This window comes from Rhinoraja longicauda, chromosome 37 (genome assembly GCF_053455715.1).
Source record: "Rhinoraja longicauda isolate Sanriku21f chromosome 37, sRhiLon1.1, whole genome shotgun sequence".
NCBI lineage: Eukaryota > Metazoa > Chordata > Chondrichthyes > Rajiformes > Arhynchobatidae > Rhinoraja > Rhinoraja longicauda.
Genome location: NC_135989.1, coordinates 12,410,962 through 12,554,405, shown reverse-complemented (window position 1 = coordinate 12,554,405; position 143,444 = coordinate 12,410,962). Strand labels below are relative to the sequence as shown.

At 49.1% G+C, this 143,444-nt stretch overlaps 3 protein-coding genes and 1 long non-coding RNA gene across 8 annotated transcripts; 2 read left to right on the top strand and 2 right to left on the bottom strand.

Moving 5' to 3' along the window:
- The first annotated feature begins 3,581 nt into the window (after nucleotides 1-3,581).
- On the top strand, nucleotides 3,582-4,565 carry LOC144610494 (uncharacterized). Its single transcript, XR_013549429.1, has 2 exons — nucleotides 3,582-3,733; nucleotides 4,447-4,565. It is a non-coding gene; the product is annotated as an uncharacterized LOC144610494 (long non-coding RNA).
- Nucleotides 4,566-14,099: 9,534 nt separating this feature from the next.
- LOC144610664 (N-acetylmuramoyl-L-alanine amidase-like) lies at nucleotides 14,100-22,056 on the bottom strand. The gene is made up of 5 exons (XM_078429535.1): nucleotides 21,905-22,056; nucleotides 18,640-19,482; nucleotides 16,985-17,195; nucleotides 15,838-16,132; nucleotides 14,100-14,218 (listed from the first exon to the last, which is right to left on the bottom strand). Exons 1-5 carry the CDS (start codon nucleotides 21,978-21,980, stop codon nucleotides 14,168-14,170), a joined length of 1,476 nt encoding a protein of 491 aa, XP_078285661.1. The 5' UTR covers nucleotides 21,981-22,056; the 3' UTR covers nucleotides 14,100-14,167.
- A 4,283-nt stretch (nucleotides 22,057-26,339) lies between these two features.
- Nucleotides 26,340-71,532, bottom strand: LOC144610732 (long-chain fatty acid transport protein 1-like). Of its 3 annotated transcripts, none has more exons than XM_078429662.1 (13): nucleotides 71,514-71,532; nucleotides 57,734-57,916; nucleotides 51,769-52,163; nucleotides 49,857-50,018; nucleotides 45,321-45,390; nucleotides 44,435-44,526; nucleotides 42,109-42,218; nucleotides 41,097-41,306; nucleotides 39,396-39,522; nucleotides 34,418-34,555; nucleotides 32,764-32,928; nucleotides 31,216-31,362; nucleotides 26,340-29,993 (listed from the first exon to the last, which is right to left on the bottom strand). In XM_078429662.1, the coding sequence occupies exons 2-13, from the start codon at nucleotides 57,898-57,900 to the stop codon at nucleotides 29,836-29,838; spliced, it is 1,941 nt and encodes a 646-aa protein (XP_078285788.1). In that variant the 5' UTR covers nucleotides 57,901-57,916; nucleotides 71,514-71,532; the 3' UTR covers nucleotides 26,340-29,835. The 3 variants fall into 3 exon arrangements, with proteins under 3 accessions (XP_078285788.1, XP_078285787.1, XP_078285786.1); XM_078429661.1 differs by lacking the exon at nucleotides 71,514-71,532 and adding an exon at nucleotides 64,586-65,088; XM_078429660.1 differs by lacking the exon at nucleotides 71,514-71,532 and adding an exon at nucleotides 64,805-65,088.
- Nucleotides 71,533-82,430: 10,898 nt separating this feature from the next.
- Nucleotides 82,431-143,066, top strand: LOC144610610 (ras GTPase-activating protein nGAP-like). 3 transcript variants are annotated; one of them, XM_078429435.1, is made up of 18 exons: nucleotides 82,431-82,576; nucleotides 91,023-91,162; nucleotides 92,629-92,701; nucleotides 107,714-107,802; nucleotides 108,731-108,810; nucleotides 109,962-110,115; nucleotides 111,599-111,697; nucleotides 113,658-114,206; nucleotides 117,374-117,518; nucleotides 120,047-120,191; nucleotides 123,798-124,034; nucleotides 125,644-125,845; nucleotides 128,172-128,272; nucleotides 131,447-131,807; nucleotides 135,125-135,256; nucleotides 135,460-135,632; nucleotides 138,869-138,953; nucleotides 139,705-143,066. In XM_078429435.1, exons 1-18 carry the CDS (start codon nucleotides 82,525-82,527, stop codon nucleotides 139,933-139,935), a joined length of 3,048 nt encoding a protein of 1,015 aa, XP_078285561.1. In that variant the 5' UTR covers nucleotides 82,431-82,524; the 3' UTR covers nucleotides 139,936-143,066. The 3 variants fall into 3 exon arrangements, with proteins under 3 accessions (XP_078285561.1, XP_078285562.1, XP_078285563.1); XM_078429436.1 differs by lacking the exon at nucleotides 82,431-82,576 and adding an exon at nucleotides 86,421-86,491; XM_078429437.1 differs by lacking the exons at nucleotides 82,431-82,576; nucleotides 91,023-91,162; nucleotides 92,629-92,701 and adding an exon at nucleotides 97,922-98,070.
- The last annotated feature ends 378 nt before the right edge of the window (nucleotides 143,067-143,444 follow it).

Below are 143,444 nucleotides of genomic sequence, written 5' to 3'. Positions count from 1 at the left end.
TTCTACCCTCATTTTACACCCCTCTGTCTCTCTGCTCATGCTCCCATCCCCCTGCCACATTAGTTTAAATCCTCCCCGACAGCCTGGGTTGTTTTGCGGAACAAATGGCGTTGAAATGTAACATTCGGAACCACCACATAATGACTGTTCAATGGCTTTCTTATAGCCATCATTCCGGTGTCAGGGGAGTGTTTTAAACATTTCTCGAACTGCTGGCCCCGCGGTGAAGAGAAGCAAGGTCTCTCATCAAGAAAGAGCCCGTGACTGTCGGCGTAGGCCTCGAATTCCTCCAGCCAAGCTTTCCATTACACGCTGACAGTACTCGCATCACCCGTTGGATCGAAGTGTGGAACTCCACGAAATGCTAAGAAATCAGCTCCAGCGACTTCCATTATGACCTTTCTTCAGACTGTTCAAACTAAACTAATGGCTCGTGTGTTTTGCAGGGGACATCTTCCAGATCCGTGGGGGGGTTGCGGGCGGTGGAGTTCAAGGTGGTGGACACAGACCCCCTCACCGCACTGCATTGTGGCACCAGACACCATCCTACACTGTGAGGGTGAACCCATCAAACGAGAAGTAAGGATGTCCTTCCAGGCTTCAGGTAGAAACAAGCAACTGCAGACACTGGGTAATGGACAATGTGGCACAAAGTGTCATAGAGTCACACGTGGAAACACAACGTGGAAACAGGCCCTTCGGCCCAACTTACCCACATGTGCCGACCATGTCCCAGCTACACTCTTCCCACCAGCCCGAGCTTGGTCCATCTCCCTCCAAACCTGTCCCATCCACGTACCTGTCTATCTGTTTCTTAAACGTTTGGATAGTCCCAGCCTCAACTACCTCCTCTGGCAGATTGTTCCATACACCCACCACCATTTGTGTGGAAAAAGTTACCCCACATAATCCTATTAAATCTTTCCCCCTTCACCTTAAACCTACATCCACTGGTCCTCGATTCCCCTACTCTGGGCAAGAGACCCTGTACATATACCCGATACTTGAGTGCTGGAGTAACTCAGCGGGTCAGGCAGCATCTCTGGAGAACATGGATAGGTACGTTTCACAGAGTGCTGGAGTAACTCAGCGGGTCAGGCAGCATCTCTGGGGAACATGGATAGGTGATGTAACAAATAAAGGCCCTTCGTCTGTCTGATCTTCGGGGAGGGGGTGAGAAGAAGAAAGATGGAGAAGGTTGTTTCCTTCTCCCCTACAATCCATCTGAAGAAGGGTCCTGATCCGAAACATCACTGAAACATCACCTATCCATGTTCTCCAGATATGCAGCCTGTCCTGCTTAGTTACTCCAGCACATTGTATTATTTTTTTGTAAACTAGCACCTGCAGTTCCCTGTAAAGGCATTCCATTAATTACTAATACTAGTAACTAAGCCTGAAGGTGGGACCCGACCTGAAACGTCACCTATCCATTTTCTCCAGATATGCAGCCTGACCCGCTGAGTAGACTTGATGGGCCGAATGGCCTAATTCTGCTCCTGTTACTTATGAACTTTGGTACATGAGACAATAAAAGGACCATTGCATCAATCCCCACCTCCATCTTCCATCTTCTTCCCCCCCACACCATCAGAATGAAGAAACTTCATGACCCGAAACGCCATCTGTCTGTTTTCCCTCCACAGATGCTGCCTGACCCAATGAGTACCCGTACTAAACACAAACCTATGTCTCTCCACTTTTAAAATACCCAATGACTTGGTCTCCACCACCGTCTGTAGCAATGGATTCCACAGATTCACCTCTCTCTGGCTAACGTTACTCATGTTATTCCCTTTATGGTGTGCCTGTACACTGTGGATGATACGATTGTAATCATGCATTGTCTTTATGCGACTCAACCTATGAACACGTGACTGCACTTGAAGACGGGTTGTGAGATGCCCTGGGATGCCTGAGGTGCTGGGAGATGGTCCAGGGGTGGCAGCTCACCCTTGCCTGATGTAGGGTGGTGATTCCATTGCTTTCCCATCAGGACGAGGAGGAGAACCTCAACGACGTTGGCTACGACGACATAGGAGGGTGCCGCAAACAACTGGCACAGATCAAGGAGATGGTGGAGCTGCCCCTTCGCCACCCGGCCCTCTTCAAGGCCATCGGAGTCAAGGTGGGTAGCACACCTTGTTAGGTTAATCTATGATGTGTGTTTGACGGCACTGGGCCTGTACTCGCTGGAGTTTAGAAGGTTGAGGGGGGACCTCATTGAAACTTACCGAATAGTGAAAGGCCTCAATAGAGTGGATGTGGAGAGGATGTTTCCACTAGTGGAAGAGTCTAGGACCAGAGGCCACAGCCTCAGAATAAAACGACGTACCTTTAGGAGGGAAATGAGGAGGAATTTCTTTAGTCAGAGAGTGGTGAATCTGTGGAATTCATTGCCGCAGACGGCTGTGGAGGCCAAGTCAATGGATATTTTTAAGGCAGAGATAGATGAGATACTTGATTAGTACGGGAGTCAGGGGTTATGGGGAGAAAGCAGGAGAATGGTGTTGAGAGGGAGAGATAGATCAGCCATGATTGAATGGCGGTGTAGACTTGATGGGCCAAATAGCCTAATTCTGCTCCTATCTCTATTCTAAAGCTACGAATAAAAGGACGTATCTTTAGAATGGAAATGAGGAGGAATTTATTTTGTCAGAGGGTGGTGAATCTGTGGAACTCATATTTTGTGGAATTATATTCTAAGCTATTTTGGTATGGTATGGAGTGTAAGCCATTTAGAACGGAGATGAGGAAAAACTTTTCCAGTCAGAGAGTTGTGAATCTGTGGAATTCTCTGCCTCAGAAGGCAGTGGAGGCCAATTCTCTGAATGCATTCAAGAGAGAGCTAGATAGAGCTCTTAAGGATAGCGGAGTCAGGGGGTATGGGGAGAAGGCAGGAACGGGGTACTGATTGAGAATGATCAGCCATGATCACATTGAATGGTGGTGCTGGCTCGAAGGGCCGAATGGCCTACTCCGAGGGCGGCACGGCGGCGCAGCGGTAGAGTTGCTGCCTTACAGCGAATGCAGCGCCGGAGACTCAGGTTCGATCCTGACTACGGGCGCCGTCTGTACGGAGTTTGTACGTTCTCCCCGTGACCTGCGTGGGTTTTCTCCGAGATCTTCGGTTTCCTCCCACACTCCAAAGAGGTACAGGTATGTAGGTTAATTGACTGGGTAAATGTAAAAATTGTCCCTAGTGTGTGTGGGATAGTGTTAATGTGCGGGGATCGCTGGGCGGCGCGGACTCGGTGGGCCGAAGGGCCTGTTTCCGCGCTGTATCTCTAAATCTAAAATCTAAATCCTGCACCTATTGTCTATTGTGTCGACTGGGCTTATATTCGCTGCACTTTAGAAGGATGAGGATGCAATACAATACAATATCTTTTATTGTCATTGTACAAGTACATCGTGATTGAGAACGTCACTTCCATATCGATGCGATCAAATATATCAATAAATCACGGCGAAAATGAAAACAAAAAGGGGGGAAGAAGGTAAAGTGCAAAGCAAGGTTCATGCAGGGGTCAATTGTGCCAGATGACCCTGGGGGCAGAGATGACCCGAGCAGAGGGCGCTGGAGCTGGTGAGGGACAGCTTCACCAGATGCGCCGTGGCGGGTGGGAAGATAACCAGCCACTACTCCATACAGGGCCATCGACAACACCGGGAGACCAGTTGCCCCGGCAACGCCCTCTTCACCGAAATCACCACCTGGAAGGCCTTTAAGGTAACCGCGTTTCAACGGGGAAGCGTTGGACCGTGGGCGGTTTATGGTTAGATGACCATCCAAGATAGACACAAAATGCTGGAGTAACTCAGCAGGACAGGCAGCATCTCTGGAGAGAAGGAATGGGTGACGTCTCGGGTCGAGACCCTTCTTCAGATCACGTCACCCATTCCTTCTCTCCAGAGATGCTGCCTGTCCCGCTGAGTTACTCCAGCTTTTTGTGTCTATCTTCGGTTAAAACCAGCATCTGCAACCTCTTCCCCCACCCCATGTCACAAGTTCACAGGTTGTAGGAGTAGAATTAGGCCATTCGGCCCATCGAGTCCATTCCGCCATTCAATCTTGGCTGATCTCTGCCTCCTATTCCCATTTTCCTGCCTTCTCCCCATAACCCTTGACGCCCATTCCCGACATGGCCCTATCCAATGGTGGAGTGGATTTAGCATTAGATTGGAGTCAAATGTGGGCGTCAACAGTGGTGCAACGGTAGAGCTGCTCACTGACGCCCTCTCAACGATCTCGAGACTATCTTTAAACTAAAGTAGACAGCGGAGGTTGGAATCGAACCTGGGTCACTGGAGCACAGAGTGCGCAACATAGCAGACAAGTGGGTCAGTGTGGAGCGATTGTATGGCAAAGCTGGTGTGGACATCGCTGTGCGAGGGTACAGGACGTATTAACTCTGACCCTGCTGTCTCTATGTTCCACATCAGGAGGTCGAGGACACAAGGCCCACGGTCAGGGGAGCAAGCACCGATATCTAATGCCTGGAGAGAAGATCAGACTGAGAGACCAACACAGCTGTGCCTCCTCAATAAACCCCTTCAATGAATCTGCTATGGTTTGGCTTAATGATTTAGTTTTAGTTTTAGTTTTAGTTTTAGTTTTAGGTTTTGGCTTTGGTTAGGTTAGGTTAGGTTTTGGCTTTGGTTTGGTTCGGTTAGGTTAGGTTTTGGCTTTGGTTCTGTTAGGTTAGGTTAGGTTTGGTTAGGTTAGGTTTGGGCTTTGGTTCTGTTAGGTTAGGTTAGGTTTGGTTAGGTTAGGTTTGGGCTTTGGTTCTGTTAGGTTAGGTTAGGTTTGGTTAGGTTAGGTTTTGGCTTTGGTTCGGTTCGGTTAGATTAGGTTTGGTTTAGAGATGCAGCACGGAAACAGGCCCTTCGGTTCACCAAGTCCACGCCGACCAACCATCATCCCGTTTACACTAGTTCTATGTTATCCCACTTTCACATCCACTCCCCGCGCGCACACTGGGGCCAATTTACAGAGGCCAATTAACCTCCAAAACGTGCACGTCTTTGGAGTGTGGGAGGAAACCGGAGCATCCGGAGAATACCCACGTGGACACAAGGATAATGTGCAGACTCCGTACAGACAGCACCTGTAGTCAGGATTGAACCCGGGTCTCTGGCGCTGTGAGGCAGCAACTCTACCGTTGCACCACCGTGCTGCCCTTCAGTGTCGGGACCCCTCCAATATCTGACTCAGATAGCTCTCCAGGTTTAGTGTTTGTAAGATGGTTGAGTCTTCACACCCTTAACTGGACACCTTCCGGTAGTCAATGTCAATATCCAACCTCGCTGATCCTTGAAGGTCCTTGACCAAAGTGGGTGAGCCGTTACCTGGACTACTGTTGCTGTTTCCCTGAGAGAAAGACGACAAGAATAAAAGTCTTTGATCAAAGCAGTAAGTTTTATTTATGACAAGTCTGCCAGGTCAGGGGTCACCGGGCCTAGCTAAGGAGAGGGAGCCTGAGTTGAAGTTAAGGCTTCTGTTGGGAACTTAAGAGCAGCAAGTGTCACGGCCTCTCGGTCATTTTGGTTTGCAACACTGGTAATGCTTGATGCAAGGGATCTTTAGAGACATCTCTCTTTGCAGACACTTCTTAGCACGACAGCTCCCACCGACCTGTCGACACTTCAGCCCTGAAATCAAAAATGGGAAAGTTCTTTGGTCGGGAGGTCTGAGTTCCCGTAACCTTTGACGACCTTCCGGTTGTTCACTCAGTTTAATTTGCAACACTCTGCAAGAAATTACAGCGAATTGTGGACGCAGCCCAGACCGTCACACAAAACCAACCTCCCTTCCATTGACTCCATCGACACCTCACGCTGCCTCGGCAAGGCCAGCAGCATCATCAAGGACCAGTCGCACCCTGGCCACTCCCTCTTCTCCCATCTCCCATCATGAAAACGCACACCTCCAGATTCAGGGACAGTTTCTTCCCAGCTGTTATCAGGCAACTGAACCATCCCACCACAACTAGAGAGCAGTGCTGAACTACTATCTACCTCATTGAAGACCCTCGGCTGATCTTTGATCTTTGCTATTGAGGGCGTGCAGCGTAGGTTTACTAGGTTAATTCCCGGAATGGCGGGACTGTCATATGTTGAAAGACTGGAGCGACTAGGCTTGTTTACACTGGAATTTGGAAGGATGAGAGGAGATCTTATCGAAGCGTATAAGATTATTAAGGGGTTGGACACGTTAGAGGCAGGAAACATGTTCCCAATGTTGGGGGAGCCCAGAACAAGGGGCCACAGTTTAAGAATAAGGGGTAGGCCATTTAGAACTGAGATGAGGAAAAACATTTTCAGTCAGAGAGTTGTGAATCTGTGGAATTCTCTGCCTCAGAAGGCAGTGGAGGCCAATTCTCTGAATGCATTCAAGAGAGAGCTGGATAGAGCTCTTAAGGATAGCGGAGTCAGGGGGTATGGGGAGAAGGCAGGAACGGGGTACTGATTGAGAATGATCAGCCATGATCACATCGAATGGCGGTGCTGGCTTGAAGGGCCGAATGGCCTCCTCCTGCACCTATTGTCTATTGACTTTACTGGCTTTATCTTGCACTAAACATTATCAAGTGTCTGCACACTGTAAATGGCTCCAGAATGTTTAGTTTATGTTTATTTAAGTTTAGAGATACAGCGTGGAAACAGACCATTCGGCCCACCGAGTCCACACTGACAAGCAATCCCCGCACATTAACACTTTCCTACAAACACTAGGGGCAATTTAACATTTACACCAAGCCAATTAACCTACAGACCTGTATGTCTTTGGAGTGAGGGATCTGATGAGGTAGAGGTTAGGTGTAGGAAGGAACTGCATATAGACACGAAGATCTTGGAGAAAACTCACACGGTCACGGGAAGGAGGTACAAACTCAGGTCTGAAGAAGGGTCTCATGCTGCCTGTCCCGCTGAGTTACTCCAGCTTTTTGTGTCTATCTTCGGTTTAAACCGGCATCTGCAGTTCCTTCCTACACAGGTACAAACTCGAGTCTCTGGCGCTGTAAGTGCTGTAAGGCAGCAACTTCACCACTGCCCTTGGTTTACTGACCATATACGTCACGTGCGACCGGATTCTCATTGGTGGTGAGTATCTGTAGCAGCACCAGGACACCAAGGATGGAGAACATGACTTTCCTCATCTTCTCCAGGGTTCCTCAACGTCAGACAGTGTCAGCTGGGCAGCGCACAAAGACTCTTTATAGGCACCTCAGGGAGAGCTGTGCAGTTAATAATCACACCGCAGTGGCTCCATCACGGGCACTCAACAAACCAAACCCAAACCCAAAGCTAAAATACCTCTCCAAAGCTGCTTCTTATTAACAAGCAGAGGAACAAACGTGAACATTGACCAAGGTTGCTGAAGATCTACAGGAATATCTTGCTGTGTGTGATTCAACAGTGAAAACAAATCAGGGAAAAGGCCAGAAACACAAGTAACATCTATTTCCCCTCTCTACCCCCTCACTCTCTCTCTAACCCACCTTACTCTTCAGTCCCCCCTCTCTCTCTGTCCTCCCACTCTCTCTCTACTCTCTCTCTCTACTCTCTCTCTCTCTCTCTCTCTCTCTCTCTCTCTCTCTCTCTCTCTCTCTCTCTCTCTCTCTCTCTCTCTCTCTCTCTCTCTCTCTCCCTCCCTCCCGTTGGCCCTCTTCCCCCTCTCTGTCCCTTCTTTTGTCCCCCTCTCAACGCCCCTCTCATTTTCTATCTCTGTCTCTCTCTATTCCGCCTTGCCCTTTGCTTCTATGAATCGTGGAGCTCAAGTTAAACCACGACACGAGTGGCACATATGTTATCAATTGTACTTGCACCAGAATGTTCACCCAAATCTCTGTTTGGTTATTGGAAACGAGCCATAGTTGTGGTAGAATAGCACGGTGGCGCAGCGGGTAGAGCTGCTGCCTTGCAGCGCTTACAGCGTCGGAGACCTGGGTTCGATCCCGACCACGGGTGCTGCCTGTTCTCCCCGTGACCGCGTGGGTTTTCTCCCGAGATCTTCGGTTTCCTCCCACACTCTAAAGACGTACAGGTCAGCTGGCTTGGTATAAATGTAAATTGTCCCTAGTGTGTGTGGGATAGTGTCATTGCGCGGGGAAAGCTGGTCGGCACAGACTCGGTGGGCCGAAGGGCCTGTTTCTATGCTGTATCTCTAAAACTAACTAGGAGGGGAGCAAGTCCTAGATAGAAATTGAAATGAGACAAAACACATAAAAACTGCACTCTCTCCCCCACTCTTTCTCTCTCTTCATTGAATCCTCCCCTCCCCTCCCACCTACATTCCTTCCTCTAGCTTCACAATTGGCAAGTCTTCTATCCACATCTCACATCGTTTATCCTTCCACCTCTGGCCTTTGGCCAACCTATCTACCCTTCAAACAAACCCCTCCGTCACCTCTATCCACCTATCACTTTGTGATGACCCTCCTCCTCTCTTCCAGCTTTCATTCCTACACCCCAATCGGTCTGAAGAAGCGTCCCGACCCAAAACGTCACCTGTGCATGTCCTCCAGAGGTCAGCACGGTGGCGCAGTGGGAGAGCTGCTGCCTTCCAGCACCAGAGACCCGGGTTCGATCCTGACTACGGGTGCTGCCTGTACGGAGTTTGTAAACGTTCTCCCCGTGACCTGCGTGGGCTTTCTCCAGGATCTTCGGTTTCCTCCCACACTCCAAAGCTGTACTGGTTTATAGGTTAACTAGACCAAGTGGACCGGTTGGGCCCACAACTCATTGGGTTGCCATTGTGATGTTGGGAAAATTTGCACTTTTTTCTTTAAAATAAATGCCTTTAAATTTTTTTTTAAAATCTCAATGAAAATCGTGATTTTTCTTTAATTTTTTTTTCTTCTGCATTGGTCTAGCACCCTCCCCTCCCCTCCCCACCCTCACTCCATCCCCTCAACCCCTCTTCTTCCCCACCCACTCCCCCCCTTCCCCTCCCACACCCCAGTCACCCACTCCATCCCCCCCTTATCTCCCCCCCTCCATTCTTAGGGGCTCTCTGGCGGCGCCACCATTCCCGCCCGTCGGGTTTCCATGGTGACGCGGAACATGGAGGTATTACTGCGCATGGGCGGCTGACGGGCACAGCAAGTGGAAAAGGGATTTATTAAAGTTTAAAATGTGAATAACAAAATATAACAATTTGAACGTTAATAGCATTTCTCGATGCAGGGATTTTCAACATCAGCATCACTTCCCCTTTTGACAACAGGAAGGAGTTGGCGAAAATCGCCACAACAAAAGGTAAAAATGCCGCCAAAAGGCTCATCGTTCTTTTTGCATAGATGTCGAAGAGTTCTGTCCACCGCTTCAAAGCTCTCCCTCCTAATCATCGGGCACTCATCCCGAACAATCAGTCTCACACTCCTGATCAAATGGACCATGTTGGAGTTCTTCTCAATGTTGCACATGGTATTATCGGTCACTTCGATGGGTATCTTGAATCGAGAATGTGCAGTTCTTCCACCAGGCATTAATGTAGCTGCTATACCAGAGGATGCTACAGCAAAAGCAACATCAACTTGACCTCGAACTTTGGAGAGGATCAAATTGGTGAGAATTGTTTTGCCCATTCGTGCTGGTGAATCAACGAAAAACATTGAAGGAACATTCCTTTCCAAGCAGCTGCACACATGGACATACACTGCTCTTTGCTCAGCATTCAGCAGAGGCTCCTTCTCTTCAACAAATCACTGTTGTTCAGGTCTATTGTACTGCAGTTCACTCAGCAATTCTGGATTGTCACCATCAAGGTTCATCCTTCCATGTCTTGGTAGTGGCACATGAAAGTATCCCAGTGTCTTGTTGTAATTCACAAGCTTGTCTTGAATATACAACAGAGCCTGATCATGACGCCTCTCATCAATCATGATATTTGGATCATCGATTGTTCTGCGTTCTCTTTGAAGGTAATCTTGAAGCGATCCCATAATTGTCGAGAAGTGTTGATCTCAGCAATCGTCAGCAAAACAAACAAATCTCTCATTGCTTCGGGGAGTCTTGTCCGTTCAGCATCTTCCATCGTCTGTTGCCAATGGTCGTCAGTTTGCAACAAACCTCTTTCTATGCAGACGTCTTTGAAGGAAGTAAGATTATGTCCGTCATGTGTTCTAGATGAATTGAAGGATACTGGCCCTTTTACGTGATGGAGAAGCAGTCTCGAGTAGTAGAGGTCACATCTCAAGTAGTAGAGGTGAATCGGACAGTGCCCCAGCTTATGGAAGGACTATTCAGAATCCTGATAACAGATGGGGATCTGACCAAAAAGAGCAGGGAGTAGAAGGAATAGACAATAGACAATAGATGCAGGAGTAGGCCATTCAGCCCTTCGAGCCAGCACCGCCATTCAATGCGATCATGGCTGATCACTCTCAATCAGTACCCCGTTCCTGCCTTCTCCCCATACCCCCTCACTCCGCTATCCTTAAGAGCTCTATCCAGCTCTCTCTTGAAAGCATCCAACGGACTGGCCTCCACTGCCTTCTGAGGCAGAGAATTCCACACCTTCACCACTCTCTGACTGAAAAAGTTCTTCCTCATCTCCGTTCTAAATGGCCCACCCCTTATTCTTAAACTGTGGCCCCTTGTTCTGGACTCCCCCAACATTGGGAACATGTTTCCTGCCTCTAATGTGTCCAATCTCCTAATTATCTTATATGTTTCAATAAGATCCCCCCTCATCCTTCTAAATTCCAGTGTATACAAGCCTAATTGCTCCAGCCTTTCAACATACGACAGAATGACCAGGGTGAGACAAGTCTCTGATTACGTTGGCTGCTTTTCCGAGGTTGCGTGAAGTGCACATGGAGTCAGAGGAGGAAACCCTGGTTTGCGTGACGGACTGGGCTATATCGCCACCTCAATGCAATTTCTTGCCGACTTGGATAGTTCCCAAATCAGCAAAACCTTTTAATGACATTGCTAAGAGGTAACAGATTGGTGATTCTGCAGGCACTACGAGCAAGGATCGTGTCATTAGCTCATGAGGGACATTTAGGCATCGTTGGTACCAAACAAAATTTGTGTAGCAAAGGGTAGTGGCCAGGTTGTGACAGAGATGCTGAAAAATTGTCAGGAATTGCCCCGGATGCCAAATCAATCAATCAATCAATCAATCAATAGTCAATTATTTGTCACCTACACATAAATGTGCATTGAAACGAAAAATTAATCACAAGCAGGAGCAACCCACCAGAACCAATTGGAAGTACAAAGTTGCCAACGGGACCATGGGTCGACGTAGCTGTTGGAGGGCAACTCCTTAGCAGATTCAACAGACTCTGATGTTCTTGTGCCAGCTGGTAGACCACAACACGGTGGCGCAGCGGTAGAGTTGCTGCTTTACAGCGAATGCAGCGCCGGAGACTCAGGTTCGATCCTGACTACGGGCGCCGTCTGTATGGAGTTTGTACGTTCTCCCCGTGTACTGCGTGGGTTTTCTCCGAGATCTTCGGTTTCCTCCCACACTCCAAAGACGTACAGGTTTGTAGGTTAATTGACTGGGTAAATGTAAAAATTGTCCCTAGCATGTGTAGGATAGTCTTAATGTGCGGGGATCGCTGGGCAGCGCGGACTCGGTGGGCTGAAGAGCTTGTTTTCGCGCTGTATCTCTAAATCTAAAATCTAAATCCTGCACCTATTGTCTATTGTCTATTGTGTCGACTGGGCTTATATTCACTGGACTTTAGAAGGATGAGATTTAGCAAAATCTAAAACATGAAAGGAGCGTTCCCAAAAGATACGATGATTTTGTGTTATAGACTATAGTCATAGTTTGTTTAGTAATTATATGATATTTGTTTAGAGGCAATGGAAACTTACAAGTTATTAATTTGTATATTTGTATTAAGGGGAAAAAATAACATAATGAGTAAAGAATTGTATAATTGGGGGAAAGAACACAGTAATTGTAATTTAAAGTTTAATCCTGGTAAAGGAGGGATGTCATAATGATGAGTCATGAATGTTGATATGCAAACATCGTGACGTGTGTATCAGGTGACATACGTGTGTATGCTGGATGATGCAAGACCTGGAACGTCACAGTCAGTAGAAGAAATAAACATCGAGACTAAGTAATGTAATTCCCACGGATTGGGTCTGCTTCGTTATTACACATCTGAGACAGAGATGTGACAGTTTTCACTGTTGAATCACACACAGCAAGATATTCCTGTAGATCTTCAGCAACCTTGGTCAATGTTCACGTTTGTTCCTCTGCTTGTTAATAAGAAGCAGCTTTGGAGAGGTATTTTAGCTTTGGGTTTGGGTTTGGTTTGTTGAGTGCCCGTGATGGAGCCACTGCGGTGTGATTATTAACTGCACAGCTCTCCCTGAGGTGCCTATAAAGAGTCTTTGTGCGCTGCCCAGCTGACACTGTCTGACGTTGAGGAACCCTGGAGAAGATGAGGAAAGTCCTGTTCTCCATCCTTGGTGTCCTGGTGCTGCTACAGATACTCACCACCAATGCAAATCCAGTCGCACGTAACGTATATGGTCAGTAAACCAAGGGCTGCGGTGGAGTTGCTGCCTTACAGCGCTTACAGCGCCAGAGACTCGAGTTTGTACCTGTGTAGGAAGGAACTGCAAATGCCGGTTTAAACCGAAGATAGATACAAGAAGCTGGAGTAACTCAGCGGGACAGGCAGCATGTCTGGAGAGAAGGAATGGGTGACGTTTCGGGTTGAGACCCTTCTTCAGACCTGAGTTTGTACCTTCTCCCCGTGACCGTGTGAGTTTTCTCCAAGATCTTCATGTCTATCAGCAGTTCCTTCCTACACCTAACCTCTACCTCATCGGATCCCTCACTCCAAAGACCTACAGGTCTGTAGGTTAAATGGCTTGGTGTAAATGTTAAATTGCCCCTAGTGTGTGTAGGAAAGTGTTAATGTGCGGGGATTGCTTGTCAGTGCGGACTCGATGGGCCGAAGGGTCGGTTTCCACGCTGTATCTTCTACTTCTTGCAGAGTGTTGCAAATTAAACTGAGTGAACAACCGGAAGGTCGTCAACGGTTACGGGAGCTCAGACCTCCCGACCAAAGAACTTTCCCATTTTTGATTTCAGGGCTGCAGTGTCCACAGGTCGGTGGGAGATGCCTTGCTGAGAAGTGTCTGCACGGACAGATGCCTTTAAGGAACCCTTGCTTCAATCAATACCAGTGTTGCAAACCAATATGACCGAGAGACTGCCACACTTGCTGCTCCTAAGTTCCCAACCGAAGCCTTAACTTTAACTCAGGCTCCCTCTCCTTAGCTAGGCCCGGTGACCCCTGACCTGGCAGACTTACAATAAATAAAACTTACTGCTTTGATCAAAGACTTTTATTCTTGTCGTCTTTCTCTCGGGGAAACAGCAACAGTAGTCCAGGTAACGGCTCACCCACTTTGGTCAAGGACCTTTAAGGTTCAGCGAGGTTGGACATTGACTACAGGAAGGTCTCTAGTTCAGGGTGTGAAGACTCAACCATCTTACAAACACTAAACCTGGAGAGCTATCTGAGTCAGATATTGGAGGGGTCCCGACACTGAAGGGCAGCACGGTGGTGCAACGGTAGAGTTGCTGCCTCACAGCGCCAGAGACCCGGGTTCAATCCTGACTACAGGTGCTGTCTGTACGGAGTCTGCACATTGTCCTTGTGTCCACGTGGGTTTTCTCCGGATGCTTCGGTTTCCTCCCACACTCCAAAGACGTGCACGTTTTGTGGGTTAATTGGCCTCTGTAAATTGGCCCCAGTGTGCGTGCGGGGAGTGGATGTGAAAGTGGGATAACATAGAACTAGTGTAAACGGGATGATGGTTGGTCGGCGTGGACTTGGTGAACCGAAGGGCCTGTTTCCGTGCTGCATCTCTATCTCTAAACCAAACCGAACCTAACCTAACCGAACCAAAGCTAAAACCTAACCTAACCGAGCCAAAACCTAACCTAACCAAACCGAACCAAAACCAAAACCTAACCTAACCTAACCAAAGCTAAAACCTAACCTAACCTAACCAAAGCCAAAAACTAAAACTAAAACTAAAACTAAAACTAAAACTAAAACTAAAACTAAAACTAAATCATTAAGCCAAACCATAGCAGATTCATTGAAGGGGTTTATTGAGGAGGCACAGCTGTGTTGGTCTCTCAGTCTGATCTTCTCTCCAGGCATTAGATATCGGTGCTTGCTCCCCTGACCGTGGGCCTGGTGTTCTCGACCTCCTGATGTGGAACATAGAGACAGCAGGGTCAGAGTTAAAACGTCCCGTACCCTCGCACAGCGATGTCCACACCAGCTTTGCCGTACTATCGCCCCACACTGACCCACTCGGGTACACTTGGATAGGACAGGTTTGGATGGATATGGACCAAGCGCAGGCAGGTGGGACTAGTGTAGTTGGGACATGTTGGCCGGTGCGGGCAAGTTGGGCCGATGGGACTGTTTCCACGCTGTATCACTCTATGACTCTATATACAGTATAGGTAGTATTTGTGAGTATGTGTATATACACACACTGATTTTTCTTTCTCGTTTATTATATTGTTTGCGATGTGGAATGTTTATACATTCTGTTGTGATGCTGCAAGTACGGATTTTGTTGTTCGATCTGGGTCATATAACGATAAAACACTCTTGCATCAATATAACTGAGATGGCCTCTCATCCTTAGGGTAAGAAAATAACTGTAGATGCTGGTGCAAATCGAAGGTATTTATTCACAAAATGCTGGAGTAACTCAGCAGGTCAGGCAGCATCTCAGGAGAGAAGGAATGGGTGACGTTTCGGGTCGAGACCCTTCTTCAGACTGATGTCAGGGGGGCGGGACAAAGGAAGGATATAGGTGGAGACAGGAAGATAGACGGAGAACTGGGAAGGGGGAGGGAAGAGAGGAACTATCTAAAGTTGGAAAAGTCGATGTTCATACCGCTGGGCTGCAAGCTGTCCAGGGGAAATATGAGGTTCTGTTCCTCCAATTTCCGGTGGGTCTCACTATGGCACTGGAGGAGGCCCATGACAGAAAGGTCAGACTGGGAGTGGGAGGGGGAGTTGCAGTGCTCAGCCACCGGGAGATCAGATTGGTTAAGGCGGACTGAGCGAAGGTGTTGAGCGAAACAATCGCCGAGCCTGCGCTTGATTTCGACGATGTAAATAAGTTGACATCTAGAGCAGCGGATGCAATAGATGAGGTTGGAGGAGGTGCAGGTGAACCTCTGTCTCACCTTAGGGTGATGGCACGGTGTCGAGGCAGTCAATGTTGCGCTCTGTGCTCCAGTGACCCAGGTTCGATTCCAACCTCCGCTGTCTACTTTAGTTTAAAGATAGTCTCGAGATCGTTGAGTGTGAGGCAGCAGCTCTACCATTGCACCACCATCGACGCCCACATTTGACTCCAATTTAATGCTAAATCCACTCCACCATTGGAAAGGGCCATGTCAGGAATGGGCGTCAAGGGTTATGGGGAGAAGGCAGGAAAATGGGAATAGGAGGCAGAGATCAGCCATGATTGAATGGCGGAATGGACTCGATGGGCCGAATGGCTTCATTCTACTCCTACAACCTGTGAAGTTGTGACATGGGGTGGGGGAAGAGGACGCAGATGCTGGTTTTAACCGAAGATGGACACAAAAAGCTGGAGTAACTCAGCGGGACAGGCAGCATCTCGGGAGAGAAGGAATGGGTGACGTGATCTGAAGAAGGGTCTCGACCCGAGACGTCACCCATTCCTTCACTCCAGAGATGCTGCCCGTCCCGCTGAGTTACTCCAGCTTCTTGGACCCAACATGGTCATCTAACCATAAACCGCCCACGGTCCAACGCTTCCCCTTTGTAACTCGGTTACCTTAAAGGCCTTCCAGGTGGTGATCTCGCTGAAGAGGGCGTTGCCGGGGCAACTGGTGTCCCGGTGTTGTCGATGGCCCTGGATGGAGTAGTGGCTGGTTATCTTCCCACCCGCCACGGCGCATCTGGTGAAGCTGTCCCTCACCAGCTCCAGCGCCCTCCGCTCGGGCAGCTCCGAGCTGTAGTTGCCGATGAAGCCCACGCCGTAGCCCTTGGAGTTCTGGCCTTTGGTGTGGGCCCCTAACCACTGCCAGCCCCGGCCCTCGTACATGTATCCGTCCGAGCCCACCAGAAAGCTGCAACACACCAGGGCACGCAATAGCACAGCCAGTGAGGCCCCACCATCACCACTCCCCTCTCCCCTTACATCACATATGACCTTTCATCTACTTGTCATCTCCCACCATGATCTACACATCTGCCAAGTACCCCATCTCCCCATCTGTTCCCTCCCTCCCTCCCTCCCTCCCTCCCTCCCTCCCTCCCTCCCTCCCTCCCTCCCTCCCTCCCTCCCTCCCTCCCTCCCTCCCTCCCTCCCCCCCTCCCTCCCTCCCTCCCTCCCCTCCCTCCCTCCCTCCCTCCCTCCCTCCCTCCCTCCCTCCCTCCCTCCCTCCCTCCCTCCCTCCCTCCCTCCCTCCCTCCCTCCCTCCCTCCCTCCCTCCCCCCCTCCCTCCCTCCCTCCCTCCCTCCCTCCCCTCCCTCCCTCCCTCCCTCCCTCCCTCCCTCCCTCCCTCCCTCCCTCCCTCCCTCCCTCCCTCCCTCCCTCCCTCCCTCCCTCCCTCCCTCCCTCCCTCCCTCCCTCCCTCCCTCCCTCCCCTCCCTCCCTCCCTCCCTCCCTCCCTCCCTCCCTCCCTCCCTCCCCTCCCTCCCTCCCTCCCTCCCTCCCTCCTTTCCTCCCTCCCTCCCTCCCTCCCTTTCTCCCTCCCTCCCTCCCTCCCTCCCTCTGTCCCTCCTTTCCTCCCTCCCTCCATCCCTCTCTCCCTCCTTTCCTCCCTCCCTCCTTTCCTCCCTCTCTCCCTCCATCCCTCCCTCCCTCCTTCCTTCCTTCCCTCCCTCCCTCCTTGGTGGGTGTGGACTCGTTGGGCTGCAAGTCCTGTTTCCACGCTGCATCTCTAAACTAAACTACACATTGAGGTCCAGCCATTTACTTGTATCCGATGTCGCTCCATTGCCGGTCGTCCTGATGAAAGTTCTGGATGCTCCGCATGTTTGCGGCACAATCTGGGAAGTTGGTGCAAGGTTGGCTGGGCTGGTAGGTGTGGTGGATGTAGATAAACCTCAGGGGCAGTGCTAGCTGCACGGGCTCTCCCTTGAAGGGCCGGGCACCCCACATACACCGAGGGATAATGGCCGGGCAGACTGCGGGGAAAGACACAAATAGAGAACAGACACACGGAGCGGCACGGTGGGGCAGCAGTAGAGTTGCTGCCTTACAGCGAATGCAGCGCCGGAGACCCGGGTTCAATCCTGACTACGGGCGCTGTCTGTACGGAGTTTGGACCTTCTCCCCGTGACCTGCGCGGGTTTTCTCCGAGATCCTCGGTTTCCAAAGACGTGCAGGTTTGTAGGTTAATTAGCTTGGTAAATGTAAAGGTTGTCCCTAGTGGGTGTAGGATAGTGTTAGTGTGCGGGGATCGCTGGTCGGCGCGGACCCGGTGGGCCGAAAGGGCCTGTTTCTGCACTGTATCTCTAAACTAAAAACAAACCAACCTCCCTTCCATTGACTCCATCTACACCTCACGCTGCCTCGGCAAGGCCAGCAGCATAATCAAGGACCAGTCTCACCTCGCCCACTCCCTCTTCTCCCCTCTCCCATCGGGCAAAAGGTACAGAAGTGTGAAAACGCACACCTCCAGATTCAGGGACAGTTTCTTCCCAGCTGTTATCAGGCAACTGAAGCTTTTCACTGTACCTCGGTACACGTGACAATAAACTAAACTGACACAAAGTGCTGGAGTAACTCAGGCAGCACCTCTGGAGAACATGGGTGGGCAACGTTTTGGGTCAGGACCCTTCTCACGTCTGACTTGAAATGCTGTTGGTAAGTGGCTCAACTGGTAGAGTTGCTGCCTTACAGCGCCAGAGACCCGGGTTTGATTCTGACTAAAGGCCGCTGTCTGTACGGAGTTTGTACGTTCTCCCTGTGACCATGTGGGTTTTCTCTGGGTGCTCCGGTTTCCTCCCACACTCCAAAGACATGCAGGTTTGTAGGTTAATTGGCTATTGTATAATTGTCCCTTGTGTGTAGGACATTGCTAGTGTACGGGGCAATCAGTGGTCGGCATGGACTCGGTGGGCTGAAGGGCCTGTTTACCTGCTCTATCTCTAAAATCTAAAGTCTAAAGAGTGGGGGATAGGATTGCATTGCATAGGGGTGGATGAGAAAGTGGGACAATATAGAATTACTATAGGGATGTGTGGGAAAGAACTGCAGATGCTGGTTTAAATTGAAGGTAGACACAAAGTGCTGGAGTAACTCAGTGGGTCAGGCAGCATCTCAGGAGAGAAGGAATGGGTGGCGTTTCAGGTCGAGACCCTTCTTCAGACTCAACCTGTGAAGGATTGATTGATCGGGTCGAAATCCTTCTTCAGAGTCTGAAACGAAACGTCACCCATTCCTTCTCTCCAGAGATGCTGCCTGACCTGCTGAGTTACTCCAGTGTTTTGTGATACCTTCGATTTGTACCAGCATCTGCAGTTATTTTCCTACACAAGGGTTGATCGGTGGTCGGCGTGGACTCGTGTGGGCCAAAGGGCCTGTTTCCGTGCTCGAAACTAAACTGAACTTCGATAATGTCCTTACCGAGATAGTTCTGGCGAAAGAGTTGGACTCCTTGCTCACACATCTCCCTGAGGGTGTTGTCTTCGAGGTCCCGGAGGACTGAATTGTTCCGTAACTGGTCATAGAGGGAAACGGCGCCCAGGACTTGACTGGTGAAGTTGCCGAGGTGAAAGGTGGCCCCAAAGTTCGTTCTCCGTGACCTGGCCTTGAGTCGCAGCAGGCCGGGAGCCTGGCTGTAGTAGTCCGTCAGCAGGGCGCTGAGTGTGGGCAGCGGGGGAGGGAGCTGGGCAAGGAGACCTCCCAAGATGAAGCCGTCCATGCCCCCGTTGATCAAAGCGCTGGTGGCCATGGTCCAGGGGCCAGTCCTGGTGAAAACCCGCGGGTGGTCTACATTGTCCCAGCAGCCGTCAGATGCCAGCATCTCCTGGCTCTTGTTCACATGGTGGGCCAGGAACGCCAGCCCCAGATCCTTGGCCAAGGTCAGGGCACACAGGTTGTCCACCGGAGCCCAGAGGCCTCCATGGGGCAACCTCACCTCCCTCTTCAGCCCGGCTTCGATGCCCGCCACCAGGTTCCCCATGGCCACCGTCGTCCCATCTGGGGTGAGGACCACTCCTCTCTCGACCAGACGGCCCACCTCGTGGTTCATCACCTCCCGGAGGAAGGTCTGCTTGCCGTGGGACAGGAGCCCCGACAGGTCCACGGGAACCGGGATCTCCCCCAGGAGAAGACGATGGAAATCCTGGTCAGAGGTTTGGAGGTTGCGCAGAATGGCTGTGACGTTGAGAATTGTCATCCCAGTATCTTGACCTTCCAGCTCCTCAATGATGTCGAGAACATTACTCAGGTGGTAGGTCGGCGTGGCTAAGAAGAGAACAGAGATATTCAACAGGGGAGGAGATACCTAGCGCCCAGGCATGTAACTGTGCAGAGCAATCAGAGTTAAACACAAAATGCTGGAGTAACTCAGCGGGACAGGCAGCATCTCTGGAGGGAAGGAATGGGTGACGTTTATGGTTGAGACCAAAGATACTAGAGGAGCAAGATAGACCACTCGACCCTAAACACCGTAGTACGTCACGGCGCCATTTTAGTAGGCAGAAACTTGCAGAAACATTTTAAAAGAAAAATAACAAAAATCTGTGAATTGATAGATGAGATATATTCTGCATTTTAATGGTATCATCACACATACTGTTCCCCCAAAACACTGATTACACTGCGAGAGGCGGGTTTTGCCTACTAAAATGGCGGCTGTTACGCTCCTTTGCGTACTACACTTCAGTATAGGCGATTTCAACGGAGTGGTCCATCTGGCTCCTCTAGTATCTTTGATCGAGACCCTTCTTCAGAGCTCTTTGTCTGCAACATTAATCCTCCTTTCGTTTTACACCGGAGCAGAGAAGGGTACATCACTGGAACAGGCTGTACTGAACATGATGTCAAGATAAACTAATCTCATTTGGCTTCACATGATCCATATCCCTCCATTCTCTGTATATCCACGTTTCTATCCAACTGCCTCTAAAACGCCACTGTTGTTTCTGCCTTCACTACCACCCCTGGCTTAGTGTAGTTTGGTTTAGTTTAGTTTAGAGATACAGCATGGAAAGAGGTCCTTCTGCCCATCGTGTCCACGCCAACCATTGATCACCTGTTTACTAGTGTAAGAAAATAACTGCAGATGCTGGTACAAATCGAAGGTATTTATTTCACAAAATGCTGGAGTAACTCAGCAGGTCAGGCAGCATCAGTCTGAAGAAGGGTCTCGACCCGAAACGTCACCCATTCCCTCTCTCCTGAGATGCTGCCTGACCCGCTGAGTTACTCCAGCATTTTGTGAAATAAATACCTTCGACCTGTGTACTAGTTCTATGTTGACTCCAGTTCTGAGGTCTTTACACTGGCTTCCAGTCTGTCCAAGAATTGATTTTCAAAATACTACTGTTGGTTTATAAAGCACTGAATGGTTTAGGGCCAAAATACATTTCTGAATTTCTCCCACATTGTGAACAATCCAGACCTCTCAGGTCGTCTGTCCCAGGTCTGCTTTCTGTCCCCAGAGTCAGGACTAAACATGGAGAAGCAGTGTTTAGTTTTTACTAGACCAAGTGGACCCGTTGGGCCCAAACCTCTCCTGCATTGGTGCCGCACCCTCTCCTCCACCCACTCCCCTCTCTCCTCAACCCCCCCCTCCCCTCTCCCTTCACCCCCACTCCCCTCTTCCCCCCACCCTCCCTCCTCCCCTCCCCTCCTTTTAAACTTTAAAATGTGAATAACTTTAAATATATAAGACCGATTTGAATAAAACTACTTGCATTATCGCTAAAGTGACGATGGTGAGTAAGGTGGGCCTAAAATTGTCGCGCTATCGTGTACCGTTGTGGCCGAAGTTCAGTCACAACCAAGATAACAAACGAGAGTTTTAGTATATAGATGCACCACATACATGAAACACACTCTCAGAAAACTGCAGGTCACATACAACTCTCAGTTCTTTTAAATCAAGGCTGAAGACTTTTCTGTTTGACGCTGTCTTTTATTAAATCAAATAATTATTCATTTCTTACACTGCACTGCAACTTTGAATTTTTGTATTTTATACCTGTCTTATTTAATTAAGATGAAGAAGGGTCTCGACCCGAAACGTCACCCATTCCTTCTCTCCCGAGATGCTGCCTGACCTGCTGAGTTACTCCAGCATTTTGTGAATAAATTATTTAATTATAGATTGTTTTTATTTTCTATTCTCTCTAATGACTTTTTTTTTAACTGCTTTTAATTGCTCTTTAATGTTTTAGGTAAAGCACTTTGAATTGCCCTGTTGCTGAAATGTGCTGTATAAATAAACTTGCCTTGCCTCGCCTTGCCAATGTTATCCCACTTTTGCATCCTACACACCAGGGGCAATCTACAGAAGCTAATGAACCTACAGACCCGCACGTCTTTGAGATGCGGGAGGAAGCTGGAGCACCCGGAGAAAGCCCACGTGGTCACGGGGAGAGCGTGCAAACTCCCCGTGCAGACAGCACCTGAGGTCAGGATGGAACCCGAGTCTCTGCTGCTGTAAGGCAGCAACTCTACCAGCTGCGCCACCGTGCCGCCAGGCAGCAAGTTCCAGGCACCCACCACCCTCTGTGAAGTAAACGTGACCCGGACATCTGCTCTAAATGATGGGCTCCTGATGGGGAGTAAACAACATAACGCACCGTGTCGAAAGCATGTGCCTTATACAAACGCAGCTCAAGGTAAAATAAATCGTCACCAAAGCAGAGAGCAAGCTCACCATAGCCAGACCAGAGCAGTGGGCACAGAACAAAGAGGGAGAGAAAGCCTTGTTGAACTGCAACTCCACTGTCCATCTTCGTAGCTGACGACCGTAGCTGAGACCTTTGCTCTGCTGACTATTCAGTTTGAGAGCTTGTGCAATGTTGCCTGAACTTTACATCAACTGGCAAACAACTCACTACTTAATTGGGTTTTACTGCACTGCCTTGCCATCCTGATTGGTGAACTCGATCTTACGTACTTACGCCTCTTTGATAAAGATTTTTTATGGGAATTTGATTATTGAGCGGATGAGACTGGGTTCATGTTTTAGTCGAAGGTTAGACACAAAACGCTGGAGTAACTCAGCGGGTCAGGCAGCATCTCTGGAGAGAAGGAATGGGTGACGTTTCGGGTCGAGACCCTTCTTCAGTCTCAGAGTTTAGAAGGATGAAGGGGGACCTCATTGAAACTTTCCCAATAATGAAAGGCGATAGATAGAGTGGATGTGGAGAGGATGTTTCCACTAGTGGGAGAGTCTAGGACCAGAGGGCACAGCCTCATAATAAAAGAACGTTCCTTTAGAACAGAGTTGGGGAGGAATTTCTTTAGTCAGAGGGTGGAGAATCTGTGGAATTCATTGCCACAGACGTCTCTGGAGGCCAAGTCGATGCGTATTTTTAAGGTGGAGATTGACGGATTCTTGATTAGTACGGGTGTCAGGGGTTATTGGGAGCAGGCAGGACAATGGGGTTGAGAGGGAGAGATAGAGCCATGATTGAATGGCGGAGTAGACTTGATGGGCCGAATGGCCTAATTCTACTCCTAGAATTTGTGCTAACAAGCATTGTATCTCTGCATCTATTCCTAAGATGACTCTTTCTTCATTAAACCTCTTGAATCGCACTAGTGTCCACCTGTACTAATATCTCTGCCTGTGGCTTGGTGCCAATTTTAAATTTAACTCATTCCTTGGTGTTTTTGGCCACAGTCCAGGTGCTATGTGAATGAACATGCTGTGGCTGTAATCACACCTGCAGCCACAGGGTGGTGTTGCAGTGACAATTCTCTCAGTTCCACACACAAACCTTGGCTCAGCGGTAGAGTTGCTGCCTCACAGCGCCAGAGACCCGGGTTCGATCCCGACCACGGGTGCTGCCTGTACGTTCTTCCCGTGACCTGCGTGGGTTTTCGCCGAGATCTTCGGTTTCCTCCCGCACTCCAAAGTCGTACAGGTGTGCTGGTTAATTGGCTTGGTGCAATTGTAAATTGTCCCTAGTGTGTGTGTGTGTGTGTGTGTGGAGTAGCGTTAGTGTGTGGGGTTCGCTGGGGGCTGTTTCCCTGCTGTATCTCTAAAGTAAACTTTTCAATCATCGCCTGGCTTGGAATCTGCCACTTACTGCAGTCCATTTACTTATTATCTGAATGGTGTCAAGTTAGGAAGAGGGGATGTTCAACGAGATCTGGGTGTCCTAGTGCATCAGTCACTGAAAGGAAGCATGCAGGTACAGCAGGCAGTGAAGAAAGCCAATGGAATGTTGGCCTTCATAACAAGAGGAGTTGAGTATAGGAGCAAAGAGGTCCTTCTACAGTTGTACTGTGTGCAGTTTTGGTCTCCAAATTTGAGGAAGGATATTCTTGTTATTGCGTGCGTGCAGCGTAGGTTCACTAGGTTAATTCCCGGAATGGCGGGACTGTCGTATGTTGAAAGGCTGGAGCAATTAGGCTTGTATACACTGGAATTTAGAAGGATGAGGGGGGATCTTATTGAAACATATAAGATAATTAGGGGATTGGACACATTCGAGGCAGGAAACATGTTCCCAATGTTGGGGGAGTCCAGAACAAGGGGCCACAGTTTAAGAATAAGGGGTAGGCCATTTAGAACGGAGATGAGGAAGAACTTTTTCAGTCAGAGAGTGGTGAAGGTGTGGAATTCTCTGCCTCAGAAGGCAGTGGAGGCCAGTTCGTTGGATGCTTTCAAGAGAGAGCTGGATAGAGCTCTTAAGGATAGCGGAGTGAGGGGGTATGGGGAGAAGGCAGGAACAGGGTACTGATTGAGAGTGATCAGCCATGATCGCATTGAATGGCGGTGCTGGCTCGAAGGGCTGAATGGCCTCCTCCTGCACCTATTGTCTATTGTCTATTGACGGGGTCTGGGCTTCACCACAATGCGACTTTATTTCATGTTGCAGATTTCCACACAGATGGATTTACTCAGGACTGTTACAGTACTCGGTAATGGAGGGAGGATATGGTGATTCCTTGCAATGGACTGTAAAGTAAATTGTGTTTCTTTCCTCTTGACCTGGCTGCATCTTAAAGTCCCTTTAGAGTTGTGCCAGATCTGGTGTTAAACCAAAGGGCGTCACAGTAGCACAACTGGTAGTCAAGTCAAGTCAAGTTTATTTGTCACATACATATCCAAGATGGGCAGTGAAATGAAAGTGGCAACACCTGCGGATTGTGCTAAACTACAAAACAGAATAGAGAAACAAATTTTTTTAACACAAAAAATAAATTAATACAGTGAATTAAATCAGTCCCTGGTGATATGAGAGTTAACAGTCCTGATGGCCTGTGGGAAGAAACTGTCTCATCCTCTCCGTTTTCACAGCGTGACAGCGGAGGCGTTTGCCTGACCGTAGCAGCTGGAACAGTCCGTTGCTGGGGTGGCAGGGGTCCCCCATAATGTTGCTGGCTCTGGATCTGCACCTCCTGATGTATAGGTCCTGCAGGGGGGCGAGTGTAGTTCCCATAGTGCGTTCAGCTGAACGTACTACTCTCCGCAGAGCCTTCCTGTCCTGGGCAGAGCTGTTCCCAAACAAGATTGTGATGTTGCCGGACAAGATACTTTCTACAGCCCCAGAGTAGAAGCACTGAAGGATCCTCAGAGAGACTCTGAATTTCCTCAACTGTCTGAGGTGGTAAAGGCGCTGCCTTGCCTTACTCACCAGTGCGGCAATGTGTGTTGTCCATGTCAGATCCTCTGTGATGTGGACTCCCAGGTATTTAAAGCTGCTCACCCTATCCACAGTAGACCCATTTATCTCCAGTGGCGTGTACGTCCTCGGATGTTGAGCCCTTCTAAAGTCCACAATCAGCTCCTTAGTTTTTGTGACATTCAAGAGGAGGCTGCTGTCCTGACACCAGAGTGCCAGATCAGCCACCTCCTCCCAGTAGAGCTGATGTCTCACTGCGCCAGAGACCCGGGTGCTGTCTTTGTGGAGTTTGCACGTTCTCCCTGTGACCAGTGTGGGTTTCCTCCAGGTGCCCCGGTTTCCTCCCACATGCCAAAGACGTGCGGGTTTGTAGGTTCACTGGCCTCTGTAAAATTGCCCCTGGTGTGTAGGGAGTGGATGCAAAAGTGGGATAGCATGGAACTAGTGTGAACAAGGTGTGAACAATGGCCGGCATGGACGCAGTGGGCCAAAGGGCCTGTTTCCACGCTGTATCTTTCAATCCATAAATAATCAAAGCCCACATCCCTTGTATGTAGATACTGTCATAGAACAGTACAGCACATGAACAGGCCCTTCGGCCCACGATGTTTGTGCTGAACACTATGCTGATCTCAGATAGACACAGAATGCTGGAGTAACTCAACGGGACATACAGCATCTCTGGAGAGAAGGAATGGGTGAGGTTTCGGGTCGAGACCCTTCAGAGTCTGGAGAAGGGTCTTAGCCCGAAACATCACCCATTCATCAGTCTGAAGAAGGGTCTCGACCCGAAACGTCACCCATTCCTTCTCTCCAGAGATGCCGCCTGTCCCGCTGAGTTACTCCGGCATTTTGTGTCTATCTTCGATTTAAACCAGCATCTGCAGTTCCTTCCTACACAGTAAACTGATCTCATCTGCCTGCACATGATCTATAATCCCTCTGTAGACACAAAATGCTGGAGTAACTCAGCGGGACAGGCAGCATCTCTGGAGAGAAGGAATGGGTGATGTCTCGGGTCGAGACCCTTCTTCAGAATGATCCATATCCCTCTGTTCCTTGCACTTCCCTGTGCCTGTCCAAAAGAAACGCAAGGGGTGTTCTCTCCTGAGTTAACCAATGCCCGCAGTGCAACCATTACAACAGGCATACATACGGTCTATTAATATGTGCACCATTGAGTTCAGCCATTGTTTCAGCAATCTGTGCATCATTATTTGTAGGAAGGGACTGCAGATGCTGGTTTACACCGAAGATAGACACAAAGCGTCGGCGTAAATTAACGGGTCAGGCAGCACCTCTGGAGAACAAGGATGGGTGACATTTACCCATCCCTTTTGCCCAGAGGAAGAAGGGTTCCAACCCAAAATATCACCCATCCTTTTTCTCGACTAGATGCCGCCTGACCTGGCGAGTTACTCTAGCACTTTCTGTTCATCTTGTGTACCATTATATAAAGCCTTATGAAGTAACTCCCTCCTTCCCTCCGTCTCACACACAAACAGCCAGCAATTAAGGCACACGACTTTTATTTATACTTCACCAACAACTATACAATAGGCACTAGCGTACTACCCTGTCCGTGGCTGGGCTGGTTAAATCCTGGTGAAGAGATAAAGAAAATCGACTCTTAAAGACATATAAATCCTTCAAAAGAGGTAAACTGTTAAAGCTAGTGAGATCAATCATCTTCTATTAACATCCACTTATATCAGTTTTGATCAAGAGGCACATTTCCCACCTTAGAGGCATTTTGTTTGAGTTTGTACATCCCTTTCTTGTTCATCCATTGAAATAAAGTGGCTTTGACACATTCTTACCATTAAACGTTAAACCTATGCTTCTGACCACGAAGGCTTTCATTCCAACTAACTCCAGACCAAGTTGGCAAGACGCTTTTCCAATCAACTTCCCACAGTCAATAGAGTTTAAAGAAAAATCAACAATTCCTATGAGTTTTTAATATTCCTTGTCGGAGCGACCATGTTCGGCATTTGGAGATGTTTCTTCCACAGGAGACGGGTTGCAGAAAGCAAAATGCATTAACCTCCCAGTTCTGGGTTAGAGTTTGCACTATCTCCCTTCAGCTCCACCACTAAATTATTCCCGTCTAAGAAGCAGCCATACGATCGCTGAGGGGCATCTACACAGATACCCAAACCAGGGTCCTTCCTTATATATACCTATGAAATCATGAGGGGGGACAGGTTGCATATTCAACCCAGAGTAGGGGAATCAAGAACCAGGGGACATGGTTTAAGGTGAGAGAGGGGGAGGAGTAAGGTTTATTAGGAACTTGAGGGGCAACTTTTTCCACACAGAGGGTGGTGGGTGTGTGGAGCGAGCTGCAAGAGGAGGTAGTTGAGGCCGATACTAGAACAGCATTTCAAAGACACTTGGGCTAGAACATGTGTGAAAGGTTTAGAGGGACATGGGCAAAACAGGGATTCAATTAGATGTGAGCATGTTAGTGTGGGTCAGCATGGGTCGGATGGGCCGATGGGCCCATTTCAGTGCTGTGTGAGCTGTGGGATGGGGCTGAAGGGAGAGGGTCAGGCAAGTGGTCGTGGTTTTTGAACACTGCTCCCTGACAGTGGGGATGGGTTAGAGGGTGGGGGGGGGGGGGGTCTCAGTGGGAGACCAGTTCCCCCCACACATCCTCATCCTACTGCACCACTCCCTGGACCAGAGGGAGAGGGGAACCTTGTCCGTGGGCAATGAGTTGCACTGATCTGCAGGGGCAGGGCTGGGGGCTGGGAAACAATGTTGGGGCTGGACTGGAGGGCACTGAAGGCAAGGAGAGATTGGACAAACGTGGAACAATAAGGAACTGCGGATGCTGGTTTATACCAAGGAGAGACATACAAAATTGCTGGGGTAACTCAGCAGGGTCGGGCAACATCTGTGGAGAACATGGATAGGTTTCGGGTCGGGTCCCTTCTTCAGATCCCAAACGTCGCCTATTCCTTCCCTCCAGAGACGCTGCCTGTCCCGCTGAGTTGGTTACTCCAGTATTTGTGTCTATCCAGCATCTGCGGTTCCTTCCCACACGATTCTGCATCATCCCTCACAGTTCCCCCTGCAAGCACTGCACTGGCCCCTGACTCTGGGCTGGGGGGCTTTCAGTAAAGGTTGGGCAGGCAGTAAATGAGCGAGAGGCACGACTGTCCCACAGTCCACGGGGCGGAACATCACAGGGGTGGAGAAGGCAATCCAGGGATAACCTTCCCGGCAACACCCGTGTTCCCCACACTGAGTCAAGGCCGGTGAGTGGATGGGGTTGGAGGGAGACCACTCCTTCCAACTGTGGCCCGGGCTGTCTGACACAGTCTACAGCATCGTGCAGAGCACGCAGGAACCGCAGTGAAACAGCACACTCACACACACACGCTCACCCTCACACACACACGCTCACCCTCACACACACACTCACCGACTCACACACACGCACTCACACACACTCACACACGCACTCACACACACTCACCCTCACACACGCACTCACACGCTCACCCTCACACACACGCTCACCCTCACACACACGCTCACACACGCTCACACTCAACACACGCACACTCACACACGCACTCACACACACGCACGCACTCACACACACTCATCCTCACACACGCACTCACACACTCACTCACCCTCACACACGCACTCACACACTCACTCACCCTCACACACGCACTCACACTCACCCTCACACACACCCTCACACACACACTCACTCACACACACACACTCACCCTCACACACTCACGCACACGCACTCACACACGCGCACACACACACGCACTCACACAGACACTCACACAGACTCGCTCACACACACACTCACACAAACTCACACACTCACACACATTTACTCACTCACACTCACACCCAAACATGTCCACAGAAACCTGCACACACACACACAGAAGCCTGGACACACACTTACGGAAACCTGCATATATACACGCACAGAAACATACACACACTCACAGAAACTTGCACACAAACACACACACTCACATGCACAGAAACCCACACATTCACAGAAACCTACACACCGAAAACTGCACTCACACAAACCTGCACGTGCACTCACAGAAATCTGCACGCACACATTCTCACACTCACTCACTTGCACACATGTAAACCCTCACATCTGCACACAATCACACAGAAACCAGCACGCACACTCATGCCCACACTCAGAAATGTGTGCTGTGCACATTTCACAAAAATGTGCTTACACACTCAGAGAAATTCCCCCTCCCCCACACACACGGAAACCTGCACACACACACAGACCTGCGCATACACACACCAACATGCACACACACACCAACATGCACACACACCAACATACACACACACCAACATGCACACACACACACCAACATGCACACACACACCAACATGCACACACACACACCAACATGCACACACACACAGACCACGTGGAGAGACAGGGAACTGGCTGCAACATCACTGTACACCGAGGGTAGAGATCACCAGGAGAAACACGAGGGGAAGCGTAACCGAGACGGACGGTGGTGGTGGGGGGGTGGGGGGGAGCAGGGAGGTGAGAAGCCGGCGTGGCCACAGGGAGGTTCGGCGACGGTTTTCCTCCTGTGCCATCCCACTGCCAGAAGCTGTTCCGCTGGACGGGCCACAGTCCCTGAGTGGAGCCCACAGCTCCAGCACCAGGTTCTCATTGTCGGTGGCGATCCTGTTTCCCAGTCCGGGCCCGTGGATTGCCACGCGGTGGCACGTTGCCTCCGGTATCCTGACAATCGATCCGTCTCTGCGAATACTAGCCCCCGCTGTGTGTTGGAGGCATGGTCCAGCCTCAGTCCACAGCCACACCTCAGACACCAGATAGTGCTTCAGTCCACTCATCCTCCTCCTCCTCCTCCTCCTCCTCCTCCTCCGTTCACAGTTTGTTTCCCCTCACCTTTCGTTCCCTGCGACTTGTATTTAATTTGTTAATTTTTCCCAGATTTGGCTTCCTAATCTAAAGAGGGTAATTCCCGGCCAGAATCATCTGGTGGACCTTCCTGTCCAAGGGGATGTACTTGGACAGTTTTGAGTCGAGGAAGAAGAGCCTGTCTTGTGTTTGATGCGGGTCAAAGCCCTGCTTACGTAGCCTGGTCTTCTGGAATTTGAAAGTACCTGGAACAACAGAGAGATCCCAGTTATGGTGGGGTCACCTTCAGTCTCCGGATACGCTTCCACACTCCCGGCCTCTGGTGAGTTTAGTTTGAGTTCAGTTTATTGTCACGTGTACCGAGGTACAGTGAAAAGCTTTTGTTGCTCGTTGACCAGTCAGCGGAAACACAATACATGATTACAATCCAGCCATTTATAGTGTGCAGATACATGATAAGGGAATAACATTTAGTGCAAGGTTAAGTCCGATCAAGGATAGTCCGAGGGTCACCAATGAGGTAGATAGTAGCTCTCTGGTTGCAGTGGGATGGTTCAGTTGCCTGATAACAGCCAGGAAGAAACTGTTCCTGAATCTGGAGGTGTGTGTTTACACACTTCTGTACCTTTTGCCCGATGGGAGAGGGGAGAAGAGGGAGTGGGCAGGGTGCGACTGGTCCTTGATTGTGCTGCTGGCCTTGCCGAGGCAGCGCGAGGTGTAGATGGTGTCAATGGAAGGGAGGTTGGTTTGTGCGATGGTCTGGGCTGCCTCCACAATTCGCTGCGGTCTTAGATGGAGCTGTTCCCAAACCAAGCTGTGGTGCATCCTGGTAAAATGCTTTCTGTGGTGCATCTGTAGAAGTTGGTGAGAGTTGTTGGGGACATGGCGAACTTCATAAACCTTCTAAGCCTACCTTGGGCTAATAGAATCACGGGATATGGGGATAAAGCAGGAACGGGGTACTGATATTGGACGATCAGCCATGATCATATTGAACGGCGGTGCTGGATTGAAGGGCCGAATGGTCGACACCTGCACCTATTTTGTATGTTTCTATGGAAGCACGCACTTCCATGCTATTGGGTAAAGCTATCCCGGAATAACCACTGCATAGGCAAGGAAGCAAAACACTGTGGCAATGATAAAACACTGAGCCAGAATCAGGGGCTGTTTCTTCCCAGCTGTTATCAGGCAACTGTCCCATCCCATCATTACCTAGAGAGCTGCCCTGACCTACCATCTACCTCATTGGAGACCTTCAGGCTATCTTTAATCGGACATTACTGGACGTAATCTTGCAGTAAACGCTAGGTTTTGGCATGCTTTTACACAGTCCAAGCTGCAGCTGGTCTTTAAGGCCCATTGGATCCATCACCTCACTTGGTGGTCATTGATTTCCCCCCCCCCCCCTCACTCCCTCGTCCCCCCCCCCGACAGAAGGAGCCACCAGCGACCAGGGTCACGTACTTGTGGTGTCGACGACAGGCAGGATGCGGAGGAAGACAGGCCTGGCGTAGGGAGGCAGCGACGCAGTCAGCTCCCGGTACAGGTGTCCGGGGTTTACCATGTCGTGGGGATCCGCGATGGCCGCCATGCCGGCCTTCCCTTCCACACCTGGCGGGAGATCGGAACAGGAGAGGCAAAGTCAACACCGGGGGGTAACTGAAGACCAGGGTAAGGATAGAAAATCGACACAAAATGCTGGAGTGACTCAGGCAGCATCTCTGGAGAGAAGGAATGGGTGACGTTTCTGGGTCGAGACCCTTCTTCAGACTGATGTCAGGGGAGAGGGAGATACGTAGAGAAGGAAGTGTGAAGGTGTGAAAACAGGACAAAGGGGATGTAGATCAAGGAAAATGTAGAATAGATCATTTTTCAGTCAGAGAGTTGTGAATCTGTGGAATTCTCTGCCTCAGAGGGCAGTGGAGGCCAATTCTCTGATTGCATTCAAGAGAGAGCTGGATAGAGCTCTTAAGGATAGCGGAGTCAGGGGGTATGGGGGAGAAGGCAGGAACGGGGTACTGATTGAGAATGATCAGCCATGATCACATTGAATGGCGGTGCTGGCTCGAAGGGTCGAATGGCCTCCTCCTGCACCTATTGTCTATTGTCTGCTGGGAGAAGGTGACAACAAAGATAAAATGTAGTCAGAGACAGTAAGACTGGTCGGAGAACCGGGAAGGGGGAGGGACGGAGAGAGAGGGAAAGCAAGGGTTGCTTGAAGTTGGAGAAGTCAATGTTCATACCGCTGGGGTGTAAGCTGCACAAGTGGAATATGAGGTGCTGTTCCTCCAATTTGCGCTGGGCCTCACTCTGACTGGAAAACAGATGATCGTGGAGAAAACCCACGCAGGCCACGGGGAGAACGTACAAACTCCGTACAGACAGCACCCGCAGTCGAGACGTATAAAATCATAAAAGGACTGGACAAGCTGGATGCGGGGAAAATGTTCCCCAATGTCGGGGGAGTCCAGAACCAGGGGCCACACAGTCTAAGAATAAAGGGGGGGGCCATTTAGAACTGAGGTGAGAAGAAACTTTTCCACCCAGAGAGTTGTGAATTTGTGGAATTCTCTGCCACAGAGGGCAGTGGAGGTCGATTCGCTGGATGGATTTAAAAGAGAGTTAGATAGAGCTCTGGGGGCTTGTGGAATCAAGGGATATGGGGAGAAGGCAGGCATGGGTTATTGATTGTGGATGATCAGCCATGATCACAATGAATGGCGGTGCTGGCTCGAAGGGCCTAAAGGAACTAACCTCCTGCACCTATTTTCTGTTTCTATGAACCCGGGTGTCTGGCGCTGTAAGCACTGTAAGGCAGCAACTTCATCACTGCCCCACAGGGCCGTGGCTTCTGAATAATTCTCCAGCCTTCGCCCCTCAATCAGTCCGCCTTTCAATTAGGTGGTGTCTGCCCTCCACCGTGATTACCATCAGCTGCTTGGAGTAGGGTGTTCCACCTCTCCTGCTGCTCGGTAGTGTGTGCGCTGGGTTGTAGCCCGGGGTATTGCCTACCTGGCACCGGCACCCCGTACACTGCCACGTCGGTGAGGTTCAGGAGGTGGCTCAGGGTCCCCTCCACCTCCGTGGTCGAGACGTTCTCTCCCCGCCACCGGAACGTGTCCCCACTTCTGTCCTTGAAGTACATGTAGCCCAGGTCATCCATCACCAGGACATCACCTGCAAAACAGGTGCTTAGTTCAGTTTATCTGCGAGTCCTTGCATCTCCAGTTGCAGGGAAGGGGAGGATGAAGGCTTCTCAACTGAAACATTAGCTCTGCAGGGTCTGGAGATGAAATTGCACCACAGATGCTGCCTGACCCACCAAGATCCTCCTGCCTCCACAGATGCTGCCTGACCCAGCGAGATCCTCCTGCTTCCACAGATGCTGCCTGACCCAGCGGGAATCTCCTGCTTCCACAGATGCTGCCTGACCCAGCGAGATCCTCCTGCCTCCACAGATGCTGCCTGACCCAGCGAGATCCCCCTGCTTCCACAGATGCTGCCTGACCCAGCGAGATCCTCCTGCCTCCACAGATGCTGCCTGACCCAGCGAGATCCCCCTGCTTCCACAGATGCTGCCTGACCCAGCGAGATCCCCCTGCTTCCACAGATGCTGCCTGACCCAGCAGGGAATCTCCTGCTTCCCCAGACGCTGCCTGACCCAGCGAGATTCTCCTGCTTCCACAGATGCTGCCTGACCCAGCGTGATCCTCCTGCCTCCACAGATGCTGCCTGACCTAGTGAGATCCTCCTGCCTCCGCAGATGCTGCCTGACCCAATGGATCCTCCTGCCTCCACAGATGCTGCCTGACCTAGCGAGATCCTCCTGCCTCCACAGATGCTGCCTGACCCAGCGAGATCCTCCTGCTTCCACAGATGCTGCCTGACCCAGCGGGATCCTCCTGCGACTTCCACAGATGCTGCCTGACCTGCTGAGTGTTTCTAGCATTTTCACAAGTTCACAAGTTACAGTAGGATTAGGCCATTCGGCCCATCGAGTCCACTCCGCCATTCAATCATGGCTGATCTCTGCCACCTAATCTCATTTTCCTGCCTCCTCCCCATAACCCTTGACACCGGGTCTAAACAATTCCTCCAGCAGTTTGTTTTTGGTCCAGATTCCAGCACCTGCAGTCCCTCTTGTCTCCACGTTTATCTCTGTTTCTCCCTCCATAGATGTTGCCCGACTTGCTGAGTGTTTCCAACATACTCTTTATTGTTTAACTGGCTCAGGTGTGGGCAAGGCAGAGCTGGGCTTGGAGAACAAGTCTGCACTGGAGAACAGCCTGTAGTTTAGTGTAGTTTAGTTTAAAGTTGCAGAAACGGAAACAGGCCCTTCGGCTCACCGAGTCCGCACCGCCCAGCGATCCCCGCACACTAACACCATCCTACAAACACTAGGGACAATTAACATTTATACCCAGCCAATTAATCTACAAACCTGCACGTCTTTGGGGTGTGGGAGGAAACCGAAGATCTCGGAGGAAACCCACGCAGGTCACGGGGAGAACGTACAAACTCCGTACAGACGGCACCCGTAGTCGGGATGGAACCGGGGTCTCCGGCGCTGTGAGGCAACAACTCTACCGCTGCGCCACCGTGCCGCTCATGTAAAATTCTTGCCGCTCCCTCGTCCCACTGCCCGCTGCGTCTCAGCGACACGTACCTGACAGGTAGGCACAGTCTCCTTTCTTAAATACGTTGTAGGCGATCTTCTCGCAAGTGGCCGACTCGTTGGCGTATCCATCGAACCGGCGCAAAGGGTCCTGTTGGTTTATCCGCCCGACCAGCTGGCCTGGCTCCCCTGTGGCACAAAGAGCAGGCACCGGTGAACCCCGGGTATAGGATCTAGACTGCCCAGCCCAGCATAACCCAGCCCAGCACAGCACTGCCCACCCCAGCCCAGCACTGCCCACCCCAGCCCAGCACAGCACTGCCCACCCCAGCACTGCCCAGCCCAGCCCTGCCCACCCCAGCACTGCCTAGCCCAGCCCAGCACTGCCCACCCCAGCCCAGCACTGCCCAGCATAACCCCACCCAGCCCAGCACTGCCCACCCCAGCATAACCCAGCCCTGCATAGCCCAGCCCAGCATAACCCAGCCCAGCATAGCCCAGCCCAGCATAACCCAGCCCAGCATAGCCCAGCCCAGCATATCCCAGCCCAGCACTGTCCACCCCAGCATAGCCCAGCCCAGCACTGCCCACCCCAGCATAACCCAGCCCTGCATAGCCCAGCCCAGCATAGCCCAGCCCAGCATAGCCCAGCCCAGCATAACCCAGCCCAGCATATCCCAGCCCAGCACTGTCCACCCCAGCATAGCCCAGCCCAGCACTGCCGACCCCGGTCCAGCACTGCCCAGCCCAGCACTACCCAGCCCTGCCCAGCATAGCCCAGCCCAACCCAGCCCAGCACTACTCACCCCAGCCCAGCACTGCCCACCCCAGCCCAGCACTGTCCTCCCCAGCCCAGCACTGCCCTCCCCAGCACTGCCCAGCCCAGCCCAGCACTGCCCACCCCAGCACTGCTCACCCCAGCCCAGCACTGCCCACCCCAGCCCAGCACTGCCCAGCCCAGCCCAGCCCAGCACAACCCAGCCCAGCCCAACCCAGCCCAGCACTACCCAACCCAGCCCAGCACTGCCCTCCCCAGCCCAGCACTGCCCAGCCCAGCATAGCCCAGCCCAGCATAGCCCAGCCCAGCACTGCCCTCCCTAGCACTGCCCAGCCCAGCCCAGCATAGCCCAGCCCAGCATAACCCAGCCCAGCATAGCCCAGCCCAGCATAACCCAGCCCAGCATAACCCAGCCCTGCATAGCCCAGCCCAGCATAGCCCAGCCCAGCATAACCCAGCCCAGCATAACCCAGCCCAGCGTAGCCCAGCCCAGCGTAGCCCAGCCCAGCATAGCCCAGCCCAGCATAGCCCAGCACTGTCCACCCCAGCCCAGCCCAACACTGTCCACCCCAGCCCAGCATAACCCAGCCCACCCCAGCCCAGCCCAGCATAACCCAGCCCACCCCAGCCCAGCCTAGCACTGCCCAGCCCAGCATAGCCCTGCCCAGCCCAGCATAACCCAGCCCAGCCCAGCCCAGCCCAGCATAACCCAGCCCAGCCCACCCCAGCCCAGCATAACCCAGCCCAGCCCAGCATAAACCAGCCCACCCCAGCCCAGCCTAGCACTGCCCAGCCCAGCATAGCCCTGCCCAGCCCAGCATAACCCAGCCCAGCCCAGCATAACCCAGCCCAGCCCACCCCAGCCCAGCATAACCCAGCCCAGCCCAGCACTGCCCAGCCCAGCACTGCCCAGCCCAGCACTGCCCACCCCAGCCCAGCATAGCCCTGCCCAGCCCAGCATAACCCAGCCCAGCCCAGCCCAGCCCAGCATAACCCAGCCCAGCATAGCCCAGCCCACCCCAGCCTAGCACTGCCCAGCCCAGCATAGCCCTGCCGAGCCCAGCATAACCCAGCCCAGCCCAGCACTGCCCAGCCCAGCACTGCCCAGCCCAGCACTGCCCACCCCAGCCCAGCATAGCCCAGCCCAGCCCAGCACTGCCCAGCCCAGCACTGCCCACCCCAGCCCAGCATCGCCCAGCCCAGCCCAGCACTGCCCAGCCCAGCACTGCCCACCCCAGCCCAGCATAGCCCAGCCCAGCCCTGCCCAGCCCAGCACTGTCCAGCCCAGCACTGCCCAGCCCAGCACTGCCCAGCCCAGCACTGCCCAGCCCAGCACTGCCCAGCCCAGCCCAGCATAGCCCAGCCCTGCCCTGCCCAGCTCAGGGACGGGGACACAGTGAGCTGCAGGGACCCCACCCCCCTCACTGCAGCCTCTCGCAGGATCGGGACATGCCATCACCTCCCAACCACTGATACATGTGCCACCTCGACATTGGGCACTGCAGACAGTGCAACCCATTGCACGAACACAGACCTGTCTTATATTTTACACTCATGTTTTTATCTTTACTGTCATTTCTTTTCTAGTTGTGCCTAATATGTTATTCACAATTTATGTGGAATGTGTGCAATTTATCCCCTACTGTATATGTGATATATAATATCTATTACAAAATATATATATATATATATATAGTTTTAATTAAAGATAGACACAAAAAGCTGGAGCGGCGTAGACAACATCACTGGGGAAAAGGAATAGGTGACGTTTCAGGTCCCGACCCTTATTCAGACCTGAAACGTCACCCATTCCTTTTCTCCAGAGATGCTGCCTGTCCCGCTGAGTTACTCCAGGCTTTTTATGTCTTTCTTCGGTTTAAAGCAGCATCTGCAGTTCCTTCCTGCATGTAATTTTAATTTGAATCAGATTAAACTCCATCTGCCATTTCTTCCATTTCTGTGGCTGACCTGCATCCCACTAGAGAGTTAAGTCAAGGGTGTTTTATTGTCATATGTCCCAGATAGAACAATGAAATGATTACTTCCAGCAGCACAACACGATATGTAAACTTAGAAAATATATTAAATGCCAAAAAAAAGTTCAGCATATGTGTATATATATCTCAACATGTATGTGTATATATATAACATAGAAACATAGAAAATAGGTGCTGGAGGAGGCCATTTGGCCCTTCAAGCCAGCACTGCCATTCATTGTGATCATGGCTGATCATCCACAATCAGTAACCCGTGCCTGCCTTCTCCCCATATCCCTTGATTCCGCTAGCCCCGAGAGCTCTATCAAACTCTCTTTTAAATTCATCCAGTGAATCGGCCGCCACTGCCCTCTGTGGCAGAGAATTCCACAAATTCACAACTCTCTGGGTTAAAAACAAATATATATATATATATAAACAGTATATATATATTATATGTCAAAGATAAATTGCAAAGCTTCAAAAAGACAGTAAGGGATGGGTTTAGGTAGAGTGCTTAAAAATGCTTCAAGTCCTCTTCATGTGTTATAATAATTCTGTGCTTTAAAGAAAGTTGAATCTGAGCATGTGTAAATGACACTCACTGTGGTCTACTTTAGCCAGATTCTGTTCTCTGTTGTTAAAGGACAAATGGCAATCGTAAAACAATAAAATAAGGTTGAGAGGGTAACAGGACATTTGCTTATCTGCAATGGTGTGGAACTGGGCTGTGGTTACGCTGCTGTGTCTATCAGGGATGCACGATGTATATTTGTCATAAGACCATTTGGAAGAAGGACAAGTTCTAAAGTGCCTTCTACAATAAAGAAAACATCAAAGGAAAATTCTGTGTATAAGGAGTAGTGAACCAGCCCATCTACGTTTACGTCCAAGCCATGGAGATTCTATCAGAGCTTTGTTGGCCTCCCAGCGGAGCGAGCTGTCTGTGGGGGAATGTTGCTGACTGGGCCCGCTGCAGACTGCAGGAGTACGTGCTGAGGGACGCACTGAAGCTTGGTGCAGTCAACGCCAAGGCTCTGTGGGGGAGGACCACAGTCTAGGGCCCTTCCGCTGCTGGACATGGTGGGGGGGGGAGGGTGTGGTGGAGACGCCCCTCAAAATAAGGGAAGGGATTCCACGCCAGTGGGCCACACGAGTGGGGGGGGGGGGGGGGGGGTCATTTTGTGTAATTGGTGTATTGAATGTATGTATAGCCTCCGAGAACCTCGGGTGGATTTTTGTAAGGGACATGTTTTGTGTATATTTATTTCTCGAATAAAGTATATTTTGAAATAAAAAATAAAAAAGATGAATCTTTGGCCGTTGAGCGATCTCCTGGATTGTTCCCAGTGATCAATAGACAATAGACAATAGGTGCAGGAGGAGGCCATTCGGCCCTTCGAGCCAGCACCGCCATTCAATGTGATCATGGCTGATCATTCTCAATCAGTACCCCGTTCCTGCCTTCTCCCCATACCCCCTGACTCCGCTATCCTTAAGAGCTCTATCTAGCTCTCTCTTGAATGCATTCGGAGAATTGGCCTCCACTGCCTTCTGAGGCAGAGAATTCCACAGATTCACAACTCTCTGACTGAAAACGTTTTTCCTCATCTCCGTTCTAAATGGCCTACCCCTTATTCTTAAACTGTGGCCACTGGTTCATAGAAACATAGAAAATAGGTGCAGGAGTAGGCCATTCGGCCCTTCGAGCCTGTACGCACCACCATTCAATATGATCATGGCTGATCATCCAACTCAGTATCCCGTACCTGCCTTCTCTCCATACCCCCTGATCCCCTTAGCCACAAGGGCCACATCTAACTCCCTCTTAAATATAACCAATGAACTGGCCTCAACTACCTTCTGTGGCAGAGAATTCCACAGATTCACCACTCTCTGTGTGAAAAAAAACATTCTCATCTTGGTCCTAAAAGACTTCCCCCTTATCCTTAAACTGTGACCCCTTGTTCTGGACTTCCCCAACATCGGGAACAATCTTCCTGCATCTAGCCTGTCCAACCCCTTAAAGAATTTTGTAAGTTTCTATAAGATTCCCCCTCAGTCTTCTAAATTCCAGCAAGTACAAGCCGAGTCTATCCAGTCTTTCTTGATATGAAAGTCCTGCCATCCCAGGGATCAATCTGGTTCAGTGTATATGGCGCTGTTAAATAGAGTCCTGATTGTCTTACCGATCTTTGTGTTGTGTTTTGAAGTTTTGTTTAGCAGGGGAGGGCGGGCGATGGGCACTCACTCACCTTGCCGAGGCAGCCCTTACCTGGATTGCAGGGCACACACAGTCCCCTGCTCCCACGGATCAGCTCCAAGGTGTCCTCGTTCACCTTCACCAGGTGGATGGGGTAGACACGGGGCAGGATGCGGCTGTTGAAGCCACAGGCCCCCACCTGAGGAGAAAGTCGAGGGGAGAAGTGTGTAGGAAGGAACTGCAGATGCTGGCTCGTATCGAAGATGGACACTGAACACTGGAGTAACTCAGCGGGACATGCGGCACGGTGGCGCAGCGGTAGAGTTGCTGCCTTACAGTGAATGCAGCGCCGGAGACTCAGGTTCGATCCTGACTACGGGCGCCGTCTGTACGGAGTTTGTACGTTCTCCCCGTGACCTGCGTGGGTTTTCTCCGAGATCTTCGGTTTCCTCCCACACTCCAAAGGCGTACAGGTGTGTAGGTTAATTGACTGGGTAATATGTAAAAATTGTCCCTAGTGTGTGTAGGATAGTGTTAATGTGCGGGGATCGCTGGGCGGCGCGGACTCGGTGGGCCCAAGGGCCTGTTTCCGCGCTGTATCTCTAAATCTAAAAAAAATCTTTTAAAAAATCTCCATAGAACATGTGTAGGAAAAGGAACTGCAGATGATAGACGCTAAACACTGGAGTAACTCAGCGGGTCAGGCAGCATCTCTGGAGAGAAGGAATGGGTGACGATTCGGGTCAAGACCCTTCAGGCTCACAGTCTCAGTCTGAGGAAGTCTCGACCCGAATGGTCACCCTTTCCATTTCCACATTGTATCTCTAAGGTCTGCACAGTTTCTGGGGCTGCACTCACACTGGGCAAGGGAGGTCTGCGTGGTGGGGGGGTGGGGGGGGGGGAGAGGGTGGGCAGGGGGAGGGAGGGAGGGTGGCTGTAGGGAGTCGTGCACAGCAAGCAGGCAATTTTTTTTATTGGGGGGTGTGGAGCGTTGGGCTGTGGGGGGTGATGGCTAACCTCCCTCACCCTTTCTCCCTGCCCTGCAAGCGGGTGGTTGTGATGGGGGTGATGTTGTAGCTGTAGAGTCGTTGTCAAGCAGCCATTTTTATTTGGGGGTGGGGGGTAATTGAGGTATTGGGGGGGATGTTACGGTAACCTCCCTAACTCTTTCTACCTCCCCTGGGGCTGTACCTGGGTGGTCTGTGTGGTGGGGGGGGGGGGGGGGGGGGGAGGGAGGGGAGGGTTAGCTGTATAGAATTGTAGTCAAGACTTCAAGCAGCCAATTTTATTTGAAGGGGGGGGGGGAGTGGGGAGCTGAGCTGTGGGGAGTGACGCTGATTACCCTGACCCTCTCTCCTTCCCCTGGTGTGTACCAGCCCATGGCATGATGGTACATGGTGGTGGGACTGGGGCACGCTGGTACACGGTGGTGGGACTGGGGTGGTACATGGTGGTGGACTGGGTGGTACACGGTGGTGGACTGGGTGGTACACGGTGGTGGGACTGGGTGGTACATGGTGGTGGGACTGGGGCATGATGGTACATGGTGGTGGGACTGGGTGGTACACGGTGGTGGACTGGGTGGTACACGGTGGTGGGACTGGGTGGTACACGGTGGTGGGACTGGGGCATGATGGTACATGGTGGTGGGACTGGGTGGTACATGGTGGTGGGACTGGGTGGTACATGGTGGTGGGACGGGGCACACTGGTACACGGTGGTTGTGCAGGGCTGGGCAGGGCAGGGTTGGGCAGGGCAGGGCCGGGCGCTCACCTTGCCGTCCAGGTTGGCGATGGAGCAGTTGCACTCGGTGGCGCCGTAGAACTCGGCCACGCGGGCGATGCGGAAGCGGCGGGCGAAGGACTCCCAGACGGCGGGCTTCAGCCCGTTGCCCAACGCCATGCGCACCTGGTGCCCGGTCTCGGCCGGGCGGCTGGGCTGGTTCAGCAGGTAGCGGCAGATCTCCCCGATGTACTGCACGATCTAGGGGGGGGAGAGAGAGCTGCACGTTAACGAGGGGACTACAGAGGCATCCCCCACCCCAAGCCCACCCCACACCCACAGGGGGCTGCCTGCGCGGAGTTTGCGCACTGCACTCTTTTCCCACACCCTCAAGATATGCGGCTATTTAGGTGTCGGCCACTCGGCCCATCAACGTTCAGACATTCAGGGAGCAGAGTTAGGCCGCTCGGCCCGTCAAGTCTACTCCGCCATTCAATCATGGCTGATCTATCTCTCCCTCCTAACTCCATTCTCCTGCCTTCTCCCCATAACCCCTGACACCTGTACTAATCATGAATTTGCCAATCTCTGCCTTAAAAATACACTACGACTTGGCCTCCCTAGCCGCCTATGGCAATGAGTTCCACAGATTCACCACCCTCTGGCTAAAGAAATTCCGCCTCATCTCCTTTCTACAGGTACGTCCTTTTATTCTGAGGCTGTGGCCTCTGGTCCTAGACTCTCCCACTTGTGGAAACATACTCTCCACATTCACTCTATCCAGGCCTTTTAATAATGTCCAGTTTCAATAATCAATTTAGTTGAGTTTAGGAGTTGAGTTTTGTGTTGTGTTCAGCTGTGTTGAGTTGTGTTCAGCTGTGTTGAGTTGAGTTGTGTTCAGCTATGTTGTGTTGGGTTGTGTTGATCCCCTGGTCCTAGATCAGCCAGGGTGTGGTCAGTGAAGATGCCAAGGTCCAGGTTGGTGTGTGGCAAGGAAGGTGACCATTAGGCTGAGGAAGGAGCTCCCAGCCTGCATTGCACAGGGTGCTCGTTGACAACTTACTGTGCAGTTGTACTTCACGCAGTCGTCCCAGAAGCGGGAGGCAGAGAACTTCTTCCTGATCACGACAGTCACACCATGCAGCAGGCACTGTCCCACACCGACTATGTTACCTGGCAGCAGGGGAGACCAAGGCACTGTTAGAAACAAGGCTTCACAAAAGCCACAACTCTGCTGCACGGTGGTGGAGCAGCACAATAGTTTGTAGGTTAATTGGCTTGGTGTCAATGTAAAAATTTGTCCCGAGTGTGTGCAGGATAGTGCTAGTGTTTGGGGATCGCTGGTCGGCGCGGACTCGGTGGGCCGAAGGGCCAGTTTCCGCGCTGTACCTCTAAACTAAACTGAAACTAAACTAAACACAGAAGATAGACACAAAATGCTGGAGTAACTCAGTGGGACAGGCAGCATCTCGGGAGAGAAGGAATGGGTGACAATAGACAGTAGACAATAGACAATAGGTGCAGGAGGAAGCCGTTCGGCCCTTCGAGGCAGCACCGCCATTCAATGTGATCATGGCTGATCATTCTCAATCAGTACCCCGTTCCTGCCTTCTCCCCATACCCCCTGACTCCGCTATCCTTAAGAGCTCTATCTAGCTCTCTCTTGAATGCATTCAGAGAATTGGCCTCCACTGCCTTCTGAGGCAGAGAATTCCACAGATTCACAACTCTCTGACTGAAAAAGTTTTTCCTCATCTCAGTTCTAAATGGCCTACCCCTTATACTTAAACTGTGGCCCCTTGTTCTGGACTCCCCCAACATTGGGAATATGTTTCCTGCCTCTAAAGTGTCCAACCCCTTAATAATCTTATACGTTTCGATAAGATCCCCTCTCATCCTTCTAAATTCCAGTGTATACAAGCCTAGTCGCTCCAGTCTTTCAACATATGACAGTCCCGCCATTCCGGGAATTAACCTAGTAAACCTACGCTGCAGGTTTCCGACGCTTGGGGTTCCTACATCAACCTTCGATTTAGACCAGCATCTGCAGTTTGTTTCCTACTCCTTCTCTCCAGAGATCCTGCCTGACCCGCTGAGTTACTCCAGCATTTTGTGTCTACCTTCGATTTAGACCAGCATCTGCAGTTTTTTTCCTAAACTAAACGCAGAGATTGGTTGGAGCTTAGATGGGAAGCATCTAACAAAGGCAAAGCATGGCTGGATGGATCAGTGGATGAAATCTTACCAAACTGCTGGGGTTTTTAAACAAAGGGTGAGGTGGAGAGGTTTAGGAGAGGTAATTCCACAGCTCGGCTGCTAAAACACTCCAGCTGAGAAGAGCGATGACTTTAGGGTTGAGCCATAAGTCAGAGAGGCGTCACAGTGGGGCAGCAGTCGAGTTGCTGCCTCACAGCGCCAGAGACCTGGGTTCCATCCTGCCCTGGGGTGCTGTCTGTGTGGTTTGCACGTTCTCCCGTGACTACTGCAGTGTGAAATTGAGAAACAGGGGCGCAACCTCATAGCAGTAGAGACCTGGGTTTGATTTTGACCTCGGGTGCTTTCTGTGTGGAGTTTGCATGTTCTCCCTGTGACCATGTGGATTTTCTCCGGGTGCTCCGGTTTCCTCCCCCATCCGGGAGATGTGTGGGGGTTTGCAAGTTAATTGGCCCTCTGTAAAACTGCCCCTAGTGAAATTGGGAAAACACGGAACTAGTGCGAACCGTTGATCGATGGCTGGCGTGGGACTCGGTGGGCCGAGGGACATGTTTCCACGCTGTATCTATACACTAAACCAAAACCAAAAACCGTAGGGCGGCACGGTGGCGCAGCGGTAGAGTTGCTGCCTTACAGCGAGTGCAGCGCCGGAGACTCAGGTTCGATCCTGACTACGGGCGCCGTCTGTACGGAGTTTGTACGTTCTCCCCGTGACCTGCGTGGGTTTTCTCCGAGATCTTCGGTTTCCTCCCACACTCCAAAGACGTTCAGGTATGTAGGTTAATTGGCTGGGCAAATGTTAAAAAAAATTGTCCCTAGTGGGTGTAGGATAGTGTTAGTGTGCGGGGATCGCTGGGCGGCGCGGACACGGTGGGCCGAAGGGCCTGTTTCTGCGCTGTATCTCTAAATCTAAAAAAAAAAAATCTTAAAAATCTAATCGCCCACCTCCAGCTTATGCCGCTGTGTGTTTGGCTTCTCTATGCTGTATTTTTCAATTATGCAACGGAGGGGCGATCGGAGAATTGATGGGAATGTACGGGAGAATAGGGCCGGGGGGGGAATGAGTGGGGAGGTGGGAGTGCTGTCTCCTTTCCAGAAGAGATTAGATGGGCTGAATGGCCCTCAGATGTCACAAGGAAAGAGGGAGGGTGGAAGGGTCGACATGTCCGCGTTACCTGCCGAATGATACAACGGCAAGCAGTCGTAAATAATGTCGTCAGGCCTCATCTGGAACCCGTAATATGCAAATGCAGCCATCCGATAATACCTGGAACCAAAGAAATGGGGTGAGGAAGTGTCGGGGGAGACAAAGTGGCCCCCATGTCATGTTCATACGTTCCAGGAGCAGAATTAGGCCATTCGGCCCATCACGGCCATCATTACACTGGTGGCTACCATTAACTGTAAACTTAAATGGACCATTGATCCATCTACCCCATCCCTCACCAATATTTCCAGTTCCCTTTGAAACCCCCCAATTAAGTTTGCCACATCTTTCCTTTCAAGTAGTAGAGACACAACATAACATAGGAACAGAGACAATAGGTGCAGGAGTCGGTCATTCAGCCCTTCGAGCCAGCATCGCCAATCAATATGATCATGGCTGATCATCCAGAATCAGTACCCTTTTCCTGCTTTCTCCCCTTATCCCTTGATTCCGTTAGCCCTAAGAGCTAAATCTAACTCTCTCTTGAATGCATCCAGTGAATTGGCCTCCACTGCCTTCTGTGACAGAGAATTCCACAGATTCACAACTCTCCGGGTGAAATTTTTTTTCCTCATCTCAGTCCTAAATGGCCAACCCCTTATTGTTAAACTGTGACCCCTGGTTCTGGACTCCCCCAACATGGGCAACATTTTTTCCTGCATCCAGCCTGTCCAATTCCTTAAGAATTGTATATGTTTCTATAAGATTCCCTCTATAAGATCCCCTCTCATCCTTCTAACAAACAGGGTGTCAAAATAATTCCCCTCTTCCCAACACCACTGCCACCTGTCTCACTGGAGAGTTGGTGCCCACGTTACCGCCAGCCTGGGTGATGCCCCTGCCTTGGCTTGTACCTGCTGTGCACAACAATGGCAGCTTTGGGCATTCCAGTGGTGCCAGACGTGTAGATATAAAACAGGCGATCTGCAAAAGAACACAGAGGGTGCAAGGTCAGTGCATTGCAGAGGTTCCCAGCTTCTCACCCCTCCTCATCTCATCCCCCCCCGCCCCCCCGATGTCATCCACGCATTCATTTCCTCCCGCCTAGACTACTGCAACTCCCTATACCCTGGGATCAGCCAATCATCCCTGTCCCGCCTGCAATTGGTCCAAAACGCTGCAACGAGACTCCTGACGGGTACCCGTAAAAGGGACCACATCACCCCGATTCTGGCCTCTCTCCACTGGCTCCCAGTACAGTACAGAATCTACTTCAAGCTCCTCCTATTCACATACAAAGTCCTAAATGGGCTTGCCCCCCCACCCCCCATATCAAAAATCTTCTAACCCACCACTCTATCTCCAGGCCCCTCAGGTCGGCCGACTTGGGGCTACTGACTATCCCGCGGTCTAGGCTTAAGCTCAGGGATGACCGCGCTTTTGCGGTTGCAGCTCCTAGACTGTGGAACAGCATCCCTCTCCCCATCAGAACTGCCCCCTCCATCCACTCCTTTAAGTCCAGGCTCAAAACCTATTTCTACTCCCTAGCGTTTGAGGTCCTCTGAGGGGGCGCTGTGAACTGTTTATGTATGTGCTGTTATGTTTGTGTGCCATTGTATGTTCGTTTCTTAGTACTTGAACCGATGTACAGCACTTTGGTCAACGTGGGTTGTTTTTAAATGTGCTATACAAATAAATTTGACTTGACTTGACCTCAAATTAAACCACGTGTGAAAAACAAAAATAAAACGAAAACCTCAGAAGTTGGAGATATGAAACAAGGTTCGGAGAATGCTGGAAATGCTCAGAGAGCAAAGCTGTATCTATGGAAACAGAAACTGTTTCATCCTTCAGGGGTAGCACAGTGGTGCAGCAGGTGGAGCTGCTGCCCAAAGATACTAGAGGAGCAAGATGGACCACTCCGTTGAAATCGCCTATACTGAAGTGTAGTCCGCAAAGGAGCGTAACGTCCGCCATTTTAGTAAGCAAAACCCGCCGTTCGCTCTGACTCTCGCAGTGTAATCAGTGTTTTGGGGGAACAGTATGTGTGATGATACCATAAAAATGCAGAATATATCTCATCTATCAATTCACAGATTTTTGTTATTTTACTTTTTAAATGTTTCTGCAAGTTTCTGCCTACTAAAATGGCGTCATGACTTACTACAGTTGTTAGGGTCGAGTGGTCTATCTTGCTCCTCTAGTGTCTCTGCTGCTGCCTCACAGCTGCAGAGACCCGAGTTTGACCTGACCTTGGGTGCTATCTGTGCGGAGTTTGCATGTTTTCTCTGTGACTGCATGGGTTTCCACCCACATTTCAAAGACGTGCAGGATTGTAGGTTAATTGGCCCTCTGCAAATTTTAATGTGCAAGGAATGGATGAGAAAGTGGGATAACACAGAACGGCTGATCAATGGTCGGCACGGACTTGGTGGGCCGAAGGGCCTGTATCTCAAACCTAACCTAAACTTTTGTCTCCATTTCACCCCAAGCCATTGTAACTATCTCCACCCATCTGCTAATTTTTGCTCCTCACCTGTATCCACCTATCACTTGCCAGACTTGGCCCCATCCTTTCTCCTCGTGTCTCTTTACTAACTTTCTCCTCTCCACTCCATCGGTCTGAAAGGTCCCGACCCAAAACGTTGTCTGTCCAAATCCCTCCACAGATGCTGTTTGACCCACTGAGTTCCTCCAGCAGTCTGCTTTTGGCTGAAGATTTCAGCATCTGCAGTCTCGTGTGTCTCTGGATTTTTGATTCTAACAATGTTCGTTGGGGCTTCAGGCTAGGGTTGGGTGTGGGAAATGTTTAAGAACAAAAACAAAAAAGTATGGATATACTGTATACAGCAGGTGACACAGTGGTAGAATTGCTGCCTCACAGTGCCTGAGACCCGGCTTCCATCCCGACTATGGGTGCCATCTACACAGACTTTGTACTCTGGGTTTTGTCCGGGTGCTCCAGTTCCCCCCCACACTACAAAGACCTGCAGGTAAGTAGGTCAAAAATAGACACAAAATGCTGGAGTAATTCAGCGGGACAGGCAGCGTCTCTGGAGAGAAGGAATGGGTGACGTTTCAGTCTGAAGAAGGGTCTCAACCCGAAACCTCACCCATTCCTGCTCTCCACTAGAGATGCTGCCTGTCCCGCTGAGTTACTCCAGCATTTTGTGTCTACCTTCGATTTAAACCAGCATCTGCAGTTCTTTCCTACACATGGTTCATTGTTAATTGGCTCTGGTAACATTTATAAATTGTCCCCAGTGTGTAGGATAGTGTTAGTGCGCGGGGATCGCTGGTCAGCGCAGTCTCGGTGGGACGAAGGGGCCTGTTTCCGCGCTGCGTCTCTAAAGCAGGTGAGGCAGCACCTCAGGGATGAGAAACAGAATTGACGTTTCAGGCGGCAGACCCTTCATTAGTGCAGTTGTACAGGGCCCTAGTGAGACCACACCTAGAGTACTGTGTGCAGTTGTACAGGGCCCTAGTGAGACCACACCTGGAGTACTGTGTGCAGTTGTACAGGGCCCTAGTGAGACCACACCTGGAGTACTGTGAGTAGTTGTACAGGGCCCTAGTGAGACCACACCTGGAGTACTGTGAGTAGTTGTACAGGGCCCTAGTGAGACCACACCTAGAGTACTGTGTGCTGTTTTGGTCTCCAAATTTGAGGAAGGATATTCTTGCAATTGAGGGCGTGCAGCATAGGTTTACTAGGTTAATTCCTGGAATGGCGGGACTGTCATATGTTGTAAGACTGGAGCGACTAGGCTCGTATACACTGGAATTTAGAAGGATGAGAGGGGATCGTATTGAAACGTATAAGATTATTAAAGGATTGGACACGCTAGAGGTAGGAAACATGTTCCCAATGTTGTGGGAGTCCAGAACCAGGGGCCACAGTTTAAGAATAAGGAGTAGGCCATTTAGAACGGAGATGAGGAAAAACTTTTTCACTCAGAGAGTTGTGAATCTGTGGAATTCACTGCCTCAGAAGGCAGTGGCCAATTCTCTGAATGCATTCAAGAGAGAGTTAGATAGAGCTCTTAAGGATAGCGGAGTCAGGGGGTATGGGGAGAAGGCAGGAATGGGGTACTGATTGAGAATGATCAGCCATGATCACATTGAATGGTGGTGCTGGCTCGAAGGGCCGAATGGCCTACTCCTGCACCTATTGTCTATTGTCTATTGTCTAATGAAAACCTGACACATTAACATTGTTAATTTTCTGCATTCCCTGCCCTCTCGATTTCCAGCATCTGCAGCTCGTTTGACTTTTAGACACATTACACTTTGATGTCCCATTGACAAGTGGTGGCTGGGTTTACAATTGCGTGTTCAGTGCGGTAAAAGGTTAGAGCAGGGAAATGGGTGAGAGGTTACACTCTAAAACACTGCTTGCGTACTATTGCTCATGAGGGTGATTCACCTCCAGCAGGCTACACAGGGAGATGAACCTTTGACACAATGTGAGGGGGAGGGGTGGGGGGAGAGCGGGGGGGGGGCTGGGGGGATGCAAGAGGAAGCGGGAGTGAGAGAGAACGAGAGGGGTGGGGACGGATGAGGGAACGAGAGGGGTGGAGAGGGGAAGATGGAGGGGAAGGCAGGAGCGAGGAGGGGAAGGGAAGGAGGAAGGGGAGAGCGAGAGGAGAGGGGGGGAGTGAGAGAGAGCTGGGGGGAGCAAAAGCTGAGGGGAGAAGGGGAGCAAGAGGGAGGGGAAAGTGGAGCAAGAGGGAGGGGAAAGGGGAGCAAGAGGGAGGGGAAAGGGGAGTGAGAGGAAGGGGAGAGCGAGAGGAGAGGGGGGGAGTGAGAGAGAGCTCGGGGGAGCAAAAGTGGAGGGGAAAGGGAGCGAGAGGAGAGGGGAAAGGGGAGCGAGGGGAAGGGGAGAGCGAGAGGAGAGGGGGGGAGTGAGAGAGACCTAGGGGGGGAGAAAGAGCTATGGGGAGAAGGGGAAGGGAAGGGGGAAGGGGAGAGCGAGAGGAGAGGGGGGGGAGTGAGAGAGAGCTGGGGGGAGAAAGAGCGGAGGGGAGAGGGGAGCGAGAGAGGAGAGAAAGTGGGGAGAGCAAGAGGGAGGGGGGAAGGCAGCAGAGCAAGAGGGAGGGGGAAGGAGGGAGCAAGGATGGGAAGGGAGAGCGAGAGAGGAGAGAAAGTGGGGGAGAGCTAGAGGGAGGGAAGGCAGAGCAAGAGGGGAGGAGGGGAGGGAGTAGGGAGGGGGAAGTGGGAGTGAGAGGGGAAAGAGGGGGTGAGAGGGGAGAAAAAGTGGGGCGAGGGAGAGGGAAGAGAAAGTGCAGCACAGGCATCAGTGGACGCATACTACAGTGTACATGGTCTGGTGTATGATTTTTACCAGGTTTGTCTGCAAGAACAAAGTATTTCACTGTGCCTCGGCACATGCGACAGTAAAGTATCATTGAAGCAATATCCAGAGGCAGCTTTAAGGGAGTAAAACGTACCCATGAATCCCACGGAGGGAGGATGAGAGGGGGCGAACTTAGACACGGCGTTGAGCTGCGGATCCAGATGTTCAATTCCAGCTGCTTCTTTACTGGGGTCCCAGTCCCCACTGCAGAACTTCCGAATGCTTTTCCCCAGGAGGCCGTTCACTTCCAACAGAGCTGGAGTAAAAGCAGGCACACGCCACAATCAGGCAAGGCTCCACAAGGCCCAGTTAGCACCTCTACACGTTTCAACCACGTAATTCATCACCGCTCGGCTGCACAAACCGTGATCTCCTGTTTCCTCCCACACTTCCAACGACGTAGAGGTTTGTAGGTTAATTGGCTTCGGTATAATTTGTAATTGGCCCTAGCATGTAGATAGTGTTTATTCACAAAATGCTGGAGTAACTCAGCAGGTCAGGCAGCATCTCGTGAGAGAAGGAATGGGTGACGTTTCGGGTCGAGACCCTTCTTCAGACTGATGTCAGGAGGGCGGGACAAAGGAAAGATATAGATGGAAACAAGTAGAGGGAGATTTGGGAAGGAGGAGGGGACGGGAGGGACAGAGGAACTTTCTAAAGGTGGAGAAGTCGATGTTCATACCACTGGGCTGCAAACTACCCAGGCGAAATATGAGGTGCCGTTCCTCCAATTTCCGGTGGGCCTCACTATGGCACTGGAGGAGGCCCAAGACAGAAAGGTCAGACTGGGAATGGGAGGGGGAGTTGAAGTGCTCGGCCACCGGGAGATCAGTTTGGTTAATGCGGACCGAGCGCAGGTGTTCAGTGAAGCGATCGCCGAGCCTGCGCTTGGTTTCGTATGTAGATAGTGTTAGTGTGCAAGGATCGCTGGTCGGTGCGGAACCGGTGGGCCGAAGGGCCTGTTTCCGCGCTGTGTCTCTAAATTAAACTAAACTAAAATTAGCCTACAAACCTGCACGTCTTTGGAGTGTGGGAGGAAACCGGAGCACCCGGAGAAAACCCACGCAGGTCGCAGAGTCTAAGTGCAAACTCCGCACAGAGACCACCCATAGTCAGGATGGAACCTGGGTCTCTGGAGCTGTGAGTCAGCAACTCTACCGCTGCACCACCGTGCTACCCATTATTAGTGGAATTTTGCTTTGATAATGCAAAAGACTTAAAAGAGGTGGTGCAGCGGTAGAGTTGCTGCCTCACAACGCCAGAGACCCGGGTTCGATCCCGACTGCGGGCGCCATCTGTACGGAGTTTGTACGTTCTCCCCCGTGGGTTTTCTCCGGGATCTTCAGTTTCCTCCCACACTCCAAACACGTACAGGTTTGTAGGTTAATTGGCTTGGTATGAATGTAAAATTGTCCCTGGTGTGTGTGGGATAGTGTTAGTGTGCGGGGATCGCAGGTCGGTGAGGACGGTGGGCCGAAGGAATGTGCCTTGGTGCTCCGCTCACTAAGTAACAACACGAACACACAGAAAACAATTAAGAATAAAGCATTATACATTAAAACAATAAGAATACATTACAGTTTAAACATGTGAATGAAATAAACCAGAGCAAAAGGAGGCTACAGATTTTGATTTAGATTTAGAGATACAGCGCGGAAACAGGCCCTTCGGCCCACCGGGTCCGTGCCGACCAGCGATCCCCGCACATTAACACTATCCTACACACATTAGGGACAATTTTTAAATATTTTTTTTACATTTGCCCAGCCAATTAACCTACATACCTGTACGTCTTTGGAGTGTGGGAGGAAACCGAAGATCTCGGAGAAAACCCACGCAGGTCACGGGGAGAACGTACAAACTCCGTACAGACGGCGCCCGTAGTCAGGATCGAACCCGAGTCTCCGGCGCTGCATTCGCTGTGAGGCAGCAACTCTACCGCTGCGCCACCGTGCCGCATGTTTCCGCGCTGTATCTCCAAACTACCGACGGTGGGGCTGACTCACCGTCGCTCATCTCCGCTCCGAAGATGATAGCTTTGGCTCCGGACACAGACAGGCAGTGAGTGAGGGCGTCTAGGCGGAGGTTGAAGTTGAGGAGGGCGGCCTCGACCCCGACCTTGGCCATGCCCAGCCACAGGCCGACAAACTCCGGGCGGCTTTCCATGAACACGGCCACCACGTCCCCCGGCTGGTAGCCCTGCTCCAGCAGGAAGTTGCCCACCGAGTTGGAGTACTCGTCCAGCTGCCTGAAGGTCCACCGCTCGCCCGTCCCCTCGTACACCAGGGCCGCCTTGTCCGGGTGCCTCCTCACCGTCTCCTGGAAGATCTTCGGGATGGTGTTGTCCTCCCTCTGGTGCCTCTTCACCGCTAACTTGACCCGCATCAGCAGGATCAGCCCACTGACCCCGGGGGGGGGGGGGGGGGGGGGGGGAGGGGAGAGAGGTAACGACACAACATTAGCCCACCTTTCACACAATGCTGAGATCACAGAGTGCCGCGGATTCACTGCCCCCTTTTAACGGGACACTGCAAGAAGTGCCGAATAGTGAAAGGCCTGCATAGAATCGATGTGGAGAGGATGTTTCCACTAGTAGTAGGAGAGTCTGAGAGCCACAGCCTCAGAATGAAGGGATATACCTTCATTGAGGGAAATGAGGAGCATTTCTTTAGTCAGAGGGTGGTGAATCTGTGGGATTCATTGCCACAGATGGCTGTGGAGGCCAAGTCAATGGATATTTTTAAGGCAGATAGATATTTGATTAGTATGGGAGTCAGGGGTTATGGGGAGAAGGCAGGAGAATGGGATTGAGAGGGAGAGATAGATCAGCCATGATTGAATGGCGGAGTAGACTTGATGGGCCGAATGGCCTAATTCTGCTCCTATGACTTATGAACTTATGAAGTAATACCATAGACCCACTCTCCCTTATCCCTAGATTCTGAGGCTGCTGTATATCATGTACAGAGGTACAGTGAAAAGCTTTTGTTGCGTGCTAACAATGGAATGACTATACATGATTCTAATCGAGCCGTCCACAGTGTACAGATACATGATAAAGGGAATAACGTTTAGTGCAAGATAAACTCCAGTAAAGTCCGATTAAAGATAGTCCGAGGGTCTCCAATGAGGTAGATGGGAGGTCAGGACTGCTCTCTAGCTGTTGGTAGGGATGGTTCAGTTGTATAGGAAAAAAAACTGCAGATGCTGATTTAAATTGAAGGTAAACATGCTGGAGTAACTCAGAGGGTCAGGCAGCATCTCAGGAGAGAAGGAATGGGTGACGTTTCGGGTCGAGACCCTTCTTCAGACTGATCCCCTGAGTGGGGTGCCGCAGGGATCGGTGTTGGGTCTCTTACTGTTTGTAATCTACATTAATGATCTGGATGTCAACGTACAGGGCATGATCAGCTAGTTTGCAGATGACACAAAGTTAGGGGGGGTGGTGAATAGCGAGGAAGGGATCTGCAAGCTGCAGGAAGATATAGATGAGATGGTCAGATGGGCGGAGCAGTGGCAGATGGAATTTAATCCTGAAAAGTGCGAGGTGATGCACTTTGGCAGGAATAACTTGGAGAGGGAGTACACCATGAATGGAAGGACCCTAGGGAAGACAGGGGTACAGAGGGACCTTGGAGTACAGGTACACAAGTCCTTGAAGGCAGCAGGACAGGTGGACAGGGTGGTCAAAAAGGCATATGGGTTACTGGCCTTCATTAGCCGGGGCATCGAATATAAAAGTAGGGGGGTAATGATGGAATTGTACAGAACACTGGTGAGGCCACAGCTGGAGTATTGTGTACAGTTCTGGTCACCACATTATAGAAAGGATGTGATAGCTTTGGAGAGGGTGCAGAGGAGATTCACCAGGATGCTACCAGGGATGAAGGGCCTCGGCTATGAGGAGAGACTGGGCACACTGGGGTTGTTTTCCCTGGAGCAGAGAAGGCTGAGAGGGGACATGATCGAGGTGTACAAGATCATGAGGGGCATAGATAAGGTAGATGGCGGGGAACTTCTTCCACTGGTGGAAGGCTCAACAACGAGGGGACATAGATACAGGGTAAGGGGAGGGAGGTTTCGGGGGGATGTGAGAAAGAACTTTTTCACCCAGAGGGTGGTTGGAGTCTGGAACTCACTGCCTGGGGTGGTGGTGGAGGCGGGAACACTCACAACGTTTAAGAGGCATTTGAATGGGCACTTGAAATGCTATAACATTCAGGGCTACGGTCCAAATGCGGGAAAATGGGATTAAAATTAGACTGTGTTTGGTAGCGGGCGGCGCAGACACGATGGGCCGAAGAGCCTCTTTCTGTGCTGTAGGACTCTATGACTCTATGACTCTATGCTGCCTGGTTCAGTTGTATTTTCTCCAGAGGGATACATTATAACTCTGTCGGCGCCCTTTATGTGGCAACTCTTTGCATACTTTAGGTATGCAAAACAAGGAATTTCACTGAGACTTGTCATATGTGACAATAAAGTATTCGTTCATTCATTCATTCAGATGCTGCCTGACCGGCTGACTTACTCCTGCACATTGTGCCCTTTTCAGTAAACCAGCATCTGCAGTTCCTTGTTTCAACGTGGAGTTGAGCTCGGTGGTTTCGCTTATAAACTAGTAGCATGTGTGCGGGCAAGGGGCCAGGAACATTTCTTGAGGGCTGCATTTAAACCTGCTGCTCGCCTCCCAAGAGCAGTTCATGTCACAAAGCTTGAGAAGATTCCAGCTGGTTTCAACTCCTGTGGTTCCACAGTTGGAACCCGTAACTCTCTTGGGAACTTACACTAAAGAACGGCTTCCTGTTCAGAAGCTTCTTTCTGGAAAATTTCCACTTGCCAGATTAGACTTCCCTAGAGTCGTAGAGTGATACAGAGTGGAAACTGGCCCCTCGGCCCAACATGCCCACACCGGCCAACATATCCCATCTACACTAATCCCACCTGCCTGCATTTGGCCCATGTCCCTCTTAACCTGCCCATCCTTGGCTAAGATACGATACGATAGAACTTTATTTATCCCAGGAGGGAAATTGGTCTGCCAACAGTCATGAAAAGCAACAAGATACATGAAACGTGAATTAAAGTGATGAGTGGAAAGTCCAGGATTGGAGATGTGCAAAGATTGAGGTGAGGAGGGGAGTCAGTCTACCCCACAAAAATCCATTATAAAGTTTTGATTTCACCCCAACTCCCATGAACAGCTTATTAGGGAGTGGGGAAGAGTTTACCATTTCTATCAGGTGAAGATGGGAATTTTATTTTGGGAATTTCTTTTTAAAACAAGAAATATAGAAGCTTTAATGCTTTCATCAGTCGAGGAAATAATTTATTCTCAACGTTCCTTCACCCTGTCCTAAGAACACTTGAACCAAAATGATGAAGTCAGTCTCAATTTGTGGCTCACAAGTGTATGACCCATAGATCAATGATTTTCTGAAGATACAAGAGACTGCAGATGCTGGAATCTTGAGGGGAAAAAAGGTTGCTTGCAGACTTTAGCAGGACAGTCAGAATCTTAGTTTAGTTTACAGATGCAGCACGGAATTCAGCCCGCCGACCATCGATCACCCCTTCACACAAGTTCTATGTTATCCTACTTTTGCAACCACTCCCTACACTGTAGGGGCAATTTGGAGGGAAATGGACAGACAATGTTTTGGATTGGAACCATTCTTTGGCTTGTATAGTGCGGCACGGTGGCACAGCGGTAGAGTTGCTGCCTTACAGCGAGTGCAGCGTCGGAGACCCGGGTTCCATCCCGACTACGGGTGCTGCTGTACGGAGTTTGTACGTTCTCCCCGTGACCTGCGTGGGTTTTCTCCGAGATCTTCGGTTTCCTCCCACACTCCAAAGACGTACAGGTTTGTAGGTTAATGGGCTTGGTAAATGTAAAAATTGTCCCTAGTGTGTGTAGGATGGTGTTAATGTGCGGGGATCGCTGGTCGGCGCGGACCCGGTGGGCCGAAAGGGCCTGTTTCCGCGCTGTATCTCTAAACGAAAAAACTGTAGATGCTGGTTTAAATCGAAGATAAGCACAAAATACTGGAGTAACTCAGTGGGACAGGTGGCATCTCTGGAGAGAAGGCTTCATCTGCTGGTAGACCTGCCACCTCACAGTGCCAGAGACCTGGCTTCCATCTTGGCCTTGAGTGCCGTTTGTGTTATGTTTACAAGTTTGCCTGTGGCCGCGTGGGTTTCCTCCAGGAATGTACAAACTCCGTACAGACAGCACCCGTAGTCAGGATGGAACCCGGGTGTCTGGCGCTGTGAGGCAGCAACTCTACCGCTGTGCCACCAGTTGCAAGATAGGGTCAGACCCAGAGTGCAAGAGTCCAAAGTTTAAACAGATAATTGAGATTCATCCGTCGGTCTTCCTCCAAGTGCACAAGGCAGTATCCCCACCCTGATCTTTGACTTAAATACATGTAATAACCTTTACTCGTGCTTATCTGCTGAAGATACTATCAACTATAGATAACTGCTCTGTGGAATTAAGGACTCAGATAAGAAACAACTCAATTAAAAGGGATTAGTCCAGAGTATGACAATGATTTTGAACAAGGTTTAGGTTTAGGGTTAAGTTTCTCATTGTCACAGGTACAATGAAAAGCTTTGTTCTGCATGCTACCCAAACAGACCAGTTAAGACTATATATAAATACAATAATTCCAAACTCAATAGACAATAGGTGCAGGAGGAGGCCATTCAGCCCTTCGAGCCAGCACCGCCATTCAATGTGATCATGGCTGACCATTCTTAATCAGTACCCCGTTCCTGCCTTCTCCCCATACCCCCTGACTCCGCTATCCTTAAGAGCTCTATCTAGCTCTCCCTTGAATGCATTCAGAGAATTGGCCTCCACTGCCTTCTGAGACAGTGAATTCCACAGATTCACAAATCTCTGACTGAAAAAGTTTTTCCTCATCTCAGTTCTAAATGGCCTACCCCTTATTCTTAAACTGTGGCCCCTTGTTCTGGACTCCCCCAACATTGGGATCATGTTTCCTGCCTCTAACATGTCCAACCCCTTAATAATCTTATACGTTTTGATAAGATCTTACAAGTACAATGGAAAGAGATAAGGGAAAGATACAGAGTGCAAAATATAGTTCTCAGCATTCATAACAGTTTCAGAGACGATGTCCAATGTCTGCAAAAGGGTAGAGGAGAAATGGTCTGTATCCTAGCTTATGGAAGGACTGTTTAGAAGCCTGATAACAGGGTGGAGGGAGGTATTCCCGAGTCTGGTGGTGTGTGAGACGTAGAACAAATGAATGAAAGGTATGCAAAAAAGTAACGATGATAAAGGAAACTGGCCATTGTCAGCTAAGAAGGAATTGCAGATGCTGTTTTACACCCAAGATAGACACAAAATGCTGGATTAATTCAGGGGGTCAAGCAGCATCTCTGGAGAAAAGGATTAGGTGACGTTTCTTGTCTAGACCCTTCTTCAGACTGGGACAAGAACTATCCCAGTTGGGGGAGTCCAGAACACAGTTTAAGAATAAGGGGTTGGCCATTTAGAACTGAGATGAGGAAAAACTTTTTCAGTCAGAGAGTTGTGAATCTGTGGAATTCTCTGCCTCAGAAGGCAGTGGAGGCCAATTCTCTGAATGCATTCAAGAGAGAGCTAGATAAAGCTCTTAAGGATAGAGGAGTCAGGGGGTATGGGGAGAAGCAAGGAACGGGGGACTGATTGAGAATGATCAGCCATGATCACATTGAATGGCGGTGCTGGTTCGAAGGGCTGAATAGCCTCCTCCTGCACCTATTGTCTATTATCTTAGAACTACCATCAAGAAGAGCACGAGACTGAGTGGACATTAGTTAGGACATTTTGGTTGGCACAGACCAGTTAGGCCAAAGGTTCGATTTCCATGCCTTATGTATTGTGACAATGTAGTGTAGTGTCAATTGCAATAGCAGGACATGTATACTCCCACGGTGAAATCTTACAGTATAACTTACAAGATGTCTCTTGGGGCTGTTTTCAACACGATTCGGATAAATCTCCATCCTCCGGTTGCAAGATAAATGCCCAAGCTGGCAGCAATGCTCCAGGTCCAGGAAACACCCAGGATCTGCATCAGTCCCAGAGACCCCAGGAATACTGTGCAACTAGCCACACCGTGCATCTTGCAAAGAGATCGCCTGTTTAAAAAACAATGCCGTCATTAACAGTGGTACAATAGCTTGATTCTCACAGGACTTGTTATCACCTATCCCACAGCCAACAATGGTCCATTGTGCGCTCTACCTTTCCTTCATTATCTCTGCTTTTTGCATATTAGTTTAGTTTAGAGATACAGCACGGAAACGGGCCCTTCGGCCCACCGAGTCCGTGCCGACCAGCCATCCCCGCGCACTAACACTATCCGACACACTGTGGACAATTTACAATGATACCAAGCCAATTTACCTCCAAACCTGGACGTCGTTGGAGTGTGGGAGGAAACCGGAGATCCTGGAGAAAACCCACGCAGGTCATGGGGAGGACGTACAAACTCCGTACAGACAGCACCCATAGTCAGGATCTAACCCGGGTCTCTGGCGCTGTGAGGCAGCAACTCTACCGCTGTGCCACCGTGCAGCCAGTCATTTTGACCTAAGATACCGTCGATAGCTCTCGTTCCCCTTTACCCCGAGTCTGAAGAAGGGTCTCGACCCGAGAGGTCAGAGAGAGTTTTTTAGTCAGAGAGTTGTGAATCTGTGGAATTCTCTGCCTCAGAGGGCAGTGGAGGCCAATTCTCTGAATACATTCAAGAGAGAGCTAGATAGAGCTCTTAAGGATAGCGGAGTCAGGGGGTATGGGGAGAAAGCAGGAACGGGGTACTGATTGAGAATGATCAGCCATGATCACATTGAATGGCGGTGCTGGCTCGAAGAGCCGAATGGCCTACTCCTGCACCTATTGTCTATTGTCACCTAATCCTTTTCTCCAGGGATGCTGCCTGACCTGCTGTTACTCCAGCTTTTTGTCTTCAAATCAACATCAGCAGTTCCTCCCTAAACATTAGTGTAGTTTAGTTTAGAGATGGAAACGTGCTGATCATCGATTGCCCATTCACACTCGTTCTCTGTTGTCCTACTTTCTCATCCTCTCCCAACACACCAGGGGGAATTAACAGAGGCCAATGAACCGACAAACCTGCACGTCTTGGGGATGTGGGAGAAAACCGGAGAACCCGGGGCAAATCCCTTGGGTCTCAGGGGGAACGTGCAAACTCCACACACTCAGCACCTGTAGTCAGGATCGAACCTGGGTCCCTGGCGCTGCGAGCTGTGCTTTACCCTGCTGCCCTGTTTGAAGATTAGGATGAGGTTCATAGTTAGAAATAAATGAAGCTCAACTAATTTGAAAATGATCCAATTGTTTGGAGCGGGTAGACACAAAATGCTGGAGTAACTCAGCGGGTCAAGCAGCATCTCAGGAGAGAAGGAATGGGTGACGTTTTGGGTCGAGACCCTTCTTCAGACTGAAGATAAGGTTTATTGTTAGAAATAAATGAAGCTTAACTAATTTGAAAATGATCCAATTGTTTGGAGCGGGTAGACACAAAATGCTGGAGTAACTCAGCGGGTCAGGCAGCATCTCAGGAGAGAAGGAATGGATGACGTTTCGGTTGGAGACCCTTCTTCGACCCGAAAACATCACCCATTCCATCTCTCGAGATGCTGCCTGACCCGCTGAGTTACTCCAGCATTTTGTGTCTACAATCGATTTGAACCGGCATCTGCAGTTATTTTCCTACACAATTGTTTGGAGCAGTCATTGTGCCTTTAGTGCCTACAAAAGATATTGTCAGCAATCGGTGGTGTGCATTACTGGGCCAACACATAGGTTGAGATTCTGGACATCTCTGCCCTCCTCCAGCTCATGTATCAGGTTGGGTGTGAAGCGGAGGTCAAGACTGGGCTGAGTCGATTCACTTGGGTGGGTCCTCTGATGTCATGATGTCTCCATCCCAAATCTTTAGCCCCTTTCTTGCCCTGAAGTAACCACGACCATGGTACAATATTGCCGGTGGCTTATTTTCCACTTGTGTTTTTCCACTAATATGTTTTTTGCTGCTTTTCTTTATTGTATTGCTTGTATATATCTATCATATCATTCCTTCTCTCCTGAGATGCTGCCTGACCTGCTGAGTTACTCCAGCATTTTGTGAATAAATACCTTCGATTTGTACCAGCATCTGCAGTTATTTTCTTATATCATGTACAGCCAAAACATTTGTGACCTGATGAGCCAAAACATTATGACCACCTGCCTAATATGCTGTTGGTCCTCCGTGTGCAGCCCCATACGATGCACTGTGTATTGTGACACATTCCTCCCGTGACCACCATTAAAGTTTTCTGTGACTTGTGCCACAGTCGACCTTCTGTCGGTTCGGACCAGACGGGATAGCCTTCGTTGCCCTCGCGCATCATGAGCCTTGGGCGCCCAACGCCCTGCCTGTCGCCGGTTTGTGGTTTGTCCCTCCTTGGACCACTGTCGGTAGACACTCTGACAGATTTATCTCCGAGTGGCCCCTTGGAGAAATTTAATACTGGTGAGTTTGGCCAACTTCAAAAGGTTAGGACCAAAATGCCAAGAGTCATTCCCTCCTCTCTGCATCCAATTCACCGTGAACCCAAACACCGTTCCATCAGTTACAATCAAAATTCAAGGTCCAATTGAGAACGCGCAACTGAAATGTACGACAACAACACACACACTATCTTTTTTCTATTACAGCAGTTAACCTGAGCACCTGCTTTAGCAGCAAAGGGATTTTTTACTAGTTAAGTATTACCCACTGCCTTTAACTGATGGGCAACCTACTCACTGTAGAAAAATGCAGATGCAGACACAGCCTAGCACTGCTCTCGTTTGATATCAGTCGGATTCCCTGATAGCGTCTTTATCTTGAAGGTATCAGCCCTAACTCAGTGTTTGTGTCGTCAGCTCTTATTCACGACTTTGCGGCCTCATGTCCAAGGATCTTGTGGTCTAGGGAACGTCATAGTTTAAAATTGGAGCAGAGACAATATCAATAGAGTGTTAGAGTGATACAGTGTGGAAACAGGCCCTTCAGCCCAACTTGCCCACGCCGGCCAACAAGTTCCATCTACACTAGTCCCACCTGCCTGCGTTTGGCCCATATCCCTCCAACCCTGCCCTGTCCGTTTACCTGACCAACTGTTTCTTCAACGTTGGTATTGTCCCTGCCTCAACTACCTCCTCCGGCAGCCTCATTCCATCCACCCACCAGCTTCGTGTGAAAAGGTTACCCCTCAGGTTCCTATTAAATCTTTCCCCCCTCACCTTAAACCATCTATGCTCCATTCACAAAGCCATAGATACTGTATGTATCAAACAAACAAACAAGCAATTCAAACAAAAAAGCAGCTCAATACAAAATGCACCCAAATCTGGGTTGGAGGGTCACTCCAAACATTAAGACACATAATGAATTGCAGATATTTAATTCACAAAATGCTGGAGTAACTCAACAGGTCAGGCAGCATCTGCAGTTATTTTCTTACAGGAATTGCAGATGCTGGTTTACCAATACATAACACCCAGTGGGCAGTACAGTGGCAGAGCAGTATAGCTGCTGCCTTTCAGCGCCAGATCCCGACTACATGTGCTGTTTGTACGTTCTCCCTGTGGGTTTTCTCCAGCTGCTCCGATTTCCGCCACACTCCAAAGACGTGCAGGTTAGTAGATTAATTAGCTTTGGCTAAAAATAATTGTAAATTGTCCTTAGTGTGTAGGATAGTGTCATGAAGCCATGACTTGCGCTTGACTTGGATTTAAGTGAGGGGGAGTTGCACAGATCGGCGGCCTCACTCTCTCGTCCCGGCCTATCGGGTTGCAGCAGCAAGACATAGTCGGGACGGCTGGGGACAGGTCGGGATGCAGTGGATGGTCAGAAGCGCCCTACGTGTCTCACTCTGCCCAGTTTGCGCTCCAAGGCGCTTTGCTGGGATCGTCTTTCTGCCCGTTGGTCCTTCTGGTGGTTTCCTCCGCGCAGTCCGCCGCACCCAGGCTTCACGTGCCAGGTGGACAAGGCCTAGAGCCGCTGGAACCAACGACTTGCCGACTGTACATTTGGCATGCACACAAGACAGTGGAGACATCGTGGGGGCGGGCTTGTCCAACTCCCGTACAAGTCCCATTTAGGACTTGCCCACAGGATAGTGTTAGTGTACGGGGTGACCGCTGGTCGGCGTGGAGTGGGTCGAAGTGCCTATTTCCACACTGTACCTCTAAAGTCTAAAGTGGGTCAGGCAGCATCTCTTAAGGACATGGACATACCTATTCTCCAATGTGACCCAGAGATGCTGCCTGACCTGCTGAGTTACTCCATCACTGTTATTTTTTTGTCCAAAAATTAGGGGCAGGTCTTCGAGGAGAGAAATTCAGAAATACAAGAGCGAATTCATGCCAGTTCAATTGCTAGTTTTAAATGATTCATTGATTTAAGTGGAAAGTAGACACAAAATGCCGGAGTAACTCAGCGGGTCAGGCGGCATCTCAGGAGAGAAGGACTGGGTGACGTTTCGGGTCGAGAAGAGAAGGAATGGGTGACGTTTCAGACTGAAGAAGGGTCTCGACCTGAAACGTCACCCATTCCTTCTCTCATGAGATGCTGCCTGACCTGCTGAGTTACTCCAGCATTTTGTGTCTACTTTCAATTTGAACCAGCATCTGCAGGTATTTTCCTACACTACCTTGATTTAAGTATGCTCCACGGGGAATATTAAGTTATGTAATCGGAGAATGATAGCTGTTATCATCCAAACTTGCTTAGGGGTACATTAGGGTTAGGTTAAATCTTTTTCAGTCAGAGAGTTGTGAATCTGTGGAATTCTCTGCCTCAGAAGGCAGTGGAGGCCAATTCTCTGAATGCATTCAAGAGAGAACTAGATAGAGCTCTTAAGGATAGCGGAATCATGGGGTATGGGGAGAAGGCAGGAACGGGGTACTGATTGAGAATGATCAGCCATGATCACATTGAACGGCTCGAAGGGCCGAATGGCCTCTTCCTGCACCTATTGTCTATTGTAAACAGGCTGGTATTTAGTACAGGAGGGAACTACAGATAGACACAAAATGCTGGAGTAACTCAGCGGGGTAGGCAGCATCTCTGAAGAGAAGGAATGGGTGACGCTTCTGAAGAAGGGTCTCGACCTGAAACGTCACCCATTCCATTCCTTCTCTCCAGAGATGCTGCCTGTCCCGCTGAGTTACTCGAGCATTTTGTGTCTATCTTCGATTTAAACCAGCATCTGCAGTTCCTTCATACAGGGAACTGCAGATGCTGGTTTATACCGAAGCTAGCCACAAGATGCTGGAGTAACTCAGCAGGTCCGGCAGCATCTCTGGAGAGAAGGAATAGGTGACGTTTTGGGTCGAGCGGAAGGAATCTGAAGAAGGGTCCCGACCCGAAACGTCACCCATTCCTTTTCTCCAGAGATGCCGCCTGACCCGCTGAGTTACTCCAGCATTTCGTGCCCAGGCTGGTATTTAGCGTCAGGTCAAACTTCCCCTTTGATCACTACAAATTCGGGATGCTGAACAGATTGGTCACGCTCCTTCCCCTTCTCCGCTTGGAGGTGAATAATCCCTGCTTCTCAACCCTCTCCACGTAGCTGTGACCATGAAACTGTTCAGGCAGTGCCAGGCCAGGCATTGCAATTCACTTCCCATTTCCACGGCATGCCTCGGGGGTTACCAGGGTTCAGTTCGTGCCCACAGTCTGATCTGTGTCGTCATCAGTCGCCTGATCGAACCATTCACTAAACCAACCACCACACTACTCACATCACCCCTCACCCCCCTTCCCTCTGACAGCAGACACCACAGATTTACACCATTCTTCACACTCACACATACCCATACATCCTCTCACACTCACCCAAAAAAACTCTCACACACACACTCTCTCACCCACACATACTCGCACATCCTCTCTCACACACATACTCACAAACACTCTCTCACACACACACTCGCAAACACTCTCTCACACACACACACTCACACATCCTCTCACATACTCACACTCTCTCACACATCCTCACACATACTCTCAAACACACTCTCACACACACACACCTACTCACACATCCTCTCACACACATACTCACAAACATACTCTCTCACACACTCACACACATCCTCACACACTCACCCCAAAAAACACTCTTACCCACGCCATCTCACAAACATACTCTCTCACACACTCACACATCCTCTCACACTCTCTCACAAACACACTCACACACTCTTTCACACATCCTCTCACACACATACTCACAAACACACTCTCTCACACACACTCTCACTCTCACATCCTCACCCAAAAAAACACTCACCCACACATACTCACAAACACACTCTCACACACACTCTCACACACACATACACTCTCACACACACATACACTCTCACACACACACACTCTCACACACACACACACACTCTCACACACACACTCTCACACAAGACACTAGCGCACAAAGACACACACACAAGATGCACGCACAAAGACACACACACACAAAAGACACAGAAAATAAATCACATGAGGAATAAAATGCCTCATTGTTTCAACTCTTGGAGGGGCATTCATCTGAACTGGAGTGATTTTTTACACATCACAGGCTGAGATAGGAAGCCAGTTCGCCCTCAATCCCAAGGCAAAGTCTCCTGATTGAACACTGAAGATCACAGTTAGATCAACCTGTTTAAGCAGGGCAGCAGGTCAAAGGGGCATCAGACACTGCTCTTTGGATGACACATTCTTGATGCGCTTCAAGGAAACTCACCAGGACCATCGATTGTGTCGCGGTGCACTGAGATTTCCCTCAACTCTGAGGCAGCCAAACCACAGAGTGGAAATGATTCTCCCGAACTCAGCTTGTTTTTGATCGCAGGTCCTGGTGAAAGTATGGGGCGATTGCAGGATGGTCTCACCTCCCCGTCTGCACCCGGCCAACTCTGCTGTTGTTGCTGTAATCTGTCTCACTCTGCACAAAGACACTTACTTCATCGTGGGTTCACGGCCCAGTGTACAGGCAGCATTCCAGGAGAGGGGCTGTTCCCACATTCACTCAGCGCGAGCCTTTCAACAGTGCTCACCGCTCCCAATCACAGGAACTTCACTGGGCAGATTGCAGGAAAACACAGGACAGGATCCGAACGGCAATATCCCTATCGCCGTACCATTTGCAGTAGGCTGCTTTCAAAGGAGAATGCTCTATTATCCCAGCTGAGCTTGACGTTCTCCCCACTATCTCTCTCTCTCTCTCTCTCTCTCTCTCTCTCTCTCTCTCTCTCTCTCTCTCTCTCTCTCTCTCTCTCTCTCTCTCTCTCTACTGCTCAGCAAGTCAGTGAAACTGATCTCAATGGCATAGCTCAAGTTACGTGCGCTAAATAATAAACAGAAGGGCGATGTGACGAAAGAACTCAAAAGAGCTCAAGATTCAAAGCAGAGAGCCTGAATTGGGAGATTGCCACAAACCAAAAACTTTTGTGATTATGAACTTATCGAAGACCAATATTAAGCGGTTATTATGCAGGGAAAATTAATACAGTCTGGATGTGCAGGAAGGAACTGCAGGTGCTGGTTTAAACCAAAGATAGACACTAAATGTCGGAGTAACTCGGCAGGACAGGCAGCATAGACTTAGACATAGAAAATAGGTGCAGGAGGAGGCCATTTGGCCTTCGAGCCAGCGCTGCCATTCATTGTGATCATGGCTGATCATCCACAATCAGCATTTATTCACAAAATGCTGGAGTAACTCAGCAGGTCAGGCAGCATCTCGGGAGAGAAGGAATGGGTGACGTTTCTTAAGAAGAAGGGTCTCGGCCCAAAACGTCACCCATTCCTTCTCTCCCGAGATGCTGCCTGACCTGCTGAGTTACTCCAGCATTTTGTGAATAAATCGATTTGTACCAGCATCTGCAGTTATTTTCTTACTCTATCCACAATCAGCATCTCTGGAGAGAAGGAATGGGTGACATTTCGGGTCGAGACCCTTCTTCAGACTGAAGAGTGTAGTCTGGAACTTGATGGTAGGCGTCAAGTACTTTAAGAACAAAAGGAACCAAAACTGTCTTTCTCGGTAACCTTGCTGCTAAGTTTGGAATGCTAAATCTGTTTCTGCGATACGCTCCCACACACCTTTCAGTTCATTTCTGATCCAACGTGCAGTACAGGTTGGGGATATTTGGCAGGAATGGAACTCTGTTGTAACCTGGGCGAGACCGGTATTTCCAGCTCTGTCATGGGAAGAAATTCCTCCCCCACCCTTCCCTCCCGACCAACGAAAAACATGCCGCTCGACCCACTGAGTTCCTCCAGCAGATTCGGCTCCACGTTCAGGGCGGCACAGCGACGCAGCGCTAGATTTGCCGCCTCATGGCGCAAGAGACCCAGGTTTTATAAAACAAAATTCCAGAATCTGCAGACTCTTGCGTGTCCCCATTCCGCTGTATTCTATTCTTTAACACGGGCCCATCAACTTTACCGTGATTCTCTTACTCCAAACATAGTTCAGTGTGGTCATGATAGAAGCTTACAAAATTCTGAGAGGCACAGAGAGGATAGTCAGCCAGAACCTTTTCCCCAGGATGTTTCCACTGGAGGGAGAGTCTAGGACTAGAGGTCACAGCTTCAGGATTAAAGGATGTTCTTTTAGGAAGGAGATGAGGAGGAATTTCTTTAGTCAGAGGGTGGTGAATCGGTGGAATTCTTTGCCACAGAAGGCTGTGGGAGGCAAAGTCAGTGGATATTTTTTAAGGCAGAGATAGATAGATTCTTGATTAGTTCAGGTGCCAGAGGTTATGGGGAGAAGGCTGGAGAATGGGGTTAGGAGGGAGAGATAGATCAGCATTGATTGAATGGCGGAGTAGACTTGATGGACCAAATAGCCTAATTCTACTCCTCTTCCCTATGACATGAATTATCAAAAATTAGAGGACATAGCTTTAAGGCGAGAGGGTCAAGGTTTAAAGGGGATGTACGGGGCAAGTTTGCTTAATAGACATCGAGTGGTGAGTGCCTGGAACGAGCTGCCAGAAGGAGACACAGATGAAATGGCAGCGGCATTTAAGAGGCTTTTAGGTAGGCACATGAATATGCAGGGCATGGAGGGATATGGATGACATGCAGGCAAAGGAGATTAGTTTAACTTGACATTATTCGGAGCGGAGATTGTGCGTTGAAGGACCTGTTTCTGTGTTGCTCAGGGATTGCAGAGCAGAGTAGCCAGAGCCGGCTAGTCAGATGCAGAGGGGGGTGGTTCTGGGACGCTAGAATGCACTGTTGAGCCTACTGGAGATGTCGTGGGCCCAGTCAGCGAAACGTTGATGAAAGTAGGAGCCCACATCATAACCCCAATGACGTGTCTGCCCAGCCTTTCTGAACATCGGAGGAGCGTAGGTGAGTGCATAAGCCTCCCATCACCACCGGGAGCAAGTTGACATTTGTCACTTTGGATTTTAATACACACCTGTGTATTTGGAAACATTTCTGTGCTGCACTCTCCTGTGTTCCAGGGTGAATTAACCTACTGACCAGCACATCTTTGGAGGTGGTAGCAAACCAGAGCACCCGGGTGAAATCCATGCAGTCACAGATTGCACGGGATTTACGCCGAGTTTATAGAAACAAGGAACTGCAGGTGCTGGTTTACAAAAAAGACATAAAATGCTGGAGTAACTCAGCGGGTCAGGTGGCATCCTTGCATAACATAGATGGGTGACGTTTCGCGGTCTGGCCCCTTCCCGGATTACTGGAGTTGAGGAGTCAACTCCCCCTGGCATGCAATTGGTCCAAAATTCCCCCTGCAATTGGTCCAAAACGCCGCAGCGAGACTCCTGACGGGTACCCGTAAAAGGGACCACATCACCCCGATTCTGGCCTCTCTCCACTGGCTCCCAGTACGGTACAGAATCAACTTCAAGCTCCTCCTATTCACATACAAAGCCCTAAACGGGCTTGCCCTCCCCTATATCAAAAATCTTCTAACCCCCCTCTCTAACTCCAGGTCCCTCAGGTCGGCCGACTTGGGGGTGCTCACTATCCCGCGGTCTAGGCTTAAGCTCAGGGGTGACCGCGCTTTTGCGGTTGCAGCTCCTAGACTGTGGAACAGCATCCCTCTCCCCATCAAAACTGCCCCCTCCATCCACTCCTTTAAGTCCAGGCTCAAAACCTATTTCTACTCCCTAGCGTTTGAGGCCCTCTGAGGGGGCGCTGTGAACTGTTTATGTATGTGCTGTTATGTTTGTGTGCCATTGTATGTTCGTTTCTTAGTACCTGAACTGATGTACAGCACTTTGGTCAACGTGGGTTGTTTTTAAACATGCCATACAAATAAAATTGACTTGACTTGACCATACATAGAAACATAAAAAATAGGAGAAGGCCATTCGGCCCTTCGAGCCAGCACAGCCATTCAATATGATCATGGCTGATCATCCAAAATCATTACCCCGTTTCTGCTTTTCCCCCTATATCCCTTGATTCCGTTAGCCCTAAGAGTGAAATCTAACTCTCTCTTGAATGCATCCGGTGAATTGGCCTCCACTGCCTTCTGTGGCAGAGAATTCCACAGATTCACAACTCTCTGGGTGAAAAAGTTTTTCCTTTAACATACGGCTAGATCCCCATTAACTGTCGAGGACCTCTGAACCATGACTGGGAAAAGAGGAGGGGGAGAGTTTGGGATGATATTGAGAACGTCGCCTTAATAGACAATAGACAATAGACAATAGGTGCAGGAGTAGGCCATTCAGCCCTTCGAGCCAGCACCGCCATTCAATGCGATCATGGCTGATCACTCTCAATCAGTACCCCGTTCCTGCCTTCTCCCCATACCCCCTGACTCCGCTATCCTTAAGAGCTCTATCCAGCTCTCTCTTGAAAGCATCCAACGAACTGGCCTCCACTGCCTTCTGAGGCAGAGAATTCCACACCTTCACCATTCTCTGACTGAAAAAGTTCTTCCTCATCTCCGTTCTAAATGGCCTACCCCTTATTCTTAAACTGTGGCCCCTTGTTCTGGACTCCCCCAACATTGGGAACATGTTTCCTGCCTCTAATGTGTCCAATCCCCTAATTATCTTATATGTTTCAATAAGATCCCCCCTCATCCTTCTAAATTCCAGTGTATACAAGCCTAATTGCTCCAGCCTTTCAACATACGACAGTCCCGCCATTCCGGGAATTAACCTAGTGAACCTACGCTGCACGCCCTTAATGCAAAAACTTTATTCCAAAACAAAAACAAACTTACAAAGTAGTAACACGATCAAATCAAAAGCTGCCTGTATCGGCAGTTTACAAACAAAACAGTTATCAAATTAAAATTCCACCAACTTTGTCAATAATGCGTTCGACCTCCCGCGGTGACCAGCGTTCATGGAAGGCCTCCAGAGTACCCGTGGACACCGCGTGTTCCCTCTCCAGGGACACGCAAGCACAGACGTAACCCCGGAAAGGGGCAGGCAGGGGAGCACGATGAAGCACTGTAGACACCGGGTGCCTGGGGCAGCACAGCGATAGAGCTGCTGCCTCACAGCGCCAGAGACCTGGGTTCCATCCTGACTATGGGTGCTGTCTGTTCGGAGTTTGTACGTTCTCCCTGCGACTACTGTGTTTTCTCCGGGTGCTTCGGTTTCCTCCCATATCCCAAAGATGTGCGGGTTTGTAGATTAATTGTCTTCTGCAAGTTGCCCCTCGTGTTTGGGAGAGAACTAGTGGTGATTGCAGGTCGGCATGGACTTGGTGGGCTGAAGGGCCAGTTTCCACGCCCTATCTCTATACTAAACTAAAGTGGTGTAAAGAGTGCATGACCTTGGATCCACATCATGCATCTCCTGCCTCATCTGCGGAAGAGTTTACTCCTCCCGCATTAGTCCACCCATCCACCATAGCAGGCAGCGAAACAGAGTGGATCGAAGCCATCTTAATCCCTGAGGGAATGCGTACGAGGAGAACGTGCACGCTATCATTTTGCACGTTGATAAAGAGAGAAGACAAAGGCATTTTTCTCAGGCTGTGCACAGGAACCAACACCCTTTCAAAAGCCTGTCCATTCCCTCCACAGATACTGCCCAACCCACTCAATTCCTCCAGCACACTGTTACAACATGCTCAGCAAAGAAAATGAGACAAGGACATACAGAACTTTGCAAATGCTTTACCCTTCTTGGCTTATCTGTGATCTAAATGCATATACTCTCTTTTGACCTTTGTTCCTTAAGACTTTTAGTCAATCTCGCCAGAGTCCCACACTATCAACATAAAGAGGAGGGGAACTTACAAGTGTTGGAAGGAACTGCAGATGCTGGTTTACACCGAAGATAGACACAAAACGCTGGAGTAACTCAGCGGGACAGGCAGCATCTCAGGCGAGAAGGAATGGGTGACATTTCAGGTCCGAAGAAGGGGGGGGGGGTTCTTGGTTCTTGGTCCTCCAAAATATTCCAAATGGAATTTAAACTGGAGAAATTTTTAACTAAGGGTCTCGACCCGAAACGTCACCCATTCCTTCTCTCCCGAGATGCTGCCTGACCCGCTGAGTTACTCCAGCATTTATGTGTCTACCCAAGTTAAGCTATGCTAGGCTAAGTTTAGATAAGCTAAACTATGCTGAGCTAAGATAAACTAAGCTAAGATAAGCTATAAATTAAGCTAAACGAACAAAAGCATTCTCTAGTTTGGCATCATTTTGCAGGTAACTAGCACATCTACAACTCTCTTCAATTCCCTTCAATTTTAGACAGAGCTGTTCCCAAAGCAAGCTGTGATGCCACCCGACTATATGGTGCATCTGTACACATTTGTACGAGCCATTGACAATAGACAATAGGTGCAGAAGGAGGCCATTCGGCCCTTCGAGCCAGCACCGCCATTCAATGTGATCATGGCTGATCATTCTCAATCAGTACCCCGTTCCTGCCTTCTCCCCATACCCCCTGACTCCGCTATCCTTAAGAGCTCTATCTAGCTCTCTCTTGAATGCATTCAAAGAATTGGTCTCCACTACCTTCTGAGGCAGAGAATTCCACAGATTCACAACTCTCTGACTGAAAAAGTTTTTCTTCATCTCAGTTCTAAATGGCCTACCCCTACCCCTCCACAGATACTGCCCAACCCACTCAATTCCTCCAGCATACTGTGTTACAACATGGTCAGCAAACAAAATGAGACGAGGACATACAGAACTTTGCAAATGCTTTACCCTTCTTGGCTTATCTGTGATCTAAAAGCATATACTCTCTTTTCACCTTTGTTCCTTAACACTTTTAGTCAATCTCGCCAGAGTCCCACACTATCAACTTAAAGAGGAGGGGAACTTACAAGTGTTGGAAGGAACTGCAGATGCTGGTTTACACCGAAGATAGACACAAAACGCTGGAGTAACTCAGCGGGACAGGCAGCATCTCTGGAGAGAAGGGATGGGTGATGTTTCTGGTTGGGTCACTCTGAAGATGGGTCTCGACCCGAAACGTCACCCATTCCTTCTCTCCAGAGATGCTGCCTGACCCACTGAGTTACTCCAACATTTTGTGTCTATCTTCGCAGGAATGAGAGACAATCACACATCAGCAACTTAAGGACTAAAATAAGTCGTTAAAAGATATGGCTGATTAAGTTAGAAGTTAGAAGCGGTCAAGAGTGAACCACAATAAGAGCAAAGGCTTTGGTATTTAGTGATCCCAGCTTTAGTTCATTTAACTTACCTGGGGAGATACAGATGGGAGCTCAGTATTCAAGTCTTGCCCTCAACACTCCCTGACGGTCTTGCAGAACCTAAAGGTTAGGAAAGGATTAAGCACTTGTTAGAAATGTCAGCATCAATTACTCACTAGCGTTTAGCAACCCTGTCCGAGAGTTTGTGTGATCAAAGAGAGCAGAAGATTGCACAATTTCAACACAGGAAGGTGAAACATCACTGAAATCTGCATACGCTTCACTTATAAACAGAGTGACAGGGGAGGGTGCAGACTGTGAATGGTGGAGAGATCAGAATGGGCTGAAGGTCTGAAGAAGGGTCTCGACCTGAAACGTCACCCATTCCTCTCTAGAGGTGCTGCCTGTCCCGCTGAGTTACTCCAGCATCTTGGGCTCAAGGACACTTTGGGAGAAGCATGTTAAATGCTGAATGCTGCGGTGGATTAGAAGAGGAAGGAAGGGGAATGGGAGAGGCAGTGGGTGGCCAGACTTCGCAGGGCAGGGGCATGTTGATATGAGGGGGGTGGGGGGGGGGGGGGGGGAGGGGGTTGATCCTGAGCACGGGGAATGGGTGAGGTGGAGGGCGGGCAGGAAAGAGGGTGGAGGGGCAAGATGCAGGGGGCAGAGTGCAAGGTGGGGTTGGAGGAGGACAAGGCAAGGGGTAGGAGGGCTGTATTGAGTGAATGACTAAGGGCAGAACGAGGGGTGTGTCAAAGTAAAGTCGAAGAACGAATGGGGCAGGGGCAGTGTGGAGGGGGAGAGATAGAAGGGACAGAGAGGGGTGGGATACAGAATGGGTGAAGGAACAGAGAAGATGGAGAAGTAAAGGAGATGCGAGTAGGAGGTGAGAGGGAGAGAGAGGGAGGGGGGGGGAGAGAGGAGGGAGGTAGTGAGTGGAGGGGAGGGGGAGACGGGAGGGAGGGGGAGTGGGGGAGAAAGAGGAGGGAGGGAGGGATGGAGAGGGAGGGGGGAGGAGAAGGGGAGGGGGAGAAAGAGGAGGGAGGAATGGAGAGGGGAGGGGGAGGGAGGAGGGAGGAATGGAGAGGGGAGGAGGGGGAGGAGAAGGGAAGGGGAGAAAGAGGAGGGAGGAATGGAGAGGGGAGGGAAGGGGAGAAAGAGGAGGGAGGGATGGAGGGGAGGAGGAGGGAAAGGGAGGGAGGAATGGAGAGGGGAGGAGGAGGGTGGGGGAGGGGGAGAAAGAGGGAGGAATGGAGAGGGGAGGGGGAGAGGGAAGAATGGAGAGGGGAGGGAAGAGGAGGGAGGAATGGGGAGGGGAGGGGAGAAAGAGGAGGGGGGGTGGAGAGGGGAGGGAAGGGGAGAAAGAGGAGGGAGTAATGGAGAGGGGGAGAAAGAGGAGGGAGGGATGGAGAGGGGGAGAAAGAGGAGGGAGGGATGGAGAGGGGGAGAAAGAGGAGGGAGGGATGGAGGGGAGGAGGAGGGAAAGGGAGGGGAGGGGAGGGAGGAATGGAGAGGGGAGGAGGAGGGTGGGGGAGGGAGGGGGAGAAAGAGGGAGGAATGGAGAGGGGAGGGGGAGGAGGGAGGGAGGACTGGAGAGGGGAGGGGGGAGAGGGAGGAATGGAGAGGGGAGGAGGGAGTGAGGAATGGAGAGGGGAGGGGAGAAAGAGGAGGGAAGGGGAGAAAGAGGAGGGAGGGAGGAATGGAGAGGAGGAGGGGGGAGAGAGTGGGGGAGAAAGAGGAGGGAGGGATGGAGAGGGAGGGAGGGGGAGGAGAGGGAGGGAGGGGGAGGGAATGGAGGGGAGAAGGAGGAAAAGGGAGGGGGAGGGAGGAATGGAGAGGGGAGGAGGAGGGTGGGGAGGGAGGGGGAGAAAGGGGAGGGAGGGGGAGAAAGAGGAAAGAGGGAGGGGGAGAAAGAGGAGGGAGGAATGGAGAGGGGAGGAGGAGGGTGGGGAGGGAGGGGGAGAAAGAGGAGGGAGGGGGAGAAAGAGGAAAGGGAGGGGGAGAAAGAGGAGGGAGGAATGGAGAGGGGAGGAGGGAGGGAGGAGGGGAGAGGGAGGGAGGGAGGGGGAGGGAATGGAGGGGAGAAGGAGGAAAAGGGAGGGGGAGGGAGGAATGGAGATGGGAGGGAGGGGAAGAAAGAGGAGGGAGGGGTGGAGAGGGGAGGAGGGAGGGAGGGATGGAGAGGGGAGGGAGGGGAAGAAAGAGGAGGGAGGGATGGAGAGGGGAGGAGGGAGGGAGATGGGGAGGGAGGGATGGAGAGGGGGGGGAGGAGGGGAAGAAAGAGGAGGGAGGGATGGAGAGGGGAGGAGGGAGGGAGGAGGGGAGGGAGGGATGGAGAGGGGAGGGAGGGGAAGAAAGAGGAGGAGGGATGGAGAGGGGAGGAGGGAGGGATGGAGAGGGGGGGGAGGGATGGAGAGGGGGGGGAGGAGGGGGAGAGAGAGGAGGGAGGGATGGAGAGGGGGGGGAGGGATGGAGAGGGGGGGGAGGAGGGGGAGAGAGAGGAGGGAGGGATGGAGAGGGGGGGGAGGAGGGGGAGAGAGAGGAGGAGGGGGAGGGAGAGAGAGGGACTCACTCTTGTGAGGGGGACTCAGGGTCAGGGGGTGAACCCCAGGGGTTAGGGGTGGTTTGTTTCAACGTCAACACTGCCCAAATGGCCGTGATTTGCGCCTGCGCCGTGCCCGCCCATTGCCCTCTGGGAGTTGTAGTGCACATGCTCAATCGCGACTGCCCTGTGCCTATATCTCCCAGGATGCGCCGCGGCCGCTGACGCAGGGGGGCGCCCACTGCCCTCTGGGAATTGTCGTGCGATGTTCCATCGCGTCTGCACTCTGCCTACATCTCCCAGGATGCGCCGCGGCAGCTGGAGCGGCGGGGGAGCGTCCACTGCCCTCTGGGAGTTGTAGTTCTTAATCCTCGTTCGCGGCTGCGCTGTGCCTACATCTCCCAGGATGCCCAGCCACCGCCCACCTGAGCCGACAGGTTGTCACTGAGCCACAGGTAAAGCACCTGCCTCCTTACCAAAGACAATTGCTCCTTATAGATGCTCTGACACGAAATATCACCAGCAGTAGCACAGTTAAGTAAATAGTTTCACTAAAAATATGTCCCCAATGTATTATGTGCAGGAAAGAATATGTAGGATGCTGGTTTTAACTGAATATAGACACAAAATGCTGGAGTAACTCAGCGAGACAGGCAGCATCTCTGGAGAGAAGGAATAGGTGACGTTTCTGGTTGAGACCCTTCTTCAAACTAGTTACTTTTTGCATATCTTTCTACATCATCGCCTATATAATCTAATTTCCCTTTTACCCTAACTAGTCTGATGAAGGGCCTCGACCCGAAACATCACCCATTCCTTCTCTCCAGAGATGCTGCCTGTCCGTTGAGGTACTCCAGCTTTTCACGTCAATCGCAATGGATTATAGAGCTTTACATTACATTTTAGAGCTTTACATCAAATTTACATTGAAGCAAATTCAAATGGATTTTACACTTAAGTTTAAATGTTCTAGATAAATCAAACTTAATGATTCATTAATTCAATGATACTTCAAGCCCAGGTTTCTATCTCAGCAAAGAAAACACGAAGGAGATGGGGAGCAATTTCTTTAGTCAGAGGGTGGTGAATCTGTGGAATTCATTGCCACAGATGGCTGTGGAGGATGTCATTGTATATTTTTAAGGTGGAGATTAACAGGTTCTTAATTAGTACGGGTATTAGGGGTTATGGAGAGAAGGCAGGAGAATGGGGTTGGGAGAGAAAGATAGATCAGCCATAATTGAATAGCAGAGTGGACTAGATGGGCCAAATGGCCTAATTCTTCTCCTACAGCTGTATGCACTTATGAATCAAGGAACTGCAAATGCAGGTTTACAAAAAAGACACAAAGTGCTGGTGTTACCCAGCAGGTAAACATCTCTGGAGAACATGGATAGGTGAAGTTTCGGGTTGGGATCCTAAGTTGAAGGTCATGCTTAGTTTAGTTTAGTTTATTATTGTCATGTGTTCCAAGGTACAGTGGAAAGCTTTTTTGTTACGAGCTATCCAGTCAGCAGAAAAACTATACATAATTACAACCAAGCCATTCTCAGTGTACCGATACAGGATAAAGGGAATAACATTTAGTACAAGATGAAGTCCAGTTGAGTCCAAAAGATAAAGATAGTCCAATGGTTTCCAATGAGGTAGATGGTAGGTCAGGACCACTCTCTAGTTGGTGATAGGATGGTTCAGTTGCCTTTGAGATAAATCCATCCCAGGTTTTAATCCCAACAAAGCAAACATGAAGAAATAAGGAACTGTAGATTCAGGCTTACAAAAAATAATACAAAGTGCAAAGGAACTCAACGAGTTAAGCAGCATCTCTGGAGGGAATTGAGAGGCGACGTATTGGGTCAGGACCCGAAACACGACATATCAATTTCTCTGATGCTCTAAGTTACTCCAGCACATTGTGTTAGTCTGTTTGCATATTTGAATCTTTGCTGCCACCTTCAGACATATGTTCATCAAGACAGATTGTTTCAGTGTAAAACAAAGGCAGTTTAACAAAATAACACCTATAATTAAAAAAATTTAAGTAGTTGCAGGAACATTAGATTTATACTTTAGAGATACAGCGTGGAAACAGGTTCTTTGGCCCACCGAATTCAAACTGACCAGCAATCACCTGACTGGTCAGTAGCACTATCCGACACACGAGGGACAATTTACAATTTTACCAAGGTCAAATAACCTACAAACCTGTACGTCTTTGGAGTGTGCGAGGAAACCGGTGCAACCAGAGAAAACCCAGGCAGTCGCAGGGAGAATGTACAAACTCCGTACAGACAGCGCCCACAGTCAGGATTGAACCGGGGTCTCTGGCGCTGTGAGGCAGCAACTCTAACACTGCCCCACTGTGCAACCCTCAGTGCTGTAACTCAGTGAGAGAGGTTTTCGATGGGCCAGGGAATTTACTTGTCCTCAGTCGACAAGCAAGCAGATGGACTGTAGGATGTAGATGAGAGCAACTACTTATTGAGGATGGCAATTGTGCCTCGCCTTCCAGCAATCCTCTTTTTCATTTCATTAGAAGATGTAGCCTATGTAGTGTTCACGAAAAAAGAACATCAACTTCTCCAACTTTAGATAGTTCTTCTGTCCCTCTCTTCCCCTCCTCCTTCCCAGATCTCCCACTATCTTCCTGTCTCCACCTATATCCTTCCTTTGTCTCACCCCCCTGACATCAGTCTGAAGAAGGGTCTCGACCCGAAACGTCACCCATTCGTTCTCTCCCGAGATGCTGCCTGACCTGCTGAGTTACTCCAGCATTTTGTGAATAAAAACCTTCGATTTGTACCAGGATCTGCAGTTATTTTCTTATACGAAAAAGGAATTGCTCAGTACACAACTGTAAAAAGTTCAAAGCAGGGAAATATTTATTATTAATATCTAAAGTTTTTCTTCATTCTGATCTGTACTGTTTTGGTTTAGTTTAGTTTTTTTTAGTTTTGAGATATAGTGCGGAAACAGGCCCTTCTCGGCCCACCGGGTCCGCGCCGACCAGCGATCCCCGCACATTAACACTGTCCTCTACCCACTAGGGACAGTTTTTACATTTGCCAAGCCAATTAACCTACAAACCTGTACGTCGTTGGAGTTTAAATATACAGTGCAGAAACGGGCCCTTCGGCCCAACGAGTCTGCGCTGACCAGCGGTCCATGTACACCAGCACTATCTAACACGTTATAGCCAATTTACAATTCTACCGTAGCCAAATTAACCTACAAACCTGTACGTCTTTGGAATGTGGGAGGAAACCCGGAGCACCCGGGGGAAAACCCACACTGTCATGGTCGCAAAGTACAAACTCCGTACAGACAGCACCCGTGGTCAGGATCGAACCCGGGTCTCTGGTGCTGTAAGGCAGCAACTCTACTGCCGCACCACTGTGCCACCCCTAATTTAGGTTTAGGTTTATTGTCACCTGGATCAAAGTTCAGTGAAAATATTTGTTTAACATGCTATCCAAACAGATCAGCTGTATCGAACATAAATACAATCAAAGTGCATGGATAGCAACGGTCGAGAGGGATTTGGGCCAAACACGGGTAGGTGGGACTAATGTAGATGTAGCATCTTGGTTGACAAGGACAAGTTGGGCCGAAGGGCTTGTTTCCATCCTGTATGACTCTCTGGTCTACGTGGAATGTTTAAAAAATATATAGTATTAGCAATTATGCAAAGAAAAATAGATTTAAACTAATTTAAAACATTCTCAGACTGTGTTTGTGAGCAAGGCAAATATTGGACAGCAATGTAAATATAATATCTCTTGGCTAACTTAAGCCCCTGTCCCACTTAGGCGATCTTTTAGGCGACTACAGGTGACTAGGCTGTCGCCACACGGTTGCCGGGGTGTCGCCTGTACGGTCGTGAGTCGTCTCCAAAGAGTCGTAGCGTTTTTTCTGGTCGCTGCTGGATTTTGAGATGTTTAAAAATTTTCGCCGACTGTTGGTTTAACGCCAATGGTCGTAGCTTGACGTCTCCTGACGTGGGTGCGGTCGTAGGTTGTCGCCAGGTGACGTAGGTTGTCACCGGTGCTGAATTCGGTGAATTCCATTGGCGACTACCTACGTCAACCTACGTCAACCGGTGACAGGTACCGGCATCAAAACTGGAGGAGGAAATGACGTGAATTGTCCTCAGTTGTCTTCAGTTGTCTTCAGTTGTTGCCGACAGGGTTGTAGCTTGTCGTAGCTTGTCGCGGGTGGACATAGGTTGACTTCAGTTGTCGTGGGTTGTCACCTGCGTGGTCGTAGGTTGTCGTAGGTGCGGTCGTAGGTGGACGTCCTAAGTCGCGACGATTGTGTCGCCGGTTGTCGGTAGCTTGCCGTAGCTTGACATCGACCAGGTGGTAGGTTGTTGTAGCTTGTCGTAGACATTGCCGTAAGGGGGTCCAGTTGCCGTTTTTTTCGGCGACCTGCTACGACTTTGACAGTCGCCGGCAGTCGCCTTAAAAAAACGCCTAAGTGGGACAGGCCCTTCAGAGACTCTTTATCTTCCTTGTCTTCTTGCCAATATGGAATGAAGAAATGGCAACATTGCCACTTCATTCTCCAGATAGATCTGCTACAAAATAAACAAAACGTTTAGCAACAAAGGCAGGGAATGGTAAGAATTATTGTATTCAAAGGAAATGGGAAATCATTCAATCTATTATTTCAACATCACTGAATATCGGAAATTTGATTGTCAAGGCCGATAAATTGGATGATGCAAGCCACAATCAAATTGTGTTCTTATAAGTTTTTTTTGTGTTAGTAATAAACAGTGACTTCTGGAAATAGACACAAAATTGACATAAAACAAAGTCAGATATAGTCCTTAGGGCTAACGGAATCAAGGGATATGGGGAGAAAGCAGGAACGGGGTACTGATTTTGGATGATCAGCCATGATCATATTGAATGGCGGAGCTGGCTCGAAGGGCCAAATGGCCTACTCCTGCACCTATGTTTCTAAAATGCTGGAGTAACTCAGCGGAACGCTGTTCTGCATTCTATGTTCACCCATAATACTTCAGATAGATGGCATGAAAGTGTAGAAACAAAGAACTGCAGACGCTGGTTTACACAAAAGGACACAGTGCTGGAGTAACTCAGCAGATCAGGCAGCATGTCTGGAGAACATGGATTGCTGACGTATCGGGTCGGGACCCTTCTTCAGACTCTGGAACTTTTATAAACAAATTATTCAAACGATTAAATTCACAGCTTGATTTTCATTGTTAAAAACATTGTAATAATATTGAATTATCATGAAATTAGTGCCTATAATGTCATAACTCTTAATATGTCTATATAAGAATTGAAAATGATAAAATATATGCATACATTAGCTCAACTAAATTGAGAGTAATTGCTCAGCGGGGATCTGCATGGACAACGTAATTGTCAATAATTGCTGCTATTAATTTTGAAAGAAGGGATTTTCTTATTCAAATGCCTTGAATGGGGTTGCCATATGAGCATTCAACAGATGAAGCCAATTAAAGGGACTGATTGTAGTTATATCAAATATACTTTGTAATTATTTCCTCAGCTTCATGACTAAATGCAAAATAAAGCTGTCACAATCAACTGAATTTGGAATACAGGGGCAAAGACCCATAGTATTGTCCAGCCTGCCTCAGACATTCATACGTTCATGTTGTAGGGGCAGAATAAGGCCATTCGGACCATCAAGTCTACTCCGCCATTCAATCAAGGCTGATCTATCTCTCCCTCTTAACCCCATTCTCCTGCCTTCTCCCCGTAACCCCTCACACCCGTACTAATCTAGAATCAGTCAATTTCCGCCTAATAAATATCCAGTTACTTGGCCTCCACAGCCACCTGTGGCAATGAATTCCACAGATTCACCAACCTCTGACTAAAGAAATTCCTCCTCATCTCCTTCCTAAAAGAACGTCCTTTAATTTTAATGCTAGGGCATGCACGTCATTCACTGGAGATTCTAAACCTGATCTAGAGAATCCCCAGGTGTGCATCTTAGTTAGTAAGGTGAGTAACAAAAAATGCAAGGGTGGCAAGTGGCTTAGCTAGAACTGCTAACTCATGACTCCAGTGACACGAGTTTAATCCTGACGTCGGGTGCTGTCTGTGTGGAGTTTGTATGTTCTTAGATTTTTTTACTCTACCGCTGCGCCACCGTGCCACCGTGCCACCGTGTACTGACACGGCGGCCAACAACACAAGTGGTAGAAGGGGAAATGCGGGCCAACTTGGAAGTAATGTCACAAATGCAAGACCCTGAACTATTTTCCTTTCCAGTTCATAAGGAATAGTAGAACTAGGCTATTCGGCCCATCAAGTCTACTTTGCCATTTAATCATGGCTGATCTATCTCTCCCTCATAACCCCATTCTCCTGCCTTCTCCCCCTAACCTCTTACACCCGTACTAATCAGTTCAGGAGGAGGAGGCATGGGAGCAGCTACAGAAACACTGATAAAGAGATGAGGCTTGTTCACAGTCACACAAAGTAAGGGCGGCACGGTGGCGCAGTGGTAGAGTTACTGCCTTACAGCGCCAAAGACCTGGGTTCAAGCCTAATGAACTTCCCTGTATGGAGTTTGTACGTTCTCCCTGTGACCATGCGGGACTTTTCAGGGTGCTCCGGTTTCCCTCCACACTCCAAAAACGTACAGGTTTGCAGGATAATTGGCTTCGGTAAGTTGTAAAATTGTCCCGTGTGGGTAGGATAGTGCTAGTGTACTGATGATCGCTGGTCGGCACGTGGACTCTGTGGGCTGGCGGGCCTGTATCTGTGCTGTGTCTCTAGAGTCCAACTGCAGTTGGGTCAGGTATTCTGAGGAGAGATCTTAGTCACAGCATTGAACCCAGGCTGAAAGGAAATGGGACATGAGATAGAATGGAGGAAGCCAAACATCCAAAGACGTGCGGCTTTGTAGGTTAACTGGGCTCTGTAAATCGCCCCTAGTATGCAGGAAGCGAGATAACATAGAACTAGTGTGAATGGGTGATCGACGGTCAGTATGGGCTCAGTGGGCCGAAGGGCCTGATTCAATGCTGTACCTTTCAATCATTCAAATATATACCTGCAGATTTTGGAAATCTGAAATTAAAACAGAAAATGATTTTGCATTTGAAATGGAAATGGAAGGAATAGAGGTAACGATCTGAAGAAGGGTCTCGACCCAAAACGTCACCCATTCCTTCTCTCCAGCATGTTGCTTCTATCTAAAGATCCAACCAGGCAGGGCAACAAGGAATAATTTTATTTCTAAGAAGCTTGCGGGTAAATAGGAAGAGTCAAAATGAATGCCCGTGACGCAATACCACGCGGACACTGTCGCCAGGCAAATGCCAGCTGAGAACGAAGAATCCGAAGAATGGAAAGAAGTACAAAGCAGAGCTTGTTGTGCTGTGTGGCAGCCCTTGACAACCGTGCAGACCAAGCGAGTGGAATTGTGAGCGGCGCAGAGAACGAGAGAGAGAGAGAGAGAGAGGAGGAGAGGGATAGATAGATAGATAGAGAGATAGATAGATAGATAGATAGATAGAGAGAGAGGGAGAGAGGGATAGATAGATAGATAGAGAGATAGATAAATAGATAGATAGATAGAGAGATAGATAGAGAGAGAGGGAGAGAGGGATAGATAGAGAGGGAGAGAGGGATAGATAGATATATAGATAGATAGATAGATAGATAGAGAGATAGATAGATAGATAGATAGATAGAGAGAGAGGGAGAGAGGGATAGATAGAGATGGAGAGAGGGATAGATAGATAGATAGATAAATAGATAGATAGATAGATAGAGAGAGAGGGAGAGAGGGATAGATAGAGAGGGAGAGAGGGATAGATAGATAGATAGATAGATAGATAGATAGATAGATAGATAGATAGATAGATAGATAGATAGATAGATAGATAGATAGATAGATAGATAGATAGATAGATAGAGAGAGAGGGAGAGAGGGATAGATAGAGAGGGAGAGAGGGATAGATAGATAGATAGATAGATAGATAGATAGATAGATAGAGAGATAGATAGATAGATGGGGAGAGAGGGAGAGAGGGATAGATAGATAGAGAGAGGGGGAGAGAGGGAGGGGGGAGAGAGGGAGAGAGGGATAGATAGAGAGGGGAAGAGAGGGATCGATAGATAGATAGATAGATAGATAGATAGATAGATAGATAGATAGATAGATAGATAGATAGATAGATAGATAGATAGATAGATAGATAGATGGGGAGAGAGGGAGAGAGGGATAGATAGAGAGAGAGAGAGAGAGAGAGAGAGAGAGAGAGAGAGAGAGAGAGAGAGAGAGAGAGAGAGAGAGAGAGAGAGAGAGAGAGAGAGAGAGAGAGAGAGAGAGAGAGAGAGAGAGAGAGAGAGAGAGAGGGGGAGGGAGAGTGAGAGAGAGGGGGAGAGAGAGAGATAGAGAGGGGGGAGAGAGAGAGAGAGAGCACAGCTGCTCTTGGAGAGCCTGTGAATTACTGAAATGGGCAGCAATGAAAGCAGAAGTGAAAGGCTTTGTGTGTAGATATGACGTTAGCAGATCAAGGAGAACGCTTCGCCAGTCAAAATACCTTGCAAGGTTTGTGCTGCAGTTTAGTTTAGAGATGCAGCGTGGAAACAGGCCTTTCGGACCTCCGTGTCCGCGCCGACCAGCGATCCCCACGTATTAGATCTGTTAAAAGGATTGAGCACTGCTGCAAGTAGGGATGTCATTGTTCCGTTGTCGGTCGACATGACAATGAAAAGCTCTTGAGCCTCAGCATATTCTTTATCAACCACTCTCTCGACAAGCACAACCAGTTGAGAAATGTTACTCGCAAACCCATAACCAAGACCATAAGAAAGCAGGAGCAAGAGAAGGCTATTCAGCCCCTCTTGCCTGCTGGGCCATTCAATAAGATCAAAGGCCTAGCGGTAGAGTTGCTGCATCACAGTGCCAGGGACCCGGGTTCAATCCTGACTACGGGTGCTGCCTGTACGGAGTTTGTACGTTCTCCCCGTGACCGCGTGGGTTTTCTCCGGGTGCTCCGGTTTCCTCCCACACTGTAAAGGCGTACAGGTTTGCAGGTTAATTGGCTTCGGTAAGATTGTAAATTGTCCCGAATGTGTGCAGGATAGTTTTAATGTGCGGGGATCGCTGGTAGGTGCGGGCTTGGTGGGCCGAAGGGCTTGTTTCCGTGCTGTATCTCAGAGATGTGTGGGGCGTCCATCACTGTGCCCGATGGAAACCAGCACCACCGCGTCGCTAATGTTTTCAACGATTTTAATTATTTAATCTCTAAATGAAACTAAACTAAATGAAACTAAGACGAATCTGACCTTATCCGTGTCCACTTATCTGCCCTTTTTCCATAAGCCTTGATTTCCTTACTGTTTGTAAATCTACTGCATTGTTAAATAAACCTTTTAGAACGGAGATGAGGAAAAACTTTTTCAGTCAGAGAGTTGTGAATCTGTGGAATTCTCTGCCTCAGAAGGCAGTGGAGGCCAATTCTCTGAATGCATTCAAGAGAGAGCTGGATAGAGCTCGTAAGGATAGCGGAGTCAGGGGAAGGCAGGAACGGGGTACTGATTGAGAATGATCAGCCATGATCACATTGAATGGCAGTGCAGGCTCGAAGGGCCGAATGGCCTCCTCCTGCACCTATTGTCTATTGTCTATTGTCTAAACCCAAGAATTCTGCCTCTGTCTCTTTGTTGCAAGTAGTTCCAAAGGCTTACAACCCTTCAACAGGTGACTTCTTCCTCATCTCATCCATCTCATACATGGATGTCCATTGTATTCTGTGACCATGCCCTCTAATTGTGGATTCTCCCATGAAAAGGAGCATCCTTCCAGTATTTGCCCTGTCTCACACCAAAGAATCTAATATGCTTCCAAAAGATTGACTCTCGTTCTTCTCAGATGAGTTCCAACTGAACTAACCTTCCTTCAAAGGACAATCCCTCCACACCTGGGAATATCTCAGTGAACCTTGGCTGAACTTCCTCCAATGAAATAATGTCTTCCCTTGGAAAAACACAAAATGTTGGAGGAACTCAGCTGGGTCAGGCAGCATCTGCAGAAGGAATAGATAGGTGACATTCCAGAGTGAGACCCTTCTTCAGACATTGTACTGTTCAGGAGGAGGTGCTGGAAAAGAGAAGTGGGGGGGGGGGGGAGGGGGGAGGATACAGATTGGCAAGGTGGATACAGGTGAGGGAGGTGGGGTTGAGAGATGGGTGGAGTAAGTGACAAAGGCTAGGGCATCAGATGAGGAGAGGAGTGAAATGTAAAGCCATTGGGAGGGAGAATGGTGGAAGGGAACAAGGGGTGGGGAAGGAAGGTGAAATAAATGGGAGATGAGAGGTTTGGAATGGGAAGGTGGAAGGGAACAAGGGGTGGGGAAGGAAGGTGAAATAAATGGGAGATGAGAGGTTTGGAATGGGAAGGTGTGTGTACGAAGGAGGGGAAAATTCAATGTTTATACCATGGGTTTCTAAGTCATAGGAGAGGAATCAGGCCATTCAATCCATCAAGTCCACTCCGCCATTCGATCATGGTTGATCTCTCTCCCTCTCAACCCCATTCTCCTGCCTTCTCCCCATAACCCTTCACACCCGTACTAATCACAAATCTGTCAGTCTCTGCATTAAAAATTCCTAATGACTTGGCCTCCACAGCTGTCTGTGGTAATGAATTCCACAGATTTACCACCCTCTGACTAAAGCAAATCCTCCTCAACTCTTTTCTAAAGGTATGTCCTATTATTCTGAGGGGGGGCCTCATTGAAACTTACCCAATGGTGAAAAGCTTGGATGGAGTGGATGGGGAGAAGATGTTTCCACATGTGGGAAAGTGTAAGACCGGAGCTCCAGAGACCTTGGTTCGATCCTGACTACGGGTCCTGTCAGTACGGAGTTTGTACGTTCTCCCCGTGACATGCGTGGGCTTTCTCCGGGTGCTTCCGTTTCCCCCACACTTTAAAGGCGTACAGGTTTGTACGTTAATTGGCTTTGGTAAGATTGTAAAATTGTTCCTAATGTGTAGGATAGTGTCAGTATACGGGATCGACACAAGATGCTGGAGTAATTCAGCGGGTCAGGCAACATCTCTGGAGAGAAGGGATAGGTTCTGACTGAAGAAGAGTCTCGACCCGAAACGTTACCCATTCCTTCTCTCTAGAGATGCTGCCTGACCCGCTGAGTTACTCCAGCATCTTGTGTCTACCTTCGATTTAAACCAGCATCTGCTGTTTTCTTTCCTACGCATCTTAGTGTACGGGGTGATCGCTGGTGGGCTGAAGGGCCTGTTTCCACGCTGTATTTGTATCTCTAAACACCTCAACCAACTCTAAGGATAGAATCGAAGGTATTTATTCACAAAATGCTGGAGTAAATCAGCAGGTCAGGCAGCATCTCGGGAGAGAAGGAATGGGTCGAGACCCTTCATCAGACTTAAGAAGTGTCTCGACCCGAAACGTCACCCATTCCTTCTCTCCCGAGATGCTGCCTGACCTGCTGAGTTACTCCAGCATTTTGTGAATAAATACCTTCGATTTGTACCAGCATCTGCAGTTATTTTCTTATTCTAAGGATAGAATGTTCTCCCAGCGAAGAAGCCTGATGCACAAGGCCTCAAAACCGTGCCTCTGTCTTGAAAGAGTTTTGTGCCTTTGTCTTGGGAGTAGGTGGAGGGCGGATGTGACATTTAGGTTTAAAAGATAACAGTCTTTTTAATCCTCTTCTCGTCTGACTTTGTGGTTTACACTTGACATCAGGACGTTGTGTGTGATTGGTGTCCTTCCTGGCAAAGTACCCTCCTCTTCTTCCTCTGTGACAGATGTACTATAGTAACACCTATATTTTTAAAAAAACAACCCACACGCACGCACAGGCACGGGCTGAGAAATCAAGCGATCGTAACGCGGCAGTGTTTTCAGTTGTCGAGTGTCAAGTATCCTTTGAGCAGAAGATACCGAGACCTCTCTCCTTGCCCAGTGCCCAGTGATGGACGAAGAGGAAGTTTCACCCGCCCCTGTTGCAGACCAGACTGACAAGCAGCCAGCGGAGAGCCAGTCACTACTGAAGACCTACAAGTGGTTCACAGGCTCCAAACAGAATGCCAAGAGGTGCAAGGAGGAGGTGGAGCAGGCGGCTGTAGAGGGGGAGGGGGCAGATGAAGGGGGCCTGATGGAGGATGCTCAAGGTGCAGAGGCTCCACTGCAGGAGGGTGAGGAGGAGATGTCCTCTGGCCCTGAGGGTACCGGGAGTTCCCAGCAGGAGCAACCATCCAAGGATGAAGCCCACGGCAGGAAGGACCAGCTCTCCAAGAAGTCCAGCCAGCAGCGCGTTGCGCCCGAGCCGACCAAGTCGGTGAGCGGTCCGAAGCGGAATCTGCGGAAGGTGAAGTCAGACTCGGCTGAAAGGATCCGGAGTTTCCTGACCTCGGTGTCCAATCGCCTGTCCAGGAAGCGTTCTCTCCAGGAACCCATGCAGGAGCCAGCTCACCAAGGTACGTTCTTGGAAGCGTTGTGTCGCTGCTGGAAGAATTTTGATTTGGGAATTCTGTGGCAGATGGACTCAAAGTTCTTGGCAGGAGGAAACTATTTTCTTGGCGTGGGTTGGGGGGGGGGGGGGGGGGGGCGGGGGGGAGGGGGGGAGGGGCATCTTCTCCATTGGCATATCTTTGGTTGAGGTTCTGTGAGCATCTACGCTGAAGTCACAGTGGCTAATGAACAGAATAGACAGCAAATTGGAGGAACACCACCTCATAATTTGCTTGGGCAGCTTACACCCCAGCGGTATGAATATTGACTTCTCTAACTTCATGTAACCCTTGCTTTCCCTCTCTCTCCATCCCTCCCCATCCTAGTTCTCCAACCAGCCTGACTGTCCTCCTCATTAGATTTTACATTGTATGCCTCGTTGTCTGTCACCTTTCCCTTGAACTTCGTCCCCTTTGATCTCTCGTTTTCACACCCTGCCCTTCCATATCTCTCGTTTCTCTCTCCCCTGACTCTCCGTCTGAAGAAGGGTCTCGATCCGAAATGTCACCCATTCCTTCTCTCCAGAGATGCTGCCTGGCCCGCTGAGTTACTCCAGTATTTTGTGTCTACCTTCGGTATCAACCTGCAGTTCCTTCCTACACATACAGCCAATATATTCTGTACACTTGTACAATATAGATAATTTCTCACCTGGATCAGACACCTGATGCAAAATAGAAACTTCAGGAAATCAGGGAGACCAAATACATGCTTAAAATCTGATAAGGACAAGATGTGAAAGTCTGGCTCGAAGGGCCGAATGGCCTCCTCCTGCACCTATTGTCTATTGTCTATTCTCTGAATGCATTCAAGAGAGAGTTAGATAGAGCTCTTAAGGATAGCAGAGTCAGGGGGTATGGGGAGAAGGCAGGAACGGGGTACTGATTGAGAATGATCAGCCATGATCACATTGAATGGCGGTGCTGGCTCGAAGGGCCGAATGGCCTCCTCCTGCACCTATTGTCTATTGTCTAAAGTCATATTCAGAAAGTGCCTTTAATTCATTTGTTTTTCCTCTGACACACAGCTTCACAATGATCATTTGAGGTGTAGTCACTGTTGCAATATAAGAAGCAAAGCTGTCAATATGTTCACAGTTACCTCCCACAGACAGCACCAGAAACATGACCAGATCATCTGTTTGCCTCCAGTGATGTGTGGGAAGGAACTGCAGATGCCGGTTTACACCGAAGGTAGACACAAAATGCTGGAGTAACTCAGCGGGACAGGCAGCATCTCTGGAAGAAAGGAATGGGTGACGTTTCGGGTCAAGACCCTTCTTCAGACTGAGAATCAGGGGAGAGGGAAATGAGAGGTATAGAAGGTACATGGAACAAATGAATGCAAGATATGCAAAAAGGAACGATGATTGAGGAAGGGGTGGAGCCCACAATGGTCCATTGTTGGCTGTGGGGCGTTATACAGACGGTGATACTCAACTGGACCGACAATTTGTGTAGGAAAATAACTGCAGATGCTGGTACAAATCGAAGGCATCACAAAATGCTGAGTAAAAAGGTCTCGACCCGAAACGTCACCCGTTCCTTCTCTCCAGAGATGCTGCCTGACCCGCTGAGTTACTCCAGCATTTTGTGTTGCCTCAACAGGACGACAGTGAAACTAGTTCGACGACTATGGTGGGGGAGGGACAGAGAGAGAGGGGATGCATATTGGACCATTGAATCATTGAACCGTTGAATTATTGGACTGTGCACTTCACATGGAGACTGCCGACATTCTTGGTCTCTCACCACGCAGTTTGTTGAGGTTGGGAACCCACGCTTAACGGTTTAGAATGTGGAACAGGAAGTGAGATATCCATTGTGCACCTTCAGTCTTCTTCCTGTCTGTACCACACTGAGTGGCAGGAAATCGGAGTGTTGCCAGAATTGAGAACATGCAATGAACCAGTCGCATAGGCCATAGCAGCATCATCCCCAACTGTCAATAGACAATAGACAATAGACAATAGGTGCAGGAGTAGGCCATTCAGCCCTTCGAGCCAGCACCGCCATTCAATGCGATCATGGCTGATCACTCTCAATCAGTACCCCGTTCCTGCCTTCTCCCCATACCCCCTCACTCCGCTATCCTTAAGAGCTCTATCCAGCTCTCTCTTGAAAGCATCCAACGAATTGGCCTCCACTGCCTTCTGAGGCAGAGAATTCCACACCTTCACCACTCTCTGACTGAAAAAGTTCTTCCTCATCTCCGTTCTAAATGGCCTACCCCTTATTCTTAAACTGTGGCCCCTTGTTCTGGACTCCCCCAACATTGGGAACATGTTTCCTGCCTCTAATGTGTCCAATCCCCTAATTATCTTATATGTTTCAATAAGATCCCCCCTCATCCTTCTAAATTCCAGTGTATACAAGCCTAATTGCTCCAGCCTTTCAACATACGACAGTCCCGCCATTCCAGGAATTAACCTAGTGAACCTACGCTGCACGGCCTCAATAGCAAGAATATCCTTCCTCAAATTTGGAGACCAAAACTGCACACAGTACTCCAGGTGCGGTCTCACCAGGGCCCGGTACAACTGTAGAAGGACCTCTTTGCTCCTATACTCAACTCCTCTTGTTATGAAGGCCAACATTCCATTGGCTTTCTTCACTGCCTGTTGTACCTGCATGCTTCCTTTCAGTGACTGATGCACTAGGACACCCAGATCTCGTTGAACATCCCCTCTTCCTAACTTGACACCATTCAGATAATAATCTGCCTTTCTATTCTTACTTCCAAAGTGAATAACCTCACACTTATCTACATTAAACTGCATCTGCCATGTATCCGCCCACTCACACAACCTGTCCAAGTCACCCTGCAGCCTTATTGCATCTTCCTCACAATTCAACAAAGGTCTTAAACAAACCTTTGATTTCAATCAAAGATAGACACCAAAAGCCGGAGTAACTCAGCGGGTCAGACGGCATCCCCAGAGAAAAGGAATGGGTGACGTTTTGGGTCGAGACCCTTCTTCAGATTTTCTGTCTCCATTGTCAGAGTCAATCTCAAAGGGTCCCGACCCAAAATATGGCTCATTCATATCCTCCGGAGACAAGGAATGGGTGATGTTTTGGGTTAAGACCCTTCTTCCGACCCGGTCTGAAGAAAGATCTCGCCCGGTACGTCACCCATTCCCCTCTCTCCAGAGGTACTGTCTGTCCCGCTGAGTTACTCTTGCATTCTGTGTCTATCTTTGGTGTAAATGGGCATCTGCAGTTCCTGACTACACATATTCTCCGGAGATGCTGCCCGACTTGCTTAGTTATTCCCCCATTTTGAGTTCCACTCAAGATTCCTAGTGTCACCTTGTTTTCGATCCCTGTTTTTGTCCCTTCCTGCCCCCCCCTCTCCCTCTGGAATTATCTCCAACTTCATGAGATCCCTGTGTTTCCTACACGGGCCTTTTGCTCATCCTCAACCTTGGTCATTGGTGGCCATGCCTTCAGAAGCCAATCTCTAGAACAGGGGTTCCCAATCTTTTTCACCCGTTTACCCCTGGCAACGTTTCGAAAGTAAATTTACCCCCACCCTGTTTTGTTCAATAATCTGAGTTTACACTTCTGCCATAACAAAGCAACCGACAATGGGGAAATTTTAAAATACTGTTTTTAACATTATTATTTTAAGTTCAAATAACAATAATAATAGCACATAACAATGGTATTTCATTTATTTATGAACAACTAATGATGAACAGATCGATTTATTCACAAAATGCTGGAGTAACTCAGCGGGTCAGGCAGCATCTCGGGAGAGAAGGAATGGGTGACGTTTCGGGTCGAGACCCTTCTTCAGACTGAACAGATACCGGTATACCAGAACCAAACACTGTCAGTCAATGAGAACACATCAAACAACATTTCTACCTCTAAACTAAAAATATATATTTTGAATTATAATTGAAAAAAAATGTACAAATCTAGAATCAACAAATTTACCCCAGGTTGGGAACCCTTACTCCAGAATTTCTTTGCTAACCTGCTTAACAAATTGGAGGAACAGCACCTCATATTTCGCTTGGGCAGCTTGCAGCCCAGCGGTATGAACATCGACTTCTCCAACTTTAGATAGTTCCTCTGTCCCTCTCTTCCCCTCCCCCTTCCCCGTTCTCCCTCTATCTTCCTGTCTCCACCTATATCCTTCCTTTGTCCCGCCCCCCCTGACATCAGTCTGAAGAAGGGTCTCGACCCGAAACGTCGCCCATTCCTTCTCTCCTGAGATGCTGCCTGAGCTGCTGAGTTACTCTAGCATTTTGTGAATAAATAAGTATAAGAAAATAACTGCAGATGCTGGTACAAATCGAAGGTATTTATTCACAAAATGCTGGAGTAACTCAGCGGGTCAGGCAGCATCTCAGGAGAGAAGGAATGGGCGACATTTCGGGTCAAGACCCTTCTTCAGACTCATAAAGTTATCAGACAGATAAAGCTTCGTTGCTGTATCTCTAAACTAAGCTGAGATCCTGAAGGTTCTTCCCATTTGTTTCCACAGATGAAGTTGACACAGGGGTGGAGGGCTCCACTCAATCTCCTCCCATATCATTGGTGCCTTCGGCTAGAGTGCCAGTCTGGGACGTCAACAACTGCACGCTGGTCGATGGCCAACTCCTGCTGATGTCCCGGGACGATGAGGTAACAGGACACCGATCATCTTACTGTTCCTTCATAAGTTCTAGGAGCAGAATTAGGCTATTCGGCCCATCAAGTCTACTCTGCCATTCAATCATGGCGGATCTATCTTCCAAACTCAAACCCCATTTACCTGCCTTCTCCCCATAACCCCTGACATCCTTGCGCGTGAGCAAGACACCATCTGTGTGGAGTTTGCACGTTCTTCCTGTGACTGTGTGGGTTTTCTCCGGGTGCTCTGGTTTCCTCCCACATCCCAAAGACGTGCGGATTTGTGTAAATTGTCCCGGGTGTGTAGGGAACCAAGTGGGATAACATAGAACTCGTGTGAACGGGGGACCGATTGGCGACGTGGACTTGGTGGGTTGAAGGTTCTGTTTCCATGCTGTATCGCTAAACTAAACTGAACCATATCCAAATCAACCGTGTGATATATCAACTGTGAACTGACTTAGTCTTTTCCTAAGAGACACAGCTTGGAAACAAACCCTTTGGCCCACCGAGCCCGCGCCAACCAGCGACCACCCCGTACACTAGTATTATCCTACACACTAGGGACAATTTACAATTTTACAGAAACCAATTAACCTACAAACTTGTACGTCTTTGGATTGTGTGAGAAATCCACGGGGTCACAGGGAGAAAGTACAATCTCCACACAGACAGCACCCGTGGTGAGGATCGAACTCGGTTCTCTGGCGCTGTAAGGCAGCAACTCTACCACTGTGCAACTCTTTTAGTATTTTGTCCGGGAGGGGAGGGGAGGGAGGGGCTGAATGGCCCCTATTTGTTTTCTTGGCTCCTTTGTGTCCCGAAGGAATAGCAAAACACAGACTGCTGGAAGATTTCAGCGGGTCAGTCAGCATCTGTGGAGAGAATGGACAGATAACGTTTTTGGTGGAGAGCCTTCTTCAGACATTCTAATAGGTGGGAGGAAGCTGGAAAGGAGAGGTGGGGGTGGAACATGAGGTAAACAGTGGTGAGTGGGAGTTTGATTGGCAAATGGGTAGAGTAAGTGACAATGGGCCAGAGATGGAGGAAACAAATGGGCGTCAGAAAATGAGAGAACTGTAATGTTGGAGCGAGATATTGGTTGAAGGAGATGGGGTCGGGTAGGAGGAGGGAGGAAAGAGGGGAGGTAAAAGGGTGGCGCAGCGGTAGAGTTGCTGCCTTACAGCGCCAGAGACCCGGGTTCCATCCTGACCACGGGTGCTGTTAGTACGGAGTTTGTACGTTCTCCCCGTGACCTGCGTGGGTTTTCTCCGGGTGCTCCGGTTTCCTCCCACACTCCAAAGACGTACAGGTTTGTAGGTTAAATGGCTTAAATTGTAAGTTGTCCCTAGTGTGTGTAGGATGGAAGTAGTGAACGGGGGATCGCTGGTCTGCATGGACGATGGGCTCTAGGGCCTGTTTCCAGGCTGTATCTCTAAAGCCTAAAGTAAAATTTTCTGGTCTGTTTCTGGTTACAGAGTGGCTACAGGACTCGGCTCCGGACTGGCAGCTCAATGTCGGAGATGAGCTTCACCCCCTCACACCCCTGGGGTAAGTGGCATTGCCCACCTTTCCTCCTCCTCCTTGAAGCACCACCCCTCAGCCCAACGCCTCCTTCACCCCCAACCCACCCCCCACCCCTCACCCCAACCTACTCCCCACCCCAAACCCACCCCCACCCAAACCCACCACCCACCCAAACCCACCCGCACCCAAACCCACCCCAAACCCACCCCCACCCCAAACCCACCCTCCACCCCAAACCAACCCCTCACCCCAAACCCACCCCTCACCCCAAACCCACCCCCCGCCCAAACCCACCCCCCATCCCAAACCCACCCCAAACCCACCCCACCCCCCACTCCAAACCCACCCCCCACCCCAAACCCACCCCCCACCCCAAACCCACCCCCCACCCCAAACCCACCCCCCACCCCAAACCCACCCCCCACCCCAAACCCACCCCCCACCCCAAACCTACCCCCCACCCCAAACCCAACCCCCACCCCAAACCCACCCCCCACCCCAAACCCACCCCCCACCCCAAACCTACCCCCCACCCCAAACCCACCCCCCACCCCAAACCCACCCCCCACCCCAAACCTACCCCCCACCCCAAACCTAACCCCCACCCCAAACCTAACCCCCACCCCAAACCCACCCCCACCCCCCACCCCAAACCCACCCCTCAGCCCAAACCCACCCCCACCCCAAACCTAACCCCCACCCCAAACCCACCCCTCACCCCAACCAACCCCTCACTCACCCCAACCCACCCCTTACAATTATACCAAGCCAATTAACCTACAAACGTGCACGTCTTTGGAGTGTGGGAGGAAACCGGAGCACCTGGAGAAAACTTACCCGGTCACAGGGAGAACATGCAAACTCCACACAGACAGCACCCGTAATCAGGGTCCGTAATCACATAGTCAGTGTCCATAGTCAGGATCCTCTGTCACAGACAGCACCCGTAGTCAGGATTGAACCCGGGTCTCTGGCACTGGAAGGCAGCAACTCTACTGTAGCCAACAATTCAAAAGTAGCTCACTAGCTGGAAGACCTTAAGACTCCCTGAAGTTGTGAGCGCCTTCCTACAAACCAGAAGGTAGCACCGAATAAAAGGAGGAGGCTGACAGGACCGTAAAGTACCCACCATGATGTGCAGCAACTGGACTTGCAGTTTGTAGTTTGTCCAGCAGGTGGTTTCCATGAGACATGGAACCAATGGGCTCCCATCGTCTTGGTCTCTTACTGAAAGGAAACAGGTCTCATTTGGGGAAGAGCATGGTGGCACGGTGGCGCATAGGGTGGAACAGTGGTGCAGTGGTTGAGTTACTGCCTTACAGAGCCAGAGACCCGTGTTCGATCCTGACTGTGGGTGCTGTCTGTACGGAGTTTGTACGTTCTCCCCATGACCTGCGTGGGTTTTTTTTTCGAGATCTCCGGTTTCCAACCACGCTCCAAAGACTAACAGGTTTGTAGGTTATTTGGCTTGGTACGAATGTAAATTGCCCCTTGTGCGTGTGGGGTAGTGTTAGTGTGCGGGGATCGCTGGTCGGTGCGGACTAGGTGGGCCGAAGGGCCTGTTTTCGCGCTGTATCTCTAAACTAAACTAAACCAAACTGATGAAGGTTGTCAGAGTTATAAAGGCATGAGATGTATCCACTAAGGTGCAAGACCATGTCAAGGGGACTTGTGAACTTATGAGTAGTGAATGGCGCAGTACAGACACAAACGTTTCCTTTTGCATCTTGGTGATTGTGTTTTGAAACTGCAACACTGAGGCGGGTTCGCGAGGGTGAGTAATTTCTGTCAGTGGGTAACAGCAGACTGCTAGTGTCCCTGCTGTTGCAATCCAACAGCGCGTCGTGGGAAATGATCCTTGCTGCACCTTGCCAAAAGCGTTGGTCTCTGTCTGGTTTCGTGCCGATGCGGTTTATTGCCTTTATTTCTAAACGGCTCCATCGGTGAGATTAGTAAAGGTAGTGGTGGTGAGCAGGAACTCATTACAGCTTTTCAGAACGTAGAAGAAAACATGCAAGTAGTGGCAGGAAGCAGTTTATGCTGTTCTTTTTCTACTTTTTAAAGAAAATCAACGGATGTGGTTTGGCTTTGGCAAGGCCAGCATTTATTGAGCAATCCCAGTTGTCCTTGAGATAATGGTGGCGAGATGCCTTCATAGAAACATAGAAACATAGAAAATAGGTGCGGGAGTAGGCCATTCTGTCCTTCGAGCCTGCACCGCCATTCAATATGATCATGGCTGATCATCCAACTCAGTATCCCGTACCTGCCTTCTCTCCATACCCCCTGATCCCTTTAGCCACAAGGGCCACATCTAACTCCCTCTTAAATATAGCCAATGAACTGGCCTGTACTACCTTCTGTGGCAGAGAATTCCACAGATTCACCACTCTCTGTGTGAAAAAAAACTTTCTCATCTCGGTCCTAAAAGACTTCACCCTTATCCTTAAACTGTGACCCCTTGTTCTGGACTTCCCCAACATCGGGAACAATCTTCCTGCATCTAGCCTGTCCAACCCCTTAAGAATTTTGTAAGTTTCTATAAGATCCCTCCTCAATCTTCTAAATTCCAGCGAGTACAAGCCGAGTCTATCCAGTCTTTCTTCATATGAAAGTCCTTCTTAAACTGCTGCAGTCCTTCTGGTGAAGGCACCCACACATTGCTGTTGGGTGGCACGGTGGCACAGCGGTAGAGTTGCTGCCTTACAGCGCCGGAGAGCTGGGCTCGATCCTGACTACGGGTACGGAGTTTGTACGTTCTCCCCGTGACCTGCGTGGGTTTTCTCCGGGATCTCCGGTTTCCTCCCACGCTCCAAAGACGTACAGGGCTGTAGGTCAATTAGCTTGGTATAAAAAATGTAAATTGTCCCTAGTGTGTAGGATATGTGTGTAGGACAGCGTTCGTGTGCGGGGATCGATGGTCGGCATGGATCAGTGGGCCAAAGGGCCTGTTTTCACGTTTCCATCTCTAAACTCAAGGAACTAAATGACATGTGATATTGTTGACTTGATAATTTTTCACTTACCAGGAATATTGAGGAATGTGGGATAAAGATGGGTGGGTGGAGACAAAACGTTGGAGTAACTCAGCGGGACAGGCAGCATCTCTGGAGAGAAGGAATGGGTGACGTGTCAGTTCTTGCTATTGAGGGCGTGCAGCGTAGGTTTACTAGGTTAATTCCCGGAATGGCGGGACTGTCATATGTTGAAAGACTGGAGCGACTAGGCTTGTATACACTGGAATTTAGAAGGATGAGAGGGGATCTTATCGAAACGTATAAGATTATTAAGGGGTTGGACACATTAGAGGCAGGAAACATGTTCCCAATGTTGGGGGGAGTCCAGAACCAGGGGCCACAGTTTAAGAATAAGGGGTAGGCCATTTAGAACAGAGATGAGGAAAAACTTTTTCAGTCAGAGAGTTGTGAATCTGTGGAATTCTCTGCCTCAGAGGGCAGTGGAGGCCAACTCTCTGAATACATTCAAGAGAGAGCTAGATAGAGCTCTTAAGGATAGCGGAGTCAGGGGGGTTATGGGGAGAAAGCAGGAACGGGGTACTGATTGAGAATGATCAGCCATGATCACATTGAATGGCGGTGCTGGCTCGAAGGGTCGAATGGCCTCCTCCTGCACCTATTGTCTATTGTCTATTGTCTATTGTCCAGACCCTTCTTCAGACTCCATTCTCCAGTTTAAACCAGCAACTGCACAAAGATGGGAGGGTCATAGTGGGACAGCATGGAAGGGCCGAAGGGCCTGTTTCTACCTGTAAACTGCAGTGGTTCTCACGACTCTTGTGAGTGCTCTCTGCAAATGCGAAGTAGCAAAGAAAATAAAGAACACAAGGCACGGGGGAACCAAGATGGCATTTAAAATTACAAACACTTTTGAGAAAAAGACAATTAACCACTGACAGGATGGTTGACAACAGAACAAGGAATTAGGAAGGCATGAGATTTTTTTAATTGAACATGTTTTTGATCTAATTGATTGAAATCTACAGCATGGCACCTCGGTGCACCAAGTCCATGCCAACCATTGATCCTTTTACACTAGTTCAATATTATCCCACTTTCCCGTCCACTCCCAACACACTAGGGACCGTGTACAGAGGCCAATTAGCCGGTCAACAAACAAACCTGCACATCGTTGGGATGTGGGTGGAAATTGGAGCATCGCAGGCGGGGGAAGCCCAAACAGTCACGGGGAGAACGCGCAAGCCTCACGCAGTCGCCGCCCGAGGTCAGGATCGAACCCGGCTCCCCAGCTCCGTGAGGCAGCAACTCTACCAGGTGCACTAACCTGGTTGGTGGAATCCAGAATGTATCACCCTTAAGGGGCAGTGGATGTAGATTCACATTTCAGAAGGGATTTGGGGAAAGACCTTTATAAGTTCATAAGTGACATGAGCAGAATTAGGCCATTCGGCCCATCAAGTCCACTCCGCCATTCAATCATGGCTGCTCTATCTCTCCCTCTTAACCCCATTCCCCTGCCTTCTCCCCATAACCCCTGACACCCGTACTAATCAAGAAGACTTTGGGGGTGGGAGGGGGGAAACCAATCACTGGAGCAAAGACAATAGACAATAGACAATAGACAATAGACAATAGGTGCAGGAGGAGGCCATTCGGCCCTTCGAGCCAGCACCGCCATTCAATGTGATCATGGCTGATCATTCTCAATCAGTACCCCGTTCCTGCTTTCTCCCCATACCCCCTGACTCTGCTATCCTTAAGAGCTCTATCTAGCTCTCTCTTGAATGCATTCAGAGAATTGGCCTCCACTGCCCTCTGAGGCAGAGAATTCCACAGATTCACAACTCTCTGACTAAAAAAGTTTTTCCTCATCTCTGTTCTAAATGGCCTACCCCTTATTCTTAAAACTGTGGCCCCTGGTTCTGGAACCAGACCTCCTGTGATATTCTCATTGGGGTGTTGGGAACGGACTTGCAAGACCTGGTGTGAATCTCAGAAGCAAACCCTAATCTCTTCAAGAATCGAGGGAAATTCTGCTGCCTGCGATATGCACTTCTGCTGACAGGAAGCAATGCTGATCGTCAAAAAAAAAAAGACGAAGTTTGAGGCAGAATATTTCCTCTGAATCAAACCATGGAGGTCACCTGACCGGAGGGGTTGGGTGTTGGTGCAGGAACCCAAATTGTCACCCCGCACTCTGGTGTGTGTGAGGCAGCGTAGAGCCGGAGCTGTCCCTGGTGTGTGGGGGAAGTGACAGCCCCTTGCAGAGTGAGGAAGGCCACGGCGTGGGAAGGGCACCCAAAGTGACACCACCTCTACTCTCAGAGGCAGCAGGAGACCAAGGGAGCTGTGCGTCCTCCAAGTGAGGTGGTGAAATGGGTGTGAAGAGCTGGTTAGTGTGTGGGGCACGACAAGGTAAGAGACCAGCCTGCGTTCCTATTACCTCCAAAACATGCACTGCTATAAACTAGTGCTGAGGTATCACAAAATGTTGGAGTAACTCAGCGGGTCAGGCAGCATCTCAGGAGAGAAGGAATAGGTGACGAGATTTCGGGTTTCGGGTCGAGATCCTTCTTCAGACTCAGACATACAGACTGTATCTGAGATGCTTATCTGATATGTATGTGTAGGAAGGAACTGCAGATGCTGTTTTTTAACTGACTATAGACACAAAAAGCTGGCGTAACTCAGCGGGATATGCAGCATCTCTGGAGGGAAGGGATGGGTGACGTTCTTCGGACTGAACAAGGGTCTCGACCCGAAACGTCACCCATTCCTTCTCTCCAGAGATGCTGCCTGACCCGCTGAGTTACTCCAGCATTTTGTGTCTATCTTTCATTTAAACCAGCATCTACAGTTTTTCTTCCTACACATCTCCAGAGATGCTTCCTGTCCCGCTGAGTTATTCCAGTTTTTTGTGTCTATCCAATACGTATCTTAAGTGCTTATGTACAGTGATACTTATAGAGTTATAGAGTCATACAGCGTAGAAACAGGCCCTACGGCCCAACTTGCACACACCGGCCAATATGTCCCAGGTACACTAGTCCCATCTGCCCGCATTTAGCTCATATCCCTCCAAATCAGTCCTATCCATGTAACTATTTCTTAATTGTTTGGATAGTCCCAGCCTCAACTACCTCCTCTGGCAGCTTGTTCCATCTCTTAACTCCATTGGGGAGAACAGTGGGGCATCATTTTAACATCTGCTCTCTCAGGTAGGGGTTAGATGAATGGAACTTTGAAGACGAATAGGGAATTTAGTCCCGCTGCTGTGGTCAATATTTAGCTCACAACGGCCAATGTAAAATGTAATCATTGAGGCACAAAGAACTGCAGCTGCTGGGGTCTTGCATAGAGCACAAAGTGCTGGAGTAACTCAGCAGGTTCGGCAGCGACTCTGGAGGACATGGACAGGTGACGTTTCAGGTTGGGACCCTTCTTTACACCGAGTGAGATGTAATCATTAATGGTTGGCTGTCCGTGATAGCTTGCTGTGCGTATGTATATTGGGAGCTGAGTCGGAAATTGCCGGAGGGATTGTATGTTGCTAGCTGTGGGAGTGTGTGTTAGGACGTCTTGAGGTTGTGAAACACTTTCAGTTCCTTTTTAATCTAGCTTTGCCAGGTTTGTCTCCAGATCTTAAGGTTGGAAGCTCATCTGTCCCTCTTAGATGGAGCATCTTTCCAGTCATGAGAGAAGTTAGAAACATAGAAACATAGAAAATAGGTGCAGGAGGAGGCCATTCAGCCCTTTGAGGCAGCACCGCCATTCAATATGATCATGGCTGATCATCCAAAATCAGTACCCCGTTCCTGCTTTCTCCCCATATCCCTTGATTCTGTTAGCCCTAAGGGCTATATCTAACTCTCTCTTGAATACATGCCTCCATTGCCTTCTGGCAGAGAATTCCAGATTCACAACTCTGGATGAAAATGTTTTTCCTAAATGGCCTACCCCTTATTCTTTATTTGTGACCCCTGGTTCTGGACTCCCCCAACATGGGGAATATTTTTCCTGCATCTAGCCTGTCCAATCCCTTAAGATCATTGACAAGGCTTTGGAGAAATGACAAATGAGTCATTGGACATTATTTTTCTTCCAGAAACCTTCTCCAGTGGACTGTTGAGCAACTGGAAGCCACATTATCTCAATCATCTCGGTTTTGTAATAATGCCCAGAAGCCAATGCACTACTGAGTTCAGAGCTTTACTTTTGTGGAAGTTAGTATAACAGGCAGTTATACTGAAAGAGTGACTGAGAAATGCCAACGAATATGATTGTAAATGTAGACAATGTTGTTATTTGGAAACTGGTAGATGACGTTCATGTACATGGGCTGGATTTCAATAGTGTAAAGTCATGATCATAATCATACTTTATTAGCCAAGTATGTTGTGCAACATCCCTCCTAAAGTGAAGTGGACATCACCCTATAAGAAGGGTCTTGAACTGAAACGTCACCCATTCCTTCTCCCCAGAGATGCTGCCTGTCCCGCTGAGTTACTCCAGCATTTTGTGTCACCCTATAAGTTACAGGCCGAGGCAAAGGGATCTCAGTTTGGATGAATGGCAAACAGAGATTTGATGCACTTCTAACTGAAGGCAGTGTTGTTCCACTGATTTATATTTATAATTTATTTTATGCTGCATCTGGGCATTTTGGAGATACAGCATGGAAACAGGCCCTTTGGCCCACCCAGTCCATGCCGACCATCAATTTACCTGTTCACACTAGTTCTATGTTATCCCACTTTTGCATCCACTCCCTACATACTAGGAAAATAACTGCAGATGCTGGTTTAAATTGAAGGTAGACACAAAATGCTGGAGTAACTCAGCGGGTCAGGCAGCATCTCTGGAGAGAAGGAATGGGTGACGTTTCGGGTCGGGACTCTTCTTCAGAAGAAGGGTCCCGACCCGAAACGTCGCCCATTCCTTCTCTCCTGAGATGCTGCCTGACCCGCTGAGTTACTCCAGCATTTTGTGTCTACCCTACACACTAGGGGCAATTTACAGATGGACAATTATCCGCCTGTGGGATGTGGGAGGAAACCGGGGCACCCGGAGGAAACCCACGCGGTCACTGGACAAAAGGACAAACTGGAAACTTGTCATTCGGACATTATGCCCCCTAGTTCTAGATTTCCCCACCAAGTGTTATATCCTTTAGGTTTTTTTCGTTTTTGGGATACAGCGTTGAAACTGGCCTTTTGGCCCATGCCAACCATCGATCACCTGTACCTAGTTCCGTCGTACACACTAGCGACAGCAGTGCTGGCTCGAAGGGCCAAATGGCCTACTCCTGCACCTATTGTATATTGTCTATTGTCTATTGTCAATTTACAGAAGCCAATTAACCTACAGACCTGCATGTCTTTAGAGTGTGGGAGGAAACGTGAGCACCCGGAGAAAACCCACGCGGTCACAGGGAGAACGTACAAACTCTTTACAGCAGCACCCGTAGTCATTATCAAAGCCAGGTATCTAACACTGTAAGGCAGCAACTCTACCACTGCGCCACCGTGCCGCCCTGAAGCCCGTTGAGTCCATCTCGACCATCATTATCCTGGTGGCTACCATTGGTTGGAGAGAAGGAGGTTGAGGGGTGATATTTAGTTTGGTTTAGAGATACAGCATGGAAACAGGCACCGCCCAGCGATCCCCGCACATTAACACTATCCTACACCCACTAGGGACAATTTACACATTTACCAAGCCAATTAACTTACATACCTGTACGTCTTTGGAGTGTGGGAGGAAACCGAAGATCTCGGAGAAAACCCACGCGGGTCACGGGGAGAACGTACAAAATCCGTACAGACAGCGCCCGTGGTCGGGATCGAACCGCGGTCTCAGGCGCTGCAAGCATTGTAAGGCAGCAACTCTACCGCTGCGCCACCGTGCCGCCCAGAAATGGGGATATGACAGAAATGTGTAAAATCATGAGGGTATGGGTGGGTGAATGCTACAGTGTGGAATGTGGGGGGAGTGAATGAGAATGTGGGAGAATAAAAAACAGTGATATTTATGTAAGATTTGTGTAATTGAGTGGCTGATGGTGGGTCTGAATTTGATGGTCCACTTAGGTTTACAGTCAATGGTTGCCACTAGGATGATGAGGGTCTTGACCCGAAACGTCACCCATTCCTTCTCTCCTGAGATGCTGCCTGACCTGCTGAGTTACTCCAGCATTTTGTAAATTTGATTTGTACCAGCATCTGCAGTTATTGTCTTATACTAGGTTGATGATGATCGGTATGGACTCGATGGGCTGAAGGACCTGTTTCTATGCTGCATCCCTACATGACTCCATGACAAGTCCTGGATTATTGTCTTGAATTTCCATGCTGTTGGGCACTTGAAAGCAAATAAGGTCATATTGTCATGAGGTCATACGTGACAGGAGTAGAATTAGGCCATTCGGCCCATCAAGTCTACTCCACCATTCAATCATGGCTGATCTATCTCTCCTTCCTAACTACATTCTCCTGCCTTCTCCCCATAACCTCTGACACCTGCACTAATCAAAAATATGTCTATCTCTGAATCCACTGACTTGGCCTCCACAGCCTTCTGCAGTAAAGAATTCCACAAATTCACCACCTTCTGACTAAATAAATTTCTCCTCATCTCCTTCCTAAAAGAATGTCCTTTAATTCTGTGGCTGTGACCTCCAGTCCTAGACTCTCCGACGTGGAATCTAATTCCTCAGGAAACCGCAGTCAGTAGAGGTGAATTAGGTCATTGAGTGTGTCGGAAGGAACTGCAGATGCTGGTTTAGACCGAAGGTAGACACTAAATGCTGGAGTAACTCAGCGGGACAGGCAGCATCTCTGGAGAGAAGGAATGGGTGATGTTCCGGGTCGGGTCCTTTCATCAGACTGGAACCGCAGATGGGCGGCACGGTAGCGCAGCGGTAGAGTTGCTGCTTTACAGCGAATGCAGCGCCGGAGACTCAGGTTCGATCCTGACTACGGGTGCTGCACTGTAAGGAGTTTGTACGTTCTCCCCGTGACCTGCGTGGGTTTTCTCCGAGATCTTCGGTTTCCTCCCACACTCCAAAGACGTACAGGTATGTAGGTTAATTGGCTGGGTAAATGTAAAAATTGTCCCTAGTGGGTGTAGGATAGTGTTAATGTACGGGGATCACTGGGCGGCACGGACTTGGAGGGCCGAAAAGGCCTGTTTCCGGCTGTATATATATGATGATGATATGATGATGATGATGAAAAGATGCAAAGTGCAGGTACATGGATAGGACAGGGTTGGAGGGATTTGTGGCAAACACAGGCAGGTGGGACTAGTGTTGATGGGACATGTTTCGGTGTAGGCAAGTTGGACCCAAGGGCCTGTTTCCACGCTGTATGACTCTATGACTCTATAACTCAGCTGGTCAGGCAGCATCTCTGGAGAACATGGTGACATAGTGGTAGAGTTGCTGCCTTACAGCGCCCGAGACCTGGGTTCAATCTCGACTACGGGTGCTGTCTGTACGGAGTTTGTACGTTCTCCCCGTGACCTGCGTGGGTTTTCTACGAGATCTTCAGTTTCCTCCCACGCTCCAAAGACGTGCAGGTTTGTAGGTTAATTGGCTTGGTGTCAATGTAAATTGTCCCTAGTGCGTGTAGATAGTGTTAGTGTGTGGGGATTGCAGTTCAGTGCGGACTCGGTGGGCCGAAGGGCCTGTTTCTGCTGTACCACTAAACTAAACGATACGATACGATAGAACTTTATTGATCCCAGGAGGGAAATTGATCTGTCAACAGACATATAAACACAAAATACATGAAACATGAAATTAAAGTGACGAGTGGAAAGGATTGGGGATGAGCAAAGATTGGGACGGGTGAGGGGAGACAGTCTACCCCATGACAGAATGGGGAGGAATTGTACAGGTTGATAGCCACAGGGACTAAACTGAACTAAACTAAATAGTAGGAAAAAAACTGCAGATGCTGGTTTAAGTTGAAGGTAGACACAAAATGCTGGAGTAACTCAGCAGTTCAGGCAGCATCTCAAGGGAGAAGGAATGGGTGACGTTTCAATAGACATTAGACAATAGGTGCAAGAGGAGGCCATTCGGCCCTTCGAGCCAGCACCGCCATTCAATGTGATCATGGCTGATCATTCTCAATCAGTACCCTGTTCCTGCCTTCTCCCCATACCCCCTGACTCTGCTATCCTTAAGAGCTCTATCCAGCTCTCTCTTGAATGCATTCAGAGAATTGGCCTCCGGAGTCAGGGGGTATGGGGAGAAGGCAGGAACGGGGTACTGATTGAGAATGATCAGCCAAGATCACATCAGACGATCTGAAGAAGGGTCTCGACCCGAATCGTCACCCATTCCTTCTCTCCCGAGATGCTGCCTGACCCGCTGAGTTACTCCAGCATTTTGTGTCTACCTTAAACTAAAGTTAACTAAACTTAACTTATCTTAACTAAACTGAGATGGGTGATGTTTCTTTACCACCCTTCCCCATTTTGGTTCTCATTGGTAATTCACTCTAAGGGATTAATTTACTTACTGCTTTATCAGTGTTTTTTAGTTGCCTGCTAACGATAGCATCTACAGGAAGTGATAGTTTCGGTAAAATGCAGCAGCTTTAGACTGATGATTTTTTTTTTGCAAATGACGCATACTTTGGTTATCTGCGTGCTCATTATTCCCAGATATGGAAAGGATGTATCGTCACCACAAATCAAACAATTAGCAAAGATCTGAAATAGATGCAGAAATTGGCAGAAACTCTCAGCAGGGAAGGCAGCATCTGCGGAGGAAGAAGAGGGGCTAACACTCAGAGATCTGAAACGTCATCTATCCCTGTTTTCCAGAAGGTCATCGACCTGAAGTAGACACAAGGAACCGCAGATGCTGGTTCACAAGAAAAGCTGGAGCAACTCAGTGGGCTGGCAGCAGAGATGCTGGATTGGGCCGAATGGCCGTATAGTTTCTTGCTGGAAACAAGTAGCCAAAGCAGTTCAATGAAAAAAGCTAATGGCATGTTGGCCTTCATGACAAGAGGAGTTGAGCATAGGAGCAAAGAGGTCCTTCAGCAGTTGTACAGGGCCCTAGTGAGACCGCACCTGGGTTACTGTGTGCAGTTTTGGTCTCCAAATTTGAGGAAGGACATTCTTGCTATTGAGGGAGTGCAGCGTAGGTTTACTAGGTTAATTCCCGGAATGGCCGAACTATCGTATGTTGAAAGACTGGAGCGACTAGGCTTGTATAAGCTGGAATTTAAAAGGATGAGAGGGGATCTTATTGAAACGTATAAGATTATTACAGGATTGGACACGCTAGAGGCAGGAAACATGTTCCCAATGTTGGGGGAGTCCAGAACCAGGGGCCACAGTTTAAGAATAAGGGGTAGGCCATTTAGAACGGAGATGTGGAAAAACTTTTTCACTCAGAGAGTTGTAAATCTGTGGAATTCTCTGCCTCAGAAGGCAGTGGAGGCCATTTCTCTGGATGCTTTCAAGAGAGAGTTAGATAGAGCACTTATGGATAGCGGAGTCAGGGGGTATGGGGAGAAGGCAGGAACGGGGTACTGATTGTGGATGATCAGCCATGATCACATTGAATGGCGGTGCTGGGTCGAAGGGCCGAATGGCCTCCTCCTGCACCTATTGTCTATTGCCAGTCTTTCAAATGCTATTGTATTACCCGTCTCAACTACCTCCTCTGGCAGCTCATTCTATGTACCCAATATCCTCTGTGTGAAAAGGTTACTCCAGCAATTTGTGTTTTAGAGAATGGATGGATGTAGAATATGTGCAGGCAGATGTACAGTTTTATTCGGTAACATAGTCAACATAGTCAGCACTGGCAGTGGTGGCCAAAGGGCCAGTTGCTGTGTGGTACAGTGTTCTATAGGGTGAATGAGACAATGGGTGTGGTTAACTCCAGTAACACCATGTAACCCTTGCATCCCCTCTCTCTCCGTCCCTCCCCCACCCTCGTCGTCGAACTAGTTTCACTGTCATCCTGTTGAGTTTCACAGTCTGTATAACTCGTTATCACGTGTAGGAAAGAACCGCAGAAGCTGGTTTAAATCGAAGGTTGACACAAAATTCAGTCTTCAGTCTGAAGAAGGGTCTCGACCCGAAATGCCACCCATTCCTTCTCTCCAGAGATGCTGCCTGACCCGCTGAGTTACTGCAGCATTTTGTGTCTAACTCGTTATCACCTTCTCCGCAGCCACCAATGGACCATTGTGGGCTCTCCATTTCCTTGATCATCTTTGCTTTTTGCATATCTTTCTTCCATTTATTCTCTCGTATATCCCATATATTCCATATATATCTCTCGTTTCCCTTTCCTCTGACTCTCAGTCTGAAGAAGGGTCTCGACCCGAAACGTCACCTTATTCCTTTCCTCCAGAGATGCTGCCTGACCCGCTGAGTTACTCCAGCATTTTGTGTCCATCTTATAGTAAACAATGCCAATTTTTATATAACGTTGGAACTGGATACTTGAACCAGACCAAGACGTTTGTTGCTATTTATCTGTTCATTTGCGGCTTATCATTGTGTATCTAACTAACGTCTATCTTTGGAGGGACTGATGCAGTTTGGAAGGCAGTGTTAGACAATAGACAATAGGTGCAGGAGGAGGCCATTCGGCCCTTTGAGCCAGCACCGCCATTCAATGTGATCATGGCTGATCATTCTCAATCAGTACCCCGTTCCTGCCTTCTCCCCATACCCCCTGACTCCGTTATCCTTAAGAGCTCTATCTCGCTCTCTCTTGAATGCATTCAGAGAATTGGCCTCCACTGCCCTCTGAGGCAGAGAATTCCACAGATTCTCAACTCTCTGACTGAAAAAGTGTTTCCTCATCTCCATTCTAAAGGGCCTACCCCTTATTCTTAAACTGTGGCCCCTTGTTCTGGACTCCCCCAACATTGGGAACATGTTTCCTGCCTCTAACGTGTCCAACCCCTTAATAATCTTATAAGTTTCGATAAGATCCCCTCTCATCCTTCTAAATTCCAGTGTATACAAGCCTAGTCGCTCCAGTCTTTCAACATATGACAGTCCTGCCATTCCGGGAATTAACCTAGTAAACCTACGCTGCACGCCCTCAATAGCAAGAATATCCTTCCTCAAATTTGGAGACCAAAACTGCACATAGTACTCCAGGTGCGGATTCACTAGGGCCCTATTGCTGAAATTGACCGGGTAGTATGAGCAGGACTAGTCTTACTGACGTTCTGTGTTTTGAACTGTACACTGACAGGGCCAGGAAGCGAGCGGGCAAGATCATCTCTGACCCCTCTCACCCTGGCCACAAACTCTTTGAAGCACTTCCCTCTGGAAGGCGACTCCGGACTGTCAAAGCAGCCACAGCCAGACACAAGGACAGCTTTTTTTTCCGCGATTAGTAGCTCTACTCAATAACCAAAGGACTAGGGTGGCACGGTGGTTCAGCGGTAGAGTTGCTGCCTTACAGCGAATGCAGCGCCGGAGACTCAGGTTCGATCCTGACTACGGGCGCCGTCTGTACGGAGTTTGTACGTTCTCCCCGTGACCTGCGTGGGTTTTCTCCGAGATCTTCGGTTTCCTCCCACACTCCAAAGACGTACAGGTATGTAGGTTAATTGACTGGGTAAAATGTAAAAATTGTCCCGAGTGTGTGTAGGATAGTGTTAATGTGCGGGGATCGCTGGGCGGCGCGGTCTCGGTGGGCCGAAGGGCCTGTTTCCGCGCTGTATCTCTAAATCTAAATCAAAGCCTGTAGCCCCCTTTTGCTCTGGTTTATTTCATTCACATGTTTAAACTGTAATGTCGTATCCTTATTGTTTTGAAGAAGGGTCTCGACCCGAAACGTCACCCATTCCTTCTCTCCCGAGATGCTGCCTGACCCGCTGAGTTACTCCAGCATTTTGTGGATAAATCCTTATTGTTTTAATGTGTTTATGCTTTATTCTTAATTGTTTACTGTGTGTGTGTCGTGCTGTTACTTGTGAGCGGAGCACCTAGGCACATTCCTTGTACGTGCACATACTTGGCCAATAAATTCATTCATTCATTCATTCGTGCGTTCATTGTGCAGATCCAGCGTCTGGGAAGAGGAGTCCTCCAGCAGTCAGGAAGTCCGAACGGATCGGACCGTCCAGCGAGGGCCCTGTAAACAACGTGAAGGTACCAACGCGATCCCCTCAACCCCACCGCCCTCCACCCATCCCAACGCCCACTCCGGCTACTCCTTTCCCTGCCAGGGAACAATTCGGCCCAGCAAACGCATGCTAGCTCTCCACAAGAACAATTCCGTTCCCTGCTCTTTCACCCGTCCCTCTCCAGTTTTCCCCTCGAGGGTCAAAAACGTGCAGGTTGGGCGGGTCATTGACCACTGTTCATAGTCTGCACTGCCCAGGTCCCTCTGTGCCGCTTGCTTACACTCTCTTTCTCACTCTCTCTCTCTCTTCTGCACAGTCTCTCTCATGCTCTCGCTCACTCTCTCTCTCTGCACATTATTCCCCTCATGCTCTCCCTCACTCTGCCTCACACTCTCATTCTCTTTCTCTCACTCTCCTTCTATCAGTCCCACTCTCTGACACCCTCTAACTCTCTCATTCACTCTTCCTCTCATTCACTGTCATGCTCTCTCACCCACTCTCTGAGACACTCTCTCACATGTTGCCTCTCTGTCTCTGTCTCTCTGTCTCTCTCTCTGTCTCTCTCTCTCTCTCTCTCTCTCTCTCTCTCTCTCTCTCTCTCTCTCTCTCTCTCTCTCTCTCTCTCTCTCTCTCTCTCTCTCTCTCTCTCTCTCTCTCTCTCTCTCCCACTCTCCCTCTCTTCCCTCTCTTCCCTCTTTTTCTCTTCTCTCTTTCTCTCTCTCTCTCTCTTTCTCTCTTTCTCTCTCTCTCTCATTTTCTCTCTCTTTCTCTCTCTCTTTTTCTCTCTTTCTCCTACTCTCTCTCTCTTCCCTCTTTTTCTTTCTCTCTCACTCTCACTCCTAGCACTCTCTCAACCAAGATGCCCCTTCTTCCCCTCATGCAAGACTTGACCCAACCCTTTGCCCAGCGTGGGCAGGCTTGCTCTGCGATTGACTCTCTCCTTCCCGTTGTAGAATCTGATCAGGAAAAGATGGAGGAAGAAGATTCGGAGCCATGCCGAGCCACCAGAATCTCCACACGCCAAGAGCACCAGGTAGAGCCATTGTATTTGAGTGTTTCTCAGCAAAGATGCCTTCTGTGCCCGGCATTGCACCAAGCACCCACATTTACTGAGGACACAGCAGTACCTCCCATGATGGGTGGGAGTTAGTGACTGCACCCCATTATAAACAAGCATCACTCAAGCTCCGTTGCTCATTGTTCATCTGAACACGTACAAGGAAGCCACTTATTGTAGAATTCCACAATGGAATGGATAGGGCAGGTTTGGAGGGATTTGTGCCAAACGCAGGCAGGTGGGACTAGTGGAGATGGGGCATGTTGGCCGGTGTGGGCAAGTTGGGCTGAAGGGCCTGTTTCCACGCTGTATGACTCTATCTTAAGATCACGCCCATTAGGGCGGCACGGTGACACAGCGGTAGAGTTGCTGTCTTACAGCGCTTACAGTGCCAGAGACCCGACTATGGGTGCTGTCTGTACGGAGTTTGTACGTTCTCCCCGTGACCAACTGGGTTTTCTCAGATCTTCGATATCCTCCCACACTCCAAAGATGTGCAGGTTTGTAGGTTAATTGGTTAGGGTTTGTTTACTTGGCATGAGTGTAAATTGTCCCTAGTGTATGTAGGCTTGTGTTAATGTGCGGGGATCGCTGGTCGGTGTGGACTCGGTGGGCCGAAGGTCCTGTTTCCGCGCTGTATCTCTAAACTAAACTACCTCTCGGGTCCTTTCTAATTCAGACTCGCCTCACCCTTTGTACTCTGGAATTTAGAAGGATGAGAGGGGATCTCATTGAAACACATAAGATTATTAAGGGATTAGACATGCTAGAGGATAGGAAACATGTTCCCGATGTTGGGGGGAGTCCCGAACCAGGGGCCACACAGTTTAAGAATAAGGGGTAGGCCATTTGGAACGGAGATGAGGAAAAACTTTTTCACTCAGAGAGTTGTGAAGCTGTGGAATTCTCTGCCTCAGAAGGCAGTGGAAGCCGATTCTCTGAATGCATTCAAGAGAGAGTTAGATAGAGCTCTTAATGATAGCGGAATCAAGGGATACAGGGAGAGGGCAGGAACGGGGTACTGATTGAGAATGATCAGCCATGATCACGGTGAATGGCGGTGCTGGCTCGATGGGCCGAATGGCCTCCTCCTGCACCTATTGTCTATTGTCTATTGTCTATTCCAGACGGCAGAGCATCCAGAAGCTGGGAGAGGCTGTGTCCTACGAGTCTTTATCGGGGCCTTTGAACCCCATCGAAACACTCGACCTGTCGAATGAGTCGAACGTCATCATCAGGAAGCTTCACAGCAGCATTCTTGGAGAGAAGTACTGCTTTGAGGTAGTAGCATGTCTGTTTTGTATTCAGTTATGACACTAAACAATACCGTGGTAACACACCCATCACCTTAGTACAAAATCACCAAATTACACTACATTTTCAAATAACTGTAATCCAATCCTTATTGAGGACATATTCCACCCTCCGTGAGGCCCAGCGGTCCCGGAAATCCCCCAGGGTGCCCGTGGAGAGCGCGTAGTCCCTCTCCAGTGCCACCCGGGCACGGACTTAACCCTGGAAAAGGGGCAGGCAGCCGGCTCGGGCAAAGGCATGGCTGTTTGTGTGGGATATTCTGGCGGGTACTCCACTGTGGCACGCCATGCAAAGGGACCTCACCCTTGGTCTGCAATTCTCAAAGAGGGAGGCATTACCCTGAGGGGCAGTGTTTCCATCGATGGTGCTTAGCATTTACACACGAGCACATATGCACAGACACGCGTAAACACACACTCACGTACACGCATGTGCACACACAATGCACACTCAAATGCACACACTCGCACATGCACACAACATGCATACTCACACACATACACGCACCTACACACACACACGCAAACGTACATGCACGTACACACACACACACACTCACATATATGCACATATCTAGATACACACAAACACACACACATATAGACTCACACACTTACACTTACACTCACACAATTTCACACTCACATATATATATATATATAGACACACACTCACACTCAGACACACATGGACACACACACACTCATACACACACACATATACTTAGACTTACACACATTCACACACACATCTCGACTCACTCAGACACACACACATGCTCACACACACACACACGCTCACACACACGCACACACGCTCACACAATCACACACACACACACACGCACACACACTCACACACGCACACACAGCTGGAGAGTATTTTGTCATGATAAAGGGTTGGGTACCAGTTACTGGGATCGGGAGAGGTTTCTGCACGGTGAGCCATTATGTATTGGCAGATGTTTGAATGCTCTGGCAGTGTGTGGGGTGTGAATGCTCTGGCAGTGTGTGGGGTGTGAATGCTCTGGCAGTGTGTGGGGTGTGAATGCTCTGGCAGTGTGTGGGGTGTGAATGCTCTGGCAGTGTGTGGGGTGTGAATGCTCTGGCAGTGTGTGGGGTGTGAATGCTCTGGCAGTGTGTGGGGTGTGAATGCTCTGGCAGTGTGTGGGGTGTGAATGCTCTGGGCAGTGTGTGGGGTGTGAATGCTCTGGCAGTGTGTGGGGTGTGAATGCTCTGGCAGTGTGTGGGGTGTGAATGCTCTGGGCAGTGTGTGGGGTGTGAATGCTCTGGCAGTGTGTGGGGTGTGAATGCTCTGGGCAGTGTGTGGGGTGTGAATGCTCTGGCAGTGTTTGGGGTGTGAATGCTCTGGCAGTGTGTGGGGTGTGAACTATGTTCTCATGTTCCCTGTTGTTCCCCAGTTGCTGACATGCCCACTGCTTGCACTACAGGTCATTAACTCAAGGGGGAGCCGTTGCTTTGGCTGCTCTTCAGCAGAAGAGAGAGACAAATGGATGGAGAATCTGCTTCGAACTGTCCAGCCCAACAAGGTAACTATAGAAGATAGACACAAGATGCTGGAGTAACTCAGCAGGTCAGGCAGCATCTCTGGAGAGAAGGAATGGGTGACGTTTCGGGTTGAGACCCTTCTTCAGACTGAGAGTCAGGGGAGAGGGAAACGAGAGATATCGAAGGTGCATGGAACAAATGGATGCAAGATATGTAAAAAGCAACAGTGATTGAGGAAGGGTGGAGCCCACAATGGTCCATTGTTGGCTGTGGGGTGTTATACAGACGGTGATACTCAACAGGACGACAGTGAAACTAGTACAACGACTAGGCTGGGAAAGGGACGGAGAGAGAGGGAATGAAAGGGCTACTTGAAGTTGGAGAAGTCAATGTTCATACCGCTGGGGTGTAAGCTGCCCAAGCGAAATATGAGGTGCTGTTCCTCCAATTTGCGCTGGGCCTCACTCTGACAATGGAGGAGGCCCAGGACAGAAAGGTCAGTGTGGGAGTGGGAGGGGGAGTTAAAGTGTTTGGCAACCGGGAGATCAGGTTGGCCTAGGTGGACTGAGTGAAGGTGGGGCCAGGCAGATTAACAACAGATACGCAAGGAACTGCAGATGCCGGTTTACAAATAAAATGACATAAAGTGCTGGAGTAACTCAGCACGTCAGGCAGCATCTCTGGCGGACATGGACGCACTCTGGGGCAGCCCAGTGGAGGGGAAACGTGCAAACTCCACACGGACAGCACCCGGGTCTCTGGCGCTGTGATGCAGCAGCTATTCCTGCCACTGTCCACCCACCCACACTCAGACGTCTCTACGGGGCAGCACGGTGGCACAGCGGTAGAGTTGCTGCCTCACAGCGCGAGACACCCGGGTTCAATTCTAACCATGGGTGCTGTCTGTACGGAGTTTGTACGTTCTCCCCGGGACCGCGTGGGTTTTCTCCGGGTGCTCCGGTTTCCTCCCACACTCCAAAGACACGCAGGTTTGTAGGTTAATTGGCTTCTGTAAATTGTCCTTCGTGTGTAGGATGGAACTAGTATTGTCCCCAGTGTGTGTAGGATAGTGTTAGTGTGCGGGGATCGCTGGTCGGCGCAGACTCTCTGTGGGCCAAAGGGCCTGTTTTCATGCTGTATCTCTAAACTAAACATCTGCCGAAGGACAAAGTTAGTTGAACAGCAATCCCCCCAAACGAACACTATCCTACACAAACTGGGGACAATTTACAAATAAACCAAGCCAATGAATCTACAAACCAGTTCTGTTCAGTTCAGTGTATTGTCACGTGTACCGAGCAAGGTACAGTGAAAAGCTTTTGTTACGTGCTAACCAGTCAGCGGAAAGACAATACATGATACTTGTACGTCTTTGGAGTGTGGGGGGAAACCCAGGAACATGCATGAACACTCGGGACAATTTACAATTTTTACCAAAGCCAATTAACCTGCAAACCTGCACGCCTTTGGAGTGTGGGAGGACACAGGAGATCCTGGAGAAAACCCACGCAGGTCACGGGGAGAACGTACAAACTCTGTACAGGCAGCGCCCGCAGTCAGGATTGAACCTGGGTCTCTGGCGCTGTGAGGCAGCAACTCTACTGTGGCGTTACTCCAGCACGCTGTGTGTGTCTCCCATCCATTGTTTTAGATTTTTAGATTTAGAGATACAGCGCGGAAACAGGCCCTTCGGCCCACCGGGTCCTCGCCGCCCAGCGATCCCCGCACATTAACACTATCCTACACACACTAGGGACAATTTTTACATTTTGCCAAGCCAATTAACCTACATACCTGTACATCTTTGGAGGAAACCGAAGATCTCGGAGAAAACCCACGCAGGTCACGGGGAGAACGTACAAACTCTGTACAGGCGGCGCCCCCAGTCAGGATTCAACCCGGGTTTCTGGCGCTGTGAGGCAGCAACTCTACTGTGGCGTTACTCCAGCACGCTGTGTGTGTCTTCCATCCATTGTTGATCTCTTGCCCCTTTGCTTCCAGGACAACCGCGAGAGGGTGGAGAACATGCTGAGCCTGTGGGTGTACGAGGTGAAAGACCTGGCACCGAGGAAGAAGTACTTCTGCGAGCTGCATCTCGACGGCTCTCTCTACGCCCGCACCACCAGCAAGCTCAACGCTGAGGAGCTCTTCTGGGGCGAGCACTTTGAGTTCAACAACCTGCCGCCCGTCAGGGAGGTCACCCTTCACCTCTTCAGGGACGAGGACAAGAAGAGGAAGGAGATGAGCGCCCTGGGCTCCGTCACCCTCCCTCTGGCGGGGGTGACGGGGCGCCAGCACACGGAGAGGTGGCACAGCATCAATGTGCAGACCCTCAACAAGGGCAAGGTGGTTCTGCCCACCATCAGGCTCAGCCTGCGCTACCAGAACATCAAGGTCCTGCCCATGATACATTACAAGGAGTTTGCGGAGTACCTCATCTGCAAGCACACAACCCTGTGCACGGTGCTGGAGCCAGCCTTGAAGGTGAAGGAAAAGGAAGAGGTGGCCTCCGCCCTCGTTCATGCCCTCCAAGGTGTCGGCAAAGCCAAGGTACGCCAGGCACCTCGTTACCGCTCCAGGCACCCTCTCCCCCTCATGCAACCCAGTTGCTGCCTCACAGCGCAGGTCCGATCCTAGAAACATAGAAACATAGAAAATAGGTGCAGGAGTAGGCCATTCGGCCCTTCGAGCCTGCACCGCCATTCAATATGATCATGGCTGATCATCCAGCTCAGTAACCCGTACCTGCCTTCTCTCCATACCCCCTGATCCCTTTAGCAAAAAGGGCCACATCTAACTCCCTCTTAAATATAGCCAATGAACTGGCCTCAACTACCTTCTGTGGCAGAGAATTCCACAGACTCACCACTCTCTGTGTGAAGAAATGTTTTCTCATCTCGGTCCTAAAAGACTTCCCCCTTATCCTTAAGCTGTGACCCCTGGTTCTGGACTCCCCCAACATCGGGAACAATCTTCCCGCATCCAGCCTCTCCAACCCCTTAAGAATTTTATATGTTTCTATAAGATCCCCCCTCAGTCTTCTAAATTCCAGCGAGTACAAGCCCAGTCTATCTAGTCTTTCCTCATATGTAAGTCCTGCCATCCCAGGGATCAATCTGGTGAACCTTCTCTGTACTCCCTCTAACCTCAGAGTTGCTGACCTCAGAGTTGCTGCCTTGCAGTGCCAGAGACCCGGGTTCCATCCTAACTATACAACTGAGATGAGGAAATACTTTTTCACCCAGAGAGTTGTGAATCTGTGGAATTCTCTGCCACAGAAGGCAGTGGAGGCACTGATATAGGGAGAAAGCAGGAACGGGGTAGTGATTTTGGTAGAACATATTGAATAGCGGCGCTGGCTCGAAGGGCCGAATGGCCTAATACTGCACTTATTTTCTATGTTTCTATATTTTCTATGTCTGTATGGAGTTTGTACGTTCTCCCTGTGACCACGTGGGTTTCCTCCGGGTGCTCCAGTCTCCTCCCACATCCCAAAGACGTGCAGGTTTATAGTTTAGTTAGTCCATAGTGAGGCCCACCAGAAATTGGAGGAACAGCACCTCATATTTCGCTTGGGCAGCTTGCAGCCCAGCGGTATGAACATTGACTTCTCCAACTTCAGATAGTTCCTCTGTCCCTCTCTTCCCCTCCCCCTTCCCAGATCTCCCTCTATCTTCCTGTCTCCACCTATATCCTTTCTTTGTCCCGGTTTGGGCCTAACATCGGTCTGAAGAAGGGTCTCGACACGAAACGTCACCCATTCCTTCTCTCCCGAGATGCTGCCTGACCTGCTGAGTTACTCCAGCAATTTGTGAATAAATACCTTCGATTTGTACCAGCATCTGCAGTTAATTTCCTACACAGTTTAGTTAGTTTCGTTAGTTTCGTTAGTTTAGTTGAGTTGAGTTGAGTTAAGTTTATTGTCATGTGCACCGAGGTACAGAGAAAAGGTTTTTGTTGCGTGCTATCCAGCTAACGGAAAGACAATACATGATTACAATCATATCATATCATATCATATCATATATATACAGCCGGAAACAGGCCTTTTCGGCCCACCAAGTCCGTGCCGCCCAGCGATCCCCGCACATTAACACTATCCTACACCCACTAGGGACAATTTTTACATTTACCCAGCCAATTAACCTACATACTTGTACGTCTTTGGAGTGTGGGAGGAAACCGAAGATCTCGGAGAAAACCCACGCAGGTCACGGGGAGAACGTACAAACTCCTTACAGTGCAGCACCCGTAGTCAGGATCGAACCTGAGTCTCCGGCGCTGCATTCGCTGTAAAGCAGCAACTCTACCGCTGCGCTACCGTGCCAATCATATACTGTCAGCATGCACAATCATGATTAGGTTAATTGGCCCTCTGTAGGTTGGCTCTAGTGTGTAGTGAGTGCGTGTGAAAGTGGGATAACATAGAACTACTGTGATCGATGGTCGGCGTGGAATCAGTGGGCCAAAGGGCCTGTTTCCATGCTGTATCACTAAACTAAACTAAACTACATCTAAGTAAGCAGTGATGGAAATATGTTGGTATAACATGGAATAGCAACAGGTTCTGAGAAGCAGGAACACTGTGCTTCATGAGCGGCACGGTGGCGCAGCGGCAGATTTGCTGCCTTACAGTGCCCGAGACCCGGGTTCCATCCTAACTCTACGACTGAGACGAGGAAATACTTTTTCACCCAGAGAGTTGTGAATCTGTGGAATTCACTGCCACAGAAGGCAGTGGAGACCAATTCACTGGATGTATTCAAGAGAGAGTTAGATAGAGCTCTTGGGGCTAAAGGAATCAAGGGATATGGGGAGAAAGCAGGAACGGGGTAGTGATTTTGGTAGAACAGTCATGATCATATTGAATGGTGGCGCTGGCTCGAAGGGCCGAATGGCCTAATAGTGCACTTATTTTCTATGTTTCTATATTTTCTATGTCTGTATGGAGTTTGTACGTTCTCCCTGTGACCACGTGGCTTTCCTTCGGGTGCTCTGGTTTCCTCCCAAATCCCAAAGACGTACAGGTTTGTAGGTTAATTGGCTTTGGTAAAATTGTAAATAGTCCCTAGTGTGTGTAGGATGGAGCTACTGTGTGAGGTAATCACTTGTTCTAATACAGGTGTTTTATGACCTGGAATAGACCATTTGGCCCCTCGAGTTGTTCTGCTATTCAGTTGGATCTTATGTTTAGTTTAGTTTAGAGATACAGGCGGAACAAAGCCCTTTGGCCCACTGGGTCCGCACTGACCAGTGATCCCCGCACATTAACACTGTCCTACACCCATTAGGGACAATTTTTACATTTACCAAGCCAATTAACCTACAAACCTGCATGTCTTTGGAGTGTGGGAGGAAACCGAAGATCTCGGAGAAAACCCACGCGGTTCACGGGGAGAACGTACAAACTCCGTACAGACAGCACCTGTAGTCGGGATCGAACCCGGTTCTCCGGCGCTGCATTCGCTGCAAGGCAGCAACTCTACCGCTGCGCCACCGTGACCGCCCCAATCTGACCTTGGACTCAACAAATTCCTGACGGGTCCTCTAACCCCAATGATGTCTCTCCTGCCCAAATATCTACTGATCTCTGCCTTGGATGGCTTGATGAGTCACCTCTCCGGTATTGGGGATTCCACAGATGGACTATTAATGTTGCCACTGCCAAATGTGTTAAGCATCTGTTCATCCCTGCTGCCTTTGCCGCGACTCTGTAGGACTTCCTCATCGAGTCAGGGATTGCGGAGGTCCATCGCTGTGAGGAGAACCACTCCGTGATCTTCAGAGAAAACACCTTGACCACCAAAGCCATCGATGAATTCATGAAGCTGGTGGGGCAGAAGTACCTGGTGGAAACTCTTGGTAAGAATAACTGTGACTTTAAGTAGTTTAGTTTAGTTTTGAGATACAGCGTGGAAACAGGCCCTTCGGCCCACCGAGTCCGCACCAACCAGCGATCCCTGCATATTAACACGATCCTACACACACACCGGGGACAATTTACACTTACTGTATACCAAGTATACAAACCCAAGCCAATTAACCTACAAACCACTTCTCCAACTTTAGATAGCTCCTCTGTCCCTCCCTTCCCCTCCTCCTTCCCAGATCTCCCTCTATCTTCCTGTCTCCACCTATATCCTTCCTTTGTCCCGCCCCCGACATCAGTCTGAAGAAGGGTCTCGACCCGAAACGTCACCCATTCCTTCTCTCCCGAGATGCTGCCTGACCCGCTGAGTTACTCCAGCAATTTGTGAATTAACCTACAAACCAATTTTATACGTCTCTATAAGATCCCCTCTCATCCTTCTAAACTCCAGTCTGTTTATTTGTCTGTTTTTTTAATATGCTGAGCTATTTTGTTGTTGTTTGTGATGGGTTATATAGAGTACTGTTGTTACATATCTGTTGTCCTGCTGTAAGTGAGGATTTAATTGTTCCGTTTCGGTACACGTGACAATAATACGTTCTTGGCTTCTGACACATCCCCAAATAATTGCACTGAGATGGGGAACCAAGTCTGGCACTAGATGGCTCACAGCCACCATCTAATGGTCAGATACAGAACTGCATTTAGACTATAGACAATAGACAATAGGTGCAGGAGGAGGCCATTCGGCCCTTCACGCCAGCACCGCCATTCACTGTGATCATGGCTGATCATCCACAATCAGTATTCCATTCTTGCCTTCTCCCCACATCCCTTGACTCCGCTATCTTTCAGAGCTCTATCTAACTCTCTCTTGAAAGCATCCAGTGAATTGGCCTCCACTGCCTTCTGAGGCAGAGAATTCCACAGATTCACACCTCTCTGAGGTGAAAACGTTCTTCCTCCACTCCGTTACTTTAGACTTTAGAGTTACAGCGTGGAAACAGGCCCTTCGGCCCACCGAGTCCGCACCGCCCAGCGATCGCCCCTGTACACTAATGACATAGGTACGGAGTTTGTACGTTCTCCCTGTGATCGCGTGGGTTTTCTCCAGGTGCACCGGTTTCCTCCCACACTCCAGAGACGTACAGGTTTGTAGGTTAATTGGCTTCGGTAAAAAAAAATTGATTGTCCCTAGTGTGTGGGATAGTGTTAGTGTACAGGGTGGTCTCTGGTTGGCACAGACTCGGTGGGCCGAAGTGCCTGTTTCTACGCTGTATCTCTAAAGTCTAAAGTTTAAAGTAAAGTAGGGTGATGTGAGACTTGGAGGGGAATGATACCTTGTAAGTAGGGAAGAGACGAGAGTTTGTCAGAGCTGAATGCATCACTACCGGCTACCTGAATACATCTCCTCAGACCTGCTTCAGGAACTATGGTACTTGTTTAGCTAGTCCAGAACCAGGGGACACAGTCTAAGAATAAAGGGGAGGCCATTTAAAACTGAGGTGAGAAGAAACTTTTTCACCCAGAGAGTTGTGTGAATTTGTGGAATTCTCTAAAATAAGAAGGCAGTGGAGGCCAATTCACTGGATGAATTTAAAAGAGAGTTAGATAGAGCTCTAGGGGATAGCGGAATCAAGGGATATGGGGAGAAGGCAGGCACGGGTTACTGATTGTAGATGATCAGCCATGATCACAATGAATGGCGGTGCTGGCTCGAAGGGCCAAATGGCCTCCTCCTGCACCTATTTTCTATGTTTCGATGTCCAGAGTGACTTTCCGTACTGATAGTTGGGGAGTCAGCAAGAGAATATCAACAATCAGTGGTCTTATTGAAGAAGGTCTTTTTCTGGTACTTTTCTGGCATGAATGTTCCCTTCACATATCTGCCTAGGCATGAATGTTGTCTTCATCCTACCTTGAGTGAAGCCAGATTCTCAAATCTACTTCACCCCACCACTCCCAAGACCCTTGATTCTCTGAGTCCAGTCTTTTTCACTCAGCGGGTAGTGGGTATATTCATGTTCATAAGTGATAGGAGAAGAATTAGGCCATTCGGCCCATCGAATCTACTTCGCCATTCAATCATGGTTGATCTATCTCTCCCTCCTAACCCCATTCTCCTGCCTTCTCCCCATAACCACTGACACCCGCACTAATCTGTGACTCTGCCTTAAAAATATCCACCGACGGCCTCCACAGCCTTCTGTGGCAATGAGTTCCACAGACTAACTACCCTCTGACTAAAGACGTTTCTCCTCACATCCTTTCTAAAAGAGCGCCCTTTAATTCTGAGGCTATGACCTCTGGTCCTGGACTCTCCCACCAGTTTCTCTCTGAAACCCGTACCAATCAAGAATCTATCTATCTCTGCCTTAAAGAGATAAGGAACGAGCTGCCAGAGGAGGTAGTTGAGGCAGGTACTATAACAACATTTAAACGACACTTGAGCAGATACATGGATGGGAAAGGTTTAGAGGGATATGGGCTGATCCGTAACCTCCCACGATTTCATTTGCAGGAGACTTTGTAATACGACTCTACAACCCTGAGGAGAACTACGAAGTGGATCCCAACAAGTGCCCGGCTAATGATGTCTTGGAGAATCAGTCGAATATGAGAGAGAGCTGTGAAGAAGCATTTCACCAAATCGTGGACTCCCAATGGTAAGGGAGCAAAAACAAATATCCAAAGTGTCTGAAGAAGGGTCCCGACCCGAAACATCACCCATCCATGTGCATGAAAGAGCTGCAGATGCTGGTTTAAATCGAACGTGGACACAAAATGCTGGAGTAAACTCGGCGGGACAGGCAGCATCTCTGGAGAGAAGGAATGGAGACCTGAAACGTCACCCATTCCTTCTACCCAGAGATGATGCCTGACCCGCTGAGTTACCCCAGCATTTTGTGTCTACCGTCACCTATCCATGTTCTCCAGAGATGCTGCCTGACCCGCTGAGTTACCCCAGCACTTTGTGTCATTTCTCAGTAAGCCAGCATCTGCAGTTCCTTGTTTCAACAAATATCGAGCTGATGTAAGCCACTCAGGCCCTCTGGTCAGCCATTATTTCAATACTTTCTTGTCTGACCTTCTGCATCACGATATTGTATATGCCATGGCTGGACATGTATAAATACTCCTTTCTCCTCGATTTCAAACCAGGTGCTGGAGGAGGCCATTCGGCCCTTCGAGCCAGCACCGCCATTCATTGTGATCATGGCTGATCGTCCACAATCCATAATCCGTGCCTGCCTTCTCCCCATATCAATAGACAAGAGACAATAGACAATAGGTGCAGGAGTAGGCCATTCGGCCCTTCGAGCCAGCACCACCATTCAATGTGATCATGGCTGATCATTCTTAATCAGTACCCTGTTTCTGCCTTCTCCCCATACCCCCTGACTCCGCTATCCTTAAGAGCTCTATCTAGCTCTCTCTTGAATGCATTCAGAGAATTGGCCTCCACTGCCTTCTGAGGCAGAGAATTCCACAGATTTACAACTCTCTGACTGAAAACGTTTTTCCTCATCTCAGTTCTAAATGGCCCACCGCTTATTCTTAAACTGTGGCCCCTGGTTCGGGACTCCCCCAACATTGGGAACATGTTTCCTGCCTCTAACGTGTCCAACCCCTTAATAATCTTATATGTTTCGATAAGATCCCCTCTCATTCTTTTTCGATAAGATCCCCTCTCATCCTTTGATTCCACTAGCCCCTAGAGCTCTATCCAACTCTCTCTTAAATCCATCCAGTGAATTGGCCCTCTGTGGCGGTGAATTCCACAAATTTTACAGTAGCCATTGCCCAGGCAAGCACAGGCTTAGGGTTAAACCAGCATCTGCAGTTCCTTCCGACACATATGATCTAATAAGATGTCCTATCCAGTGCCGACATGAGACGCACTAGGCTGGATCATACACTGGAGTGCCGTGAACAACTTCCACTGAGTCCAACCGAACCAGCGAACCCAACCAACCAACCAGCACATGACTAACATACACTTACATCAAGCCGCTGTGGTGCAGCGGTAGAGTTGCTGCATAACAGCACGGTGGCGCAGCGGTAAAGTTGCTGCCTTACAGCGAATGCAGCACCTGAGACTCAGGTTCGATCCTGACTATGGGCGCCGTCTGTACGGAGTTTGTACGTTCTCCCCGTGACCTGCGTGGGTTTTCTCCTAGTGCGTGGGTTTTCTTCGTCACCCCACTACACACGGTCCCTCTTAGTTCTTGGTCACCCCCACCCCCCCCCCCCCCACACAGTGTCCCTCTTAGTTCTCGGTCACGACCCCCTCCCCCCCCACACCGAGTCCCTCGTAGTTAACGCGCCCCCCTTTTTTCTCGGCGTCCACCTTCAGGAGCCGCTGGCAACCTCCGTCTATCACACATGGAGCCTTGCCCTTGTGCCTAGTTTCCCTCTGCTGGAGTCCATGGCCCATGAATGGGGGATGAAGGCCGATAGTTTTCAGACTAGAGTGTCGGAGACTAGAGCTGTTTAGTTTAGTTTATAGTTTAGTTTATAGTTTAGTTTAGAGATGCAGCGCGGTAACAGGCCCTTCGGCCCACCGAGTCTATGCCGACCAGCGATCCCCGCACACCAATACTATCCTACACGCACTAGGGTCAATTTACAATTTTATCGAGGCCAATTAACCTCCAAATTTGTAGGTTTTTGAAATGTGTGAGGAAACCAGAGCACCCAGAGAAAACCCACGTGGTCACGGGGAGAACGTACAAACTCCCTACAGACAGCACCTGTAGTCAGGATCGAACTTGGGTCTCTGGTGCTGTAAGGCAGCAACTCTACCGCTGCGCCACCGTGCCGCGCTATTCTCTTATCTGCAATTTGATCATCTATGCAGCTAGCTAACATTTCTAGGCTGGAGCTCAGCCTTGCAGTTCAGACAGGGTAAATATTGAACACTCCCAAGTCTTTAACTCTTTGAGGTCTATACCGCAGTATCTCCTCATCATCAAAGGTAATCTAACTCCAATCCTTGGCACATTATATCAGTCCTTCTTTATTGCCTGCATCAACTTACTACATTGAGAATCTCTCAGGCACTTCAAAGAAATGGCAGACACCAGGAACTGCAGATTAGTTTAGTTTAGAGATACAGCACAGAAACAGGCCCTTCGGCCCACTGAGTCCAACCGAACCAGCGAACCCAACCAACAAACCAGCACACTACTTACATACACTCGGGACAATTTACACTTACATCAAGCCAATTGTGGCGCAGCGGTAGAGTTGCTGCCTTACAGCGAATGCAGCGCCTGAGACTCAGGTTCGATCCTGACTACGGGCGCCGTCTGTACGGAGTTTGTACGTTCTCCCCGTGACCTGCGTGGGTTTTCTCCGAGATCTTCGGTTTCCTCCCACACTCCAAAGACGTACAGGTATGTAGGTTAATTGACTGGGTAAAATGTAAAAATAATTGTCCCTAGTGTGTGTAGGATCGTGTTAATGTGCGGGAATCGCTGGGCAGCATGGACTCGGTGGGCTGAAGGGCCTGTTTCCGTGCTGTATCTAAAAATCTAAAATCTAAAAAAAATCTAAAAAAAATTACCCCTACAAACCTGTACGTCTTTGGAATGTCATAAGGTCACAAGTGACAGGAGTAGAATTAGGCCATTCGGCCCATCAAGTCCACTCCACCATTCAACCACGGCTGATCTATCTTTCCCTCCTAACCCCATTCTCCTGCCTTCTCCCCATAACCTCTGACACCCACACTAATCAAAAATCTATCTATCTCTGCCTTAAAAATATCCCCTGACTTGGCCTCCACAGCGTTCTGTGGCAAATAATTCCACAGATTCAGCGCACTCTAACTAAAGAAATTCGTCCTCACCTCCTTCCTAAAATGAACGTCCTTTAATTCTAATGTGGGAGAAACCGAAGATCTCGGAGAAAACCCACGCAGGTCACGGGGAGAACGTACAAACTCCCTACAGACAGAGTCCGTAGTCGGGATCGAACCTGGGTCTCGGGCGCTGCAAGCGCTGTAAGGCAGCAACTCTACCGCTGCGCCACCGTGCCGCCCCACTCCATATCCTGTACAGAGCAAGAAGTGTTTGTGGTCTCCAATGGTTCTGGACAGCTTATAGGAGGCCACCCTAAACCTCTATTATATAGTTAGATAGTTAGATAATACTTTTGCTTTTGGGCTTGGTTTTCTTCGTTGAGTGCTTGTCCTGGAGTTACAGCACAAGCACTTTGTGCTTTTAATTGTAATTTAAATGTATGTTGTGCATTTGTCTTGTGTTCAGTGCCTTTCCCGATGAGCTGAGGCAGATATTTGCGGCCTGGCAGCGAGAGTGTATCCTCCGAGGGAAGACGGACATCGGCCAGCGCATGATATGCGCCTCGCTGTTCCTGCGATTCCTCTGCCCGGCGATCATGTCCCCCAGCCTCTTCAACCTGACCCAGGAGTACCCTAACGACAGCACGGCCCGCACTCTCACACTCATCGCCAAGGTCATCCAGAACCTGGCCAACTTCACCACGTAGGTCCAAGCCCCTGTCAAGAGTCAACAGTGTTTTATTGTCATGTGTCCCAGACAGAACAATGACATTCTTACTTGCAGCAGCACAGCTGAATATGTAAACATAGTGCACTGGAAACAATATGATAAACGAGAAAAAACACACACGCGCATGTATATATATATATACATACATGCGCGTGTGTGTTTTTTCTCGTTTATCATATTGTTTACAGTGTACTACATTTACATATTCAGCTGTGCTGAATGCGCGTGCGCGTGCGTGTGTGCATATATATATATCTATATATATATATGCACACACGCACGTGCACACACGCATATATATATACTCGCACACATACATGTATACACACATACGTGTATATATATATATATATGCACACACGCACGCACACACATGCATATATATATACTCGCAAACATACATGTATACACACATACGCATATATATATATGCACACACGCACGCAAACATATATATATATATACACACACACACGCATGCGCACACAAGCGTATATATATATATACTCGCACACATACATGTATACACACACATGCGTATATATATATATATATATATGTATACGCACACACGCATATATATATACTCGCACACATACATGTATGCACACACACGTATATATATATGCGTTCGTGTGTTTTATTTCTCGTTTATCATATTGTTTAGTGTACTATGTTTACATATTCAGCTGTGCTGCTGCAAGTAAGAATTTCAATGTTCATATATATATATATATATACATATATACACACGCGCGCACACACACACACATATACATATATATATAATATATATATTTAAAAAAAATATATATATATATATATACATATATACTCGCACGCACACACACACACACACACACACACACACACACACACACACACACACGTACACACACACACACACACACACACACACACACACACACACACACACATATATGTCTATTTTCGGTGTAAACCAGCATCTGCAGTTCCTTTCTACACATATGATATGACACGATACGATGCAATAGAACTTTATTCTGAAATGCAAGAAAAAATTTAGACGATCTGACAATAAAGTATTATCGAATCCCAGGAGGGAAATTGGTCTGCCAACAGTTATAAAACACCAGATACATGAAACATGAAATTAAAGTGGCGAGTGGAAAGGATTGGGGATGAGCAAAGATTTGGGGAGGTGGGGGTGGGAGGGGGGGGGGAGTCAGTTTCAGTTTACCCCATGACAGAAGGGGGAAGAGTTGTACCGTTTGATAGCCACAGGGAAGAAGGATCTCCTGTGGCGTTCTGTGCTGCATCTAGATGGAAGGCAGTGGAGGCCAATTCTCTGAATGCATTCAAGAGAGAGCTGGATAGAGCTCTTAAGGATAGCGGAGTCAGGGGGTATGGGGAGAAGGCAGGAACGGGGTACTGATTGAGAATGATCAGCCATGATCACATTGAATGGCGGTGCTGGCCGAATGGCCTACTCCTGCACCTATTGTCTATTGTCTAACCAGTGTGTTGATGAAGGTGCTTCACCTTCAGGTTGACCAGTGTGTTGTGCGGTTACTGATTTCAGTTTGTGTCCATCACGCAGGTTTGAAGACAAGGAAGGCTACATGACCTTCATGGATGACTTCCTGACCTCAAACTGTGAAAACATGAGAATGTTCCTGACGAGCATCTCCAATTCGGAGCCCAGCATGAACACCTCGGAGTTTGAAGGTTGCATCGACCTCGGTCTAGAACTTTCCATCCTGCATTCCCTCCTCTGCGACATTGTCTCACGGCTGGACCAGGTGCGGTTCTCTCATGTGGACCTCTGTTTTATTATTATTCCCCATCAACCATGACCGATTACTCGAGGCTACCCCCGCCCCACATGTCCCTTTACGGGTTCGATCCTGACTACGGGTGCTGCCTGTACGGAGTTTGTACGTTCTCCCCGTGACCTGTGCGGGTTTTCTCCGGGTGCTCCGGTTTCCTCCCACACTCCAAAGACGTACAGGTTTGTAGGTTAATTGGGTTGGTAAAATTGTAAATTGTCCCTAGTATGTGTGTGTGTGTGTGTAGGATAGTGTTAGTGTGCGGGGATCACTGGTCGGCGCGGACCCGGTGGGCTTTAGGGCCAGTTCACATGCTGTATCTCTAAAAAAACATTATCTCTAGAGTTATAGACAAAATAACTGCAGATGCTGGTACAAATCGAAGGTATTTATTCACAAAATGCTGGGGTAACTCAGCAGGTCAGGCAGCATCTCAGGAGAGAAGGAATGGGTGACGTTTCGGGTCGAGACCCTTCTTCAGACTGATGTCAGGGGGGCGGGACAAAGGAAGGATATAGGTGGAGACAGGAAGATAGAGGGAGAACTGGGAAGGGGGAGGGGAAGAGAGGGACAGAGGAACTATCTAAAGTTGGAGAAGTCGATGTTCATACCGCTGGGCTGCAAGCTGCCCAGGCGAAAAATGAGGTGCTGTTCCTCCAATTTCCGGTGGGCCTCACTATGGCAATGGAGGAGGCCCATGACTGGGAGTGGGAGGGGGAGTTGAAGTGCTCAGCCACCGGGAGACCAGTTTGGCCAACGCGGACCGAGCGCAGGTGTTGAGCGAAGCGATCGCCGAGCCTGCACTTGGTTTCGCCGATGTAAATAAGTTGGCATCTGGAGCAGCGGATGCAATAGATGAGGTTGGAGGAGGTGCAGGTGAACCTCTGTCTCACCTGGAAAGACTGTTTGGGTCCTTGGATGGAGTTGAGGGGGGAGTAAAGGGACAGGTGTTGGACAGAGTAAGGAAGACATCAGTGGATTGTGATTATGCAGAGCTGGTAAAGCCACTGCCTCACAGCCTCAGAGACCCGGGTTCAATCCTGTGTTGTTTTGTGTGGAGATCGAACCCGGGTCTCTGGCACTGTGAGACACTGAGTGACTCGACCAGCTTTACATTATAACAATCCACTGATGTCTTCCTTACTCTGTGGATCTGCACGTTCTCCCTGTGATTCTTATAGAAACATATACAATTATAAAAGGACTGGACAAGCTAGATGCAGGAAAAATGTTCCCAATGTTGGGGGAGTCCAGAACCAGGGGCCACACAGTCTAAGAATAAAGGGGAGACCATTTAAAACTGAGGTGAGAAAAAACTTTTTCACCCAGAGAGTTGTGAATTTGTGGAATTCTCTGCCACAGAGGGCAGTGGAGGCCAATTCACTGGATGGATTTAAAAGAAAGTTAGATAGAGTTCTAGGGGCTAGTGGAATCAAGGGATATGGGGAGAAGGCAGGCACGGGTTACTGATTGTGGATGATCACAATGAATGGCGGTGCTGGCTCGAAGGGCTCAATGGCCTCCTCCTGCACCTATTTTCTATGTTTCTATGATTCTATTTCCCGGGTTTCCTTCTGACTGCTCCGGTTTCCTCCCACATCCCAAGGTCGTGCGGGTTTGGAGGTCAATTTGCCCTTTGTAAATTGCCCCTTAGTGTGTAGGGAGTGGATGAGAAAGTGGGATAACATGGAACAAGTGTGAACAGGTGATTGATGGTCAACATGGACTCGGTGGGCTGAATGGCCCGTTTCCATGCTATATGCTTTCAAATTTTAAAATGAAAATGTTTATAGTGTTATCGTAACTGAGTATGACAAACTTTTTGTGATGAATTTAAATCCCAGATATGGATAAAACTTGAGTCACTTGTGTTAGGGATTCTCCACCTTTAACCTTTAGAATTTAGAGATACAGTGTGGAAACAGGCCCTCTGGCCCACCGAGTCCGCACTGACCAGCGATCATCCGGGGCACTAACCTAGACACACCAGGGACTATTTACAATCTTTTACCATAGACAGTTAACGTATAAACCCGCACGTCTTTGGAGTGGGGGAGAAAACCGAAGATCTCGGATAAAACCCACGCAGGTCAGAGGGAGAACGTACAAACTCCGTACAGACAGCGCCCGTAGTCGGGATGGAACCTTGGTCGCCGGCGCTGTGAGGCAGCAATTACCATAGGATTGCCTCCTTACTCATGTACACCTAATCTTGCTAACGTTCTCCTTTTGCCATCTCCTTTCAATGCACGCTCGGGCGATCCCGTTTCAACACCGTCTCATCCTGCAACACCCGCAGATCGAACTCAACAAGCTGCAGCCTCTCCCTGTCATCCTCAATGGCATCACTCACTCAATGGGGGACCCAAATGCACCGCTGATCCAACACCAGGAGCTCAGGTATGGTCAAGGCAAGCTGGTTAATCACGTACAGGCACGAGTCCCTACCATTGCTGATCTATTTAATTTGCAACTGTTAATTAAAAAAATAATATTGGCTCCAAAGATGCGTCAACTGTTGGTGTCTATAAGGTGTTGAAGTCAATTTGGTTACATTATCAATGTGTACATATTCAGGCGTTAAGATTTACCACTGTTGATCATTTATAGGCGGCACGGTGCCTTACAATGCCAGGTTCGATCCTGATCTCAGGTGCTGTCTGTGTGGAGTTTGCACTTTCTCCCTGTGACTGCGTGGCTTTCCTTTGGGTGCTCCACTCTCCTCCTGCATTCGAAAGACGTGCGGGTTACAATACAATACAATACAATATATCTTTATTGTCATTGTACAGGGGTACAACGAGATTGGGAATGCGCCTCCCATACGATGCAATAAATTAATTAGCTAGTCAGTATTAATTTAAACAACAACAACCCAACAAAACAAATTGTAACAGTTTTAAGACAGAATGTTAATTGTTAAATGTTAAATGTTAATTGGCCCTCTGTAAATTGACCCTAGTGTGTATGGAGTGGATGGGAATATGACAACATAGGATAACATGGGATAGCATAGAACCATGGGATAGCATATACAGTTCGCATACCGTCCGAACAGGTCCACGGATGATGCGGTCTCCCAGGTTCTACACACCGCTCTCTCTCATCTGGACAGCCAGGGGGGCTATGTGAGGATGCTGTTCATTGACTTTAGTTCAGCATTCAACACAATAGTCCCCAGCAGACTGGTTGAGAAGCTGCTGGAACTGGGGCTTAGCACCCCTCTGTGTGCCTGGGTCCTGGACTTTCTCACTGCCAGGCCCCAAGTGGTCAGGATGGGGGAACACACATCTAGCTCCCTCACCCTGAACATAGGATCCCCCCAGGGCTGCGTCCTTAGCCCCCTACTGTACTCCCTGTACACACGTGACTGTGGGGCCAGGTTCAGCTCAAACTCCATCATCAAGTTTGCTGATGACACTGTGGTGGTGGGCCGGATCTCCAACAACGATGAGAAGGCCTACCGGGAGGAGGTGGCTGATCTGGCACTCTGGTGTCAGGACAATAGCCTCCTCTTGAATGTCACTAAAACAAAGGAGCTGATTGTGGACTTCAGAAGGGCTAAACATCCAAGGACGTACACGCCACTCGAGATAAATGGGTCTATTGTGGATAGGGTGAGCAGTTTCAAATATTTGGGAGTCCGCATCGCAGAGGATCTGACGTGGGCAACGCACATTGCCGCACTGGTGGGTAAGGCTAAGCAGCGCCTTTACCACCTTAGACAACTGAGGAAATTCAGAGTGTCGCTGAGGATCCTTCATTGCTTCTACTCTGGGGCTGTAGAGAGCATCCTGTCCGGCAACATTACAGTCTGGTTTGAGAACAGCTCTGCCCAGGACAGGATGGCCCTGCAGAGAGTAGTGCGTTCGGCAGAACGCACCATGGGAACTACACTCGTCCCCCTGCAGGACCTATACATCAGGAGGTGCAGATCCAGAGCAAGCAAGATCATGAGGGACCCCTGCCACCCCAGTAACGGACTGTTCCAGATGCTACGATCAGGCAAACGCCTCCGCTGTCACGCTGTGAAAACGGAGAGGATGAGACGGAGCTTCTTCCCACAGGCCATCAGGACTGTCAACTTTGATAACCCCAGAGACTAAATTTTTGTCGACACTTTTTGTGCTATGTTTAGTAACTTATTAACTTTATTTATATGCTGTAACTGTAATTCTTTTTGTGCACAACCCGCAGGCATTGCCACTTTCATTTCACTGCACATCGAGTATGTGTATGTGACAAATAAATTTGACTTGACTTGACTTGACTTGACCAGTGTGAACAGGTGGTCGGCGCGGACTCGGTGGGCCGAAGGGCCTGTTTCTATGCCGTATCTCTAAACTAAACTAAACTATGTTAAGCTGAGTAGAAATAAAAACTGCAGATGCTGGTTACAATCGAAGGTAGACACAAAATGCTGGAGTAACTCAGCGGGACAGGCAGCATCTCAGGCGAGAAGGAATGGGTGACGTTTCAGGTCCGAAGAAGGGGGGGTTCTTGGTTCTTGGTCCTCCAAAATATTCCAAATGGAATTTAAGCTGGAGAAATTTAAACTAAGGGTCTCGACCCGAAACGTCACCCATTCCTTCTCTCCCGAGATGCTGCCTGACCCGCTGAGTTACACCAGCATTTATGTGCCTACCCAAGTTAAGCTATGCTAGGCTAAGTTTAGATAAGTTAAACTAAGCTGAGCTAAGATAAACTAAGCTAAGATAAGCTATAAATTAAGCTAAACGAACAAAAGCATTCTCTAGTTTGGCATCATTTTGCAGGTGACTAGCACTCTGCGATTCCCTGCAGTTTTAGACAGAGCTGTTCCCTAACCAAGCTGTGATGCCACCCGACTCTATGGTGCATCTGTAGACATTTGTACGAGCCATTGACAATAGACAATAGACAATAGGTGCAGGAGGAGGCCATTCAGCCCTTCGAGCCAGCACCGCCATTCAATGTGATCATGGCTACCCCGTTCCTGCCTTCTCCCCATACCCCCTGACTCCGCTATCCTTAAAAGCTCTATCTAGCTCTCTCTTGAATGCATTCAGAGAATTGGCCTCCACTGCCTTCTGAGGCAGAGAATTCCACAGATTCACAACTCTCTGACTGAAAAAGTTTTTCCTCATCTCAGTTCTAAATGGCCTACCCCTTATTCTTGAACTGTGGCCCCTTGTTCTGGACTCCCCCAACATTGGGAACATGTTTCCTGCCTCTAACGTGTCCAACCCCTTAATAATCGATAAGATCTCCTCTCATCCCTCTAAATTCCAGTGTATACAAGCCTAGTCGCTCCAGTCTTTCAACATACGACAGTCCCGCCATTCCAGGAATTAACCTAGTAAACCTACGCTGCACGCCCTCAATAGCAAGAATATCCTCCCTAAAATTTGGAGACCAAAACTGCACACAGTTTTGCAGGCATGCTGATTTGTACGGGCCATTGCAGGCATGTTGATTTGAACGGGCCATTGTAGGCATGTTGATTTGTACGAGCCATTGCAGGCATGTTGATTTGTACGAGCCATTGTAGACATGTTGATTTTCTTTGCTGTTCTATGCACTGTATTCCTTCAGCTCTTACTGTCGTGTGGACAAGCCGACGTACGTGGCGCCCAAGGACGTAAACCAGGTCAGCGCGTCGATGCTGAGCTTGCAGAGGTCCGTGGTAGACGAGCACCACAGCAGTTTGCCCAACAGCAGAGCGGCCACGGTTAAACGCACCCAGAGCGCGCCAGCACGGAAGAGACCCTGCGTGTCGCACCAGCCGCACGTCTGGCAGCCCAGCCCAGGCCTGGGGGAGCAAGCCGACCAAGACACCATCACCAGCCTACCAGACCGGCCCTACAGCACCCTGACCAAGATGCCCTACTCTGGCACCCACTCGCTGAGGTCACCTCGCTCCCGATCGCACGCCAGCCCGCAGCCGAAAATGCAGGTGATCAGGCCACGCCTTGGCAGCACAGCGCACGTTATGGGGATATCTTATCGAAACGTACAAGATTATTAAGGGGTTGGACATGTTAGAGGCAGGAAACATGTTCCCAATGTTGGGGGAGTCCAGAACAAGGGGCCACAGTTTAAGAATAAGGGGTAGAACTGAGATGAGGAAAAACTTTTTCAGTCAGAGAGTTGTGAATCTGTGGAATTCTCTGCCTCAGAAGGCAGTGGAGGCCAATTCTCTGAATGCATTCAAGAGAGAGCTAGATAGAGCTCTTAAGGATAGCGGAGTCAGGGGGTATGGGGAGAAGGCAGGAACGGGGTACTGATTGAGAATGATCAGCCATGATCACATTGAATGGCGGTGCTGGCTCGAAGGGCCGAATGGCCTCCTCCTGCACCTATTGTCTATTGTCTATTGTCTATGGGGTTAGGCACCTGTGGACTCAATCACATGGTTGCTTGTGGGAGCCTGCACTGCGAAAAAAAGGCCGTAGCGTTTTCTACATTTCCTCTTGTTTTCTACAGCAAATAGTCTGTGACTCTACAACTAATGATAACCAGGTTATTGGGAACTCAGCCCACTGTTCCAAACAATCGCAGGAGGTTTGTCACTAGAAAAATGGCTGATATTTATCCCTCAATAATCAGACAAACCTCTGGACTATTTCATATTGTTGTTTGTGGGAGCTTGCTGTGCATAGATTGGGCATAGCCTTTCCTACATTGGGTAATGGGTAACAAGAGGAGTTGAGTATAGGAGCAAAGAGGTCCTTCTACAGTTGTACAGGGCCCTAGTGAGACCGCACCTGGAGTACTGTGTGCAGTTTTGTTCTCCAAATTTGAGGAAGGATATTCTTGCTATTGAGGGCGTGCAGCGTAGGTTTACTAGGTTAATTCCCGGAATGGCGGGACTGTCATATGTTGAAAGACTGGAGCGACTAGGCTTGTATACACTGGAATTTAGAAGGATGAGAAGAGATCTTATCGAAACGTATAAGATTATTAAGGGGTTGGACACATTAGAGGCAGGAAACATGTTCCCAATGTTGGGGGAGTCCAGAACAAGGGGCCACAGTTTAAGAATAAGGGGTAGGCCATTTAGAACTGAGATGAGGAAAAACTTTTTCAGTCAGAGAGTTGTGAATCTGTGGAATTCTCTGCCTCAGAAGGCAGTGGAGGCCAATTCTTTGAATGCATTCAAGAGAGAGCTGGATAGAGCTCTTAAGGATAGCGGAGTCAGGGGGTATGGGGAGAAGGCAGGAACGGGGTACTGATTGAGAATGATCAGCCATGATCACATTGAATGGCGGTACAGGCTCGAAGGGCCGAATGGCCTCCTCCTGCACCTATTGTCTATTGTCTATAGCCTTTCCTACATTACTGCACTCACCACCCACAAAAGTGTCTAACTGGCCGTAAAGAGTGCTGGTACGCACATCTTTCTTCGGATTGAAAGTCTGGCTCAGAGGGTAACAGTTGGTCTGAGCGTTTTGGGATTGTGAAAGAGATGCCCTCAGTGGGCTGTGGAGGAATGTGTATGCTGGTTTACACCGAAGCTAGACACAAAATGCTGGAGTAACTCAGCGGGACCGGCAGCATGTCTGGAGAGAAGGAATGGGTGACGTTTCGGGTCGAGACTCTTCTTCAGAAACGTCGCCCATTCCTTCTCTCCAGAGATGCTATCTGACCCGCTGGGTTACTCCACCACTTTGTGTCTTTGGTGTAAACCAGCATCTGCAGTTCCTTCTTACGCATACCAAGTTATGGGGTAATGTCCAATACGGAGATTGATAGGTTCTTGCCTAAGAAAAGACACAATTGATTTTGGAGAGATACAGTGGGGAAACAGGCCCTTTGGCCCACCGAGTCCACCCTGACCAGTAGTCACCCTGTATACTAGCATGTTCCTACACACTAGGGACAATATACAATTTACAGAAGCCCAATTAACCTACAAACCTGTACATCTTTGGAGTGTGGGAGGAAACCAGAGCACCCAGAGAAAACCCACAAGGTCACAGGGAGAACGTACAAAATCCGTACAGACAGCACCTGTAGTCAGGATCGAACCTGGGTCTCTGGCGCTGTAAGGCAGCAACTCTTTTTACCGCTGCGCCAACGTGCGGAGTAACTCAGTGGATCAGGCAATATCCCTGGAGATCATATATAGGTGACATTTTGCGTCGGGACCCTTCTCCAGACTAATTGCAAGCGGGCAGAGAAGAAAGGTGGCAGAGAGGAGGGGCAGGACAGAGCAGGGCTTGTAACAGGTGAGCACAGGCCAGGGGGTTATTTGATGGGCAGATTATTGGACAAAGGCCAGGGAGGAAGAGACAGGTGTGAGCCCAAAAAGAATAAAGAGTTGGATTTTTAGTTATAGAGTCACAGAGCGTGGAAACGGCCCAGTTTGCCCACACTGACCAATATGTCTGTCCACACTAATTTCACCCGCCTGCATTTGACCCGTATCCCTCTAAACCTATCCTATCCACCTATCCTGTCTCAATGTTTCTTAAACGTTGTGATCTTACCTGCCTCAACTAACTCCTCTGGCAGCTTATTTCATACATCCACGACTGTAAAATGTGGAATCTGCTGTGGTGGATGTTTATGTTAAATTTTACTTTATGTGGCTGTGTGTCTTGTTGCTTTTCACTTAGTATGGCTGTATGGTAGCTCAAATTTCACTGTACCTTAATTGGTACATGTGACAATAAATTGAGCTTGAAATCTTGAAATCTTGAAAAGATATAATAGGAATCTGAAGGGGTAATTTTTTCACACGCAGAGGGTGGTGGGCGTATGGAACGAGCTGCCAGAGGAGGTAGTTGAGGCTGGGACTATTCCCAACGTTCAAGAAACAGTTAGACAGGTACATGGATAGGACAGGTTTGGAGAGATGTGGGCCAAATGTGGGCAGGTGGGACTAGTGTAGCTGGGACATGTTGGCCGGTGTGGGCAAGTTGGGCTGGAGGTCCTGTTTCCACACTGTATCACTCTGTGACTCTATAATTCTCCTCGAAGGTATTTATTCACAAAATGCTGGGGTAACTCAGCAGGTCAGGCAGCATCTCAGGAGAGAAGGAATGGGTGACGTTTTGGGTCGAGACCCTTCATCAGACTGAAGAAGGGTCTCGACCCGAAACGTCACCCATTCCTTCTCTCCTGAGATGCTGCCTGACCTGCTAAGTTACCCCAGCATTTTGTGAATAAATACCTTCGATTTGTACCAGCATCTGCAGTTATTTTCTTACACTATAATTCTCCTCATTCCATATCCCGGTTGCTCTAACTCTCTTCTTTCTGTGACAGACCCATCGACCTCGTCTAATGCCGGTCGAATCGTTCAGAAAGTCCCAGGTACCCTGGGAGCGTAACTCTGGAATCGAGAAATGGTCCTCGCATACCGAGTCTGAAAGTCAAGGCAGCAAACCCTTCGAGAAGGTAAATGGAGGGATCGTGTGCAGGCAGATAAGAGTTGGTCATGAGATTATGTTTGGCACACACATTGTGAGCCAAAGGGCTGTTCCTGTGCACTTGAGTTTTATGTTCTGAGTTCTATGTTCTCACCAGCTGTGAAAAAACAAAGTGTTTCAGTTGAGGGAATAAATATCATCTCTTTTGTTTTCCCCACCACCCTCCCACAGTACGAGCAAGACATCACCAGTTTGCAGACAACCGTGGGGACAATCGCCCAGGACCTGAAGGAGCTCGGAAACCACATGAGTAAACACCTCGAGCAAACGCTTCAAGAAAGTGAGGAGACGCAGAGAAAGGAACTGGAGAAAAAGGACCAATTGATCACAAATCTCACAAGCAGGTCAGTGAACAAAAAATATCCCTCAATAAAATCAACTGAGATGATGAAGCTGTTAGCTCAACAAAAGATGAAATGTATGCAGAGAAAGTAGACTGGAATCTTGAACAAATCACAAAGTGTTGGAGAAAACATTCCAATCAGATCGTTCCAAGATGGCGCCCAACCCAGGTGATTGTGTGTGTGCTAGCCACAGAAGCAGTTCTACAGTCACATATTACAATCTCTCCACACTCTTAAATCTCTACTCCTACAGGAACATTTCTTAAGTTAACTATGATCTTCTTAAGGTAGATACAATATGCTGGAGTAACTCAGCGGGTCAGACAGCATCTCAGGAGAGAAGGAATGGGTGACGTTTCGGGTCGAGACCCTTCTTCAGACTGAATTAGTCTGAAGAAAGGTCTCAACCCGAAACGTCACCCATTCCTTCTCTCCCGAGATGCTGCCTGACTCACTGAGTTACTCCAGCATTTTGTGTCCACCTTCGATTCGAACCAGCATCTGCAGTTATTTTGCTAGATATGATCTTCTTAAACTCCTCTCAGATCTGCCCATGACTGGCTTTACCCTGCACTAAACGTTACTCCCTTGCCTGGTATCTGTACACTGTAAATGACTCGATTGTAATCGTGTAATGTCTTTCCGCTGACTGGTTAGCACACAATAAGAGCTTTTCACTGTACCTCAGTACACGAGGCACTAAACTCAACAACAACAGTGAAAAACAACAATAAACTGTAAAATGAACTGAGCAGGTCAGAAACTACCTGTGGAGGAATGGGAAGACGACGTTTTGAGTTGGACCTTCACACTGCAGGGTCCCAACCCGAAATGCCGTCTGTCTATTCCCTGCACAGATTCTGCCTGACAGCAGGAGTTTAGTTTAGTTTAGTTTAGAGATACAGCACGGAAACGCGGAGCAAAGAGGTCCTTCTGCAGTGGTACAGAGCCCTAGTGAGACCGCACCTGGAGTACTGTGTGCAGTTTTGGTCTCCAAATTAGAGGAAGGATATTCTTGCTATTGAGGGCGTGCAGCGTAGGTTTACTAGGTTAATTCCCGGAATGGCGGGACTGCCATATGTTGAAGACTGGAGCGACTAGGCTTGTACACACTGGAATTTAGAAGGATGAGAGGAGAACTTATCGAAACGTATAAGATTATTAAGTGGTTGGACACGTTAGAGGCAGGAAACATGTTCCCAATGTTGGGGGAGTCCAGAACAAGGGGCCACAGTTTAAGAATAAGGGGTAGGCCATTTGGAACTGAGATGAGGAAAAACTTTTTCAGTCAGAGAGTTGTGAATCTGTGGAATTCTCTGCCTCAGAAGGCAGTGGAGGCCAATTCTCTGAATGCATTCAAGAGAGAGCTAGATAGAGCTCTTAAGGATAGCGGAGTCAGGGGGTATGGGGAGAAGGCAGGAACGGGGTACTGATTGAGAATGATCAGCCATGATCACATTGAATGGCGGTGCTGGCTCGAAGGGCCGAATGGCCTCCTCCTGCACCTATTGTCTATTGAAACAGGCCCACCGAGGCCACACTGATCAGCGATCACCCCCTAAACCAGTACTATCCTACACACAAGATGGACAATTTACAATTTTTAAAAAACCCAAAGCTATTAAGCTACAAACTTGTACGTCTTTGGAGTGTGGGAGGAAACCGGAGCACCCGGAGAAACCCACGTGGTCCCGGGAAGAACGTACAAACTCCATACAGAGCAGCAAGCAAGATCTGGGTGGAACCCGAGTCTCTGGTGTTGTAAGACAGCAACTCTACCACAGCGCCACCTTTGGACTTCTTCCAGCGCTTTGTGTTTTATTGAAAGAGATGCATGTTGGAACATTATTTCAAGAGGTCCCAAAGCATTGTTTGAAGGGCAGTTTGGGTTAAAACCCATTAAAAGCTGTGTTAAAAGCGCTGCCATAGACAATAGAATAGGTGCAGGAGGAGGCCATTCGGCCCTTCGAGCCAGCACCGCCATTCAATGTGATCATGGCTGATCATTCTCAATCAGTACCCCGTTCCTGCCTTCTCCCCATACCCCCTGACTCCGTTATCCTTAAGAGCTCTATCTCGCTCTCTCTTGAATGCATTCAGAGAATTGGCCTCCACTGCCCTCTGAGGCAGAGAATTCCACAGATTCTCAACTCTCTGAGTGAAAAAGTTTTTCCTCATCTCAGTTCTAAATGGCCTACCCCTTATTCTTAAACTGTGGCCCCTTGTTCTGGACTCCCCCAACATTGGGAACATCTCCCGCTGTGTGTCTATAACTGGACTAGAGAGACAAGGAACTGCTGATGCTGGAACGTTGAGTCAAACACAAAGTGCTGGAGTAACTCAGCGGGTCAGCCAACATCTCTGGAGAACACAGATAAGAGTCCGAAGAAGCCGACCCGAAACGTCACCTATCCAAGTTCTCCAGCGATGCTGCCTGACCCGCTGAGTTAATCCAGCACTTTGTGTTTGACTCACAACTGAACCTGTTTAAAATTTGCCACGTTGATCCAGGAAGTAAATTACAGTAAATTAAAAGAACATTAAAACACCATCACATAACTAAAAGCAAATCGTGTGCTGCATCAGTCTGTGACTCTACAACTAATGATAACCAGGTTATTGGGAACTCAGCCCACTGTTCCAATCGATCATAGGAGGTTTATCACTAGAAAAATGACTGATATTTATCCCTCAATAATCAGACAAACCTCTGGACTATTTCATATTGTTGTTTGTGGGAGCTTGCTGTGCATAGATTGGGCATAGCCTTTCCTACATTACTGCACTCACCACCCACAAAAGTGTCTAACTGGCTATAAAGTGCGCTGGTACGCACATCTTTCTTCGGATTGAAAGTCTGGCTCAGAGGGTAACAGTTAACATGGGCGTTTGGGGTTGTGAAAGAGATGCCCTAAGTAGTTTGTACAGGAAGGGAATGCAGATGCTGGTTTACACTGAAGATGGACACAAAGTGCTGGAGTAACTCAGTGGGTCAGGCAGCATCTCTGGAGAGAAGGAATGGGTGCCTTCTTCAGACTGAGAGTCAGGGGGGAGAGAGAGTCTAAAGATATGGAAGGGTGAATGAGGTATGAAAACACCTCAGTAGTCGGTTCTTCTGAATACACTGGAACTTCTCTTCCACTATCTTACTGTGGGTAAGTACCTTGTTCGACAGTGTCATAGTGGTTTCTGCACAGCCTGAACGCACATTGAGATGTTTTTTTCTGCCTCTCCAGGCTTGACACAATAGAAGAGGAAAGAAAAAAGGACACTGATAAGTTAGAAATCACTGCCCAGAATGAGAAGAAGATAGAGTGTTTGGTAAGTAATATGTCAATGGGCCGCATGCTTGCATTTTGCAAATAGATCCATGGACAGAGTACAGAGGAGAACCATTTGACCCTTATTTGTGGAATTAAATAATTTACACACCCACCATTTTGTGTGGTGATATACGTACCCACCATTTTGTGTGGTGATAAATGCACCCACCATTTTGTGTGGTGATATACGCACCCACCATTTTGTGTGGTGATAAATGCACCCACCATTTTGTGTGGTGATATATTGACCCACCATTTTGTGTGGCGATTTATACATCCACCATTTTGTGTGGTGATATACGCAACCACCATTTTGTGTGGTGATATATGCACCCACCATTTTGTGTGGTGATATATTGACCCACCATTTTGTGTGGCGATTTATACATCCACCATTTTGTGTGGTGATATACGTACCCACCATTTTGTGTGGTGATATATGCACCCACCATTTTGTGTGGTGATATATTGACCCATCATTTTGTGTGGTGATATACGCACCCACCATTTTGTGTGGTGATATACGCACCCACCATTTTGTGTGGTGATATATTGACCCACCATTTTGTGTGGAGATTTATACATCCACCATTTTGTGTGGTGATATACGCGCCCACCATTTTGTGTGGGAGATAGATTTACTTATTTTACAACCTGCATGGACTTGTAGGGCTGAATGGCCTTCTTTGGGAATGACCTGTGATTCAATAGCAAAGAGCCATAACTTAGCAGGATGTGCTTCATTGCAGGAAAATCGCCTCCTTTCGATGGAGCAGCAGCATGCAGATCTTCTGAAGGCCATCAGCGGGATGAGGGTCAACCAACACCCAGCAACCTCCAGCCACGGTGCTCCGAAAGATACCCCATCCCAGGCTCCAAGCAGCCCTAGTCTTCCACCCCCACCCGTTCCCAAAACACAACTGGATACCACCGAGAATCAGATCGTGGAGAATGGCCAAGTCAAAAACGGCGCTGTATAAAAACTTTCCTCAACCCCGAAGCTCTGTTTGCTCTCCTGTGTACAAGAGGACATGTGAAATCTCAAAGCAAAAATTCCTGTGCACTCATAATTCTTCCACATCTTTGCACTCTTTAAAGGTTTGCATTGCCTATGAGGGCTGAACCTTGGATAAAGCCAACCCTATATTACTGAGTAGGTTGACAAGCTTCCTTGGTGTCAGAGTGTGTGGCAGAGAGATGCACCAATCTCCGGCACCACTTGGGAATGGGGTTCAAGTTTAGGGTTAACCATAATGGGAGTCCCATAACATACACACCCCAGGAACAGGTCACACCACTGGAAGTTTGTACTCTCGTTGAACGTCCTCCATCCCCACATCAAATCCATTGTTTAATTTAGTTTAGCTTAGAGATACAGCGTGGAAACAGGCCCTTCGGCCCACCGAGTCCGTGCCAACCAGCGATCCCTGCGCTCTAACACTGGGGACAATTCACAATTTTTACCAGGCCAAATAACCGACAAACCTGTACGTCTTTGGAGTGTGGGAGTAAACTGGAGAAAACCCGCGCAGGTCACAGGGAGAACGTACAGACTCAGACAAGACAGCACCCGTAGTCGGGATCGAACCTGGGTTTCTGCCGCTGTAAGGTAGCAACTCTACCGCTGCGCCACTGTGCCACCCCTAATTGGATCGATTGGATCTTCAAAATTCTGGGTCTCATTTTAAATTTGAGATCTAGCTTGTCACATTTGCTGCCACTGCATTTTTCAACATATTATTTAACTATCTGAGCCCCTTCAAGATGGTCTTTGTACACATCACCCTCCCCTCACTCCAAGACTGCTAGGACTCCGATCTCTGAAACTTTCAGCCACTCTGTGGCCAACTTAAGTTGAATACATATTGGAGCTGTGAAGTATGCCTTGATGTAAATAGATTTTTTTATTATAAAGCAAAACAGTTCTTGGTACATTAATTACTCAACTATAAATGTCCTTGATGGCATTACCTTCTGGAGCCACAGTGGTCCTTCTGGTGAATCACACTGTTGCTAGCTAATTAAATTCTCTATACCAAGCTAGTAGCAATAGAGGACTAAGAAAATGTCAAGTATATTGTGATGTCCAGTTTGAAAGCAAAAGTTTCAAGGGATGTAATTTTGAGAAAAAATATTATTTTTGTGGACAGTTTCAATGTAATTTCTCTTTTAACAATATTTTGATAAACAAGTTATTAAAAATGTCAAAGATTACTGGTGCCAGGGGTTATGGGGAGAAGGCAGGAGAATCGGAGAGATAGATCATCCATGATGGAATGATGGAACAGACTTGATGGGCCGAATGGTCTAATTCTACTCCTATAACTTATGAACATGAACAGAAAGCAAATTTTGCTTTGGATTATCAAAGTTCAGTCTTTGATCCTTGCTTGGTATTTAATATGACGAGTTAGAAATGAGTTGGGGTTCATTTTGCATCAGGATCTAAGAAAGGTTGCTTCTGCAAGGTCTTCACTCAACTTTAGTTGTTACTCAGGAAGAGTGTCTTAGATGATTCAACCCCACATCGTGTTGTACCATGTTCCTAAATGTTTTGAGGATGCATTAGATAAGGTTGATAATTCATTCATGGATATTAAAGTGGGGTAATAGATTTGAAGGAGAGCCTTGGAAGTAGAATCCAGGGATGGGGAGGCTGGGAAGGGAATTCCAGAGTTTAGAACTTCAGGAGCTGAAGGAAAGCCGTCCAATGGGTTTGTGAACTTTGGGACGTGCTAGAGGTCAGAATTCGAGGGGGGGCAGAGAATTCAGAGGGATACGGGGGCTGGAAGTGGTGAGGGGAAATTGTGAACATAGCCCAGATCAGCATGCAAACTAACCTCCCTTCCATCAACTCCATCTACACTTCACCTTGCCTCGGCACGGCCACCAGACTAATCAAGGACCAATCTCACCCCGGTCGCTCCCTCTTCTCCCCTCTCCCATCAGGTAAGAGGTACAGAAATGTGAAATCGCACACCTCCAGATTCAGGGACCGTTTTTCCCCCAGCTGTTATCAGGCAACTGAACCATCTTATCTACAACTCGAGTCCTGACCTGCCATCTACCTCATTGGAGACCATCAGTCTATCTTTATAAGAAAATAACTGCAGATGCTGGTACAAATCGAAGGTATTTATTCACAAAATGAGGAGTAACTCAGCAGATCAGGCAGCATCTCAGGAGAGAAGGAATGGGCGACATTTCGGGTCGAGACCCTTCTTCAGACCTGAAGCAGCGTAGGTTTACTAGGTTAATTCCCGGAATGGCGGGACTGTCATATGTTGAAAGACTGGAGCGACTAGGCTTGTATACACTGGAATTTAGAAGGATGAGAGGGGATCTTATCGAAACGTATAAGATTATTAAGGGGTTGGACACATTAGAGGCAGGAAACATGTTCCCAATGTTGGGGGAGTCCAGAACCAGGGGCCACAGTTTAAGAATAAGGGGTAGGCCATTTAGAACAGAGATGAGGAAAAACTTTTCCAGTCAGAGAGTTGTGAATCTGTGGAATTCTCTGCCTCAGAGGGCAGTGGAGGCCAATTCTCTGAATACATTCAAGAGAGAGCTGGATAGAGCTCTTAAGGATAGCGGAGTCAGGGGGTATGGGGAGAAAGCAGGAACGGGGTACTGATTGAGAATGATCAGCCATGATCACATTGAATGGCGGTGCTGGCTCGAAGGGCCGAATGGCCTACTCCTGCACCTATTGTCTATTGTTACTCCAGCATTTGTGAATAAATACCTTCGATCAGTCTATCTTTAATCGGACTTTACTGGACTTTATCTAGCAATAAACGTTATTCCCTTTATCCTGAATCTGTACACTGATCGGCTTGATTGAAACCATGTAGTGTCTTTCTGCTGACTGAATAGCACGCAACAAAAATGCTTTTCTCTGTACCCCGGTGCACGGTACAATAATAAACAAAACTAAAGAGGCAAGTAGAGGTCAGTGAACATGGAGGTAAAATGTCTGACCGGCAGAGTTTTGAATGGTCTTATGTTTACAGAGGGTGAGCTTAGAGGGGGGGGAGTTGGGCAGGAGTGGGACAGATTAGTTGACTGGCAGGGATGGGGATTTCATCACCTGATAGACTGGTGTGGAGGGAGATGTGCAAAGCCAAACAGAGATGGAATTGCTGGAAGCAGACTTTGTGATCTTAGTGTTAGCTTATGAACTCACACATTCACGTTGTACAGTTAAACCAGTTGATGCTGAGCTTATCAAAATTCAGATCTGCCTTTAAAATACAGCTTTCCAACTATTATTTGTTGACTGTTATTTATTTGACTTTTATGTTTGTAGACTTTGAGTAAATGCTGATGTAAGCAAACGATGGCCAGATACAAATGATGGCCGCTTCAACGGTGAGACACACGGGGCAGGGAGAGGGGAGAGAGATGGGGAGAGGGGTGTAGGGGGGGATAGAGGGGTGTGGGGGGGGGGAGAGGGGTGTAGGGGGGGGAGAGGGGTGTAGGGGAG

Bases quoted from the DNA above. Each gene is read 5' to 3' on its own strand.
- LOC144610664 (XM_078429535.1), bottom strand. From the start codon at position 21,980: ATGGACAGTGGAGTTGCAGTTCAACAAGGCTTTCTCTCCCTCTTTGTT. The intron at 17,196-18,639 runs GTAAGGACATTA...CTTTCCCCGCAG, and splicing joins CTTTCGCCAGAACTATCTCG to TCTGCCCGGCCATTATCCCT. The intron at 16,133-16,984 runs GTAAATGGCTGG...GGTGTGTTGCAG, and splicing joins TGGAGCGACATCGGATACAA to CTTTCTGGTGGGCTCGGACG.
- LOC144610732 (XM_078429660.1), bottom strand. From the start codon at position 64,866: ATGTGGGAACAGCCCCTCTCCTGGAATGCTGCCTGTACACTGGGCCGT. The intron at 41,307-42,108 runs GTAAGTTGTCAA...TCCCCCCCCTAG, and splicing joins GCGTGAAGTACAACTGCACA to ATCGTGCAGTACATCGGGGA. The intron at 39,523-41,096 runs GTGAGCGCCCGG...CTTTCTCCTCAG, and splicing joins TCGCCAACCTGGACGGCAAG to GTGGGGGCCTGTGGCTTCAA.
- LOC144610610 (XM_078429435.1), top strand. From the start codon at position 82,525: ATGACGTTAGCAGATCAAGGAGAACGCTTCGCCAGTCAAAATACCTTG. The intron at 82,577-91,022 runs GTTTGTGCTGCA...TTGTTTCCACAG, and splicing joins CAGTCAAAATACCTTGCAAG to ATGAAGTTGACACAGGGGTG. The intron at 117,519-120,046 runs GTAAGAATAACT...TTTCATTTGCAG, and splicing joins GTACCTGGTGGAAACTCTTG to GAGACTTTGTAATACGACTC.